This window comes from Brachionichthys hirsutus, chromosome 11 (genome assembly GCF_040956055.1).
Source record: "Brachionichthys hirsutus isolate HB-005 chromosome 11, CSIRO-AGI_Bhir_v1, whole genome shotgun sequence".
Lineage (NCBI taxonomy): Eukaryota > Metazoa > Chordata > Actinopteri > Lophiiformes > Brachionichthyidae > Brachionichthys > Brachionichthys hirsutus.
This window is the reverse complement of record NC_090907.1, coordinates 11,683,437-11,805,332: the sequence shown is the minus strand read 5'-3', so window position 1 is coordinate 11,805,332 and position 121,896 is coordinate 11,683,437. Positions and strand designations below refer to the sequence as shown.

Genomic DNA, 121,896 nt, shown 5'->3' with positions numbered 1-121,896 from the left:
ACATCCTCTTCACTTTAACTTTATGATGTCATCAGATGACGGATTGTAAAAACTTGTTCATGTACAATAGGGACGCATCAATACCGCTTTTTTTTTTTTTTTTTTTACATTTGAGTGTTTGCCAACACCGTGCTGCCAGTTCACAACATGCTACTGCATCACATTAGAATTTAACTCTCCTTGTCTGGACTATTAGCCACCGCTTGCATTTACGAGCCCCCTTGAACTCAACACTGTGCTGACTTTTCAGGTGTTTAATCAAATTGATTTCATTGAAGGCGCTCACTCCTCCACATACCAGGTGAGGTGGTATTGGAGTAATTTATCATTATCACTCATCCCCAGTACATCCCCAGTTTAAAAAATAAAATGCAATTAGTCGTTCATCAATGCTAATGGAAAATAAATGCCACATAATACATAAAAACTTAAAATGAATCCTTAGAGGACGGGCAGCTTTCTGTTAAAAAATGTTGAGCCTCCCAAAACAAATACAATCGATTGTCAGAAAAGATGGGAGCAAGGATGGAATTTTCCAGTGCATAAGGCGTTACCAGTGGATTTTCTTACTTCATTTGTTTCAGATTTCAGCGCGCGTGCGCACACACACACACACACACACACACACACACACACACAGTGCACCTGCGAGTCCTGCTCTCCAGTGAAATGCTACACAGATGATCAGCGTTGTCAGAAAAAAGTTCTCGCTCCCAGTTTAGCAGCTTGTCTGTCGTGAACGATGGTGACAGCTATTCCCACACCAGCGGAGACGGAGGCATTTCGGAAGGCTGGGCCACTGTGGAACTGTTCAGGAGGAGGTTCGAGTTAACGTCAGAAAACACAAGAGCATGTCAGCTACAGATAACGTCACTGGGTTCACACTACAAATGCATGGAAAATGGCTTCATATATTTAATCCAAGGTGATATATATATATATGTATTCAGAATGTAAGTGAAAAGATGTTAAAAAGTAAATAAAGTTTAAAGTTGTAACTTGTCAATTTCGCTGAATTCTGAAGACATGCTTATTCTGAATTTTAACAGCAACACAACAGATCAGGACAGGAACGCTCAAAAATATCTGCAGCCTCTCTGGTAAAGACGTTTATTTGGTTTAAAAAAAAAAACCGTGTTTGTGACCAACGGTCAGTTCAACAGCCTCGGTATCTATGACGGAATGGAATGCGTTAGTGTCCATGACAGGGTTAATAACTGTACACCTGTGAACGCACCATTACAGCTGAAAGGTATATAAAGGCTTTATGCCGTCGTCAAGTCGGGGTCTTTTGGAGTGATATTTTATGGCACACATAAAATTCAGAATGAGTGTAACATTTATAAAGACACAAGCACTTTACGAATTGAATTGAGGTTAGTAGCAACCCACTATGTAATAACGCCACATTATGTAAGAATGTAATACATTTTCACGTCATTATGTAATGACACCGCATTTTGCAATATGTTGTTACATACAGCACTGGTTATTACAAAATGCAGATGTTGAACTTTTTTTTATGAAGAAAATGTAATAATTGGTGCATTGTCTTAATTTGATGTCTTAATTTGAGAAAAGCATAATAATGTTAGAACAACATTGATTTTAAGTATTATATCATGACTCATAACAGAATTCATTTTAATAACTAGTAAGATGTTTCATTAGTCAAAATGTAACTGTTTATTATAATAATACAGAGCGTGTTTGAAAGTTCAGAGACAAAAAGTGCACTAAACCCTCTGAGCCATGACACACACACATCTGGAATATGTGAAACAAATATTATGTGATTAGAAAGCAGAAAAAAAGACAAAAATAAATCTAGATTAGAAAAAACTTTATTCCACTTCCATTTGTGTTAATGCAGCATATGTCATTTTGCTGGTTTATTACATAATGCACCAAATTATAACATTTCCTTTAACATCTGCATTTTGTAATAACCGGTGCAAAATGTAACAATTACAAAATGTGGCAAACTTTATTACATATTGGGTTCAAGAATGTTGTTAAAAAATGCGGCAAGTTATTACAAAATGCGGTGCTACAAAGTTATAAAGCGATTTGCTCTGCTAAAATAGACATTTCATATACCGTCCTAATTTCACTAGCAAGTAAGTACTTCACTTACTCATACCTGATAAAGCTTTTAAAAGCAGCTGACTGAGGATTAATACAGAGCGGTACTCGACTCCCCTTTTGTTGTTCCAAGATGAACTGATGGATGATTTCTGTGAAGGACAAAACAGAGCAACACAGAATCTGAGTCAACAAACAGCTCCTCTAAATTCAAATGAATAATGCACAATGTAAAGCGTCTTTGGGTGCACAGAAAAGCGCTTTATAAAACAAACGCATTATTATTATTACTTTATCAGATGAGAAGCTTACCCTTCACCTGTCTCACAGAGCTCAGGTTCTTCTCGAACCCATCGTCAAACTTGAGATTGGTGACAGGCTCAAAGTCACTGGTGTAAACACGGCCAGAGGAGATGGTGCAGCAGCATTTGCACATGCAGGTATGGTAACGGAGTCGCCCCTCGTCCAGGTAAGGATGAGTCAGGGCATCCTTGGCTGAAATCCTCTTTGACTAGAGACCAAACACACAAGCTATGTGACGCTAAGAAGATTGAAGTGCTTTTCATCTTGGCCTTAGAACATACGTAAAAAGAAAAAAGGAAACCGATATGAAGCAGGTTTTGGAGTAACTTTAGCCCTTCCAGGCAGTAAGTTAGGGTTGGGTGTCACGCTAAAGAGAATACACCGGCATATAGACGGGGTATCGGGGCTCAAAACGCAGATATGTGGACGACGCTCTGACCCTCTGAGCCAGACATCACCAATGTGAAAGTGAAAGTGAGCTTGTTGCATTTTTCAAAGCTAAATATGTGTTGAAGTTGCTTTGCAGAGCTGATCTCAATTTCTGCCTCATAGCAGATCTGTGAAGAGAGCGAAATCAAAAAGGTCCTTGATTATTTCCCCTTGTACTGTTCATTTGTGTTTGACTAAATGTGTAAATAGTCTTCACTGTCAGAAACAGACCATTGTTGAGCAGGGACACGGTCCACGTGCTACGTAGCACCTATCGGCTATTGCACTCAGTGAATGGGTGCATTTCTATTCGGAAACGCGACGCAGATCTATGCATAGCAGAATGACTCACCGGATCAAACACCAGCATCCTGCAGAGGAGGTGGACAGCTTCATGGGTTGCTTGGCTAGACAGCGTGTAGAGAACAGGAAGGGAAGGCTGCAGACGAAGCAAACATCTCACCAGCTATCCTCCACTATCGCTTTAAAGGTCCCATATTAAACCCTTTTTCCACAAGTTAACGCAGTTCCCAAACACTTGGATGAAATATCTGTGCCAGTCTTTGGTCTAAATAGTAACCAAATGCTGCAGGACAGCGTCCGTCATTTCTGTCTCAAACAGATGCTGCCAGAAACGCTCTAAACCCGGAAGCAAAAGTACGGTCATAGTGAGCACGCTACCATGGTAACCGTGATGGGCGTTTTTAGCACACAAAACAATTTTGCCATTTTTCACCGGAACATTACCACAAAAAATAAACTTCATCCACTCTGCTCTTCTTCTTCGACTCATGCAGGAGACAGAGGGAGCGCTGGACGTGCGAAGCGCGATCAAGTCTCTCCCCACACCCACACCCACACACACACACACACACACACACACACACACACACACACACACACACACACACACACACACACACACACACACACACACACACACACACACACACACACACACACACACACACACACACACACACACACACACACACACACACACACACAGGACGTAATCAAAATATTTTGAATCATGAAGGCTTTATTTTACACTACTCCCTCATGTTCTTGTCACACCAAGCCAAACATCTTACAGATCCGAACTAATAAGAGAGTGTGGTTTCAGCCCGATCTGCCGAGCTGGCAATGAACCCACACACACAGTAACTTCACAGATTTGCGTCTGACAGCAGAAGTTCAGATAATTTAATGACACTGATAAACTGGGTCAGATTTATTATCTTCTTCCATCGTCTTCATCCCTCCCACCCCTTGAGATCTGGTGAAATCATCGGCAACACTGCTCACAAATTTTAAGTCGCCTTGCTTGCTACCATTATAATATGAAGTAGAGTCAACAACAATAATTCTGCCATTAATACATTGATTTCATTGTGACATTATTTGTGTATTTTGGCCTCTTTCCCTGAGTAAATCTAATGCCCTGGCACTGAGGTCATTTCGGCTACGAGAAAATGGATGGATTATTTAATGTTTGAGGGAAGATGACAGATGGAATCATAGTTTCAATGCCCTGACCCATTACGGTGGTACAGTATTGCTCTATTTGAGCAAAGCCCTAAGCTGCACCCATGCTGCCGCAGAGCTCTGTTCACCTGTTTATTCTAACAGAATTAATATTGCTTGTCGCATAAAGTTGAGAAATTTCCATAATAATCAATATTGTGTCTATTATTATAGACAGAGAGCGATGATATGGATCATAGTGTAACAAGTTCCTGTATGACATTAACATTATCAAACTCCAAAATACTCCCACATATGGACAAGCAGGTCCGTCCTGCTGCTGTTTAGATCGTTGTTCTCCTGTTGCTTTGCCTTGCGTCAATGACGAGAAGGGTGGAAATTTTTTATGGCAAAACATTTTGCTTACCTGTTTGTGAGGTCCTCTGAGAATGTGCGCACGAGCGCCTTCACATGCTGTCCTCATGGCATCCATAGAAGGAGTCCCCAACAGGTCAGTGATTAAATCCAGCTGCAGCCAATCAGATGACAGGTGTGAGGTTGCTTTTTGCACTTTAGACTAAGAGCAGTTCGAAAGCCTCTATGAAAGAATTTCCTCTTGGTAGACATCGTGGTTGACGCCGCGGAAACTGTCAGACACTCGACTCGCTCACTCGATTTCCGGTATGTTGTAATCACACAGACAGGCCAATGCGGTGATAAAGTTGAACTGTCGTAAGTCACATAGGTCATAGGTCGACGACTACCTGTATCATCTGACAAAGTGTGCAAAGTGTCCTTTTAATTAGTCAGAGTAATGTTTTTATGTCATTGACTGGTAAACGGGGATCTTATGCACATCCTCCTTCATTTGCTCATACATGCAGGAAATTAATAGAAGGTTGACACAGAGGGTCCACCAGCCAAAGAGCTCAGTCCCACCACAGCAATATAAGTGCTGATGAAAAAATAGCAATGCACCAGTCGCAGGCACAACTGGCTTTTAAACAGAATATGAGATGATGCTATGACTGGCTTAACTAGGAAAAATGTGAGCAATGATATTCTGAGCCACTGAAAGCCCTTTCAATGCCACGCCTCTCCACAGGCAGTCTAACATTTCACTGACGATGGAAAAAACTTGTGGAAATGTTCATTATAAAAACAAAAGGTGCAAAAATACAGGAAGAAGCAGGCGCAGACTCAAAAATAAGTTTCTCACAAAAACATTAGAAATGAAACATAAAACATAAAAAAAAAAGATTCTAATACGACTGCAAATCCCTTATATTGTAACCGATATCTCAAGAGATCGGGGATTACCTGCTGAATGGGATTTTGAGCTTGGAAGAGGATACGTCGCCCCAGAAGTTCAGCAAAGATGCACCCTACAGACCAGATATCAATGGAGTTGCAGTAGTGGCGGCTCCCCATGAGGATCTCAGGAGCTCTGTAGTACTGAGTCACAACTTCCTGAGTCATGTGCCGGGCCTCATCTGACTCCTCCACTCGGGCCAAGCCAAAATCACAGATCTGGAAGGCAGTTATTCATGTGGTAAAACAAGACTCCCTTTTTTTTTTATAATTCACTGTTCATTCATGTTTCTTATTCTAATGTCGCCGATGAGGATGAGAACTTAAAAACAATTAGCTGTATCAAATCTAAACATTAAAATGACAGCACTTGATGCACCAGTGAAATGTCTCGTTTTAGTAATCAAACCATAAAACTAAGCCAGCGAGCTTGCTGCGCATCACTGTGCAAACAGAAGCCAAAAACACCGCATCATGTCGATAGTTGTTCAACCAAACTGTGGCAACGTTCCTGACTGCCATTTTTAAACCCCAATCAAACTGTGAATTTGCCATGTCTGTTGCATTCTTTGCTTTCTGTCTTTTTTCATGTATGGATTTTCATTGTTCTTTATGTAGATGCACAATGTCTGAAGGAGGAGAAGATATCGACTTAAAACTTAAATGAAACGACAGCCGTGTTGGAGGGAAGTCTGGCTGATGATAATCCCGCTGTTGTCTTCAGCACAGATGATGTCACAGGATGGGTAATCTAGATTTATGTGGACCCGTAAACTGCAGGTAACCACCACTACCATCTTTAACCTGTCTATCATCCCCACCATCTACATTGGCACATGCCATAAGGGATCGGTTATGATTTCATTCTTCTGTCCCCCGTGTGATGTTAGAAAGCTCCTCCTTATGAATAAATCCCCTGATTTAGGGAGTAATCAGTTGACCTAAATTACATGTTTTTGGAGGTGGGAGGAATCCGGAGAAATCCCACGCAGACACGGGGAGAATGCCGCTCAAGTAGGATTCAAAACTGGTACGTTCTTGCTGTAAGGCGACAGCACTAACCACTCTGCCACCGTGGTCAAAAAGTCGTGGGTGGACCCACACCTGCTTACAGATGCCCATTTCAATTTGAAATATATAACTTCCTCCTCTCAAACCATGTGTCCTCTCAGTCCAGAATGTGTATGCTGCTGTCTTCAAATGAGTGTTCTTTCGATGTAATGCTGTATCACACATGCGGGAGTCCAGATGATTCAGATTCACCCTTCAAGGAAATACTCTCATGCTTTACTCTAGATCTGATCCCTTATTAACCCTTATTAAAGTAAAGGAGCAGGGGGGGGGGGGGGGGTCGCGCTGAGATGGGTCAGTTCACTTTTCTGCAGAACTGAATCTTTGGCCTGAACCGGATTCAACACGAGCCTGAAGTTTAATCAAACAGTCTGAACAAGAATTCAAAGATCAAACCTTCAAGACTACATACAAGCAGAATTTAAAGACGTCTGTCACTCTGACGTTGTCCTCAGTTTACCATTTAAACCATTTAAGGCATGCAGCATTTTCCACACACCTTGAGCACACAGTTGCTGTTGACCAGGAGGTTGCCAGGTTTGATGTCTCTGTGCAGAATGCTAGCAGAGTGAAGGTACTTCAGTCCTGGAGGTGTTGGCGGTTGAGACAAAAGAATAGAATATCAACGTGGATAATATCACCCTTTTTTACGTGTCACATTTGAAACATACATAATACAGGGCTGACACGCACTCGTGAAACAAAGAGGCTGACATTGTGGGCTGACAATTGCAGGCTGTTGTACGGAGTCAACTCATCGACTGTGTACTTTCATGTTCTATGTACCCGCTGTACGCAAAAATATTTCAAGACAAATTGTGGAGCATTTACAACTATACATTATTTTATATTCTGAAGCTGCTTCGACATCTTATCATGCCCGACTGTGTGTTTGACACAAAAAGAAAAATCAGTTGGCAGCAACATGATGTCTCAAATGAAAGACAATATTCAGTTCACGCCAAAATTAAATCCCAAAATTAAATCCCAAAAACCTTTATGAAGTATTACAACCCAAACCCCCACTTTGGAAGACCAGCAACAACCTCTGAAGTCACATGTCCTATCAGAGGAACAAAACCAAACACTGATGGCTGTGATAACTGAGACGGGTTAGAACAGCGCCACCTCCAGGCTCGAAACGAATAGGTCACCCGAACCAGATCGCTCTGTGTCCAAATGGTCCAAGGCGTTCCCACTTGAGACAAGCTTTCTCCAACCGTGTCATTTATCCTTACTGAGCCGTATATTGCCCCATCATTGTGATCTAAATGGTCCCAGAGGAGGGGAAAGAAAAACTAAAATGTGGCTCTCATCGACCAATTTCAGTGGTGAATGTTAAACGCAGCCATTTTTGTAAAAAGGCTTCTATTACAGGCAAAACCCGAGACGGCATTAGATGTTCACTGCGCAAATTCTCTCCAGCAAAACAAACCTCAAGCTGTGCCTGTCAGCTTGGATGCTGAGAAATCACTGGAATCCGCACCCTTGAGAGACTCAGCTTTGAGATGGCGATCAGAGCATTTTATAATAGTGGCTCGAGACAAAGATGGACGGAAATAAAAGATTACAAAAAACTGTGAAACATAAAAACAAATGGTTTTAATTTGCACTGAAACTCATTCAAATGTCACCATTCTCAGCCCTCTTTACAATTCTGTAAAGACAAGCATCCTCCATCAATTTATTTCAAGCACTTCTGATCGAAATCCCCTCAAAACAATGATCTTAAGTACCCAAGATTATCTCTGGTTTATTTGGCAAGGGAAGAAGCCAAGGGTTAAATTCAAAACTATTTTTATGCAGCCCATATTAGACCCTTAATTAGCATATCAAACCCTCTATAATGTATCATCCCCCAATTCATGCAGCATTGGCTCACAAAAGCCTTTGATGTTATATCAATGCGCTGCAAAATGAATGGACTACAGCCCAATTAGAATCTGGAGTATCTTGAAAGAAGGGTATGTGAGATTAATTGCTACATTAAAAAAATACTTAAATTGTGTTTTTATGACTAGATTCAATCCCAATCAAATGGATCATAGATTTACATCCTGGATTTCCAAAAACATAAAATTGTATTTCCTTAGTGAAATTCATCACATTCATTGTAACGCAACATTAATAAAAGAGACACTATTGGATGACACCCACCAAAAAGCTTCACTTAAGGGGGGTTTGTCTAAAATACCCAAATGCTTCATGGCAAGTGAAAACTCTAAATCTACAGAATACATTAAGGAAAATGGGGGGGGAAAAGAAATTGTAATGTCAAATTGAGATTGTCTTGAGATGTGTAAACTTAAATCAAAGCGCTCATGTCTCTCATTCACGTCTCATTTGACCAACACAAAACATCAACATTCAAATTGACTTGCTCTTGTAATTAATCTGGAAAGTGTTGATTTCCAGGTAAGCCTGCAAATTATCTTGTTCTGTGTTACATAAAAGAATCAACAGCAGGGAAAAAAATGGAAACTGAGATTATTTAATTTTTTAATTTAAATTGCTGCGCAAAATGAAAATAATTCAAAGAAAACTAATTTCCTTTAATTTCATTTTTTTTGTTTCCATTCACGAATTGTGAAGTTTTGGATTTAGTTTGTTTCCAGTATTTATTTATAGGCACATTTTTCGGAATATTTATTCCATTCCTTGATTTTTGTTGTTGTTCGGATTAATAAATTATTACCTGCCTCCTATATGCGATTGTGTGCTTTGAATGTCTCCTGTGTGTATTTAGTCCAGCTGTGTGTATTCTCCTTTTTCAGTATGCCCGTTTCACCTTGTGTTCTTGCGAGATTGTGTTCTGTGTACATATCATGCTCCTTGGACTTTCTGTTTTTTACATATTTTTTTTTACCAGAATATTTTTTGCCTTTTGTTTGTACTTCTAAATGATCTTAGATTAATTAAATTTCCTGCTTTTTTTAAATCACCAAATGTGCATTTTTTGCTTTGTTAAAACCAATAATTCATTACAATTTTCCAACAAATGATAAATACATGTGATTTGATTTTTAATGCAGCAACTGGTCATTTGATATTGTCATTTTAAAAATGTGCTTCTTTGGCTCTGATGCAGCATCTTTTCTGTGGACGCCACCTGCAACACCATCTGACTGGTTACATATCACAAGTAATACCAGATTAACTGCAAAGTAACACATAACTAAGAAACTAATCCATTCCATAGGTTATCAAATAAATATAGAGATCTCAAAAAGGCATAAGTAAAAAAAGTAAGGAATCTCTTAAGTAAGAAGACACAAAATTCTACAATTGCTTTCGTTTTAATTTACCTTTTACTTTTCAGCCGAGAACATATTGACGGAAAACGACAAAGAGAAAACCTACCGCGTAAAATCTGATACAGAAAGACTTTGGCGTGGTCTGTGCTCAGCGGCTGCGGTGACACGATGATCTTATGGAGGTCACTTTGCATCAGTTCGGTCACCACGTAGCTGATCAATGGGAAATAAAGGAAAAACAGATTGCCAAATAGGAATAAAAGAAAGAAATAGGTAGGCAGATTCTTGATCCATGACTAAATAGTAGTGTCATCCACACGCCATAAGTTCATCTCTTCCACACATTTGTTTTATTGTGTCTTTTCTTTTTTCTCTGTATATCACTCGTCTGAGCCGACGCTCCGTCCCTGCATTTATTCCTTATATAACTTGTTTAGACCAACGTCTCCAGCCACACTCGGATTGAATACCTATTTGAATGAGTTTCATTATAACCCTTTCCTCAACGCCGAATTATTCCATTTGATTTTTTTCCTCTGGGTGATCTGGAAAAAATAGGGCATGAATTCAAATAATTAGACTGTATGGTGTTTGGCAGTATTCACATACTTCAGGATTTCTTCCCTCCCCCCTCCCCCCTGCCAGGTATGGTAAGCCCCGCCCAGTAATTTGCCTCTGTCTTTTACCAATGTGTTTTTCTTTTAGTTGCTTTATGCCTGCTCTCATGGTAGTTTGAATACGTTGCATCATTTTGTGTCACGTAGTCGGAGCGAGTGTGACAGAATGAATTCCGTACCCTGTCCCAGAATGCGTCCCAGGATGGCACACCAACGAGAACCTCGCTCATATCGCTCAAATTTCTCTTTGTTTTGTCCTCTGCAATTTCATATCAGTCCATGGAAAATATTAGGGATGCACCGATCGATCGGCGCCGATTTTCTTAAATTTCACAGAGATTTTATCCTGATAAAAGCTGCCACTAATAAATGTAATAATTAAGAATGATCCCAGAACACAGTGAAGGCACGATAGACTCATTCCATCTCTTTTTGGACACCGGTTTATTATGCATGTACAGTAATACCTCGACATACGAGACACGAGCAAACCTGCGAGCAATATTTTGCTTTGAGACACGAGCATAAATTTGAGATACGAGGAAGTTCTAGATCAGTTCAGGTGTTCTCCACCTTCCGTCTCCCGTGTTTCCATTACTGACCTCATTCTGGCTGTATCTGTGAGTTTTCCTTATGAGTGATGGGTCCAAAGAAAGTGTGCGGTGAGGATGGCAGTGAGAAGAAAAGACGATGATGACGATGGAGATGAAGCATGCAGTTATCTATCAGCGTGGCGTCCGTAAGTGATGGGACACGCCAGCATGAGCGGAGTATATCGATGCTATGCACAATCCTCAAACAGAAGGATGCTCTCAAGAACACAAAGCCTTCCAGAGGCAGAACTACCATGTCTAAGTTTATGTAAGAGTACATGTAAAGTACAAGTACTGTATAAAGTGTTACGTACCGTCCAATTCCATCCTCCAGCGCTCTGCTCACCGCTGTTAGTGCAATCGTCTGTCTCAAAGTTAATCTCATAGTAAAACCACATTTTATCTTACAGTAATACTGTATATCATTAGTTACATCGTGTGTGTGTGTGTGTAGCAGTTAAAACGGTTTTTTCCATTGTTATCAGTGTTGATTTGAGTGTTTTTAGACGCCGGAAAGGATTAAATTGTTATTTCATATGGAAAACATTTATTTGAATTACGAGCTCGATCCAGGAACTAATTATACTCGCATGTCCGGGTATTACTGTATATAAATATATATAAAAAAGGATACATTTCTTCAAAGTAGTCAATGTGTGGAGGCTGAAGTATGTCCAGAGCAGAAAGTACCTGGGGAGAGAAGGTGTTTTAATAGACATCAAACATTCATCATTTTACTTCTATTGAAAGCTTAATTTAAGGCCCTGAAGTCCCCAAAATACAACTTTGAGGTTTCTTTCATTCAATGACATTGTGGCTTAAGATGCGAATAAGTTTAGACAAGCCACACCTCTTTCTGGGAGTGGGTGTGGCTTGCAAATGCCATTGCTTTGCCCCACTGTGTGTGTTGGCAGTGCAAACCAGAGAGGAGCTGCAAATATAAAACCATTTTCTGATAGGTGGAACAAGCAAAAGAGAGGATGTGCATTTTCTTTCCTCGTTTATGCTGGTGAAAAAGCATATTTTACATCAAATGTGACCTTTGAAGAGGGACTGTGATGGCTGTTATCTGCGGAAACGAGAACGAGCTGCGTCTTTTACCGAGCATGCACCAGAAAAAACAAAGACACGGCCAAGCTACACATTGCCCGGTCATGCTGTTAACTCACGTGGATTCAAATGTTTTGCTTGCTGCGATTGTTCTACAAGTCTCTCCTGAAGTTATACCATGTTATGCATCCATTCATCTCTCACTCTGGGAATATATTCTTCTTGTGTCAGTGAAAGGGTTCATTTCTTCTTTATTGATGGACTCTTCTCACTTGCACCCGGCTCAGGATCCAGACCCCTTAATAATTGGCATGCAAAGGGATCTGCAGATCTGCCTCCGCAGATGGCTGTGGATTTGACTTTGGCATTGTTACGTATACTTACATTTTCGTGTTTGAAGAAACAGAGCATCTTCAGCTCTCGAAACACCCTCTTACAAGAAACAAGGTTTTGGAAGACATTCGGCATCTTTTTGAGGGCAACTCTCTTTCCATCTCGGGGGTCTGTCACTGACCTGGGTGGGAAAGAGGGACGACATCACACGTTACAGTAGCTCGTCTGAGGAGTTCGTACTTTGGAATTGTTATTTAGGTTGCTACAATAATTTAAATCATTCATTATATATACACCGGTATATAAAGTCCATGATATAATTCAGATAGTCAAACCAGAAGAGAATTTCTGATGATCTTTTTTTAGACCTAAAAATGGTAGTCTTCCAAATTAATGATGAGCAAGCTCATGTGCAAAAGCTTGATAGTTTACAGTTAGTTGGCACTCGATCAGCCAGGATTCACAGAATTGCTGGAGCCTATCCCAGCCTGCTGTGGGCGAGAGGCAGGGTACATCTCGGAAGCATTGCGAGACCATCGCGGGGCCACACACTCAAACACTACAGACAATTTGGAGTAACCAATTAGTTTCTGGAGGTGGGAAACCGGAGAACCCGGAGAAAACCCACGCGGACACGGGGAGAACATACAAACGCCACACAGATAGGATTTAAACCCGGTACCTTCTTGCTGTGAGGCGACAGTCCCTTCAAAATCTTGTGAATCTTCAATCTCAATCTACAGAAGACTCTAGGGCTCATTTAATTATAAACCACCAGCCCACATTCGCCCACAATCTACCTAAGACTCATAGTGGACGGCCATCTGTCTGGACCGGTTGTGTTGAGAAAGGAAAAGCCAGCGTTATAAAGACAGAGAGACATTGACAGAGCGGGGCAAGGACAGGTAGGTGGAGAGTCAAAAACAAAGAGAGCAGAGAGCAGCAGCAGACAAGATAATTCGACATTAAAGGGGGCATATTATGAAAAAAGATCACTTTCCCCATGTTTGTACAGTCATTTGGTGGTTTCGGGTCATTCCCAACCCAAAAACTTCAAATTTAAATCATCCAGTCAATCCTCCGTAGTTTGCATAGATCTGTAATCAAATATTGAATCGTGTCTGGCAGCATTCTTCCCCGTTGTGATGTCACATCAGGGGCGCGTTCACAAGACGTGCATGCACTCTCCCCGTGTCTGCGCTCTACCTGTGGCTCGTGCATGACTCGCCCCATCATTTGCACGGCACTAGAGAGGAGAGCTACCAGCTACCAGTTCCGGAGGACAGAAGAACAGAGTGGAAAAAGTTTATTTCGGTGGTAATATACTGGCGAAAATTTGCCAAAATGTTTTCATGTGTGCTAAATACTTTGAGCCTGACTGCTTTGAGCCTGACTGCTTTGAGCTCTGGGTAACTACCGGTACGTGTTGTAACTTAGTTGCTAGCTGTGCAGGACGAGCAGAAACCACAGAGAGTCTCTTAGTTCAGGAAAGTGAGATATTTGTCTCTGTGTGACGAGAATGTAGATGAGGGAGAACTGTAAAATACCCCCCCCCCCCCCTGCCCCCCCTTCATTGTCTTCCAGTATATGCTGTCGTTCAGTGATAAAGCTGTGGAGCTGTCAGCCTACAGACTTTAGAGAGATTCCAAAAGTCAGTCCAGAAAGACTAATTTGCAATGAGATCTAATAAAATAAGCCCGGGTATAATCAGATAATCAATTATCAGATGCTATTAAAAGGTCATTGGTGACTTTAACTAATGATGAGCTCTGAAACCTGACTGAAAAACCTCAAATAACTTATTACCTTGTAAGAATTCACACAGCTGACTGAGATAAAATAAAATAAAATATAATAAATAAGATGGTGAACACAGATTATCCATGGGCTCAAATTCCTTGGACGTAATGGCAGGCAAAAGTAAAATTATGTCGGTTAGATTAATTATTTAAGCTCTTATGGTTGTGTGCCTATGACCCAGATTTTGTCCCAAATATCAAGATGTGATGATAGATTTTAAAAATGGATCATTAAAGGCCTTATAAATTATTCTACATTCATCCATCAGGAGACATTCCATAATTTGAAATCCTTGCAAGACTGCAAAAAAATGATTTTCACAGATATTTTACTCATTATTTCAATTATAACAAGGCTGCAGAAAAAGAAGAGATAAGAATTGAGAAATAGTCCATGTCCTCAAAATGTTTCAAGATTTAAGAAGACAATCTCTAAAAATGTATAATTGCATCCTTTAGTCATCTCTGAGAGGAAAAAAGAGCAATTTAAGTATTTCAGATGAGCGTTGAGATCAAACACCATGGAACACCTCTGATTCTAAAATACAGCAAACATTTAAATGGTAGAATATCTTCCTTTTTTAAAGTATGTTTCAGCAAAAATATGTAGGAAGTGGCAGTGGATGTTGAGTTTATTGATGCTGATCATTTCCTAAAACACTGTCTTGTTGGCAGGACATTCAATAAAATTTTTACATCATGCCACATCCCACTCAGATGTGATACAGCACACATCAACTTTAAAGGCTGGAATCTCATTGATAAGAGACTGCCACAAGGTCAATTATGTGGCTTTTGTCTTTGTTGTTTTATTAAAATAGCTTATTTTAGGACATTAATTCAGGCATTAGAGCTCATCGCAGTGCAGAGACAGCCCTGGTCAAAGTTTCAAATGGCCTTCTAACTGCACCAGACAACGGACTTGTGTTTGTGCTCCATTTCACACTTCTGACCACCAGATATTATGACAAACACACAAATATTTAATTGGCTTTAAGGGAACGTCATTATGCTGGTTTACATCATATCAATCAGATCAATATCTGTACACGTTTGTACAATGACTTTCTGTGTACAGCAAAGTTAATCACAGTGTTCCTCAAGGTTCAGTGCTCGGACCTCCATTGTTCTCCCTATACAATAATACCTCGAGATACGAGTATAATTCGTTCCTGGACCAAGCTCAATTCAATTCAATTAAACATTTATTCCATTCCAGCCCTAAAAAAAACACCCAAATCAATGCAAATAACAATGGAAAAAACATGTTTTTAAATTGATATATAGACACACACACACACACACACACACAAAATAATGTAATAAATGAAAGATTACTGTAATATAAAATAAAATGTGCTTTTAGTATGAGTTCTTACCTTTGAATTAAACATTTACAACTTGATATTTCTTTAAAATATGAAGTTGGTGGAGGTACCCAACCTCTGGTGTGAATATTAGCAGCAAAAAGCGATGGAATTTAAGCAAATCTTTTTACTTTCTTATGGAGAGCCGTGGAAAATTATCACAGGATTACTGTCAAGACAGAAACCAGAAGAAGAAAAATGTACGAGAAGGTGCTTCCCAGAAGGGCAAGAAGTGAGAGAACACAATTATGCATTTACCATGCATATGGGTTGAACATAATTCTTTACTATTAATCAAGAAACGTTTCGGTCGAGGAACGCAGAGCTCAAAGCCTTTTGTGAAGAGCAACAGAACGTGTACAAACTACAGCCGACCTCATCGTAACCTTCACTGAGCCTTTTCAAATCGGATCTGCTCAGGAAAACAGATGGCAAGGACTAAGATCCTGGGCATCAAGACAAACCCGCCGAGGAAGGCATCTCCTCAAACCAGAAACACATTCTATGAGTGCATTAAACACACACACACACACACACACACACACAGTATACGGTGGAACTCCTTCAAAAAAAGTAAAGGCAATTTATTTTTCTGCCTAATTCTTCCAAAACTCAACATCTAGCAGCTCTTTGATTCAGGCACCACCGTGCGTCTCACACTCGACAAATGCAGAAAATGGCTTTCCAACGTTGGGAATGGATCCATGGGAAGAGCCCAAAGGCACTAATCTCTACAGAAGTTGTTTCATTGCTGAAGGTATTGCTTTTCATGAACTTAAACACATGTAAGCAAAAAGCAGCACTTTCATTTTTACTTATACGAATTAAATTCCATCGGTTTAAAAATCAATCAACTAATTTTGCAGACAATTGGGAAAAAAAGGAGAGAAATAAGTTTCGATAAGTTTCAAAACTACGATTTTTAAATTCCACACTTTGCTTTCGTCAGCCGAGTTTCTGCGTCTGTGGAAAAGTTTTACAAAGTGTGACTTACTGTTGAGGCGCATCCGAGCGACCCCCGCTATAGGACACTTAATCCTTCCCTTAAGCGTACACCTGGCTTAAGGTCACCAAAGCTTGTTCAGGTTAAGAACAACATCCTGCAGTGATCTTACCAGACGACCCCAAACGCTCCGTAGCCGATGGGCCTGTCAGGCTCTATGTCCAGGGGCTGCTGATGGTGCTGCTGATGCTGACCTTTGACCGAAGCGGCAGCTTGGACCTGGGCCGGAGCTGCGGCGGCCGCCGGCCCGGGAGCCTGACCCGGGGCGGGAGATGGGAAGTACGGCTGCTGCTGCTGGCCGGGGTTGAGCATCACCGCAGCAGCAGCGGAGCCCGGGTGCTGCAGGTGATGCTGACCCGCGTGGTGGGGGTGGTGCACGTGGGGCGGCGGAAGGTGCTGCAGGTGGTGATGACCCGTGTGGTGAGCGGCCACTGCTGAGGAGCCCCCGTTATAGGCAGCCATCATGTTGGGAACATCTGTTCAATGACTCTGACAGCAAACAGAGAGATTTGGAGCTTGAACGATGCAGCAGCAGCTACTTTGAATGTGGAGAGTCAACCATGGCGCCGGCGGGACTCGAACCCGCGTCCTCCGAACGAGCCTCGGGCTGGTAACGGGGAACGTCCTGAGCAGCACAGCCTTCTCCAGATCTCTGGTGAGAGGGCGCGTTGAAATGGACCGAACGGAAAATAGCCCTAAATAAATACAAAACAAGCGTCAGTCATGATGGAGGTGCCCCCCCGCCTGCCCCCCGGATCAAATCAAGCTTCCCCGTCTCCACAGAACCGGATCCAGAGTTTGTCGCGCTGGAAGCGGCGCGTTCCTCTTTTAAAAGTGTCCAAGTTTGCCATCCGCGCCGTCCCAGCGACGGTCCCGTTACAACCGCGCGGCGCGGAAAACGCATCTGTTATTTACCGGCAGATGTGCGCGCGAGGCCGACCAGCCAAGTCCGTCCGTGCGCGTAATCCTCTGGCCGTGATTATGGCTGCTGATCCGGTGTAGAGGAGGAGTATCCGGGCGCAGAGCGCAGAGCGCGGGCGGGCGGGCGGCCAGGCCTCGGCCGTCCGCTCCTCTCACGTGTTATTATTCCACCGATCCAAGCAGCGACGCGCACGCCGCTCACAAACGCGCATTATTTAACGACGTTAAAGCTTCGGGACCCTCGGAGGCGGCTGTCGGGCAACTTATTCCCCCCCATCGGCAGCGGGATCACGTGGAAACATCCGCTCGGAGACGATCCAACAACAACAACAACAACAACAAAAGTTCAACCCTTTAAATGCGGAATAAACCAACCAGCGGGGTTCAACCGGACAGATCGGATCTGTAGCTAATCGATCATGTCCGGGTCGGCGTCGGTGAGCCAGCTGGCCGCGCCGGCGGAGAACGAGCCGCGTCGGGCCCGCGGATCCACGCAGGCAGCGAGTGTTGGTCACAAAGTAACTAAAAAGGAATAATTGATCTATTGGGGAACAAAACCTCCGGTCGCTCGGCGGATTGAGATTGAGATTGAGATTATACAGGACGGAGCAGCCAATCGCCAGCCACGCTTGGGATGACGTGGAGACGCTCGCCGTGATCGTCAGTGCGCGCAGCCAGTGGGGCAGGTGGCCGCGATGACAGCGGGACCCCCCACGGCCCCCCCGCGGGACCCCCCATGATAGCACACACGTGCGCGCGCATGGTGAAAACACAGCTGATCGAATGAATTCAGACTAACGTTGCAGGAAGAGTGAACAAGAAGAACATTGGAAAATGATAAGGGGAGACCATGGCCATGACGAGCTACAGGTGTCCCTGAAGTGGTCCTCGTTTAGCCTGTCTAAAGGTCAAGGGTTGCGGCCACTCGGGTGATCTCCCAGAATGTTGCATAGAAATAATCCCATGCATAATTCCATTTTTGTTTTTTTTACTTTCTGGCCGCTTTAATAATGAAACTAAAAATTTGGCTTGGTTTTTGTTTTATAGTGTCTCCGTTATAACCAGGCCGAGGTGGAAGCCCCACATTCTGTCATTTATTGTGGGCTCCGGGTCCTCTATCGTAAAATCTAGAAAAAATAAAGTACATATTGAACTGCAATGCCTATAGTCCTGTACATTCTGAGATAGGTTGAATCTAATCTGCATTATTTCTCGACATGTCTATTTTTTTAATGTTTCGATTGTTAAAAACATTCTAGAATATTGCTTTGGTTTCAGTCAATTATTTAACTGCATTGGCTTCGATGGAGGAATTTCCTCTGTACTCATCCATGTACTGCACATGTATATCAGTATTTGGGTTGTACCCGTCTGTTGGAGAGATGCTTTCACAATTACTGAACCACAAAAAAAAAACGTTCCTTTGTTACAGGCAGCGTAACGTTCACCGTGGCGTCTCCGGACTCTTTGACTCTGCAGGAGTTTACTACAGTTCAAGGACAGACGTCAAACATTCTGGTTACTGTCCAATTCAGGAAGATGTTTACCACAACTCAAGGACAGCCTCCAGACCTAACGATAAATGTCTACCCTGAGATGAAACAGAGTTTTATTTCTGTATAAGGAGATAATTGGCTGAATTAGTTCAGGTACCCTGATGAGAAGACCATTGCCTTTCGATCGGACCGTCACCTCATGCAGTATTTGCAGCATGATAATGAACCTTGGCCACATGTTGAAGGATCTGTGCACAATTCCTGCCTGCTGAAAACGTCCCAGTTCTCGATGGCTTACATTCTCACAAGGGATGTCGCCTATTGAGCGTCTTTGGGATGCTCTCCATCGGCGTGCATAACTCTGTATGCCAGCTCCTTCCAATATCGGGAAACGCCACACAGGCCACAATGAACAGCAGGAGAAGATTTGTTCCATCGCAAGCTGTGATTGTCAGAGTGACCTTTTAATGCGAACAGCTGGATCATTTTGCTGTTGTCGTCACAGCATCTGTCAGTGTAGTGCAGAATTGTACTATTTAAGAGAGAGTTCTATCACTATTTATTCATTATTTTATTCTCACTTTTTTTATTGAATACATTTAATAGTGCATTTCTAATGGAGACTTGGCTCAAACCTGCAGATCACTCCTCCAGCGGTTCTTTTGTATTCCAAGCAACAGCTCTGAGGTCTAAAGGCCATCGTGGGGACAATATAGTTAACTCCGTTGAAGCAAGGCGGATGCGATGTAATCGTCTGTCTGTTAGCAAGATAACTCAAAAAGTTCTGGACAGATCTGGATGAAATTTTCAGGAAATTGGGAATGTTACCAGGAACAGGTGATTCCATTTTGGTGATGATCCAGAAGAGATCCTGGATTCTGTATCACTTTGACATTTATGTTAACATTGCAGTCAATTCTATTCAGTTTTATTTCTACAGCGCCAGATCACAACAGAAAATCATCTCAAGGCACTTTCAGGATTATCAGGGAAAAACAGAACCCAACTTTAGCAGAAAAAAAATCCACTTTGGATCCGACCAGAGACAGCTGGGTACGACTCGGACCAGAAACTTTGGGCAAAAACATTGTATCTTGTTTGTACATTTTTCATTTTGAAAATCAATGTTGAATCAAATCGTAGCACTCTACATTAAACGAAAGCTTTTATAGTTCTTACCTGCAAGAGTACATAGAAATGATTGTCATAATCTTGATGATTTATATCATAACTCCTGTTTAGTGTTGGTGTCTGTGCACACTCCGGCCAGGAGGGGGCGATGTGTTACCAACCAGTAAACAGCAACGAGAGGAAGCGCAGCGCTATTGACATATATATAGACGCCCGAACTTTCTTTTAGTTGCGTAGAGCTGATTGAATGGGATCAAACCTTTTCGTTTGTTTCGTTTGTTACTTTATTGGCGATGGATCGAAGCGCTGGGACAGTTTCCGCTATTAAAGCTTTGGGGTGAGTAACGTAGAACTTGACGTAACGTGCGCCAAACAGACACCAACTTCACCAGATGTGTGTGTGTGTATATATATATTTATATAGATATAGATATATAGATATAGATATATATACCGTATATGTTGTCGAGCTAAGCATGCATATCACTAAATAAATCAGTGTAATAATGTGGCATTTCCAGTACGTCACGAGTCACGACCTCGCTTCGGGTATTTCCGGCGGCATCCCGCACCAAACCATATTTGATAAGATGGATGTTCTGAAATGTGAATTTAAACGTGAATATGGTGGCAGCTAATTGCATTTAGAATCGCTAACTATCACCGTCAGGCTTCGCTGTTTTGCAGTCACAGCTTCACGCCACATAAAGACACCTTGAACAGATTTGTGCCTCCGGAAGGAAGGAAACTTGTTCTGCAGAAGGTGGATAGATCGATATTTGGTGTGTAATGGATCTATTGGATGGAGTCACACTGCCTGAACATCTGACAGATCCCATCTCGAAATGATATTGAATTGAAAAGTTGTTTGACCAACAAATATTAATATAAATAGAAGAAGTCCACTGCGAAGAAATGAATACTATGTGATTTCACGAGACTTAGGCTTTGTTTGAATTAACTGCATTTTGAAACTGTTTCATGTCCCGATACACAAATGTTCTGGAAAGACTTCATAGATTGACTGAACAAATCAACGCAAATTATTCCCGATAAAGATCACCGAACCGGTATTTCTTGTCTTCTGTTATTCCATTTTAGGGTTGACATTATGCTCTTACTAGCCACATTTTGTCATTTATAAACCCACATTTCTAAAGAGCCCCCCCCCCCATCTTTAGATGCCTTTTCAACGCATCTCTTCTGGAGTAGATGCAATCCGGAAATGCAAGGGAGCGTTACACAACATAACAGGATGATGTGTCTGATAATATAAGATGATTCGGTTTGTTCTGTGTTTATTTTAGATAAGTGATTTATGCCTGTATTTGGTATGGGCATGTTTTTTGTCTTTATACCTTCCTGGGGTCGCACCGCTGTTTGGGCCCAGGCTTCAGAGGGCATACCAGATGACACCAAGGAGCGGGGCAGTTTGTGAATTAGAGGAGCTTGCTGAGGAACTGAAGAATCCCTGAGGGAATATCGCAGTTTGAATAGTTGTAGAAACAGGAAACACTTTGTCTCAAACATTCTGTGCTCCCTGAAATTCGTTCTCTCTCCAGCATCCGGGGGGGGGGGGGGGCGTCCTCGGAAATGCAGCGCCGAGCCCTGATGTTGAGGTTCACACAAGCCCGTCCTGTCAATCCACCTGCCTTTATCTCCTCCTCAGATACCCGGATGGTTCCTGTCTTACTCGGTGTAAATGTGATGAACTCCCGTGTCCGCTGCTCACCTGGTTGACCGCGGAGCTGGGGGCTGTCTGTCCGGCGCTTCAAGGTTATGATCCACCTCTGTCTGTGGCGTTTTAAGACACAGCCTTGTGACTGTGCTCGCTTCCACAGTCAGCGCTCAAGCCGAGAAAAGCCTTTCTGTTTTTAAATCTGGGTCGGACAGGTTTGTGTTCATTCTCAACACGCGGGTTATAGTCGAGAAATCCGACTCCTGATCATTCAAATGTTCTATCCTGTAGTTGTATCGGCAGGTAAAAGCTGCATGGAGGATGAGCTGGCGGGGGGGGGGATTGGTTTTTTTTTTGTCCTGGGCCAAGTAAGGCACCTTAAAAAGAAAAGATGCAACAATTTAATCCTTTTATTTATCAATGGTATCTATTTTTCATTTTAAATGCTAATCATAGAAGCCCAGTTTTGCCTTTCATTTTTCTAGGCTCAACAAGGACAGGTGGCGTCCTGCTGGTGGGAGAGCTGAGAGGTCTTCTCTCCAACATGGTGTCGCCCCTCACTGAACTGACGTCGGAGGTGCTGGTACCGTCGGCCCTCGACAAGGTCGCGGGTGAGAACCCATACGAATCTGCAGGATTCTGGTGTTTGAAGCGTTAATGTGATGATCCTTGGATTTGTACTTTTACTTCCCATTTAATTTTTTTTAAAGAAAGAGAATAGTTTTATCATCTTGAAATCCTTTTCCCCCTGTCCTTTTAAGAGTTCCTTGTGTCGGAATTGCAAGCAGCTCGCATAATAAAGCGCAAAGAATCCCATTCTGAGGCGGCGACAATGGGAGAAGGGCCTGAAAAGGAGCAGCGAGCTGAAGATCACAGCCTTGAACTCCCCGAGGCCAACGAAGAGGAACAAGAGCGACGGAAGGCAGAGATGCAAGCGGAATGGATATTACTGCTGCGTTCGCTCGGCATGGACGCCTCCTCTCCGTTAGCCGATGTGCTGAACGAGGCAAGTCCGACATCCCAGAGCAAATGAGCCGCAGAATGAGAGGATTTTAATGTTCTTTCACTGCAGGTCGAGAGGAGGCTTGCTCTTCTGCCTTCTGGAGACATGACGAACCCGCTTCTCAACACCGGCCTGAGCTCAGAGCAGTGGGTATGTTGAGAGGCCTGCTCCCCGCTCCGTGGTGTGTCGTATTTAGCGCTAACACCAGCTCGATGTCTGTCTCGTCTCAGAGGCAGCTGACTGAAATCAACCGGATTCTTTCGGAGGACTATTGGCGTCGGCAGCAGATGATGATTAAACGCTTTCAGGTTACGCTGCAGTCCTTTTCATGGGGGGAGAAGCAAAAGGTAGGCGTGCTAAACGACTGCATCTTCACTCTTGGAGCAAGCCATACCTTCATTTATGTGCTGTGATGAAAGGAATGGTTTGAATCTGTTATTTACAGCAGCGCAGTGACGCCCTGGTATCGGTGCCTCTTCTCTCGTCCCTCGTTTGCTCTTCCCGAGTCTCCCTATCCCTTCTGATCGCTGCCAGAGAGGATCAGTCCTTCATTGAGCCAATCAAGGCAGGCACCACCACCGCCATCTACAAGGTGCAGTTCGACAAATCTTGACTGTAATTCTGAATGAAGGCATCCCAGACGGATGGCTTCTAATGTTTGCTTTCTTTGTCTCACTAGACGCTGATGGGCTCTGTACCAGACAGAGGGGGGCGACCAGGGGAAATTGAGCCACCTATGCCGGCATGGGGAGATCGAAGAGTGAAAGGAAACCAATCAGAGCGAGGAGGGGGCCGGCACCAGCGAAGTAAATTTTCTGGAAAAAAGAAAAGAGGGAAAAATGATTAAAATATCATTCTTTGGCTTTACGGCATAACTAATTTCAGAGTGTTTTCCTTATTTAAAACCTAAATTCAATTCTACACATGATATTATTGTATACGTATAGTTGTATAGGTCTGAATGTGTGCGTAATTCTGAGTTGTGTTATGGAGACATTCCGGATTTTGTTAAAAAAGCTTCCTGCTGCTATATGGATACTTGATATTTTTGTTTATGAAAAAAAGAGAAATTCTGTTTATGTTTAAATATAGGTTTGTGTAGTGAAGAATAAACACTGAAATTTGTATTTTTTGTCATTTACAATATTGGTAAGATTAATTACAGTATGTTTAAATGGCTGAGCAATTACTGCTTGTTAATTATTCTCATTCATCCATTATTTTTTCAATAAAAGTTTGCTTGAAATTGCTTCCCCTAATTTTGATATCGCAGCAGGTGCATCGGCATGTAATACATGATTACCGGTATGTAAAAAGATAGCGATGTTGCTTCATGACGTTTGATGACATCAGAGCATGATATGCTGCGACATTACGTTTTGATGATGACAACCTAATTTATTTACATGCGATTTAAATAAAACTCACGAAACAACTGTAGGGGCTAATTGTACATTGTTTCGAAGCGTAAATTAATTTTTACAAACTTTGTTCAATCTAAGGCTTGACAAATTTTGCTATACATTTTTTAATTAAACATTAAATGTAAATGTTTTTCAAGATTATACCTGACTGGATAGTGTAAGGGAAGATAATCCAATGTTTATTCATTTATTTTATCAAGTTATAATGATTAATATACCGGTAACTTAAGTCACAGGACGGTGTTGCACCGGAAGTTGCCCGGGACATAAAGGATGTAACACACAGAACGTTCCGGATTAGACGAAGGTCGACACATTTAGTATCTGCGGACAAGAACGTTTTAATCAGTTAGCAAACTCCCTGATATAAAAAACATAAAGGAAAATGCCGAGAGGAAGCAGGAGCCGGACGTCGAGGATGGCCCCCCCGGCCAGGTAATACGACGTCTGCCAAAATGTCTTATTTATTCTGCTGTCTAGGCGGCTAGCTGGCCACAGTTCTAGGTAGCTAGCGATACAGCTAAATGACGTAGCATAAATATATACACACACACACGCTTTTATAAGGCATACTGTGAATTAATTACTACAGCAACCAATATGTAACGATATTAGCTGCAAAATCGATGATTGAAGGAAGTGAAGGTCACAACTTTGATCTCCGGATGTTCTTGGTGCTGTTTTATGACGCAACAAATTGTAAATTACTGCAAGGACAAACGCCAATGTCGCTTAAACTCTAGCAATCGAGAAAGTTTCCAGATTATTTTAAAATAAATTTATGTCAGAGTTGGATTACTTACGATAATAAAAGGGCATATTCTTAAAGATTCATATTGATGATGGTTAAAAAAAAAAAAAAAAAAACCCGTTAAGTGAAAGTGATTCTGAATCCTCATCAGCTATTCCTTGATGATTGTACTTTCCCCTCTCCAGCCGACCAGCACCACCGCCGAGGGCCCGTGCTGCACCGCCACCGTCTTATGCCCCCGCTCCATCGCACGCGCCTCCGTCTGCCGTGGGCGCTCCGGCCGCCGCACCCCGACAGCCGGGTATGTTTGCCCAGATGGCGTCGACGGCGGCTGGAGTGGCGGTGGGCTCCGCGGTAGGACACACTATTGGCCACGCGATGACTGGAGGTTTTGGCGGCGGGAACTCGGCGGCTGCCAGCCCTGATGTCACATACCAGGTAAGTAGTTTGTGTACTCGTAGCGTACAGCCTGGACGGTAGATGCGTGAAGCATTCTCTCATTTGTCTTTTAGGAACCATACCAGGCGCAGCCTGCGTACCAGCAGCAAGCCCCCCATCAGCAGCAGGCCTGTTCGTACGAGCTTAGAGAGTTCATGGAATGTGCACAGAACCAGAGCGACTTGAAGCTCTGCGAGGGCTTCAGCGAGGTGCTCAAGCAGTGCAAGTTCGCTAATGGTAGGTGAAAAGAGCAACGCTGAAATCATGTCTCGCTGGTCTTTGTTTTTGAGCGATGCGAGCCAAACTTTTCTAACTCCATTTCTCCACAGGTCTGTAATGAGATGGACAGAAACCTGGAGGACGGGAGCCCGCACAGGCTGACGTGAGCAAGGACGAGGGTGTCATTCTAATCAATTCTCAGGACGGGGATGTAGCGCTTGTAATAGTCTTGTAAATAATGCCAGTTCTTGCATTGGATGCTTCTTTAATTTACATATAAGAATAATAACTGCGTGTTAGTAACAATAAAGCAATTGGATCATAAAGGCAGTTTGTTGTGTCACATTATTACAATCCTGTCTTTTCATAATAGCATAGCAAGGGAGAAGGACAGGGAAGGATGAAGGGAAAGGTCTACAAGACAGTGGTGAGGACAGCAATGATGGACGGCTTAGAGACTGGTGAGGACAGCCATGATGGACGGCTTAGAGACAGTGGTGAGAACAGCCATGGTGGACGGCTTAGAGACAGTGGCTGTGGAAAAGACAGGAGGCGGAGCTAGAAGTGGAGGAGATGAAGATGCTGAGGTTCTCCTTGGGAGTGACCAGGTTGGGTAGGATTAGAAATGAGACAAGAGGGACAGTGAAGGTTAGATGTTTTGGAGACGAGGTCAGAGAGGACAGACTTTGATGGTTTGGACATGTCCAGAGGAGAGACAGGGACTATATCGGTAGAAGGGTGATGAGGATGGAGCTGGCAGGGAACAGGACTAGAGGACGACCCAGGAGAAGATACATGGACGTAGTGAGGGAGGACATGAGAGTGGCTGGTGTTGGGGAGGACGATGCAAAGGACAGGGTGAAGTGGAGAATGTTGATTTACTGTGGCGACCCCTCATGGGACAAGCCGAAAGTACAGCAGCACTCTTCTTTATATAATAACTAGAGCAGCTCAGTTCCCCTCACACACAAATAATGGACTTATATTTATTTTATCTACAGTATTAGATTCCTTAACCATGAAAAGAAACCGTTAGCAAAGATATTCATGTTAACATTCTTACTTTAGTCACGGAAATGACTGGTCTTTAATATCTTTTATTCTGAGCTTTCATATTAACCGTGTACAGTGCTACCGTCACAGTACGTACCGGCTGGTTCTGCGCATGCTCCACCCCTGTGGCATGCTGGGTAATGGAGTTATTTTTATACCTAAACTACTAACAACACAGGTAATGACTTTTTTTCATCTAGCTCCATAGCTTTTGAATCCATTGGTATACTAGTGATTTCATGGTGTCTTGTATTTTGGTGTTTGTTGCGTATTTATACCTTCATTTGTTTCCTTGCAGTAATGAAACTGCATTTTTTTCTTGATCTGGATCACAGTATCCAGAATTGAGCCAGGATCTGGATCAAAGTTCGATATCTAGTTGATTATCTCGGAAACCTGAATCCTGTACCCCCCTTCATTTTTTTTCTGACTTCATTCTGGATCCGATCCAGAAGACATTTTTCATGACTGTGATTTTTGGTGAGTGAATTAAATCCAGATTCTACACAATATGATTTTTTTTAAAGCCTCAATTCTAAAGTAAATGGGAAAATCCAGCTTTGTTTTTGTTTTTCTATCCACAGCGGTATCTGGATCACACTCAAAGTGTAATGTAGTCTGAATTAAACCAAAACCCATTTTCAGATTTGTATTCATCAAGATCCATCCAGCAGTTGTTCCATAATCCTGCTCACAAGCAAACAAACGAGCAGGTAATTAGGAACCGGTTCTCCGTGGGTCTGCGATCGGAGCGCACACGCGTGGCCACTGCACTGGAAGTCACGATGTATTTTTGGCGTGTGACATTAACGCTCACCCCATCGAGATGTCAGCCCCCCCCCCCCCCCCCCCGCAGCGCCACGCAGGGTCTGCTCAGACCGCCTGATGTGTTGACTTCTTAGAACAGCATCACGAGACACGGTGAGTGACCGCACGCGCATTTATTCAGTCGATTCACGCACACGGACGGTAAAAGTGAGAGGACGAGACACACACACACACACACACACACATGCGGGTCATGTCAGTCGAGTCTGGTGTTTAAACAGGTGAAAGGATTAGAAGTAATTCAAGCCCAGTCACGCAAACAGTTTGTTCCTTCTACTCATCTGTAAGTTTAGTATCACCCTAAGTAGAAAACTCTGCATTTTACGACAGATTTATCTACCGTAACCAAAAAAGATGTTTTTTTGAAACCAAAACATTCACTGCCGCCCTTGACTTTGAAATCTGCATCTCCTCAATGGCCAATAACTGGAACGGAAAATGGCAGGAACACACTTCTCCTTTTCTCATGAAAGAAGAGACTTTAATGTTTCATTTGGTAGTTTGCGTAGTCGTAGTAAAGAATATTCTGTGGGGTTTGGGAAATCGCGAACACTTGGGTGCTTGAACATCAGATAGTCTGGTTTAAATGAACTAAATACGATTATTAAAAATAATGACATTAGAATTAGAATAATTAAACACCTCTAACATAAAATCTTGATTTTTTGTTTTATACAAACGTAGTTTAAAGATATTTGACCCCCCCCCCCCCCCTGAATCACACCACATTATGACATAAAGCTGACCCTGTTGTGTTTAGAGCAGAGACTGCCTTGGAAGTGAACCGGCATCCCATCCACCATGACCAAAGAGGAGGAGATCCCTGACTGGGTGGGGGCCCAGGAGTTCTATGACAAATACGAGACCAAGGAGATTCTAGGAAGGTACTTATTCAAATTAAACTCAGTTTTATTTGTGTCGCGCCAGATAGAACAAAAAGCTACCTCAGGAGGAGGGCGATGGATAGAAAGAGAGACGGAGAGAACAGGAGCAGACAGAACACAATGCAGTTATTAATCTATGCAGGGGTTTGTAAGATCTGGAGTCCTGAAGCGAAAACTAAAACGACAGATGCTAATGCTAGCAGTGGCACGGCAATCCGGTCCAGATTCTGCAGCGCCATGGACAGAAGGACCTGCAGACAAAGAGGGATGGAGGGAGAACAGGAGGAGGCGACGACGTGCATTTACAGAATAGGAACAAACAGGCGGAGGGGGAGGAGCTCAGTGAGCCATCGGAGGTTATGAGCAATTCCTAGCAGCATATTTCATGGATTAACTATAAACTTTGTTAAAAAGGAAAGTCTTTGGAGCATGGAGATGGTGTCTGCCTCACGAACCGAATCGGGGGGCCGTCTAGAACTGCTGCCGTTACACAAGCACGCTCTCATTCATCCAAACATGATGCAGACAAAGGTTTAGGGCTGAGGCGGGGCTGGGATTGGATGCCACACTGTTGGCTCAGTCGGCTTCGCAGAGTCGGTTCAGTCTTCTTCTAGCTCGTATTATAAAACGCAAAATTACAGAAGCTTATTGCATTCACTGAATAGTTTTTTTTTCCGGTTTTCCGGAATTTCTGAATTAATGAGATAAATAATTTCTTTCCTGTTTTTAGAGGTATTTTTTCAGTTTTTCTGAAATAATGAGATAAATGTATGAGAAATATATATTTGTTAATGTTTTTACAGGTAATTTTTTCAGTCTTTCTGAAATGTTGAAATTATTCTGTAGTTCTATTGATTTTAAGTCCAGTAATGGCTGATCTTGCTCGTTGTATTCACTTTTATTTTCATTTTGGTTTAAGACATTGGGAAATACTCTGCTGTATTGATCTCAGTTTATCGACAGTTTATCGAAATGCAGCATGCAGCATTCACCTGCTTCGTCGGAAAATAGGGCTGCTCTGGAAAGTACAAATTTGAAACTTTATTTTCCTCTGAAGTTCTCATTAATTCAGAAATTCAGGAGAACCAAAACCTTTTTCTTCTTCAGTGAATGCAATAAGCTTCCGTACAAAATAGTACAAAGACTTGGGGGTGTGTGTGTGTGTGTGTGTGTGGGGGGGGGCTGAAATCACTGTAGCACCCTCAGGATCAGGGTATGAGACTCTAGACTAGAGACATCTTGGGTCTGGACAGGCCAGCGATGATATTCAATCTGAACCCCTGCGTGGTTGGTTGGATGAAGGAGTGCGACGGCGTGAACATCCTGCACAGATCCGAGCAACAGGCCCCCATCCTACAGGAGGAGCTCCAGAGGTGGCGCCTGCTGCGGGGAGTGTGCTTACATTTCTGCTGTCGTCTACTTTTGTTTGTAATCGTTGATTAATTTAAGACAAATCTTTCAGAGGGGTGAGCAGCGTGGTGCGCCGCTGCGTCGACAAGCAGACGTTGCAGGAGTACGCGGTGAAGATCATCGACATCACTCCGTCTGACAAGATGATGCCACGGGAGATCGAGGAGCTCAGAGAGGCGACGGTGAAGGAGATCGACATCCTGCAGAAAGTCTGTGGACAGGACAACATCAGTAAGCCCCCCCCCTCCCGCTTTCTGCTGATGAGTCAACATGTTCAACATTACATTAATATAATTGCAAAAAACAACTAAAAACAATTGCCATTGATAAATATAGTTTATATAGCAGAAACACGACTTCGATCATCTGTGGTTTTTACTAGTGATGTCCCGATCAGGTCCTTTTAACCCCGAGTCCGAGTTTCAACCGATACCGAGTCCCGATCCGATACTTCTTTAATACATTAAAAGAAGGATAGTGAAAAACTGATCCAGGATGTCCCTTATTTTTTATTCTATTCATCTTATTTCAACATTTAACTCTTAAACAGAGCACTTCTGTGGCGTAGCTTGATAAATAAAATATTTTTTTCATGTTGGACTTGGACTAGACTAGAGCAACAGGAAATATTAAATACGAATATTTAGAATAAAATGAACAGAACCTCATTTGCCAGGTTTTTGTCATCCACTTCAGAATACTTCCTCACCGCAGACAAACTCGCTTCAAGCTGCTTCCGTGTTTAGCCAGCATTCAATCAATAGCATCACAGGAAGTGACGTCATGCTGCACGTGTTACCATCTCTGTCTAGTAGAGAGGTCTCACTCTGCCACAGCGCAACTCCATATCTGAGAGAAAATAACGATCCATAGATCGGAATCGGGACATCCCCAGTTTTTTACACAAAGATTTTCATGATCAGGTCATCAAATGTCGACACTTTGGGTTTAGCGTCCAAAGACCTAAATGCAACTCAATCTTTCTCTAGAATCAAACACGGCACCTTTAGATTTGAATTATGGGTCAGGATTATGCATCATGGGCCCATAAAGCTCTTCCACTTTGACCCAGTGACCTGCTCAAGAGGTCGTGTGTGTGGAACGATGGCCTTTTGCTCTCAGATGATACTGAATGAACCTGAAACGTGTCTCTGCTCTGCAGTACAGCTCAAGGCCTGCTACGAGTCCAACGCGTTCTTCTTCCTGGTGTTTGACCTGTGAGTCTCGTTCTATCTCGGACATGTCTGGGAAGCAGAAATGTCCACCTGATTGACGGAGGTGCGTCGCAAAAAAACCCTCTTTTCTTCCCCTCAGGATGGAGAGGGGAGAACTTTTTGATTACCTCACAGAGAAGGTAACCCTGAGTGAGAAGGAAACCAGGTCAGTACGCGTTTATGTCCCGACCACAGAGAAGCACTGACTAACCCGACGTTTATCATATTTGTATCTCAGTTCTGCATTTCTGTGGCGGCTTTAGGAAGATCATGCGTGCTCTGCTAGAAGTGGTCCAGTTTCTTCACAGCCACAGCATTGTCCACCGCGACCTGAAACCGGAGAACATCCTTTTAGACGACAAGACCAACGTCAAACTCACAGACTTCGGCTTCGCAGCCCAGATCAAGCCGGAAGAGAGACTCAAGGGTCAGTGCACACATCTGACACAACCGGCTCTTCGCTGCTCTCTCAAAGGTTCCGACCCGGCGGGGGGGACCCAGATCTACTTGCTGTGTTCTAAGGCACTGACCTTTCAAATAGACTCATCCGGAACCAGCAGCGTGTCAATGAATATCGAAATATATTTACCGTATTTGGTAAATACGTGATGCACATGGTAGATCTATTGCAGGTTGTTGGGAGTGCAAATCTCCAGTTATTACGCAACACGTAACGAATTTGATGACAGCGAGTTGTGCTTTAACCAATGACGCTTCTGCAATCGGCTGGGTCACAGATGTGATTCGTAAGATGTGCGTTTTAGTAAGAAGTTATGCTCAGCAGAGCAGTCCTTTGTTTTCATTTGTCAAAGCTCATTTCACAGTACTTTGACTCGAGTAATGAACGGCCCTGCTGCAAATACTCCACCTGGATTAGATTCAATTCTCAGAACGCCAACGCGTTGCGGTTAACAAAGCGTAACTCGTCTGCTCCCCAGAGGTGTGCGGGACTCCTGGTTACCTCGCTCCGGAAATCATAGAGTGCTCCATGGACGCGGAGCATCCGGGATACGGCACCGCGGTGGACATGTGAGCGCGCCGAGAGCAACTTCACGGGACGCGACAGGAAGTAATCTGAATACCAGGTTCACGATCCTGAGATCTTCTTTGTCCTGCAGATGGAGTTCCGGGGTGATCATGTACACGCTGCTGGCGGGCTCGCCACCCTTCTGGCACAGGAAGCAGGTGCTGATGCTGCGTATGATTTTGGCCGGGAACTACGACTTCTCATCTCCAGAATGGGACGACCGCTCAGACACCGTGAAAGACTTGGTAGGCTGTTCTCCCCTCCTCCCTCCGGTCTCTTTAGACCCGGACTGTCCGGGTAGCGAAAGCTCACGGTAATGACACAGAAACTCTCCACACGGCTTCTTCAGATCTCTCGGATGCTGGTTGTGGATCCGAAGCAGAGGCTCGGCGCTTCCGACGCTCTCAGCCACTCGTTCTTTTCACAGTACGTGGTGGATGAGGTGCGGCAGTTCAGTCCATACCGGCGCTTCAAGGTGAGTTAGTTTTAAATCGTTCATTCATTTCCCAACCGCTTCGTCCGTTACCGGGTCGCTAGAGCCAATCTCAGCAGGCAATGGGCGAGAGGCGGGGTACACCCTGGACAAGCCGCCAGGACAACACCGAGACAGACAATCAGCCACACACACTCACACGGGCAATTTAGTGTCACCAATCTGCCTAAGCTGCATGTTTCTGGTGGTGGGAGGAAGCCGGAGAACCCGGAGAGAACCCGGAGAGAACCCATGCACACACGGGGAGAACCTGGAGAGAACCCACGCAGACATGGGGAGAACCCGGCGAGAACCCACGCAAACACGGGGAGAACATGCAAACTCCTCACAGAAAGGGCCGCGACCTTTGCGCAACAGCGCAAAGTTTTAATTCAACTTAATTTAATTACGTTTCAAACATGAAGGAGTTAATTTCTATACAGTAGCGCCCTAATAATGTCTTGTGAGCTTTGCCAGGGAAGTTATATTTCTGGAAATGTCCGCTAGCAGAATATCTCAAAACCTTATGAACAGATTTTGCTACTTTTTTTGAGGAAAGCTAGGGAATATCCAAATGAAAACTCCGTCAAGACTTTAGTGGGATCATTACAGGCCGTCAATGCAGTCATGATTTACCGCCTGCTGAAGATGTCCATTAGCTGCACCTGCAGAGCTCCATTAGAGTTCTTTTAGAAAGGAAGGTGTGCCACAGGGAGATTGAGGCTCAAACTGAGCTGCCTTATTACAGGTCTTAATATCGGTTGCTTCCGTTTAAGATAGAGTTTTCTCAGGTAGATTTCATGTACTGTGCCAATTTATTTTTTTGAAGGCACCTGTAAATTGGTCTGAAACTCTTTTTCCAGGTGATTTGCATGACTGTTCTCGCTACAATGCGAATCTACTGCACCTACCGCCGGGCCAAGCCCGTCACCAAGGAGGTGATCCAAAGTGACCCGTATGCCGTCAAGCCCATCCGCAAGCTCATTGACGCGTGTGCCTTCAAGATCTACGGCCACTGGGTGAAGAAGGGCCCGACGCAGAACAGAGCGGCCCTTTTCGAGAACACTCCCAAAGCCATCCTGCTGTCGATAGCCGCCGAGGCCGAGAACCCGGCCCAACACATCTGGTGACGGGCACTTCAGGGCAGGAGCGCCGCTACCGTCAGGATTTCTCTGCCACTGTATAAAATCAGCAGAATAATACAAACCTGCTCCCAACAGGCTCATCTCATGTTGTGTAATCGATCTCGGTTGTCCGCTTCATCTTTTATGAGCTAGAACAGCGTCCCCAACCGTTTTCCTGCCACGGACCGGTTTCATGGCGGGCAATGTTTTTGTGGACCGGGGGGGGGGGGGGGGGGATTCAATTTAAAAAAGAGGAATATGATCTTACCAATAAACTTTATATAATGTACTCGCAATAACTATTAAACAAGTATTACACCAATATCTACTCATTAGTCGCGGTCTCAATAATCGCTTCTGTCCTTCATGTTCCCGTTTTTTTGTTTCATAAATATTCCACATTCTTGTTTTTAATTCAGGGTTCTTGGTCTCTATGTGCCGAAGCAGTTTTGAACCCTTCATTGCCTCGTTAACGAAGCAAGGCAGCTGTAGATAAACCGTGTTTTAAGTCTTAGTCCTGGTTTGACTGTTCAAATAAGTTTTATTTTCTCGGAGGTAGTCAGCGCTCCAAAGACGTTTGTTTTTTTATTAATTTTCACGAGTTCAAGTCTGTTTTTAGTAACGCATCACGTGACCAAGAAAATTCACAGGCAATTGTTACGTTGGAGAAAATCCGGTCGTTTTTCGAAATGAAACACCTTTTAGATGCTAATACAACGGAAACTGTATAAATTAGTTATTCATTCTGTGCGGCCCGATAAATGCCTCATGGACCGGTGGTTGGGTACTACTGAGCTAGAAGTTTAAGGATCAGTTTGTATATCAGATCATTGAAATGTGCCTGGCAACCCAAGGTTTGGTTATCCTTGAATGTTTTTGTTAATACTCTTGTAGGGGAAAACCCAATTTTTACCGACTTTCAACTAAGAAGGAATATTCAGAAAATGCAGGAATACCACGGAACCAAAGTCTGGAGGAAGGCCCTTCCCGGCACTCAAAAATGTCAAATAAACACACCTGTATATTTAAATTATATATTTATTCAGGGGCATTGCCAGCCATTTCAGCACAAGGACATACAGTCGACATTTCAGAACTTGTTTGACAGATCAGAAAGTTTTTATTTTTTATTGTAATTTCATATAACCTTGAGTAATCTGACTATTTACCTCGTGGTCCTGCTTCAGGAAAGTACGAGTTCTGTGGAATTTAAAGAAATTAGAGGAAAATCAATCATAAAATCGTAGAACAAATCACAGAGCAGGACGTTACTTTTAAAATGTCCTCATTCCTGTACAGTTGCATGAGGATGAGGAGGGAGGGCCACTCATGCCTTCGATGACAGGACATGAGAAGAGGCTCTCGCAGGGTGTCTGACTGCATCCAGCACCCATCAGCTGGAACAGAATTCAGCCATGCTTCACTAGGAACTTTATAGCGTGTAACTGCGTGTACAAATACACATACTGGAGGTCAGACACGGCAAGGCTGCTTCACCGGGCCGGAGCGACGACCGGCAGAATCACTTAATCTGCATCCCTGCGCTTCTCAGTGACATCATCAAACGCTGCGGCAAAAAGAAAGAAGAAAATACACAAATGAGGCGATGAGATCATAAATTTCCATTAGTCAATGATATGGATCAGAGTCAGTTTCCAAAGGACGTACAATGGCGGAGAGGGACAACGGGAAAGTCAAGATTATTTCACAAACAGCTGATAAATACAGATAATTGTGTTTTTTAAGTTTGTATGCAATCGAATTCATTGAGAATTCTCGCTGCAGATTTCAGATCACGTGTTTCTGTGTTCACTCTGACGTCAGAACGAGGAGCTGAAGTCTCTCTCGTCCTGTTGTCCAGTCAGTGTGTGAAAATAATCTAGCATGGTGTCTGACTGCATTCACTACTGTGGGAGTAATACAGAATTCAGCCATGCATTCAACAAGAGGGTATATTAGTATCAATATTATTATTATTATAACTTCATAATAATAAAATGGTCACTAAGGATTCGGGGTTACAATTTAGAGGGCAGGAGTTATTTGAGATGTGATATTTTAGAAGTCTTGCCAAATCCAAAACTTAAAACGTTTAACACCCGCGTTTAAATGCTTCTGGGAACAATTCGCGACGTAGAACCACGTGCGCCATATTCTTTTCTACCACGTCGCTGCAAACCTGCTACAAAAAACAGCCGGAAACCAGCCTGTAAATATTACCTGCATTGAGCTGAAGTTACGATTCATTGTCTTCACACAGCGAACCAGGACGAACGAAGGCGACGTTTTATTCTGCCTAGCAACACTGCGCGGCAAGCTAACACTGCGTCCGGCGTGGATTATTAGCTTAGCTGATCCAGCGCAGGCGCAACCGTTCTTCCTTCCGGGTTTCTTCTTCTGCCACCTCAGAAACTTTACGTGCGCGACTGCCACCCACTGGACTGGAGCGGAGAAAACATAAACCAGGAGTAAACAGGGACTTTATTCAGGATGAGTCGGGACAGAATTGAACGTAGCGACACACAAAGTGAACAATCAGAGCACAACGAGCCTTTAATAACTGATTCACATCCAATTAGGCAAAAACAAAGAGTTCCTGCGGCAGTGCTAAAACCGTATTACTGTTTACTATTCCATTACTAGTTTAGCATCTTTATCAACAACATTTAATTTAATGAACATTACAGTGCACAAACTATTTTATTAGTGAGTGAGTCATAAAAAAAAAAAGTCCAACCACATGGACTATCCCACCATGCTCTAACTGACCGCTTATATTTCTTCTTGGTAATTATGGACCATTCTTATATGAGTTTGAATATAAACTTGATTATTTGATGAATTCTCATTATTCCTTCTGTTCATTTTCTTAATATTTCCTGTCTGAGTTGGGTTCTCTCTGGGTTCCCTGGCAAACACATGCAGTTTAGGTGAACCGGTTACACTAAATAGCCCATAGGTGTGAGCAATGTTCCCTCTCCCATGTGTTTGAGCAAACACACGCACTCCCTGAGCAGACCCTCGGACAAATGTCAGCAACATCATAATAATACATTTTATGTTGAAGGCACTTTATATTTGAAAGCAAACCTCAAAGTGCACAAAAGCATGAAAAAACCCATAAAAACAAGAGATAAAATCAACAAATAAAACATAAAATTAACAAGCAAAGGAGGTACAATGTTTTTTTTTGTATAGGGAGGAGGAAGGGTGTTAACTGTGGACGATGAGGAGTACTGTATATATATTTTTCTTTATATATGATAGTATTTTATAGTTTATTAATACGAGTATTTATGTTGGCTATTTTGCGATAAACTGAATAATAGTTACAAAGGCGTAGGAATTATTTTTAAGTATTCCACTTCTTCCAACTCCTTTTTCAAACTACGTGCTGTGTTTTGTTATGTCTTTTGTTTATTTTGTTATTTTATCAGTATTTATTTCTTTTGCATGTACAAATACTTACATATTTCCCAAAAGAAACTCATTTGGCTACTTCTTAATCTGGGGCCCATGACCCACCTTCTTCCTAGCCATTTTGCTATTCTAAAATGGCTCAGGGTAGAAGACAGGGTTAAACAACTCAAAATGGGATTGGCATTTAAAATAGTCACTGCAGCTCTGCACTCAGTCCCCTCAATCCCTGCATACCTGAATAAACATATCCAAAGATTTAGTGGCACCCACAGCCACAACACTAGAGGGAGCTCAAACAACAACCTGGTTACCCCCTCCTATAAGACAAACATGGGTAAATCATCTTTTTATAATACAGCCACCCAAGGGTGAAACTGTTTGACTCAAAACATGCACCTCTTTGGCCTCATTCAAAACGGCCCAAAAGATTCACCTTTCAGGGGGTCAGAAATGAATAAGTTAGGATCAGTTAATGTTCCATGGACTTTTTTTCTGTGAAGAAATATTTGGCTATTTATTTCATTAATAGTGTTATTATTTATTTCCTGACTTTTTTTTTTCTTTGAACCCCGGACAGGGATATTTGGTTATGTGTGGCTTTCTGGAAAACAACGGTTATTTTTATCGGCGATGTCGTTGTCCTCTGTAATCTATGCAGGGTCTCAGTGATTTGTCATTTTTCTCCACTGGCAGGGGAGGATGACGGCCTTAAAATTCCCGCAGCCAACGAATCATGTATATGGATCAGCCTCAGCTCCCGCCCTAAGCTGATCCCAGCGGTGCCTCCTGTTACAGGCCTCAGGAATGAGTGGCCGGTGGCAGCTTTAATGTGTCTGTGAAACATCAGAGGTGCATCAAATGAACATAAATAAAACCAACAACACTTTGGTTTCTGTGACTGAAAATGTGTCAGATACACATTATTATTATTATTATATTATTATTATTATTTACAGGTTTTTATTTTGTGCTAAGGGTATTTATATTGTATTCAAGATTTTTTTAGTATTCATTTGTGATTTTTTTAAGTCTGTAAATTTGGTGACATGATACCTTACAAATTAAAGGCAACAATAAAAGCAATGCTTCGATTTATTTTGTAAGTGCACGTAAATCGCCGATGGAGGGGGGGGGGGGGGCATGTTGGGTCGAGCCGGTTCTTGGCACTGTGGTCCGGAAGACTTCCTCACTGAGCCTCTGCCTCTACCATCTTCAACGCCGACTACAACTTCCAAGATGGCGGACGTATTTGTCACGTATGCCTTGCGTTGAAATCTCGCGACAGGCAGTCTGTGTGAGGAAGAGGAAGCAGGAAGTATGCACACAAGCTTATTTTCTTGCTCAGTATTTTGGCGATTTTAAATGAATGATTGTTCTCGTACATGTACTTTATTTTATATTTTATACTTCGCAAATGTTACGTTTTTGCTCTTTAGAGAGGTTTCCCACAGAACAATATCTTCGGCTCATGTCAACAAGTCCATTGATCGGTAATTTTGAGGTCTTAGTAAACTAACAGAAGTGTGTTTTTCTTACTTGTGATGTATTTTACTGGCTTGACTACAGAATTCCCGTGTTTAGGTTCACATTTGTGAACTGTGGTCTCAGTCGATAATGAGTTTGGGCTGTTTTCTTTATCAACCTGAACTCAGGGTGTGTTGTTGACCACATGCTATCTAAAAGCTGAAAGTTAGACGTACGGATCCTTGCACATGTATTTTTTGTGGGTTTTCTGCATTGAGCACTTTTTAAATCAAGAAATGTCTGTCTTTGTTTAGTTTAAGAGAATTTCAACGAAGATGAGTCTGCAGTGGGTTGCTGTCGCCACCTTCCTCTACGTGGAGATGGGTATTCTTTTAATCCTCTGTTTACCCCTCATCTCAGCCAAGAGGTAACTTGTGTATTTGTATTTGTGTGTCTGTTTGGAAATAACACAATACAATCATGTAATCAACCAAACAAAGTGTAGGTGCACTTTGTTTTGCATTTTGAAAGCACTGTATATACTGTTAGTCTCTAAATTTATTGTTTGTATGTGACTACAGATGGCAAAGTTTTTTCCACCTCAGAATCTGGATCAGTGTGACACGGTTCTGGAACAAAGTGTTTCTCACAATGATCATTATACTTATTGTGCTCTTCCTGGGTAAGTAGAACGTCACATTTCTTTAGTTCATAACTCAAGTTGTCATTGTAACGTTCTCACTGACCAGTAGGAACCAGCAACGTTTGCTCTGCAATGGAAACTGACTGAATAAGCAGTGTTTTTGTTTTTGTTGTTTCCCCTGCAGATGCGGTGCGTGAGGTGAGGAAATATTCTACTAAAGAAGTTGGCACGGATGCTAAGCTGCAGCCAAACATGGTTGATCATCTACACATGAAGCTTTTCAGAGCCCAGAGGAATCTATACATCTCTGGCTTTGCTGTCTTCCTCTGGCTGTGAGTCTTTGCATCTTTTGTGCTGATGACAGCAAAAATTCATGAAATATATCACTCGTCCCAATGCCTTGATTTAGGCATTTCTCCAGCCCATTGTTAACTGTGTTTTTGCAGGGTTATTAAGCGTGTGGTCACCTTGATTAACCAACTGGCATCAGTGTCTGCCACTACAGCCGATCTTCAGGTACAGGCTGACAGAGCCAATCAGGACGCCAAGATATATTTAGAGGACAATGAATTGCTGAAACAGGTATGGCTCCAGTGTTGGGCTGAGTCAAAATCCTTTGAAGCACACATCAAAACAGGCTTCTCACATCAGTAGGGTAAAACTAACTGGTCTCATGACAGTCTAACCGCCAGCTCGCGTTCCCTATTAGTGGGCGAACAATCCAAGTCTTGTTAATTCTGCTTCACAATGATAGTAAGGATCAAAAAGCAACATTGCTATGAATGCTTGGCTGCCACAGGTCAGTCAAAAGACGGTCCAGTTGAGAAGCCTGTGAGTGATCAGACATGAGCTTCTGTCCTGGTACCTCCTGCTGTCTGCTACAGCTTTATTGTTGATACCTGGTCTGGCCACTGAGCCGTTTCACCTATATAAACAGATGCCAGGTTTCAAACACATGTCTTCCGTTCTCCACTTGTTTTCCTGATCCTTGTATTTCATTCCGTTCTCTTCATCAATAATTTCTAGTTGTGAACTCACACTTTTTTTTTTACGTGCAGTTTTTCCACACAGCTGGTGGCTAGGTGTATTTAATTCACGTTGGACTTGCGTCATTTGATGTATTTCAGACTCTGAAGGAAGGAAAAGGCGACAAGGCTACAGCCGAGGTCATGGAGCTGCTTAGAAAAGACGTGGAGAAATGGAAATATGAACTGAAGGCTTCTGACAATGGTTTATATCCATGCGCTTGAGCTCATTCCCACTAAAACAAGAGTGCGTCTTGTGCTGATTTGTGCTTGTTGCATTTCCAGCACTGAAGAACTCGCAGTTGGAAGCAGATGCATTGAAGAAGCAGACGGAAGGCCTTGCCAGAGAGTACGATAGGCTGTTAAAAGAACATCAAGCCCTCCAGGTGAAGCTAAGTCTAAGTGCAGATGACTGTAGTGCTGGTAAACGCGATTCTTTTCACTGAGCCGAGTTTAAATGAGTCAATCACTAAAGTGAATCGAGTTTTTGAGTCATTTGAGTTACCCAGAAGGTGCATAGAAATCTACTTGTGAAAACAAGTTTCACCTGCTACATATTGATGCTGCTGAAACGGCTGATTGAAATGGAAATATTCAATTTCGTTGAGGGGGAAAAAAGGGAAAGATCAGGAGTTCTCAAAGGGAAATCGTGTATTTTGTTTGTTCTCTAACTGCATAGATTTAATGTAAATAATGTTAAGAGAGTATAATATGGGACCTTTGAATGGTCATTTTATATTCATGGCTTGATTTGTAGTTTCAACTCTATTTTGTTCCCGAGACACTGAAAGTAAAGTTTGTTACTTCTGTTAATGTGTGGGAAATTAATAATTGTATAGATTTTATTAATGATTTCAGATGAAATTGCTTTTCCTTTGTCTATTGAAACACTAATGTATTCAGATGTTCTTGTATATTAACTGGTGCTTTTCATTCTCTCTTGCTTTAGAATCAAGAAAATGGAAACAAGAAGGATGACTAGTGATCATGAAGTTTGAAGTCTTTACGACTTGGCTCAAACATGAGAGGAGCCGCTCCAATGCATGCTTTAACATCATTTAACACTTTGCATCGCAGTGCATACCACATCAGGATTGGTTGTTTAGACGCATCAGTAACGAATCGGGAAAGATTTCAACGCATGGAGACGTTTTTGTAGAGCACACCAGGCCTGATGTTAATGAAATGAGTAATATCTGGGGGACAATTAATAATTCAGTCAGTAATCAAACTCTGATCTGATCACAGCGCACTTAATATGTTAAAAAAATATGCAACAAGGATGGGTGATTTTTATTTGATTTTTGCCAATTGCAGAGTAAAGCTATAATTGTTTCGATAATTTATATACAGCTATGAATGTATTTTAACGCAAATACTTGCTTCCTTCTTGGTGAATGCCATGGGTATAAAAAGCACACCCACCCTGAAGTCACAATGGCATGTAAAGTCACTCTTTACATTTAAAGTTTGCTGCTATATCAGAAGCTTCTCTTATGTTGGTTGGCTGTTTTTGCATTAGAGTTGATTTACTACTTTTGTTGTTGTAGTGAATTGAGTTGTTGGATTTTTCCATCAGTCATTGTTTCTTTTTAAAACCCAATTTCATGTATCATTGGATATAAATAAAACTGAATATAGTGTGCTGGATTTTACTTCGAATTTTACATGGGGTTTACATTTTTGTGGCCGAGATTCAATCATGGCCGCAGGTAGTGGCTAAATGGGTCTTTGTAGAATGTTCAGAAGGTGTTTGTTTGCATCTCATTTCATTTAAAATGTTAATTTGGAGGTTATTGAAAGGTGTCCCCATCATGAAAAATTATGGATTATGTTTCATTATCCAAACAGGGTTTGACAATAGGAGAGGTGACACTATAGTCATCAAATGAGGACATCAGATAAGTGCCTTTTGTATTTAGACAAAGTGTTTTGTTTAATAAAAGTATTTATTAACTATGTGGATCATTTTGAATAGACACTGAACAAATACACATGTAAAACAACATATGTTTTGTTTTGTTTTTTTGTTTTTTTTTAGAACACAAAAGGCTCAGGAACGGTGTCCCACAGGGCTCTGTGCTGGCACCGATGTTATTTAACATCTACATCCACGACCTACCCCTAACAACATCAAGAAAGTACGGCTATGCAGACGACCTGGAAATCCTGCTCAGCAAACCCTCGTGGGAAGCAGGAGAGGAAGGCCTTTCAGAGGATATGAGCATCCTATACTCTTTATAGGTTTTTTGCGTGCTTTCCCACGTATTATTATTGATTCCTACTCAGGAAACACAGTTGCTCTAAATCTCCGTCCTCCGGAACAGTACCGCAAGGTAACCACAAGAGGGCGCTCTAAGCCAGGGCAAAGGCAGAACAGCTATTTTTAAACTTGAAACTACAGAACAGCTGCATTGATGCAGGACGTGGAATCAAAGGAAATGTAGAGTTTGATTTTGAGTTGTTCTGCTTCTGCCAGCTTGTTGTTGCAGATGGCTGATTCTATTGCTGTGATGAGGTCGACCGATATTTGTTTAGGTGTAACTGCAAAATGCTATCTGTAGAAGTTTGTTTGATCTCCCTGTGTTCGCCTGGGTTTTTTTCAGGTTCTCTGGTTTTCTCCCAAAAAACATGCAGTTTAGGTCAATTCATTACTCCAAATTGTCCATAGCGTCTGCGTGTGTGTTTTTCTCTGTGTGACCCCCGTGATGAGCTGGCGACACATTGCAAGCTAGATTCGGTTCCAGCAGCTCCCATTACCCGCAGAGCGGAAGAAAAGGGATCACTGGATGAAATAATGATAATAAGACAAGTGCAACAATTAAAAACGATTTATTATTTTTCAAAGTAGTCACTTTTGTTGTATACAGTAATGTGTGTATATATATACAAAAGAACTATTGGGATAGCTGCGTGGTAACGCTTCTGGCTTTGGTACGGAAAATCGGGGATTCGAATCCTGGTCAGGCCAACAGCATCCAGGCGGGCCCTTAGGGGAGACCCTTCACGCCGGTACATATACTGTATATATATACCAATATATACATATATATATATACCTATACATACATATATATGTATACCTATACATCGGAATAAGCAAAACAAGGATAAATAGGTGTTGGTGACAAGTTGGCTGCTGGAACAAAACAAAGCTAAATATCCCTACTGAGATCAATCGTCTACACATTCTACAGTTATCTAAAACTTAAATGTTATATTTGGCTTTTGTTCCAAATTTAATTTTTTTTTGAGACCAGACACAATAATAATAATAATAATAATTTGTATTTGCACACATCCTTGCAAGTATTTATTTTAAACCGAATTGGTCACCGTAGTACTGCATCTGATTTAATAAGCTTTTTTTTTTTTTTTATTCATCTATTTTACTCACCCCTTTCTAATTATCTCAATAGGAAAAGCTCGTTTTTGCGCGTGAATTCAGATATAACTTTGACGAAAATTGTGTCTCTAGAAATAGTTTATCGTGTAATTAGAAATAAGCTAGCTGGACTTGTAGTAAAGTCCAGCCGTCCTACAGCTCGCCCTGGGGGGTGACAGGAAGTTGTGGCTGCCATGTTTAGCTGCTTTGTTGTAGATTCCTTTTTAGGTTCAAGCAGATTTGAGCTTGTGTTGCAATGGAACCGAGTTGGAGTACGTTTTTATTCCAGGTAAATCGCACTATACTACAGCGGTTTGAGAAGGTACTCGGACGGGTTTCGAAATTGCTGCTCGCTAACTCGTCTTCCATCACTTTCTGAAATTAATCGGAGTTTGCTAAGCAATACGAAGGTGTTAGCGTTAGCTTGCTTGCTAGCTAGCGCGACTGTGTGTTTTGCTGTAGCAAAGTGCTAACCAGCTTTATCGAGGCTGAGACCTTCTGTGAGGACTCAGGCGCTCTGTAGCGCCACCGTCGTAATTTTGGTTGAAGTATCTATTTTTATTTATTTATTTTTACATCGTGCCACTACGGATTTAGTCAAATGTGCATTAAATTCATGTTAAACTCGTCTGTGTTCGCACTGCTAAAGATGCGCGCGCGTTAGCAACTTAGCTAGTAGATTCGAGCTATTCCTGCTATTGGATGTCGGCGAGCTCAGCTAACTGGCTAACGGGTACCTTTCTTGTCGGCACCATGGCAGCCGCTGCTAAAGTAATGTCGGGGATAACGCGAACCGGGAGCTGCTCTGAAAAGAAACGTTAAACTCGAAACTCTTGATGTAAACTTGTACTCCAGAAGTCCGTGCGTTACCGAGAGGTTAGCTAACGCGTACGAACTGATGGCTGCGCTGCACGCGGAGTGCGGCGATTCAGCCACACGTAAAACTCGAACCCTCTTAAGCACAAATCTGAAAGCACGGATCGCAAACAGGAGCCTTTATTACGCGACGGCGGACATTAATTCACCACATTTAAACCGCGATTCGTCATCCAGTGCGTGGAAACTTGTGCGTGCAATGCCGCCTTTTGTCTTGTAAACCACAACAGAGTTTATATTTAAAAAAAAAAAAAGATATATCTTTCTACATCTTAGGAGGTCGCCAGTAGTCGCTGAGTATTTATACAAAGTAATTAAATGAGATTTAGGAGAACATATTTGAATTTCTGTCAAGTATTTGCTTCGGCAAGCCCTAGGATGGGGCCTCCAGATAATCTGAATGTAAAATTGCTAGTACTTTTATCCTTTCATTGACCTTCGTGTGAATTGAGTTTGTGCCTAAAAGCAGTTTCTGGCGTGGCTGCAGCGAGTTCTCGGGCTACGACATCATTTATTGTTTGACTAATCAATAAAGTATGTAACGTGAACAAATCAAGAGTATAATAATTGGAAGTCCCTGATGCTTCTCTGTTGTCCGGGTCATGAACGTAGGGGAAAAAAACGTGAAGATGTTTAGCGTCTCGTGTGATTTCCTTTCCCCTGCAGGGACTTTTCCTTTGACCTAAATCCTTATTATATTTTGAATGTGTGGACAGATCCAAGCCAAGTAAATTCCTTTTTTAGGAACGGATGAATTCCTCTCTATATCCGCTTGGTTGATGTCACGTCGGGATGTTTGTACATTTTTCAGATTTGTTGCTGATAAGATGTGTGTGGAAGTGAATACCGTAATTCCCGGTGTACAAGCCGCTACTTTTTTCCAATATTTTGAACCTTGCGGTTTATGCAACGACGCAGCAAATTTACGTATATTTTCCCACTTTCTTTACGAGCCGTGTTTCGTTAGAGCCTATTTATTTTCGTTACAAAATGAACGCCCGCCCGCCCGGAGGGAAAGCCCCGCTTGCGCGGAGCTGGGGAGATCCGCGAGAAGGGCCCGGCGCTCGTCCAGAGTCGCCGCCGCCGGACCGCCGTACCCGGTCCCCGCCGCCTGTCCGCCATCCGCTACGCGGCGTCGGACGCGCCGCGTAGCGGGGAAGGAACCCACCCCCTCAACCTCCCGGGCGTCCCCACCCCTGCCGCACCACGCTCCCGCGGACGGAGGATGAGGGGCACGGGGGCAAGGGGGACGGGGACACCCCGCCAGGCGCGCGCGCGCGCCGCGCAGCCTCCGACGGGCGGAGAGGGGAGGGCGACGGGGCGACTGCTCCCCCAGCCGCGGCTCGAGCCCGGCCCCGCTTCGCACCCCAGCCCGACCGACCCAGCCCTTAGAGCCAATCCTTATCCCGAAGTTACGGATCTGATTTGCCGACTTCCCTTATTCTAACATGCCAGACGCTGTTCACCTTGGAGACCTGCTGCGGATATCGTTACAAGCCGTGTTCCGTTAAATATCATTTGTCTCAATGCACTTGCGGCTTACGAATATGTGCGGCTTATTTTAGTACAAAATATATATTTTTTTTAATTCAGTGGGTGCGGCTTTTTCACAGGTGCGCATAATAGTTCAGCAATTACGGTACTGATGTCCTCCTGAGCTTCCGATGTGGACCGGTCAGGACTGTACTGTAATATGTTTAACTATCCAGGTACCAGTCCGATATGCGGCAGACTGTAAACCTCTGTGATTGCATTTTACATATTGCAGTACTCTCTGGAATTTTTACTTTACCTCTTGTCCTGAAGTGCTTTGAAGCGTGGCCTTGTAGCTTTGAAAGGACAATAGTTTGAATGTATTTTAGCAGGTTGATGTTTACCGAATGCTTCTGCTTTTACTGACAACTGGTCGACTACTTGGTCTTTGTAAGCCCGATGACATTTGCAGTTTTGCTAGTTGTACATGAATATTGAATTTTTGGATATTAGGAAATGGTGAATAATTTCCACAAGCTTTAGATGTGTTTAATACTGAGATAACTTTGAGTTGTATGCTAGCTCTACGTTCAGAGTTGAATGCAAGGCGCAAAGAAACGGATCGGAGCCTCGTGCTCTAATCAGCGCCACTTATTGTTCTGCAGTCATTGTATTGATGACACTGACGTTCTAGGCAGAATATAGTGCCTTGTCCCTTTTGATTTATCAGCTGTCCTTCCTTGAGCTCCTTCACATACCGCCCCATGTTAAATTACCTTAAGTATATTATGCTGAGTAGAAAGAGATCTGGGAATCCATCCTGCTAAGATACAAACAACAACAACTCATCACTGTGTCCTCACAGCAGTACATGAAACGACTGCTCTGCAAAAAAAAGAAAAGAAAAAAAGGCCTTTGGCTCCATCTAGTGTTCCGAACGCTATTTTCAAGAATCCACAGGGCCTCCATCTGAACCACCAATCGGAGCCAGGAGGTGCATCTGATCTCGTGCTGCAGGAAGCCCGCTCTTCCCGATCACATGCTTTCACTGGTCAAGCACAGCAGCCTCATCTGGGGGGGGGTTTGCTCACAGCCCTTCTACAGGCAGTCTGGTCACTTGCTATTAATTCCATTATGTTGCAGCGCAGTGGTAGCGCTGATGCCTCACTGCAAGAAGGTCACAGGTTCGAATCCTACTTGCTGCCTTTCTGTGTGGTTTACAGCCCCCCCCTGCCCATACACGCACACCACAAACATGCAAATTAGCTGAATTCAGTGTTTTGTGTATCCGGAGAAAGGCGTGTCTGGAAACAAAAACCTCTTATAATAATATTCCTCAATTTTTGAGAGCATTGTGGACCAGAGATGCTTTTATTCTTTTTTTATTCTTTTATTCTTTTATATATATATGGTGAGAATGTGTTCTAATTGTGTTTTTATGTCCTCTGATTTTCTTGCAGCAGGCCAATGAGGCTTTGCACCACCAGCACCAAGTCGCTGGGAATAGCCTCTTGCCCTTGCTGAGTTCTGCAGCCGAACCACCTGACCAGAAACCAGTGTTGCCCATTCTCCTAGACCAGAAGCCGCCAGTCAGTGCTGCAGAACTTCTTAAAGATAATGTGGCTAGTGGGACTGGGGGTGGCGGCGGAGGCGCTCCAGTTACCGTCAAAAAGGAACCTAAATCAAAGACGCCGTTCATCTGTGGCTACTGCAACAAAGCTTTCCGGGACAGTTACCATCTGCGGCGGCACGAGTCCTGCCACACTGGCATTAAGATGGTTGCGCGGCCGAAGAAGACGCAACCAGCCCCCACCATGGTGCCGCTCATTTCCACTGTACCACGGGAGAATAGTGGAAACGCTTCATACATCACTACGGTAGCGGGTATTCTGACTACAGCCACCACGTCAACGTCTACCAGCACTAGTGTCATGACCTCGATGCAGCACCAGCACCAGCACCAGCACCAACAGCAACAGCAACACCAACACCAACACCAACACCAACAGCAACACCAACAGCAACAGCAACACCAACAGCAACACCAACAGCAACACCAACAGCAACACCAACAGCAGCAGCAGCAGAGCGTCCCGAAGAAACCCCCCAAGCCGGTGAAAAAGAATCATGGCTGCGACATGTGTGGTAAAGCCTTCAGAGATGTGTACCACCTTAACCGCCACAAGCTGTCGCACTCTGACGAGAAGCCGTTCCAGTGCCCCATCTGCCAGCAGAGGTTCAAGAGGAAGGACCGCATGACGTACCATGCCCGCTCCCACGATGGCGGCGTTCACAAGCCTTACATCTGCTCCGTCTGCGGGAAGGGCTTTTCTAGGTATGTGGACATCAGTTTGGTTTAAGACGAGTGGAGCGACGGTTTGCAGCAGGACAGACCTGGTTCACGGCTGATTCTTCATCATACACGATGGGTTTGCTGACTTTGTGTGCTATTTATATGTATATATATTAGTTTTTTAAAGGATGACACAGGTTTTTATATAATCTTAAAAGATGTTGGCTGAAGCCAAACAACATCTTGGAGAACAAAATAACTATTAGGGCTGATTATATTCCTCTCACAGGTTAGTAAACACAATGTCACTGTACTCAAAGTTTAGATGCTTGTTTGTAAAAATTTCATCCAAAATATGTTTTTTGTGTACTCTCCATTTTAACTCTTTCAGTGCCAGCCATTTTCAGCTCTGCTATATGCTAAGTGCCCCAGTTTCTGCTCATTTTGCCCTATTTGTCAAGCCCCATAGAATATTTTGAACTATGGCTATGCACACACCGAACCTACCAAATGAAAGAAGTCTCTTCATTAATCTTTCATCAGGAAAAGTGTTCCTACCATTTTCCGTTCCGGAGTTATTGTCCATTGAAGAGAGGCAGCGAATGTTTGGGTTTAGATGGACAATGGCATTGAAAGAGTTAAGATGTGCCAAGAGCTACAACACTCAACCAAATGCGATGTGCTATACATCACATTGAAATGTGTATCCTAATGCCGGTATACAGTTTCTGCAATACTTTCAGCACTGACTCTGAACAAAATGCTACCGTCAAAGCTGAAGCGTATCCATTTCCTGTTTTCATCTCGTCCTGCAGACCTGATCACCTAAGCTGCCATGTCAAGCATGTCCATTCCTCAGAGAGGCCGTTTAAGTGCCAAGTAACGGTAAGAGAAAGACACAAGCAGTATGAGAAGAGTGTAGCCTTAGTATCTGTGTAGGCTCTCGGTATTCCAGGTTGAGGTGAAAAAGAAAAAAGACAAAGAATCAGCTGGACTTGTTGAAGTTGGTTGAAGGACTGAAGAAGCCTGTTGGACGAGCGGTGAAACGTCTTCAACCAACGTAAACAAGTCCAGCTGATTCGGCTTGTCTTTGCCTTTCTTTTAGCCTTACTGCCATTGCTGCTTTTTGCTTAAAGCCCATTAGTGGCCTCTTTGAAGCGACTACTTCAGTGACTACAAGATAGGCATATGTGATGAAATTATTACCTATACTTGAAGTAGGATAAAAAAAAAATAGAAATGGAACGAGAGATGGAAATTCACTTTCAAACGTCCAATTGTCCTTAATTGAAAAATTGGAATACGTGATTATAGTTTCATCAAAGTGTTTTCTCCTACATCTAGAAATGGATTGCATTGTTTGAGGTGCAGGATCAGCTCTGCAAGATAAAACTATCTGATCCCAAGTGACAGTTTAAAAACCGTCATTTTGGCCGGCAGAGGCTTCAGGATTTGGAATTTTATCACCATTTGAGCAATTCTAAAAAGTCATTTTGATTTAAATCAGCATCCCTATTTGGATGTTGTGCACTACCCCCCCCAGTGGTTGTGTAAAATGTAAGTAAAATTGCTCTGCTGATCATTAGAACTTATTGAACACGCACAAAGACAACATTGCAGTTTTATTAATGATTATTTCTTCATTTAAAATTTGATGCAAGTTGTTAAAAAACAACCTCTTCTTTTAACAGTCACTGTGACAGTGGAATATTTCCCCCTTCTTTCCTAATGCAGAATGCCAATTGCTCAATAGTACAGTTTGTCCTTTGTGATATTGTATGTTTTATAATCCACCAAATACCTTAAATGGGGGGGGTTCAGGAAGGCCACTTCAGTGGCTGGACTCTTTTACTGCTGTTGTAACGCATGCAGAATGTGGTTTGTCTTGTTTTCAAAAAAAAAACAAGCAAGGCTTTCCCTGAAAAATACATTGTCGACTTGACACCACAAGTTGCTGTAAAACCTGTACATGCAGTATTTCATTCAGATTGATGGTACCTTCACAAATATATGGTGTACTCAATCCATGTACACTAATTACAAGCCAGATGTCCCGCCCCTTTTTAGTCCAGAGGATGTGACGACAGGACAGAATTGAATTGGGATTTTTCATCTTAGTTGAGGAGCAAATTCTTCTTCCTGTCACTGACTTGAATGATTTTAACCTTAATTGCTCGTGAGCATTGATTTTATGTTTCTATGACGGTAGCTACATTGATTAACAGTACAGCTGCAAATTAGTGATCCTGCCAGAAATGGAAGACACAGGAACAAAAGGAGGAAAATATTTTAAGATGCAGATTCTGTTTTTGATGTCAAATGTAATTTGAGAATTTAACGACTGAAATTGGAATAATTAGATCGTACCAGAATATTTAATGTTTAGGTGATTATCCTTTTATTTTTGACAGAGTAAATAAACCCTGAAACGGGTGATGAAGGGAAGAGATGGTAATGAAAAGTGTGACTCACTTTCAGTACATGGGATTAAGATGTAACGTTTGAGTTATCATAAAGGCATTCAATGTTTGAACATCAATACGTTCTCTTTCTAGTTGCATTTTTATTCAGCCCCAACACATATTTTGTCTTTTCTAATATTTGCAAACAAAGAAGAGTTTCTATAAAAAAATAAAATAAATCATTTTCATGGTCAGGTTCTTCAGGTGTTCAAATTAAAACATACATAAGGATCACAGAAGAAGAAAACAAAAACTCTTGCTGGTTTACTCTCCTAGGCCTGCACCTCCGCCTTTGCTACCAAAGACCGTCTGCGCTCCCACATGATCAGGCATGAAGGCAAAGTGACCTGCAACATATGTGGCAAAATGCTCAGTGCTGCCTACATTACAAGTCACCTCAAGACCCACGGCCAGGCCAGCTTCACCAACCCCTGTAACAATAAAGGTAGGTCTGACCGCTCTTTCCCTTTACTTTCATTTTACCTCTCAAACTTTCTCACTTTGTCATCCAACACTTAGAACAGGGGTCGGTAACCTCAGACACGCGTGTCATGGGTGGCACGCGAGGGCATTTATGTCGGCACGCAGAGAAAATTTAGAGGCAATGAATATATTGTATTATTATATTTAACACCTGGCAAGAAATAGAGCGCACTAAATGTTCTTAAATACTAATGGAACAAAACTGTTTAATATGTTGATATGTTCGTGGAAGGCGTCCTTGATTCTGTGCGTCACAGCGAGGCTCTTGGGAGTTCATTCAGCGAGCTTAACAGCGGTGTTTGTTTGAGTTGAGTTTGAGTTATTTCCAATATAGTTGGAGCATGGATTTATTTAAAGAGGAGATCGGGCGATATGCGTCCTCTGCTGTGGAAAGTGTGGCGTGTAGGACATTGAATGTGCAGCGGCATTTTGAGACTAAACGCGAAAAGAAACTTCAGCGACGAGGCGGCTAAAACGGAACGCTAGCAAGGTATGCTAAACAGAGCAGCACCTTTTGTATTGTTAAAAACCAGGCAACGGAAGGGAGTTATAACGTTTCTCACTGCGCAGCGAAACATGGAAAACCATTCGCTGACGGAGAATACATGAAGGAGGCTTTCCTATTAACTGCGGATGTTTTATTTGAGGAACTGCTAAATGAGGACACAATTATGTCAAGAATCACAGACGAGTAACTTTCAGCGCAGACTGGAAAGTGAAGTGAAATGTCAGAACACGTATCTGTTCTTGTGCTGCTCTTGTGCGCCGTGTTTCTCTCCGTGACGTCAGCCTGTCCTCCGGCCAGTTTCAGGTGATCTTTGTGTTCTCTCGTTTTGATTTTCTGTCTTTGTAACTCCATCCTTCCCACCTTGGTTTCGTTTTTGTGGCTGTGGATTTTTCTTTTATTACTGACAACCAGCCTGTCCCTCCTTAGTGTTTTTTGTTATTTCCTTATAAAATGAACTGCAGACCGATTCTCTCGCCTCTGTCTCTGCATTTTGGGGTTCACACCTTTTCAGTTCCAGAGTGGAACATCACGGAGTATATTGTAAAGTGCGTGTCATGAAAAAGGTTGCCGGCCCCTGACTTAGAAGATACCCGACCAAGATCTCCAGTCGCTCTTTCATCTACTTCCAAATTGCATTAACATTGGACGTATCATTTGTGTTGAGTCTCGTGCGTTTTCCCATCTAAAGCGCTTTCATCCTGCACTGATTAAAGTACGTTGGCGCTGAAATAATGCCGACACTGCCTCAGTGGCCTCTGGAGAATGAGCCGATCCTCCAGGAAGTGTCCATAAGTGCGTTGCTAGGTTGATTGTTTAATCCTAATTTTTATGTTGGCTCTTTGCAGGGTGAAACTGCACTCATCATGTTTAGCGTATTAATATCTGTTTAATCCGGGCTGCATGGAGGATGGGCACTGTTGCCTCAAAGCAAGAAGGGGCCTTTCTGTGTAGAGTTTGTAGGTTCTTCCCGTGCCTACTTGGATTCTCTCCGGGTTCTCTGGCTTCCTCCCACCTCCAAAAACATGCACCTTAGGCGGAATGGATGTGCTAAATTGTCCGTAGGTGTGAGTGTGAATAATTGTTTATTTCACAATTTCACACGCAAGAAAGTTTGACTATTTGTGAGATCAATGTCTTATCTGTCTTGCAGTAAGTACTTAAATACATCATGTACTGTAAATGTTCCATTGTGAAAACGGACACCCTAAGAATGCCGAAAGCTTATTAAGCAGCCACGTCTACGTGTAGCCCGGCGATGAGCTGGCGACTTGTCCCCGGTGTGCTCCACCTCTCGCCTATAGCCAGCTAGGATAGGCTCCAGCAACACCCATGAGCCGCATTCTGGCTGAAGATGAATGGAATGTCTGAATATTTGCCTAAGCAGGTTGCTCAAAATCCATTTAAGATATCATGTCTATTTCCAATCTAATGTTATTTCAGACATGATTCGTCTTGTCCAAAGATTGTTAAATCTGCTTTTGTAAACTAGCCAATGCCTTGATTCCCTTTGAACTGTAACGTGAGTGTTCTGTCAGCCATAAGTTTACCTCTGGAGAATCGGGATTAAATAGAATTTATAGGCCAAGTGACGCCTGTAGCAACGCGATACAGGGCGTCGTCGACTTACGGCCTATGCGACTTGCTAAAGCTCGACTTTACAACTGCACTGGTCTTTTTTGTTTTCGTTGTCTAAGACGTGTTTTTACGACATACCGGAAAGTGAGCGAGCAAATTAAGTGTTTCTGCTGTCTCACCCACAATGTCTACTAGGAAGGTGTCTCTTTCTACTCCTCATTTACAGTATCATGATGTAGCATAAAATGCATCGGGTAATTGCCTCCGCCGATGCGGAGGTTATGTAATCGACAGTGTTTAACCCAGTCATGTAGGGTCGGGGTCTCTATCTCACCGCTGAATTTCAACCGGATCAGATGGATTGGTGGCTAACCAGTGGGGCTAATCAGATGGCTGAGTGAACGTGTCTACATGCAGTGCTAAATGATAGCTTATGGCTCAAAAGACATGCAGAATACCAAAGAAAAAAGAATTGTAGACAGACAACTTCTCAGCTGAACCAAGAGTTGACTTGTCTTCTCATGCTGTTACTATCATTGGCTGGCTTCTCGGCTCCTTCAGAAACACGAGGGTTCCTGCAGTACTGTCTGTTTCAGCTCCTCAGTCAACAGCAGTTCAGTGGCGGGTTTAACCAAGAGGCCAGGCAGGATTGGGAGGTTATTTTAAGAGAAAGGGGGAAACTTTTTGTAAAAACACAATAAGTCCATACTTACTGAAGTCCTTACGGCGAGCAGCTCAAAGGTAAAAGTACTTTAGTTTGCAGTTTCACTTCAGCGGACCTTTGACCAAACACCTGAAGGTGGAGAGTAATCAGATTCAAGCAGCGGCCACTGGAGCTGTGACTTCAGGGTGCAAAATACTAAGACCGGGGACCGGCTCGGGGAAGCCACAGAGGCCCGACTAGCTACAGCAGCAAAGGGTTCTCCTGCTGTGGCGGAGAGCAGCAGCTCCGGTTCCCTGTTGTGATTACGCTTTGTTGTTGTTGGTTTTGATTTGGTTCAGTGACGGCTAGCAAACAAAAGTGTTTGTCTTCCCGACTTGGGAGGCCCGACATAAAAGGTTAAATCTTTCACACCGCAAAGCAAATACGCACGTCTTGCCCATGTCAGCTGCTGGAGCTTCCTCCCAGAGTGTAGCACTGCTACCCTTTGTAACCCAATATGTGTCTGTATTTCTGAATAGGCATAGGTGACTGGCAGTGGAACCACTCAGGGCCACGAAAAGGTAATCCCGTAGTTAGTAGCAGACCCCCGCCCCCCCTGCCCAAACACATGTTAACCTCCAAATCATTCAACGATGTGGCCAGTTTTTCTTCTTGTACCAAGTCACTCAAGTATGCAAGCATTCCTTGTCTCTGAGGATTGGTGTGATTAAGAGTTGTGCTAATTTAAGGTTAAAGTTCATCAAGCAGGATCAGTAGATAATATAACTGGACCATAGCTAAAGTTAATGCATCCATACCTGGCCTTTCGTCAGGTCAACTTGTAACGGGTGTAATTTTCTGTCTTAAAACGACGCCCACCTACATGTAGTGCTACCAATTATAGCAGAAAACCTGTTGGCTATAAATTGGGACGTCCCAGATGAGATCGGATCAGAATTGACCCGGCACCTATCGCCAACTGTCTCCCTGCATGAGAGAGACAAGTCGATGGCCCTTATGTTCCATGCTGGTCCTGAACTCATCTGTGATGGTCAATTGGCAGACCTGTGGTGTGCCCCGCCCCGCCCCGCCCCGTCTTGGGCAGGCCCAGGCCTTAAGATGTCCTACTTGATGTGCAACTGTTTAAACTGAAAGTTTTGAATTAAGACAAATAGACAGTTAGCTTGTTAGTCTATTGATCCTGCTTTTTGAATTTACCCCTCAGGTGAGTTGACGGTAGGAGAGATTTTAAATAACTCCTTCCAAGTCCTAATTGACAACTGTCACAAAGGTAGGTTCCTTCAACAATATTACTACAGTTGACATAATGGATTAATGCTGTGTTGACGTTTTCAGTGACCCAGCTAAACAGCCGAGGATCATAGTGGCTGTTGCCTTTCCCTGTTTTGCAGGGCTAGGGTATTTTTTCGCAAGGTTGGCCCAGCCGCACATTTACGCTTGTACGTCTTGTTTTTAACGCAGATGCCAACAACGTGCACGCCAACTCGTCCGCCTCGACCCCAGTCACCAACTCGGCGGCCATTACCTCGGCTGTGAACCGCGGCGGCAACCCGGTCACCATCGCTGCTCAAATGAACATCGCCACCAACGCGGTCAACATCACGTCGCCCATCAACCTGCAGCATCCTGTCACCATCACCGGCCCGGTGAACCTGGCCTCGGTCAACATCCCTACGACGGCACACATGAATATTGCCCACCCGGTGGCCATCACCACTCCTATGCCAATGAATATCAACATTGCCATGAGGCCCATGGAGAGCATGCCTTTTCTATCCCAAGTCCTGCCTTCCTCACCCCCTTGGTAGAGCAAGTTTAGCCCTTACTAGAGCAGATAATGTTTTAACTGCCCAATAATTGTTGAGCCTGTCGAGTCTTCATGAAGTAGCTCTCCGGATGGGTTGGTGGCAGGAGTCATTGGTGCGTATATTTGTATCAAAAGATATTCTGTTCTTATCCTTATCTGGGGTGCTGTTTTGTTCTGATGTTTAGCCTAGATTAACTGGTAATGATCAGTTTACGGATTAATAGCAAACATTTCCTAGATGACAGATAAAATAAGACCCAATAGTAACCATTAGGGGTAACGTAGCATAGCACGTAGCATAACACGCTACTGTGGACAGGAAATAATTCTCACCTCCTACTCTCTTTTAACAATCAGCCAGCGTTAACCTGATCATCAGTTTTCTAATTTATATTTGTTCGGCCACATAGACTCTCTTTATTGTCCATTTACCGGTAATTTACATTTGCTTCACACGAGGTACCCGGATCTGACGAACAGAGTGTAAAAGTCGGTTAGGACTGACCCACTCAACGTCAGATTCGTAGGAGGATCAAGAAGAAATCACGGAGAAACTCGTGTCTGTGGTTTTTTTTTTTAATAGATATATTTTCGGATTTTGTAATGTATGAATTTTATTAGACTTTTGACAAACATTTTATTGATACCAGATCGTTTGCAATAAGGGGCTTCTTCATCACATTGATGCAAAAACTCTGTAGCAACACAAAGCAGTCATCATCATGGATTCATGGGGGGGGGGTCTAATACCCCCCCGAAGTAAGAGGGAGCTCAAAGTAATGGTCGCAAATGTAGGAAGGGGTCCAGCGTGCCTGTTCAGTGATCGTCTTTACTGCCAGGTGCTGCCTTGGATCTCCGTCTGCCCATCAAGACCACAATATACAGATGAAATAGGTCCAAAAGGATTTTTGATCATTCTGGTACCGATAGCGCCGCGCTCAATAATGAACATTGCACTCAGAAAACGCCTGTTACCTCTTCACTGCTTAAATTTCCTCCTTGATGCCCCAGGTCACAAACGCGTCGTGCAAATATGAAGTGACCCCGCACAGCGTAGGCCTGCAGATACTATGTAAATACCATTTGATGCCAAAGATTCTCCAGGTGGTGCGTTTCCCCCTGTTCAGTCGGGACGACCTTTTAAACGGCATCTTGAGTCAACAACCTTTAGTTTTGTACTTTAATCAGCAGCTCCAGCATCACTCCTGTGTGCTCCCTACGGTGGGGGGGTCTTGTCAGTCTCTTCGACCGGAGCACCGGCGCCGGCTCCTGGTAACGGTGGTGCTTTTTGACCGTAACGGCGCCGGCGCTACGGCCGTGGATAGAGGGTTAACCCACGCATTTAAATTGCACTGGTGTTTACACAATTTGAAATGTTGTTGTAGTAAATCGTTCTTCTTTTCGTGGTTGTACATTATTGGGCAGTTACTACAGTATCCGCTGCTACGTGCTCACATGTACTGTGCTTGTATTCATCCCTGTATTCCACAGAGTAGTTTTTAGATCAGGTAGGTGAGGGTGAGCCGGCTCCCTGCATCGGTGTGGGCAGTGAACCCATGCTGCGGAGCGGCACACCCTTTTAGAGCCCCTTTTAGCAGTTCCTTTTTATTTAGCCACTACAGGACAGCGTGGGTCATAAAGGTGACCGGTTGAAAATGTGTTTGTCAGCCGTGCGTTTGACTCCAAACACGGTTGGTGCGTGATCGATTGGTAATTCCTTCAATGGAATTGTATTGTTGCTTCTTTTTAAGATGACTTGTTTAAATTTATTTTTTTTAATACTATTGTTATTTCAGTGGACTTGTCAGTATTTGGAAGTATATGTGTTTTGAAGTTTAATTACAAAGCTTCCAGCCTGGGGGTGGGGGGGCGGGGGGGTCACTGATAGAGGCAGGAAAGATCAATAGTCAGCCCCCCCACTCCTCCTCCCAAAGGCCCGTCAGTCAGGTGGAGACCAGTCAGTTGTTACAGCAGGACACTTCACACTATTTCATCTGTGATATTTCTTTTGGACTTGTTCCACTGCTATCAGTACACGGCGTCGGAGGTACAACAACACGAAACGAAGCCTCCTGGAGGAATGTAGCGTAGGCTGTGCCCTTGAATGGCAGTGTTAAAGGTCAAATTAATTAAACCTTTGATTACTGTAGAGCGCCAGAGTCACCGATTGGCTCTCGCTAGTTGCTCCTAAAGCTGTTCAGTTGTACAGAACTGTGACGAGTGCAGCACAGGATCCAGACGGGCAGTCCAACAGATTTAGCAACGCATTGAACACTCAACATCTCTGTACAGATCAACACTAGCATCTTTGTCCAGTTAGCACGGGACATTCAAGCAGCGGGGCTGTCCAGTAGAGGACAAAGCGCTAAAGCTACAGGACAAGGGTGAAGCACTTCCTTTTATTCTGATCAAAGACTGGATCTTTAGAGCATCAAGCAGGTCGCCTGGTTTGTTGCCGTTACCGCACCGATGGCTAGAGATAAGCGGAAACACGACGTGTATTGAATTAGTGTGAAATAGAAGAACTTCAAAGACGATGCCCGTCGAACGCTCGGTGGACTAAAGCGCAAAACGTGGGAAAGCATTTCAGGCGCCGGTGCTGAGAGCAGACCAAGATCTGTGCTAATGGGACGTGTATTGCTAACCATTTCGCTACGTGGAAATCAAGGATTAGAAATACTAAAACAGAATCTTAAGTGTGTAATGGCCGATTTCACAATGTTCAAGAAAATGAGCAAAGCCAATCCCACAGCTGCAGGTGGAAGGAAGATTGAGCCCCCCTTTCTACAGCAAACCTGGAACTGTCCAGTTTCTAAGTCAGCAGATCAGAACTGTTGGAAGGAAAAACTCAGACTTGTTTTTTTTATCGATTCCTTTTTCCTGGCAGCTTTTGGACAATTCAGACCGTGATCAAAAAAGGAGATTTATTTTCCCAGGAATAGCTAAAATAATCGGATCAAGCAAGATGTCAGGATATTTTGAGTATTGTTCATGTTTCTTAGCAACGACAAACTGCCACACATATACGTGCATCCATTTTTGTATAAATAAATGCCTTGCTGATAATTTGTTATGTTATGTAAAGACTGGAACAACTGGAGGTTTAGAAGTGACAACCACAGAAGAAGAAAGTGGTCCTGAATGGTTGCTGCTTCTCTCTGAAACACTACGTGCATGTTCGCGCACGCTGCAGCTCTCTGCTGACTGGAATGAACACGGCGGGTTCAGTTGAATCCTGGTTCTCCATCCGGATGCGTTTGTTTTTTTGGCGAACACTAAGGAAATCGTTTGTCGTTCAGGGCAGGAACTCTAAAGCGCTTGCAGCCAGCTGTCGGTGTTTTTCACTTCAGAGCAGTGGTACGAAAAGGGCATTAACGATTGGACGGTCGGTCTTGATGTTTGGCACGATAGTTTCACGTTTGCCTGCCGACCCCGTCCATCAAAAGAAATGCTCTTACATATATACACCCCCCGCCCATCTTTGATTTTCTCAGTGTTGCATGTGGATGATTGAGCATATTCCAGCGTAGGTTTAACGACAGTTCGTAGAGGGCTAGCGATTTTTGTTTGTTAGTGAAAACACTAGAAAGATTAGGGTGAAAGGAATGTCATTTGTCCTTCAGTGGCTGTAACGAAGTGTGCCTGATCTTTACGTGCGCCGGTGCCTCATCCTGTAGAAGTGCTGTGTGGAGGAAGCCTTGTTGAGTTCAGATTGCCACGGGCAGCCAAGCCGCGTGATTTCAGTTTCTGTCCTACACCTTCGATTCAGGAACAAGCTGGAAAAACGTGGATCTTTGAGTTAAGAACAATTGCATCAGTGAATTTTCTGTTATTGTTACTCGCATGGTTCAGCTCCTTTTTACTATTTGACTCCAATTTAATGTGAAAAGTAAAGTAATTATTTGGCAAAACTGATTTAGAAAATAATTTATGTTTTTGTTTGTGTGATGAATTTGGCAGATGTGAAGGCAAATGAATGTATATCTTTGTACAAAGCATTTAGTTCAGAGGACGTTTTAGTTGAGACAGACACATGCAAGGAAAAGCAACTTTTATAAATCTTTTTGTATTAGAACATTAACAATGGTCATTTTTGTACATACGAAGCCTCGGCTTTCTGGTTAGCAGAAAGGTAAAACATTCCTACATTTTTTTAAATGTATGTCCATCGAGAATTATTATAGAAACATATGAGCAATGTTTTATGTGCCTTTTATTTGGGTTTATCTAAATAAAAGAAAACATGAAAACTTGATTGTGGACTGTCAATGCTCAACAGAGGAGGCTTAAAGCTGACCGCTCCTCTCGATCAGGAGAGGCGTTTCTTGGCGGTGGGGGGGAAGTCGGTGACCTCTGGTCGTCCTGCTCTGATCAAAGTGCCTCTGTGACTTCGCTTACTCGAGTGGATTGTGGAGCATTTGTGCCAAATCATGGTCTGTATGTGACGACAAAAACATTGGTGTTTTTCTTTTTGTTTCTCATTCTTTATTAAAGTTGGAAAATGTAATGGATTGTGTCAAGTTTCTTTTAGTTTGACATCTAAAGGATCTACTCTGGAACAGAATGAATGACATTCTTTATGTGCTTATGCGCATTGCCAAACATATTTGGGTCTCGCTGGACACATGCGTGACTCCTCCCCTCCCTCAGTTCTCGGTCCTGTGATGCACTTTTGGCAGCGTCGTTTTCCACGGATGCCTCTTCTCCACGTTCCCTGTCGGTCGCTTGTTCTTCCTCCTCCGGTTCCGATCCACCTGTTCCTGTGGGATCCTCTCCTTCAGCTGCTTCTCCCGCTTTTCCCTGCCTGTTTCTTCCTCTTCCTCATCACCGACACTGATTTATTCTGCTCCTACCTTACCCGCATCGTCCTCTGGAATGGTCTCCCCTGAAACATGACCTTTGACATCCTCTTTAGTTTTTTCCTCTTCTAAGGCCATTTTATCCCGCTCTTCCTCCACAGGCGGTGTCGCGGCTGAAGGCGATTTACTTTTCTTCAGCTGCAGTATCTTGAGGTCAAACTCTATCAAGGGGTTGGGCGGCCCTTTCTTTGTGGAGGCAAGCGTCGCGCGGCAGTTCTCGTCCTCGCTAAAGTCACCTGCCCTCTTGACGTCAACGACTGATTCTTCATGACCTGGAGAACAAACGAGACGTCATCTATCTTTCGGGCAGCGATATGTTGCTACATGGGGTGAAAGTCTCATTGTGGAATTACCCGCAGCATCCGGCGCCTCTTCTCTGTCACGGTGGAGCCCCTGGAGGGGCTCGCTCTTTTCCGCAGCTGGACCTCCCGATACGACTGTGAATCCTCTTCATCTCTTGATCGATGCTGCTCTGAATGCATCGTCCCACCTCGTCCCTCAGCTCGGAGATCATGGTGTCCAGGACAAGGTTTGAGCTGAATGATCGTCTCGTTTTAAGTGTTATCTCAACGGAAAACAAATTCATACAACTAAAGCAAGTCGAGATGAACCCAGAAGCTCTCGTTTACACACCGTCTGTCAGCTAAAAGCATTACCATACAGCCCAGAGAGAGAAAGGTGACGATCGACCCCCCCGGAAGAGCTAGAAGAAGTAGAAGAAGTGACTAGGGACAGGGAAGTCTGGGCTTCCCTGCTTAGGCTGCGGCCCCCGTGACCGGCCCCGGATAAGCGATTGAAGATGGATGGATGGACAGAGACAGACTATATAAAACAAAATGGCAAATGGCAAGTTGAAAAATGTTGAATGGGAATAAGACAAAGAGGAAACTGCAAGACAGACAAGAAGTAAACATGTAGAAAAGGAAACAAAGCAGAAAAATAAATAAATCGGAGACCGTAGCTGTTTTCTTTTCTTTTTTTTAACAGTGGCGAGGTGTACAAAGACTTTCGGGCCTCATTCTCGCTTCTCTTGTCTGAGAGGAGGGATTTGACCTAATTGGAGTTTGGTAATTTCATTATTTCATGCATCTGCAAAATCTCGTAATCAAAAATCTAAATCACTTCCATCAAGGCCCTCAACGACAGAACATGATACAGGGATCGCTGCCAGGACGCATTAGCCGAAATAAAATATGCTCATACCTTACTAAAACTAAACTCTCAAACAAAAGGAAAAAGAACTGCCATGAATCCAAACAGAAATAAAGCAAATTGAATCAGATCAGACACATTTTTGATTCATGTTTTTTTTATGAACAACAATTTACATTTGATGAAGTGCAATAACAATTGTTTAGTTTAGTTCAAACACTGAATGTTCACATGGTTGATGTCCAATTTTAAAGACACGCATGCTTTACAATCATGCTAGTTAATTTATGCATTACAACCTGCTGCAGTTTATTTATTATGATTATTTTGGTTTTAAATTGCTGTTCCGTGATTTATCCCTGCAGAAGGGATGAGGGAGTGTGAGCACAATAGCTGATGGATCATTGGGCACCGACTCAAACACGACACGCTTCATAGATATCGGCTGGAGTGCGGCTTGTTGTGTTGCAGGACAGACTCTGCAGGTAGCTTGGGTTCGACGCAGGTGAGAACAGAAGAATGCTGCTCAATGCTGTAAAAGCTTCACGCTCGAGTGCAAACGTCTTTATGTTTGCACGGCTCTTTGACTGCAACTCATTGAGATAGTGGCTTCTCACTTTTCCTCAGTGAACGGTAAGCAGAGTGAAAGAGCAAGGGCAGCTTATTAATAGGCAACGTTACTGTACATAGCTTTGATGAACGCAACCCCGGCTTTTAGCACACGAGGGACAGAATCTGAGAAAAGAATCCGACTCCTGCGGATCCTTTTCTGTCTGACCGAGAGTCAATGAAGCACTGCGTTTGTAACGCTATCTACCTCTGTCCAGTCTGTCTGTCTGTCTCGTCAGTAGTCTTTCTGTGGCTAGGAGCCCGACAAAGCTGACAAAAATGATGTATGTTTACGCCAATGTTTGCGTGTAAAAGGTAGGAGTGTTGCAAACAAACATGCATTCAACTTTTACTCAGCCAAGCAGCAACCTGTGGACAGTCCCGACGACACAGACACACACACACACACACATACATACACACACACACACACACACACACACACACACATTTCACGGGCACACAGTTTTTGCACACTTGACTGTGTTTGGGTTGTGGGATATAATGGCAGTAAGTTTACAATGAAAACACTTCATTTACCGGTAGTCAGAGGAAGGCGTGCCGTCCACTTGCAAAGAGCAGCTAACAAAAAGGATGTGCACGGATGGGAACCTGCTTTCATCATTTTGAATGATCACCGAATGATCACCAAAACGGGGGAACTAAAACGCAGCACATTCACTGTCAAGTGAAAATTAAAGTGACAAGATGCCATAGAATTAGAACCAAGATAAGCACTGAAGCTCTGAATGGTTGCATTCATCATCGTTAGTGGTTTCCTGCTTTACTTCATTGCTCCCCCAATCCGCCAATCCAAGACCTTTGGGGTGCGCTTCCCCAACCTCAATCCAACTCTGGCTCCAGTCTGAAGGCTTCCTCCACCTTCCTGGGCCTGCTGAACCCTAAAGGCCTCTCTCAGGTTCTGGGCTCGGACGTCCTTGCTTTGGATCTCCTCTACTACTCGACTGGGGAACCAGCCCCTTTCGCCATCATGGAGTCTGTCACCCATCATCCAGCCTACAATACAGAGGAAGGAAAGAAGAAAATGCACAAATATTTCAACAAGATAATGCCAATTATTTGTTCAGGAATTGCGAAGGATGCGTGATGGCGCTACACACCATCGTCTGTTCTCTCCAGTAGGTTCAGAACATCAGCCATCTCAATGGAGAGCTCGTCGGACTCTTGAGACGAGTACGACTGGATACACTGCACCTGCGGAGAGTCTGGCACGCACGGATGGTGTTGAGCTCACGCCACCACATGTGCATATTAAGGCCTGTGTATTGCACGTGCACGACGCTCTCTCCAACCTGCTTGGTGGGCACTAGTGGACATGAAGCGCATGCGGCGGTTGGGAGTGAGGGCACACATCCATCGAAGCTTGTCGCTCCTGTTGACAGGATTAGCAGCAGTTATTGATGAAGTCGTTATAAAAGTCTTTCTCCGGGTTCCTACTGTGTTCCGTATGGATTTATTTTTTGCATTGAAGAGGAGGGTGCCGACAGGCCTGTTGTTTTTGATGCAATCATCATTACTCTTGGACAACAATAAACACACTTTTTGAAACTCAACAACCGGTGAAAATTAGCACATTTTTCCAGAAGTGGTGAACTATTTCGTATTCATTTCGCTGTGACAAATTCTACGACGTCCCAGCTCGGCGTCAGCCCCTGGATGACGTTTGATCTGGAGTTCTGAAATCTGATTGACATATTAAGCAAATTTACCAAAAAACATCTTGGTGCTATAAATGAAACAGGAAGTCCGTCATTTTGAACCGAGGATGTTTTCCCACTTCCAAGCATTAGAATGCAACTAACCCCTCCTAGACTCTAAACCTAACCAACATCAAACTGTTCAGAAATCAAAAGTAAAAGCCCTTTCTGCATAACGTCAGCGGTGCAGCCGTGGTGTGGTGAATTTAGATGTTCTTGCCTTGAAACAGGAAGCGAGTGAGACAATGTGTGGAAGTGGAGATCCCAAAGAAATACTACTAAAAAGGTATACTAGCTTTTTTTGCAAATATTAGGTTTCACCTATACTTTTTCACAACATGTGTACTTGTGTACACGCTAGTAATGCGTCCATCGGCCATCTAATAATGACTAGAGGCTGGAAACAGGACCGTCGTAGAGGATAACACGAGGCATGTTTCAGGGATCTGATTTAAAGGTCACCTCGGTAAAATATTTGTCACATTTACAAATAGCGTTTTTTTTTTTTAGTATATCGAATCCTTCAAAGCAAATGCAAAAGGATTAGCATTTAAAATAGTTTGACATCATGACAAACTGAGGTTAGTCAGTGTGACGTGACAAACTAACCCATGCAGAGATTACTTGGAAGTAAAAACAGTTGTCTCCCAATTTCCCCTCTTGACAGTGGGCAGTGGACTCTGCGCCAGATACTCACATGCTGGTGGTCTTGAGCATGTAGCTGACCGGACGGTCCTCCTGGTTCTCCAGCAGCTTGAGATTAAAGATGTTGGCAAACTGCTGGCCTTGGTCTTCAAGATCTTCAGTCCGCAACATCGACCGCGTGCACGAGTCAAGAACATGGAACTTGTCTCCGCTGAAATAAAAATCCAAGCAATTAATATCCCAAGCTTCAAGTGGAACAGCGAGCTCATTTATTTCTGATCGTAAAACACGCACTCGGCCATCACTTCGGGATACAAACACAAATGTGGAGCAACATCCCACAAACTCCATTTTCAAAAACCATTTGACTTTGTCTAAAAAAAAAGTTTGAATAAAAGCGTTAGGATATTAGACCTAATAGTGAGAGCTGAGCGTGAAGTCTGCACCAAAGGCTCACCTGGAGCTGCGCTTGGTGACCAGCAGCAGATTGTTAAACAGGAACAGGTAAACCGGTTGATGGAGTTTCCGACTCCGCATGGTCCTGTTGCTTTTTGGTCCGGCCATCAGCTGCACTTCGCCCTTCTTCAGCAGCCACCGCGAGTGGGAAATGATGGGAACAGACTGTCCAGGCAAAAGAAGGTATTTAATAAGGAAGGAAAACTTCACGGCTTCTGTTAAAACCATCGCTACAACCAGCAGACGGTGAAGGTGCCTGCGGCGGCGGCGGGCTGGAGCTCACCTTGGATTTAAAGTCCAGCGTTTTCTCAATGCTGATGAGTTCTTCAGTGCGACTCATTTTACGCACTCCCTCGTTGCATTCTTTCACAATCTGAGGATGACAAAATGATGCACCATCATCATTTATTCTGCTCCACCCCCCAAACAGCTACTTCCTTCGGAGAAACCGACATTTCCATAAATATGAATGAAGAATTATTTGCTTAATTTCCCTTGCAAATTGTCTCCATGATAATACAATAGAAAATACTGAAAGAAATAGTTTAATCCATGTGGGATTCATCCGTATGAGATTCATCCGTCAGGCATTCATCCGTATGAGAGTCATCCGTGTGGGATTGATCTGTGTGGGATCGATCCGTGTGGGATTGATCTGTGTGGGAATCATCCATGTGGGATTCATCTGTGTGGGATTCATCCGTGTGGGATTGATCCGTGTGGGATAAATTCAGTTTGCAATGACAGCTGGGTAATAGGCCATTTCTGTCAGACGCACTCACGCTTTACGTTCAAACATTTGCATGCGTGTTTCTGTGCGAGAGAGATTGCTGCATGATTGGACATCGCTCTGATCGGCACTAACAATACAACTTTTGTCTTTATCATTTTTACGTATAAAAAATAAACTATCATTAAGTTAGTAACTTGTGTATCCTGCTTGTGTGGGTGTAATATTCTCCAAATATCTTTAAGGCCAGTCTGTGATTAGACGCTGTTCTCTGCTCTGTGTCTTGGCGCTTGAGGAGTCAGCATCGGTCTTCCTCTTTATATCACCACCCCCTTACTTTAAGTCGCTATTTAATCCATCAACTCTAACAAACTCAAATCCTGCATTATATATATATATATATATGCCTATGGGATTATTAAAGTATTCTGATTCTGAGAATTAATCTCTGTATACTGCATGTTGTGAACTACTACATCTCTCAACGTTAACTATGCTACAAGCATTTATTTAAAGCTCACAGAGGTTTGAATTACAGCCATTGCAGAGCTCTTTGAGCTCTTTTACACTTGACACGATTGACTGAACACAATATTCAGAGACAGCGTGCTTAGCGAGTAAATGTACCTTAACATGCTTCCATAACAGTGCAGCTGACATTTTAACATGATCCGCCAGGAAGTCTCTTTTGTGCACGTCCTTGAAATCACAATCACCTTCCTGCTATTCTAGTCTTTCAAACTCCATTCTCCTCTCATCCAATCACAAGCTGCCACATTCTCTCGCCAGCAGTCATTTGCAAACTGTCAAGCCTGACTTCTACTCTCTTGTCCCGCTGCCATTCAGCCGTCCTTATTCACAGCTGAATGGCTGCACCGCATAAAGAGTTGATTTACGGCTGCTCGCACCTCATTGGCTGATGCACTGTGTACAAAAATACCATAAACGATGATCATATCTTTGTGCAGACACCATCTCTGAGATTCCCTACTGGGGTGAGCGTTACTATTAGATAAACGAGCCCAACCGTAGAAGCTGCTCATGTGCCATCAGCCGAGTCTCACCTGCTCCAACTTCTGGTGTGCTTTTATGGCGTTTGCCTCCCTCTCCGAGTTCTCCTCCGCTTTCTGCAGGATGCTCTGTGACAAAAACAGAGAAGCAAACTGAAAACGAGCACAAACATCAACAAAAACACATCTAAATCTTCAAGTTCGCATAAATGAGAGCAAATTCCCCGAGAACCAACTTCCCATTCTATTTGATTGGATGGGATTCCACCAATGGGTGGCGCCCTCACCTGCACCAGCAACTTGAGCCTTGTGATTCGCTGGAAAGGAAGGATCAGGAAGGAGGTGAAGGAAAGGCCCCTGACTCGGGGTTGATTCTCCAGTGCAGCCATGGCATCACGGAAAGCCTGGTTACCCTCTCTGCACAATCAGGTTAAGACAACACACACACACACGCACACACACACACACACACACACACACACACACACACACCCTTGAAGTCAGTGCCTGCTTAGCAAGAGATGCAGCGTAGGCTGAGCTCATCTGTCATCTTCAGATACATTGCAGCAGTTAATCGATCCATCCAGCCCACAATCAGCTGATCAGCTGACCTGGCAGCGACATTGGTCTGACGCATTGTCAGCAGTTAAAATAAAATCAAAAACCCTAAAGCGAACTTTTTAGGGTTCTACATCACACCGCATTTCGCATGTGCAACGCAATCACATCTTAAAAACTTCAGTTCCTCCCTTTAGGTTTTCCACTTAAATCAAATTGCATTAGTTTATTTGGAGTCTCATTTGGTATGATTGACAGATGAACCGCCAGGGAGTTTCAGTTAACCTACAAATCAAAGAGACTTCAAGAAACTACTCAGCAGAGGCTGCAATGACATCACGGCCGTCCATGCATAGACACGGAAAACTGGTCAAATGTACTCGTTAAACTACGTATGCATCTGAGCCAAGTTTCTAGACGGCCAACCTAAAGGCAGAACATGCACGGTGCGTGGCACGCCGCACACGCCCAACTCTGATTCAGCAGCCTCAATGACAAAGGCATTGAATTTCATTGGACAACCTGCAGTTTCATCAGATATAAAGAAGATAAACGAGTTATTTAAGGTTACACGCCCTGCGTGAAGCTACGACTGTGACACGAATGTTGGCGCTCACTAACCACCGGTAGACTGATGACGCTCAGTCACACTTCAAAGATAATAAATACCGAATGATACCTAAGAGGCTTCCGTATGTAGAAAATGTTCAACATGCAAAATCTACATCCTGATCCTCCTGCTGAACAGGTGTGAACCGGCATGTTAAAAGTAAAACCATCGTCTTGGATTCTGATTGGCTGCCTCTCTGCTCGGGCTTTGAGGTGACCGGCACACTGAGGCAGGACGACGACACAGCGGCGCTTCGTATCAGCAGCCCAGTGGGCTCGCCGGCGCGGCCTCGGTGGCGCTACAAGCTCCCTTTCCGTTTCGTCACTCCGGAGTTTCGCTGCTTTAATGAGCTTCCTGGAAGGAACTAACTTTTCTGCATTGCAGATGGAAAAAAAACTCTTTTGTGATTGTGTGCGAGAAGTAATTTGACTCATCAGCCGTCACACCCTTTTGTTTGTTTCAGCAAACCTGTTGGACAGAGTTCTACACACAATGTCGTGTACATCTACCTCGCAGATAAACAATAACGACAACAACAACAACATGTTTAACCCGTGAATGTCCTCAGCCTGCACGGTGGACCCAGGCGCCCTTGAACCTGAGGCGCCGGTTCTCCGCTCTGCCTTTAGGTCCTGCGACGCATGGGAACGAATGCGGCTGGTGACAACGTTGCATTCATCGTCAATCACGTCCTGCCAGTCGCGTTTTGTCATCATCAGGGACAAACCTGTTCCCTGGAGACGAGGCGGGAGGCGGTATTCACAGACATAAAAACACGCCTCTGTATGAGCGGCGGACGACACCATTCTGTTTGCAGCTGCTCTCTTTCATTGGAGCACAGGATTTTCAAAGATCCAATTTCAAAGCATCGCAATATAGAATGTTTAACTTCTAACAAAATGCTGGAACAGGAAATGCCTTCTTATTGATTTATGGACCACTTTACAAACACCTCCTAGTGAATGAGGGGCAGACAATATGACAGGTATTAAATACTCACAAGATGCGTCTGTAGTTCTTCTCCTGATACCCCTGGTTGATGACATATTTGACGAAGACACTGAAATGTTCCACGCTGTGGTAGTGAACAATGTCACACACATCAGAAATCAAAATGGACTCTTCAATACGGTGTTCCAGATCCATGAGGAACCTGAAAATAGAAAGAGCCCGTGAGCAGCGATCTGGAGTCAAGGCGTGTTTGAGAAGTGCCATCGGGCTTCCAATCCCAAACGGACTTGTGCGAATCTACCTTTCACTGGCTTTCATGACTTCCTCGATGTTGGAGAAAAGGAAGTGCATGTCCGACTGGCTGAGAGTGTTGACTAAAAAAGGATTACGGAGGAAGTGGGTCTCTAAAATCTCCAAACTCTTGTAGTAGGATGCTTCCGAGGTAACGAGCTCGAACATGGCCTAGGAAGAAAAACAAATGGAAATTCCACATTATTACTGAGATATACGAGCGAGAACCAGTTAACCAACCAACAACCAACCATATCTCATGGTCTTTAATGAAGCCTTATTCAAGTTTTCTAAAGTGCAGGGAAACATTTAGACGAGGTTATTGCTGCCAGGGGAGGCTCAACCAGTTATTAAGTCCAAGGGTTCCCGTATTTTCTGTTCGGTGTCTTGTCCATATTTTGCACGTCATACTCAATAAAATTGATGCTGACATCACTTGAGAGGGACTCCAATGTTAATGCTTTGCTTATGTTTATAACCTAAACTACACATCTGCATTGCCGGTACTGCTCTACTACAGATGGTTTCTTTTAAGACACACTTCACCACATACATCTTCTTATTTACCTCCTGGATTATGACTTCTTTCTGTGGCAACTGGTTAAGCAAGCCACTAGCCTCCACGGCTTCCAGATTCTGCCACAAGCTCAGGGCTTGAGCGCTGTTCCTCAGCTGCAGCTGCAATACTGGTGGGGATTGGAGTCCGGACCCCGCCACCACAGTTCCTGCTGTGCCCCAAGGAGTGAGGTTCTCACGTTGTCGCCTTTGCTCAATCTCCTGCTGCTTGGAGGTGTCCCGATACTCCTGGTACAAGAAGGCTGGAGGGTTAAAAAAAAAAAGTTAGTTACTAGTTGTTCCTAAAAGGCCTGGATTATCTGTCCCTTTGTCTCTGGAGACACATGCAGAGACGCTTTATCATGGCAGGTAAACAGCTGGTTTTACAACTTAACCCAGGAGGAATGCTAATTCCAGTCTGTCTGAATCAGCTGATTTGGATTTTGTAGAAGAAACAAAAACTTTCCTATATATATATATGTATATATCACTGTATCTATATTAGTAAATAAGGTAATGAGTCATGATGAAGTTATGGGAAAAGGTGGTTGAGGCTAGACTAAGGACAGAAGTAAGTATTTGTAAGCAGCAGTATGGCTTTATGCCGAGGAAGAGTACCACAAACACAATATTTGCATTGAGGCTAGCAATGGAGAAGTACAGGGAAGGTCAGAAGAAGCTGCATTGTGTCTTTGTAGATCTAGAGAAAGACTATGAGAGAGTGGCAGAGAAGTATGCCCGAGTAGTTCAGGACATGTACAACAGTTGTACGACAGCAGTGAAGTGTGCAGTAGGAGTAACAGAAGAGTTTAGTGTAGGCGTGGGATGCACCAGGGATCAGTTCTGAGCCCCTTTTTGTTTGCCATGGTGATGGATAGACTAACAGATGAGGTGAGACAGGAAGCTCCTTGGAATATGATGTTTGCAGATGATATTGTGATCTGCAAACATGGATGCTGCAAAGAAGGATGCTGAGGATGGAACAGGGAACAGGGCTAGAGGTCGACCCAGGAGAAGGTACATGGACGTAGTGAGGGAGGACATGAGAGTGGCTGGAGTTGGGGAGGACGATGCAAAGGACAGGGTGAAGTGGATAAGGTTGATTTGCTGTGGCGACCCCTCACGGGTCAAGCTGAAAGTGCAGTTGTCGTAATAACGGTGCCATTTCTGGTGAATGTTGTCTTTTGTATATGTTCCAGTGTAGGGAAGGTGACTTCATTTAACAGAGGCCTGTTGTATAATCTCCTTCATATGTTACTGATCGGTGGGTGTAGAAGTGGACCGAGAGTTACATAAGAGAGTGAGAAACCTGCACACGCCCACACTCACACAAAAACATGCACGAGCAAAGCCATGCATAAGAGAGACTAAGCATCTCTATACATGTAAGCTACAAACGGCACTGTTTAGTCTTATTGTTCATCTGTGGGAGTCTTTGATGCAGCTCTGCAGGTAAACTGCTGGAGACATGCATTAATCCATATGCAAATAACCACGAAGGGTATACACTATTTATTTTTTTATTCACTATTTAACAAGTTAATTGAGAACTAATTGTCATTTGCGATAATGTCCTGGACCTAATTTGCATTTTTTGGTGGTTGGAGGAAGCCAGAGAGAACATACAAACCGAAAGGTCACAAGTCGGATTTGAACCTGCAACCCACTTGCTGTGAGGCACCACTGCGCCAACAAACCCAGCTCCCTTTAACATGCCAGAGATAATGTAGTAACAATACATTTCGACAGAGAAGAAGTCTTACCAAGCGCATATATAGGCTATATATTTTCAATAGAAACCTGTATTTGAATTGCATCAGACAGAAGCAAGTGAATTCCTTTGCCGGCTCACTTCAGTTTACATGAATAGGAACAGCCTAGAAATAACCGTACCCATACCCAACCAATAAGGCGCAGGATAGTTGAACCGTTACCGAGCTAAAGATGTACAACCCCCGAGCCACAGGCCTTCCGCTGCAGTGTGTTAAAAAAAAGAAAGGCCTTGCAATACAGCAGGCAACCAGGATGACTGTGCTGCTGTGCTGCTGACCACAAGGTGACCTTGGGATATTTACAGGTGTTTATATAGAAAAAAAAGGTTGACCCTTTATGCTGCTCTAGTGGACCCAGGTCTCGGCCCTCACAAGGACGAGGAGCCACCTCCATTGGTGATGATGATGATAATGAATATATTTAATAGATAGAATGTTAGAGTACAAATACAGTCATACATCCTGTCTAAGAGGAGCATTTCAAAAAAGCCCTTGCGGTCATGTTTCCGTTGAAAGTCCTTCGTACATAAATCATCAACATTAAACAATACCAATAAAATAAGAATAAATTACTCCACAGATGCAAAATAACAGTAAATTAAAAAGACACATAATATGTATAACGTAGGTGGACAAAAAAGCGGGTGGGGGATTGATTCAGACCTATAAATGAGGGCCAATAGACTCTATTTAGAAAATTGCTGCCACAGTTTCCAAGAAAACTGCAAGGTGATTAGCCGAAGACTCCCACCCTCTTCGCCGACGGGGGGGGGGAACTCATTCTCTATTTTCGTTTAAGAGGATAACAGAAATCCTAACTCCAAATGATTTTGTGTGTCGAGCCACAATCAGGCAGCCACCTAAGTCCCCTAAAGGTGGTGTGTAAGATGACTGGAGACACTGCAGCGTAGGCCGCTGGGTTTCGTTACTTCTTCTTCTTCTTCGTTGTCTCTGCACGTAGCGATCATGCCTTGCTTGAATTGTGACTGTGCAGCTGCCAAACTGTTCTGTCATTAGTGTTCCTTCATGCACTTCTGCTCCTCAAACATATGCAGGATTTGTGGGACAGGGACGGGGCTGTCCATCTGTGTCGGTACACATCTGAATGTTGGAGCATAAACTGGCTTTAAGACTCAAAGCAGCAGCAACCCCAGAGGAGCAAGAGGCGCTCATTTATCAACCGGGCGGAGAAAAGGTTCTAAAGTCGTTCCTACGAATGAAATGCAGAATGTGTGTAAGTACGACACTGGACGCACGCACACCCGGAAGTAATCCGTGTTGATAAATCTCAACTGTTCTTAAAGATGCTGCTCGTGCACGTTGGGATCATTTGCATTCAGACACGCCTTCAATTGACCACACATGGTAGCAGCACTCCCCTTAAAACGTCATTTGAAAGGATTTATTTCTCGCCAGAATCATGGCAAGCAGAGCCAAGAGGAATCTCCCGCACACGGAAATCGGGGTACTTTAGGAGAAGTAGAGGTGACCCAAGAAATACTATTATACTTAATACTTAATAATACTTAATGCCGGCGTGGCCAACAAAAGAAACCACTCCGTGTGGCAGGAGATCACGGCGGCTGTAAATTCTGTTGGGTCTGAGGGAAGTTCTCTCGCAGAAATAAAACAGAGAATCTTTGATGTGAAACTCAGCGCTAATGAACGAGTCGCTGAAGCGGATTTCTGATCGTGCATCACAAATGTTAAAGGAATAAACTTTGAACTGGGGAATGACGCATGTCTCTGACCTCGCCCTGAAATGTCCCGGTGGTCATCCCAGGCTGGACAGTAGCTGGATGAGCACCATGGCTGATGAGCCATGGCTTGCCAACATTCCAAGTTTTCTTTTCAGTGTGTCCTGTCAGCTGTCTCACCCCAATTATTCAGAATGTCTGCTCAATTACTGATTGATTCTCTTCATGCATTCTATTTGTAGTTTCACTGTTCCACCGCTACATTCTGTGCGTAAGCATGGTCAGAGGTGTGCTTAGCACAAGTGCAAGTTGATAAGTGCCATACAATGCGTGCAAATGTTCGTACGCACTGCGGTTGATAAATGAGGCCCCTGTTCTCGTGCATGTGGCAACAACGGTCTATCTATTAAGGAGATAACTTTTCTCTGTTTGTATCTCTAGTGCTCTAGACTGGACAATCAGAGCGGCCCACAGTCATCCAGTCATCTAATGATGTGTATAAATGTGTTTAATCAGGAAAACAGCATTCTGGTCGAAGAAAAAGTAAACCTGATTAAGATAAATGCACTAAATAGTTCATAATTAAATAGTTCTCCTTCGAGAAATGAATTCATCCGATGTAAAAACCATTTTATTGTTGCATGTAAAACACATGCAACGGTAGCAAATACTATTAATGTGTTTAATGTCCTAAAGTGAACTGTGGACTGGCTGCCAACGCTGGCTTGCAGTACACGAAACAAGTAAAACACATCCGCTTAAAGATGACCCTACGAGAAATATGTTGAAAACAAAGAAGTATTTGTGATTTGTGATATTTCCTCAGTTTGCATTCGTACATGTTCACTCTTGGTCACATGATGTGCTGAACCCTAAGCGATGATGATGATGATGGAGGAAGTGGGTGGAATGTATGGATGAGAGACCCTCATGCTGTGCTTACCGGTGTTTTTGATGATGCTGATGCTGTGGCCCGTTGCCTGGCAACCTTCGCCATTGCTCATCGATCTATGAAGAAAGAAACATGAAAAAATATTGTTTCGACAGCAGGTTGGTGGCCAAGCCTCTTCCCTTCCCTGTCTAAGCACATAATACGTCCCTTGATCATCCAAGTCTTTGCATCACCTGTTTACAATGATTTACAGAATATTTGTTATTCTATTGCTCATAAACAAAAGTAGAAATGTCTATTTCTGTTTCCTGTAATTATACATCTTTAAAATGTAAACAGAAACCCACTAACAATAAGCGCAGTCTTTCTTACACTTTCTCCAATGCAGCTTGGTCTCACCTGAGGTTGTCCCGGTCTTCTCCACCAGAGCTGCCCCGCTGTGAGCTCATCTCATCCCCTCTGACCTCCCGTACGGTGCAAGCTGCCGCTGTTTGCTCAGATAGTACTTTTATATCCCGGGTGTGAATGTTGTGAGTCCGGTAAGTGGCCATGCCAGCTGTAAAGTCTGTGTGCTGACTGCTGGAGGCGGCAGCTATGTCCACACTCCTCCCTCCTCTGACTGCTCCTTCTGTCACCTCAACAGCATCCCTGCTGTACTGAGCATGTCTGTTCCTGGCCTCCCCGTTGCTTGGCAACGCCGTTCTGGAGAGATGCGACGAAAGCTGAGGGCTATAGTTTCTGAAGAAAGGAGGAACATATGATACAAATGATGGATAAAGAAATCAACAAGGTGGGGCTGGCAGGGCCTTGCATGGCAGCAGTCGCCCACCGGCGTGTGAATGAGTGTGTGAATGGGTGAATGTGAGGCTTAATTATAAAGTGCTTTGGTCAATCAGAGCGTGAATGTTTATGTTTTGGAACACTTTCATCAAAAGAAGGTAGAGTATTCTGCGTGACCAAATGTCACAACAGTGATTGTCAGGGGGCGGGGACGGACGGACGGACGGACGGGGGGGGGGGGGGGGGGGGATATGCACAGCGAAGCTACCATTTGTTTAGTCACTGCCGTACTAGAATAAAAGGTATAATTACACATCCTCTACAGTAGGTGGAATTAGCACGTTCACGTCTGCATGTAGCCTATAACTTTAATTATCTATTTAATTGTGGAAATTCTTTTCCACCATCAAATTAGCACTATCTGCTTTATTCATTTTTGCTTTGTAGATGGCGACGCACACATAGTCATATTTTTATGTGCTTTATGGCTGAAGTAATATTTAAACCGTTATATTTACTAGCAGCCGAGGACGAAAGCTCTCTCCGGCATCGGCTGAGGATGCAAAAAGCACTCTCAGCAATTCATCTGTCTCTGGAGAGGCAGGAGTTTCACACCATCGAGAAAAAATAAGACCGGGAGCTTCAGCTCTAGCATCAAGAGAAGGAACCTTCTGTCTCGTAAGGGTTTCCATTGTCAAGTTGGGATGGTGCTGAAGCCATGCCCTTCTGACACCTTTCTATCAGAACCAGCAGAACCTACTGCTGCATTCAACACCATGGATCAGCACATCCTACTGTAAAGATGGGAGCATTACATTGAACTGCATCAAGCTGTTTTAAGTACAATTTTTCTGATCAATCTGTGTGTACTAAATATGTCCATGTGGTTCATGTAGTTCAGCAAGGTTGTGTGTTCGGACCAATAAGACTCTCCAGACATACACTGTCCAGAAGCTCGGCCCGATTCCCTTTAAAATCTAGAATATAATTTGAGATTCTTGACTATACACAACATGTGCCTTCATATTTTAAGGAGTTAGTCGTGCCCATGGGCGGAGTGGAACCCGACACTGAATCCAGAAGTAGAACAGCAGATATTTCCAGCTGCTGTGGAACAAGGAGCTTTTGACTGAGCTTATTGCTGCCGTACCACTTATAGTTACCATAATGCACTTTCACTGAGCATCACACTCACTGAAAGAGGAGTTTGATGCCCATCAACATGTGACATAATGTATTATTGGCTAAGCTAATAGCATGAAATGGCACAACGCCGGCCTTGTGGTCAAAATGTGATCAAATGTCCTCTAAGGAAAGTTACCTTTCACTGGACATCTGGACATGCGACAGGGCTAGGAAATAAATGGGCTCTCATTGTCCCTTAAATCAGTGGTCCCCTAAAAACAGACGTGAACTAGTGAAAATTAATGAAAAGCAAACAAACATCGTTGGAGAGCTTCTTTGCCAACTGAGGAGGGTTTAACAGACCAGGAGTCAGACTTAAAACACTGGTTTATCTCCAACTGGCTGGCTTCGTTAATAAGGCAACGGAGGCATCAACCCCCCCCCCCCCCCCCGGTCTGCGAAAGAAATTCCCAGCGAGAAACTGCTCCGTGGCAGGAAAAAGTTTGGGGACCGTTACCTTAAATAACTAGCTGATAATTCCGGTATTTTTTTGTATTTGATTTTTAATTAAAGATGTCCACTATAGTTAGAAACCTGATTAATCACATTCAATCTTAACCAGATTGATGTTTTTATCTTTCAGTTTTCACCCCTGCCCCCTCAGACAGCTCCCCTCTGCCCCTTCATTTGTTCTATTCAAGAGTTACTTTAATCTCGGTGTGCTAATTATTAACCCCGCGGTCCAGCAAGAAGCTTTTCTGGTGCAGCCGGCTGATCTTTTGCATGCCTGTCAATGTGATCACAGGACTGAGGACACTGGGAGACAGTCGCTTCAATAACAATTAAAGTTCAGTCTGGATTTCCTTGTGTGCTTATCGCAGATTTCATCCGTCATTGGGAGCCTGAAGTCTGAAGTGCAAAACTGGAGTGTGGAGTGTTCAAACAAGCGCTGTGTGTGCTTGTTTGTTTTTGGGCGTGTTGCGTTCAGTGCTAAGGCGGGGCAATGAAGGCACGCAGACTCACCGTCTAGCCCCAGGTAACAAAGGTGATTTGTTGGGTAATGCAGCAGGAGAGGAAGAGACTCCCAATTTGTTGGACGGACTGTGGTCCCAAGCAGCTCTCGAAGAATCTGGAGAGTGAGAGCGAGAGAAAGAGAGAGAGAGTGGAGGGGTTATATAATTTAAATTGTAATCAATGAATGGTATATTACTTAAAATTTACAGAGATCTGAATTCTTTAAGTATTTCTATAAACTTCATGACCTAAAACTCGTTGTAATGACAGAATTGATCTCTGGAGTGTAATTCCGTCCATCCATCCATTTTCAGAACCCCTTATCCATAACTGGGTTGCGGGTGGTTCCGAGCCTATCCCAGCAGTCTACGGGTACACCCTGGACAAGCCGCCAGTTCATCACAGGGCTAGTGTAATTGCAGATAAGGAGGAATCTGATTCTAGATCTGAGCTTACGTCTGCGAGCGTTTGCCCTTGACGGATTCTGCCCCCCCCCCCTACCTGAAAGGTGAAGCATATCAAGATGTTCCTGTGGTGATGGTTATTTGATTTCAATTTAGTTGTGTGACAAAAAGAATGCACATTTGAGATAATCGACGGTTATCGTGACCATCAAGGCTAAAAGCTGACAGACGAGGGCAAGCACGTTGCGTTTATATTTTTAGGGAGTATACATTTTCATCCACCCAATGCCTACTTTATATTCATTTCTCACCTGCGTGTAAATGTCACTGCATCACCAGCAGTGCCTCAGGATTTACCACGAGGACTGATATTTTACCACATCAGTCCTCGCACGCCTCTAAATAATTCGGGACTAAATACACAACCCCTTTGCGCCTCACTCTTCATCCAGACTATGTTCTAAACCACAGACCATGAATTGACATAAAAATCCTTTCGTACACGGATATATTCACATCACTCACGCTGAAATAAAACTTGTCAGGACCACACATACGCTTTCTCCCTCTGCGTAATCTCTGCAGTTAATGTTATTGATATCATTTCGTCACCTCCTATATGCATAATTATAGCCATTAAACACAAGGATGTGCAGCGGCCCTCAAATATGAATGCATTTGCTCAGAGATTTTTAGATCCAAATTTAGTTAGATTCAGTTTAACTAAAGTGTCACATCGTAACAAACAAGGAAATACTTCTATTTCAAAGATTTAAAGGGCGAGATTGATGCCCAACTGTTTTCCTAATCAGGATGAAGAACAGGGCAAAAGGTGCAAAGCAGTTCTTTTTTAATCTCTTTGTCTTTGGTGCATGAATTAAATCAAAATGCAGGAAAGCTTTGTGTTGGACATGCAGTATATAAACCTGCTGTTGAGAACACAATGCCAATGTACATTCATAGGTTGTCACCCACCCACCCACACACACACACACACACACAAAATTCCATCAGCCACACTTTTTATTTAATAAATTACAGTTACAAGAAGTAGCTAACTTTTTATTTTTGGCTCTGAATGACAGAGGGCCAAGTCATAAAATCATATTTCTGTTTTATAGCCAATGAGAGCGGTGAATAATTCATAACCGATGAGGAAATACGACAATAATGATAGCACTTCCTGCAGGGATCCTCCTGCAGCTACGTTTCCTGATATCTAATCGAGCTAATGTTGATCCGTGTTCTGGTTCCTTCCATCGGTCTGAAATGTCTGATGCATGACCCAGATTCTGGGTTTGTACGGAGCCGGGAAACTAGAGGCTCACTTCACACAAGCAGCTCAACATTGTGCTTTTGTGGTCTCATTGAAGGGGTTCTGTCTACACTCGCAGACACACGTCTGGAACCACAATGACCATCTGAACGAGTGGAAACCAAGACAGGGTCCTGGCTCAGAGTCAGACACAGGCAACAGCGATTTGGGGTCTAAGAATCGATTCAAAAAGCCCGAGAATCAACATGCAAGGACGAGTGACTCCGTTTAGCTCGTGATATTTCAGGATGTTGTAATGAATCATTGGATAGCAGCTCTTTAGCCAGTGGTTTGCTCAGCAGCTTTATCTACATGTTGTGAGCCACTGGTTGTTTTGTAGATTCATTGTGTTTTTGCTCCTGTTCTCTCTATCATTCTCTCTCCCTCTCTCTGTTTTTGTCTCTCCCTCTCTGTCTTTCTACCTCTGTCTCTCTCTCTCAACCCAGCCAGTTCAGACAGATGGCCGCCCACTATGAGTCTTAGGTTCTATTCAAGGTTTCAGCCTGTTCAAGGGAGGTTTTTCCTTGTGTCCATCACCAAAGTGCATTGCTCTTGTAGGTCAAGTTGGGTTCTGTCTTTCCCTGCAGGACTTTCTCTGCTCTGTGAAGTGCCTTGAGATGACTTTCTGTTATGCTCTGGCGCTATAGAAATAACATTTAATTGAATTGAAAAAGGAAAAAGACTCTATACATGAGGTCTTGCACGACACAAAGATGTTTTCAACACTATTAGAAGTGAGTTTGTGGGCTTTAAAAAGCTATCAGTTGTTGTTACTGATGGTTCATCATCAATACAAGAAAGGTGGGTAATATTAGTATTAGCTTATTGTCAAATGATTAGGACTATGGGTGGACTTTTTATCAATCGGTTTATTTATAAGATAAACATCAGGTCTCGTGAGGAATGTTCATCTTGCGGGACGAGAACTTTATGGATGAGGTGAGTGGAGGCGCTGGTGGAATTACAGAAGCACACTTGGATCTGATCAATCAATTTGTAAATAAATGCTGTTCTCAGACAAAACCCTTTGACCCAGCGCACGGACTTCCTGTTGTCGTATCAGGCTTAAGAGTTTGTCTGCCTTCTTTGCAAATATCTCAGATATGATCATCTTTTTTGTAAATATCTTAGATATGATCATCGTCTTTGCAAATATCTCAGATATGATCATGTTTATATAGGGCGTTTCTTTTGACCACTGTACACAAATATGGGGCACGTGGATGGTCAGCGCAGAGCTCAAGCTCTCTGCACCATGCAGCCACCGATCAGCTGACCCTTTCTCTGCTGAAGTCAATGACAAACTCCAAAAGCTGCACCTTGAACCCGTTGAACAACAATCAGACCCCTTCCTCGAGGCAAAGCAAAGCGGGTAGCACTGGAGCCGATCCCAGCAGTCTACAGGCGAGAGGCCGGCTGCACCCTGGACAAGCCGCCAGTTCATCGCAGGGTCACACATTTTAAGGGTGGACCTAGAAGTCCTGGTATTCAATAGTAGAGAAATTAGCATTCTTAGTGGCTGGTACTTTTATATGTAAGAGCAGCTTCTCTGCGATGAATCACATCTAGTTAAAAAAGTGAAGTAGGTTTGTCAAATGACAAAATTAGATGGGTTAACAAAATGTCTCAGATGTAGGTCAAAAAGATGCGCTGCTTACCAGCCATGCTACTGGGAAAAGCTACTGGCTTTGAAATCTCAGCGCACATCAAGTGACAACATCAACAGCTGACAGTCGCTGGTGTTTACTTCTTTTTTTAACTGAATGGTGATTTTTGAGACCCACTGACACTGGAATGTGGACATTTGCTACTCTGTTGATCACATTAAATGATTCCAAGCATGATTAAATATGTTTTACTTTGAAAATAGGGATGTTGGCCGACAAGCCCTGTAGCTACAGATGAGCGGTGTAATTATGTGGCCACACTTTGACTCCTCGGTGGTGAAACTATGGCCCTCGCTAAGCGATATTTCTGACGTGCATCCCCTTTAGAAGCATTGTGATAGGTTCGATCTGCACTAAGTCTTGGTTGAAGTAAAAGCAGTTACATTTTCTGTCATTTTTCAAAGACTGGTTTGAACCGTGTAGTTCTGCGTCGCGATTTCACCTCGGCCCTCATTGAGGTAAATCTCAGACCTTGGATTTGGTGAGGCTTTAAATGTGGTGCATTTACGGAGAGTGATGTGCACTAACGTGCACGGTAAAAACAAAAATGCATTGAGTATACAGTTACCACTGTGATTCAACAACTGTGAAGCTGTAGTTCTACTTAACCTCCTAAAAATTATTGATAATTGACCTGTAGCCACAAATCCACACATCTGCAATATTAATTGATCAGAACATAAAAACTTCAAGCTGGTTTTAGCTTGAACTCGAGCAGTCAGACTTGACCTTCGGAAAGTAGAGCTAATTACTCACACTATTGTGCTGCGCCAAGAGAACTAGTTTCTCGAGTTCCATTGGCGTAGACTTCTTCTGGAGGGTATCACAACCAAGCCTTTGCTGCTTTAATGAGTTTCTATAGCCTTTCTTCCGCTTTCAATAACATCTTAATGATCTGGGCGGCAGCATAGCGCAGTGACAATTTAACAACAAGCTTTGCTGCTCTTCCTGTCGGACTACTTAATAATAGCTGAATGAATAATCAGAGCTCAGATATTCTAAAGATCTCGACTTGAAAGCTGCCTTGCCTTCAGACTGCTCAGATGTGGCCAGCCGCTTCTTCCTCGTTGACCTGTAAAAGCGGGAGTTCCTGCGGATGGGCTGCCTGATGGAGTCATCCTCATCATCGTCCTCCTCATGGCTGGGCCCAACGACAGGCGCTGGAGGCTTTGCTGGTTTTTCCTGTGACTTGTGCCCCCACTTGCCTCTGAACAGGGCAGCCACAGACATAGTAAATGATTCCTGTTCCTTTAAATAAATGTTTAAAAAAAAAATCAGAAAGAAAAATTTTCAGTTTGGCTTCAAAACTGGGAGAAGGATTGTCATTAGCCAGAATCCAGGAACAAATCCATGCTGACAAATCAATCCCAAGTCCAGTCCAAAGAGCCCGGCAGCTGGCTCCTCCGCCACCTTCCAGTCTAAACTCCAGTTATTACGTTTATGACTCTGTTGCTGCTCCTTGTCCCTCCTCGTTCTGGCTCCCTCCCCCTTTCGCTCTCTCTACAACAACCTGTTAGGCACTGACATTTCTTTCATTCCTGAAGTTAACCTGGCTTTCCAGGCCTCTTTGTCTCGCTGCTTTCACACTTTCTCTGTTGAGAAACCGGCACAGCCACCCGCTGGCGACTGTCCGTTCACTTCTCTCCAACAAATCTTTATTCACACTATTGACGCTTCTTTTCCCAGACAATTAAAAAAAACGATTTTTTTAGGTTAGACATAATTACAAATGACAGAATAAACATTGCAATTTCAAGATGTTGTGATTACATAACTTGTATAGAAGTGTATGAAAGTAATGGGTGTTGTGTTTTGAGTCAGGCGACCATAAAGCAGCTTTATCGCTGTCAGCTGACGGGTTTAAAGTTCACTGCCGCTTTTATCGGCACAGCAACTCACCTCCCTGCTCCGTCTTTAAACAAAGAGTTGGGAAATCAAAATGACAGAATCGATAATGTCCAGAGAAAGTGAGCATTCCTTTCAAATGTTGTCCGATTTAGCTTTTTATTGTCAGAGTGACAACAGTCAGTGGCAACAGTCATACCCACTGTGCCACCCTGCTGCCCAAATGTTATGGTTAAGACTATTTTCTTTTCTTTTTTTTTACAATATTCATCCATCCATCTTCTGCCTTTCCACAGGGGGTAGCATATAGGAGCTCATTATCTTCAGGCCTCAGGCATTGTGAATTATAATGAATGCAACACATATCGGGTTTGGGCACTAGAATCAATAAAGAAATGGAAATTTGGGATGAAATGTAAAGTGAGTCAGACAAAAATAGTATTACATCATTTTATTTAGGACAAAACATCCCAAAAATAAAGCTGCAACTGCAAGCAGTGTTGAACAGCCCTCTGGCCCTCATCAGGGCGTGCACACATTGGGGTATGTGCATGTCCGATGGCAGTGAGGACCCTGAATGCAGCAAAGGGTTGATTTAAATGATTGTATATACCGGTACTCTTGTCATTTTCCATTTTCTTTTTATTATCGTATTTTCTCTTATGTGGATTTATGAGTGAATTTTTGCTACCAGGGTTTGTATGCCATTTTAATCTCGTTGTACAACGTACAATGACAATAAAAGATTTCTATTTCTATTCTATTTCTATGTCTGGACTTGCATCGATCGGTCCGTGCACTCGCGTCAGCGTCACTGCTGTACTCCGTGACGTAAACGCGACCATTCTAGCTGCATGTATTACAAGCATTCAGGGGAAGATTGCTTTTCTGCATTGCAGAAAAACACTAAAGTCAGCAGCCTGTCAGCACCTGCCAATTCAGTGCTTGGGCCCTATTAATCCTAATTCCTTGCAGATCAATAGGCTCCTCACAGGCTCAGAGTTAACAAGGAGCTATTTTGGCTAAAAGAGAATGTGAGCATGCATTCATAACATTCCGAGGGGTATTTGTGCAGAATACGTAGAGAGTTTTTTTTTATCTGCATGCTGGTGACTTTTGTAAATTCAGTGGGTTTTGTTGCTGTTGTTTTTAAATAGAATGTAAGGGTCCTCATGTGTGTGTGTGTGTGTGTGTGTGTGTGTCATAAAAGAACAAAACAGGCAGAAGCAAAATATTCCTAAATATGTCAAATATTTAACTCAATCTAAGTTAGGGTCGAATCCGACTTGCAGCCTTTCTGCATGGTTTTTGCATGTTCTCCCTGTGTCTGTGTGGGTTCTCTCCGGGTTCCTCCCACCACCAAAAACGTGCTAAATTGTCCATAGTGAGTGTGAGTGTGTGTGTGTGTGTGTGTGTGTGAGAATGACAAATGATTATCAGTCCATGTGTGTCGCCCTGCTATGAACTGGCGGCTCGTCCAGGGTGTGCCCCCGCCTCTTGAGCCTGATATGCTCCAGCAACACCCGCGGCCTGGATTCCAGAGGAAGTGGACAAGAGAATTCAAGATTGGACGTCACTGGTGTGTCACTCGTCGCTCGTGGTACGTAAGCGACTGGCTTTCCCTGCGGCCTCGTCGTCCTCCGGTGAGTCAGTGGATATTTTGTTCTTTGTGGAGGATCAAAGAATGTCAATACAGGTTCTGTTTGTTGTCAGACCTGCACACTCCTCTTCATGAGCCGTAGTCAACTTAAACTCACGCAACAGCTCTCTGAGGTGTCACAATGAGACGCCCGAAGTGACGTATTTGATTCGCGTCTGTGGCGGTGCGATGTGAAATGTTCGGCGTCTCCCTCCTTCATGGCGTCACGATACAACCCTCACTTGAACTCGAAGAACTCTAATGACGGAGAATGCGAATGAAAGAAAAGGATTCCGTGTGTGGGAACGCTTTGACCTTGTTTCACCAACAAACATAAGCTCGCCGTTTTACAGCATGATATGGTAGCTAAATGTTTCCTTGGGAGGATTAAATGATTACAGGAAATGAATAAATGTTATGACTAACAGGTATTTTTATCAGCCCCGGATGGCTGTTTAGCCGGCTGCTCATTATAGTCTGTAATATCAGCTTAGTTACTTTGGCTGTTTCAATATATTTTGAATTGACAGTTGGCATTTTGGAAATAATACGTCTTCTATGTTGCAGAATCTTCGTGCTGAGCGTGAGGATGCAGCAACTTGAATAAAAAGTATTGCACAAGAACAGTCCCCTCATGCACGTTTTCACTTTGTCTTCACACTGTAAGTATTGAATTTGAATCTTTTCATCATATGTGTTACATTGCAATCATGTTCTCTTCATGAAAATCAGGAGGGTACGTGATCCAGATCCAGGGATGTCCTTGTGATCATTATCACCATAAAGTGGTTTCCACTGAACTGTACAAGAACTTCTCACAAACCTCCAAAACTCTGACGTTGAAATACCTGTCGTATCAAAAATGATCCTCCAAGTAACTAACAGTTCATTAGTAAATTTATATTTCAAAGTGCGACACTTTCATGTGTCGACAATGATTCTCAGGATGAAGACGCAGCTGTGACGCCACTGCTTTGGTGTTGGAACTTCTCAGTTTATTGCTGCTATAACAGCACCTGACCACTAGATGTCACCGGTAGGGTTTTTATTCGAGGCTTTGAATCTTTGTATACAGTGGTACCTCAGCTTACGAATTTAATCCGTTCCGGGACTAACCTCGTAACGTGAAAACTTCGTAAGTAGAGACGCATTTTGAATGTAAATGCACTAATCCGTTCCAAGCCCCGCAAAAGTATTGTAACGGTTCATGTTTTAGGAGTGTTCATTATTCCTACGCTGCAGAGAGTCCGCAAAGGCATCCAGGGAGGAGGGGCGGTGTGTGTGTGTGGGTGCCGCGGGGAGGAGGAGGAGAACGGGAGAGCTGCGGGAGCTACGCAGCTCTCCCGTTCTCCTCCTCCCCGCGGCACCCACACACACAGAGTTACCCGTCGTGTGCTTATTCCAGCGTCCGACGGACGCTACATTATGATATTTTTTTAAAATATTAATCTACCTGTTAGCTGTTACTTTTTGTCCTCTTTGTTTACTGGTCCTTTGCGGTGTTTTCTGCCTCGCGTTTCTTGAAAAACTGATCCGATGACGTCTGCTTTTGCCGGCTTTTGACAATCCGTCGGAAATGTGCGAGGCAGACGTCATCATAATGAGCAATAGCCCGACTTGTCAACACTTTTTCCGGGGGACACGAGGGGGACACGAATAGCATGCTGATATACACGCATACGCAACGGGTTGCCAGGCAGATGGCAGAGCAGCTACAAGTTTGTTTACGTTCGGTGAACTCTGGGAGCGGCGAATAGCGCTATTCGCCGCTCGTATCCTGAAATGCTTCCGTAACAAGAGGCAATATTTTCCCATTCAGAAACTTCGTAACCTGAAAATTTCGGATGTAGGGACATTCGTAAGTCGAGGTACCACTGTATTTATTTTATATTTATAATTCATATCTGATCGATGCAGACATTCCTTCTGCTACGGATGATCCCATTGATGCAGAACGTTCTGATCATTCTGAGGATGCTGTTGATGAACTTGCAGCCTTCTCGGTCTTTCCATTCTTCATCTCTAATTCATTCATGATGTTAATCTGCTTCTCAAGCATCTCAATCTCTTTCTTTGCTTCCCAGGTCATCACTTTCAGCTCGGAGCTGTCTTAGTTCTTGTTTGTGATCCGGTTGACTGCATCGGTTCGTAGCCGCGTGTGACGCGGCCGGGATGAGAATCAGCACCTCTAAATCCGAGGCCATGGTTCTCAGCCGGAAAAGGGTGGAGTGCACCCTCCAGGTCGGGGAGGAGATATGCCGCCCCGAGTGGAGGAGTTCAAGTACCTCGGGGTGTTGTTCACGAGTGAGGGAAGGATGGAGCGGACAGACGGGTTGGTGCAGCGTCTGAGCCGAAAGGCGAAGCTCTCCATTTACCGGTCGATCTCCGTTCCTACCCTCACCTGTGGTCACGAGCTTTGGGGAGTGACCGAAAGAACAAGATCGCAGGTACAAGCGGCTGAAATGAGCTTCCTCCGTAGGGTGGGTGGGCTCTCCCTTAGAGATCTAGCAATCGCCTTTTTGCCGTGTCGCTGCGACATGCTAATCAAATTTAGAAGTCTTCTGATATTGTTGTTTAATTGTGGTTGTTTTCACACACTCAATAAAACCGGGGCAGTTAAGTTACACAAAGAAGATTAGCATCACGTTTGGCCTACTTTAAATGCTAAAGATGCAGGGGGTCATGGCCATACCCAAGATAGAGGTCACCATTGTCTGATGAATATATTTATTAGATAGAATGTTAGAGCACAAGTACAGTCACACAGTAGCATGTATTACGGTACAAGTACAGTCAAACATCCTGTCTAAGAGGAGCATTTCAAAAAAGCCCTTGCGGTCTTGTTCCGTTTGGTCTAGATCAGGGATCGCCGACCTTTTTCATGACACTTGCCACTTTACAATATACTATTACGACCTGGCCTAGGGGAACCGAGGTGTACATAAAGGAGAGTAGGTTGGTTGGCATACAAGCGGTTTTATTTCGGAAATTGTGAAAGAGGTTTGAACTGAAACACAAGACAATTTTAGGTAGGACACTATAGATCACTTTATTTCATATTTGGAACATACAACATTTTGTATGTTTACGCTAATAGTCATGATGAGAAAGTACATGAAGGTTAGCTTTCATACAATCCAAGGCTTTTTAATTCTTACGTGAAACAGTGACCATCAGAACAGCGACCCACACATTCAATCTGAAAAAGAGAAAAAAGAACATTTAGTCAGCACTTCATGTGCAAACTAGTTGTAACTTTGATTTAGGTCGATAACATGGCAATAACAACAATAGCAAGAAAAATATATTTATATAGTGACCTTCACATATATATACAGTATATATAAATCAGAATACTTTATTGATATCAGATCTTATATCTTATACTGTCTTGGTTTTGGGTAGGAAAGACTTAAACCCCTCCTTGACAGCAGTAATAAGTCTGACAGTGCTAGAATATTTAAATCTAGTAGTGCGTCTGAAATATGTAATAGAAGACTGTTACCTGTACTACAGCAGTTGTATTCTGTTTCAGCCTTGTCACCTGAGAGGGAATAGAAGAAGAGCGATGAATGGGATGAAACAAAAAAAGAGCTACATCCTTTGCATGTTCAGTGGTTTCACACGCTATCAGACATTTGAATACGAATCCATCGTCTCCATGCTTGAGCAGGCTCAGGTTGCATGCGGCTGTTGTGAACAGCAAAAGGGGCGGTACAACCTGCAATCGCAGGAGCTAATTGGCTGTCATTTGACCATGTTTAGCGTGCATTCTCAACACACCATCGTTACTCTGTTGTAAACAATGACTGGTAGCCAGAAGACAATATTTTATTGTCTTTAGTCTTTATCCAAGACAAAATTTAAAGAGAACTGTGGTACTGTATTATTTACTTGGCTGGTAGTAGTCATATATCTCAACCACGGCTGGCTTCAGTTTCTCCACAAGGAACTCCTGCCTGAGCTCTAAGGTGTGGTAAATAGGGATATCCTTGGGCAACTGTCGAAAAGCAAATACATGATCGTTAACAAAAATCCAGAAAACAGCAAATTTTCTACACAATTTCCCTCTCACCTCCTGTATGTACACAAGTACATGGTCCTCCTTTGAGTCAACCCGATCCACCAGCAGGGCATGTTTGAGCTGCGAGATTTGATTCAGAGTCATCCATGAGGAGCAACAGATGAAAACTATCCTCGTTGTCTTTAGCTGAAAGGTGATAACTCACGTTCTGCAAAGACTGAGAGTCCGGTACAAACCCGGAGAGCATTTTGATATCCAAGATCACCATATTAGTACTGCTCTCCTTTCCGCTATATCTGAAATGCAAACATATACAGTATGAGAGAGAGGGAGAGGGAGAGTAGCTGCCAGTTCACTTCCTCATATCTGTCTTTGGAGATATTTAAATTTGGTTTTGTGGTGACCATAAACCACTGAACACTTCCCTCTAATAGAATGAGTTTAGGTTTAGGAACGTTTCAGGTTGTGAACGGCGTCGAAGGACGGATTCAATTCGAAAACTGAGGTTCCACTGTGTTCGTCTTGGCATGTCGTTCTGCACAGCTGTCACAAACAAAAGGGGCTTCTCTGGCATCAAAAGGCAACATTTCCAAGTCTCGGCTCCTCCGTTTTGATTCAAGCTGCTGATCGTCATGCTAAGCCAGCAGTATTGGCGAGTATCTCCAGGAAGGAAGTGTTAAATGGGAAAAGTTTGTTGAAGCTACTCACCAAAGAAATTCTGCCATGTCGAAATAAATGTCTTCCACTAAGTTTTTCCAGGTTTTTTTGTTGTTGTTGTTGTATTTGAGCAGATTGCCTAAAAACTTACATTATCACGAATATAGTTGATTACTTACAGGGACTTTAGCTTCAGAGTGAGTTTGGCTCTGTGAGATGTGGTGGCAAGAGTGGGCGTGGTTTTGACCGCCACACTGAGACTGGAAGCTGCAATGGGAGTTGGAATGTTGTACTGAAGAGAAATCTGGGAAATTTGGACACAAGAAGAATACGATTGAGATGTGTGTGTGTGTGTGTGTGTGTGCACACACCCAAAACACAGTAGATATAGATGTATAGATAGCAGGGTTAGAAGGAGCTCGTGTAACACAACTAGCGTCTCCCGGCATCCGGCTTAAAACGTTTCCAGAACTAAACATGCGACCAACCTTAAATGTGAAAGCCATACAAGGCAGCGGCGAGAGAAGAGGGAATGGAAGGGTTTAGGACTGAGAGTAGGGACTTTGAATGTTGGGATGATGACGGGGAAAGCTAGAGAGCTGGTGGACATGATGAGGAGAAAGGTTGTGTCCAGGAGACCAGGTGGAAAGGAAGCAAGGCTAGAAGCTGAGAAGCAGGATTCAAGTTGTTTTATAATGAAGGAGAGGAAGGAGGGATGGAGGAGGAGTTATCTTGAAGGAGGAGTTGGTGCAGAGTGTTCTAGAGGTGAATCGAGTGTCGGATAGACTGATGAGTTTGAAGCTGGAGATTGAGGGTGTCATGTTGAATATTGTTAGTGGGTTAGAGGAGGAGGAGAAGTTCTTACGTTCCACAGGTAGGAGGTGAGTTAGAGGAGAAGGAGAAGTTCTGGAGTGACTTAGAGAGTCGTGATTGGAGCAGACCTCAATGGGCATGTTGGTGAAGGAAATAGAGGAGATGACGAAGTGATGGACAAGTTTGGTATTCAGGAACATAGAAGGACAGATGGTGGTGGACTTTGTCAAAAGGATGGAAATGGCAGGAGTTAATACTTATTTTCAGAAGAGACTAGAACATAGGGTGACCTACAAGAGTGGAGGGAGGAGCACACAGGTGGATGTTCGGAAGACCCCAAACACCCTTTGATCTCAGAATACTTTGCATCGGCGGAGGCTCCACGACAACAGTTGTTGTTTTGTTTTTGTTTGTACTTTACTACTGAAAGGTTCATGGTGTATGTAGGACTGCAGGAACTACTGACCTGCACTGACGCGCATGAAGAACCCTTCGCCTCCAGGTTGTACTTTCCTGTCACATTGCTCAGCACCTCCTCTTGATACAGCAGTTTGTTGTCTTGGTTCACATCGAATTCCAGCTGGCCACTGGGAGACTGGACCGTCACCTTGCTGGAACCGTCTAGACTGAACGCCAAGGTCGAGTAGAGAGCCAGAGCCTGAAGAGCCGCCACTGTGTCCTAAATACACAAGCAAAAACGTGCTTACATTTTTCATCGTTTATGGTTCCAGGTTCAATATTTTTTTCCCAAATATTTTTTGTGATTTTTTTTGATAAGCTAGACAACATTGTTGTACCTGTATATGTTTAACTCATTCAATGCTATTGACGACTAAATACGTTTTCAATTAGCCAGCCATTCGGTGCATTCGGTGCTTGCATAGTCAAAGTAAAAGAATATTCTGTGGGGCAAAATGAATGAAAAATGGGGGACTCAGCATATAGCTGAGCTGAAAATGGCTGGCACTGAAAGAGTTAATGTACAAGTAATGCGTCATTAAAATTAATTAACAGATTCCTAAGACAAAAAAACCCCCAACAAGACAGGCTACATTAAACAAAATGTTTGATAGAACAGTTTTAATAGTACAGTCCACCTTTACAAAGTCTGGGCTGTACCTGTGTGGAGGAGAAGCCTCCATAATAGTTCTGCTTCCCTGCAAGCCACCTGACAATGCGGGTGGCATAGCCCAGGTCTTCAGTCGAAGGAGAGGCGCTAAGTCTGGCCAGCAGCACATAGGAGCTGATCTCCACAGACAGAGAAGAGGAGGTTTCTGTCGCCGTCTGATCCCAGTGGAGGAAACCTCCTGCAAACAGCCGTCCGCCAACAGACAGAGAGACAATTAAGTCACGTTCCAAACAATGACATTAAAAGGATTCCCAGGAGTGGGATGCACACCTTTCTTTAATGCAATCATGTCCAGATGAGTCAGAAGGTTAGCGCGGGTCTCCATGTCTCCTGCCAGGGTAAACACGTAGGCCAGAAGGGCGGTGGTGTAGGTGTTGCTGAGGTTACTGGTGGACTCTCTGAGGCAATGCAAGCTCTTGTTCACTACCGGATTCTACATCGGATGAAAAAATCACGTCATCTCAGGAGTTTACCGGCTCAGTGAAATAAATAATTCTGTAAATACAGGAAGTTTTGGTGTTTTCTGTGATAACGTTGTAGTTTTTTTGACTGCTGTGAAAACTAAAGTTGATATTTAGGAACTCTCGACAGAGAACTATGAATGTAGGTAATAATCCTAAACAAGTGACACAGCAGAAACATCAATTCAATGTTACAAGTAGCACAAAAGGCCGCCGTTGGTTTGTCTGTCTGTCTGTCTGTTAGCAAAATAATGCAAAAAGTTACAGATGGATCTCGATGAAATGTTCAGGAAATGTTAGGAATGTTACCAGGAACAGATTACCACATTTTGGTAATCATCCAGAAGAGATCCTGGATTCTGGATCAGTTTGAAATCTTCCTTAACGTTGCAGTCAATGGAGCTTCAAAATGTGTTCCTAAATATCTCGGTTGATTATTAACCGATGTTTGCGGAATTTGACACAGTCGTGTAGGGTGGGGGCCTCTATCTCACCACCGAATTTAATCCGGATCGGATCCGGATTGCAGATACTGTCTCAATATATTTTTTTATGGGGGTATACATTGCGTTTAACAGGATTATGGGAAAAAGGCTATAGACTGTAAATTATTTCTCTGTACATTTCTGAAATACTCACATTGACAGACTCATTCATCTCCAGGAATGCCGCTGTGATATAAGCAGTGAGAGTCACTTCGTCGGACACACCACCCTGTCGAGAGGACACACACACACACACACACACACCAATAACTTCGCTGCTCATCCAACACACAGGAGCGCCCGTCCCAAAAACATTTTCAAGCACTGCTTACATACAGAGTGCAAGTTTCCAGATACGCACAGAATTTGCAAATACAGTTCTTGCATACTCGTGTATTAGCTGACGATGAAAAAGGGTCACTTCTAGGATCTTTGAACTAACCTTCATTCTGTTGTTGAAGAGTTTCCCGGACTTCTGAAAGCAGCCATTGTCTTTTTGTTTTCTATCCAACCAAGACTTGGACTCTTTAATCTTGGACGGGTCAATGTAGATGAAGGACTGGGCTTTGGCAAAAGATCTCACCACAAAAGCAGTCAGCCTGTGGATGTTAATCGGAGTTATGAAATGAGCATATCAAAGCATTTCAGGGTAGCCTCCACCATACACCAGTCTGATGGTGTATGGTGGAGGAATGTGCTGCTGGCCAGACTCAGTGCCTCTCCTTCGACTGAAGACCTGGGCTATGTATATATATACATACAGTATATACAGTATATACAATATATACAGTATACAGTATATATATATATGTTGATGCATGCTGAGGAGATGAGATAATGTATTTGGCATACCATGTTTCACCTTTTTTTGGAGCTGTGTTCTGCTTTAAGCATTTATTTTTTTAGATGAAATGTGAGGAGATGAAAATAAAGTATATTCATGTTGTATGATCGATCAGTAATGTTCTCACCAAGTGTTCCCTGGTCCCGATCCAAAGGTGCTGTAAGCGCCGTCAGCATGCTTGTAGTTCAGCTGTCTCTGATAGCCTGTGTGATAACAGAGACGTGGTTTTCAGACAATTGTGGATCTAATAGAGTCAGATTTGATAGGATTTTAATAATCAATGTTAAATCTGTTTATACAGAGAGAGAGAGAGAGAGAGAGAATTAAAGAAAACAATGTGGAGAAAGAAAGGACATCAAACCTAGAAGCTTCTTGAGATGAAGCAACAGTGCTACTCACTGCACCACCTTGCTGAGACTCACCGCCGGTCAGGAAGTTGGTGGACTTTTTCATGATTGCTGGGGTCATCTGGTTTGTGTCTTTCAGGTACTGGAGGATATAAATGTTGGGGGCCAGAAGGGCCATGTTCTGCTCACCACATCCATATGGCATCCTCAGCAACCCATCCAGGTTCCTCAGGGCTCGACCGAGAATGTCACCTGCACAAAGTCATTGAACTAATCGAATCACACAAAAACTTCTAAGAATCAAAGTGTAGTGAGTAAAGTATGACGTTAGCCACTCAAAATATTCTTATCTTGCCAGAATCAAATGTAAAGTTCAATGATTTATATTTTACCTTTATTTTATTTGGTTAGTCTACTTATTTCTTAAGTAGTTATATTTTAATAACATAATTATTAATTCATTTTCTTGACCACTTATTATTATTATTATTATTTCTGGATCTTAAATTTTGTGTATGGTTGCATAAAATGCAAAACACGACAACTCCAAAAACAACCTATCATTGAAAGTAAATAATAATAATAATAATAATAATAATAAGGCAACAAAAGAGATAATCCATCTAATCTTCTAAATTTGTTTGGTTAAAGCAGCACTTGCTGGAAATGAAATAACTACATTACCCAGAACCGATAGAGTAGCAAGGGCAGATCCAGGAATCACGTTCTCAGGGAGATGAACGTCGACTTCCTCTGTCAAGGATTCACCTGTTTGCAGAGATGGAGAACACTTCACAGACGAGTAGCCTCAGACAGTTCTCTTTACTGGAACAAGGCATCACTTTGCTAAATAGAGCAGCGCTGCCTCACAAATCCAACCATGTTCAGACAGGAATGAACCAATGTGTTGATGGGATATGTTAATATATTCTGCTTAATAATACTGTATGTAAAAATGTAAGATAGGCATACCAGAACTAAACTTGTAATACATTTCATCATCACTCTCTACTAGGCTTCTAACTCCTAGTATTTGGCTCTGCCGCCGCAACCTTCCCTGCTGAGGACCATACTGACCTTTGGGGCAGAACAGCCAGTTGTAGGTCCTTGTCACTTCAGTTCCCTCAGCCTGAGTGGGAGGCAAATACTATGAGTTCCTGTGTCCATTTAGCATTTAGTAATTAACTCAGGTTTTATATATGTGATCACAATCAGATTTACAAACATAAGAACCAAACAGAGTAGCTTAGTCATCATTTGATCGGCAGCAGTTCAGAGGTTATGTTTAAAATCAGCATTCATTAAACATACAAATTGTAGTACACAAAGTCCATGCGCCGCTCTTTATGAACAAAACATCAATAACTTGTTTATAGAAGCTTTCATTAACATTAAGTTAAATGGAAAGTAACTATTTGATAGAATTCATTTTACTTTTTTGCATGAAAGCAGGTCAGGCACGGGCTCACCTGCCTTCCCTGACTGATATACAATATATATATACAATAGTAAAGCCTGTAACCCAATACTACACACATGGATACCGGCATGCCTGAAACTTTATGACATAAAATAGGAACACGAAAAGCTGGAGAAATACCAAGGCCTGAAAGAAGAGCTGCAGAAAATGTGTGGAGCGAAGCCAACGGTAGGGCCACTAGTGATCGGGGCATTAGGGGAAGTAACTCCCAAGATGGGAAAATGCCTCCAGCAGACACTAGGAACAACATCCGACACTTCCGTCGAGAAGAGCGCAGTCCGAGAGACAGCTACGGACCCAGGCCTCTGGTAGAGGACCCGAGCTTGAAGGAGACACCGTCCCGTTCCGGGTGGGCGAGAAGACGGTTTCTCTTGTACATATAACAGCTAACTGCTTAAGTTGTCCTTTGTCATCTTGTTTGCACATTACTGACCTTTACAATGAGAGAACGTGTGACCACATCAATACGGCCTCTCTCTGGCACAATCACAATCTCATTGCCACACGATAAATGGGATGCCACAGCCTCAGCGGTCACTGACACGTTCACAACTCCTAAAAACCACAAGAGGAGCCTGTAAATTCCAAGTGTCTTCACATTTGGGAGATGAAAGCCAGGATGGTAAAAGCTTCACCTAAGCTTGACGGGATCATGGTCCAGCGTAGGGTCTTGCGCTCATTGTCACACAGACAGGATGTGTATTGATCACCAGAGAGGGGGGTGAGTGAATAATCTAAGGAAAGGGCTGGACTCACAGTGACCTGTTCAATGCAAACAGAAATATATAATGCATTACTTTAAACTGCTGAAGATCCTGCAAACATCCTGGTCTTGACATTTTCAGGTGTATATTCCCAGCATTTTTGTTCATAAAAAAGACACCAAATCATCAAGTGGTCTCTAGACTGTATGATAATCTGAATGGGAAGATTGGGATTATTCCAAATAGTCACAATATTTTAGGAAACTCTGTCATCAATACTGGTAACAGTACTTTGGTCCAAAAGTAATTGATGGTGAATATGATAACAATTATACCTGCTAAACATTAGCATAGCATCAGCGTTTTCATTATAAACATGTTGGCACACCGACACTAGTCAAAACATGCATTACCATGATGCACTTGGACAGGTAGTTGAAAATGGTTGCCTTCAGTTCAAAAAGCTCCCCCCGAATGACGGAGTAAGGCAGACTGAGCTCGAGGAAGAAGGGTTGGAAAACATTCATCTCCTTACGAGGAGCCAAACCAAAGCCCTGAGAGGACAAACAGAAGGTCTCCGTCTCCCAGGTGGTGATGGTGTCTGGGACGGTAAGCTTCACGTCCTTCGTTCCAGACTTTCTGCATCAACAAATATACACATTCAGTTGGCCAGAAACAACAGACTTGCAAAACTCAGAGTCCATGTGGGATTAATTGTACCATTAAAAGTACGCAGTCAATGTGATTGTAAATCTCCTGTGTAAAATCGCAGTTTCGTTACACTTGTTGTCATGACAATAAAATACTTACTCTATTCTATTCTAAATGGGAAGTTTGTGCTGCGTCAAATAAAAAGTGTAATCAAAATAATAATTTAACAACACTTCATGCATTAAAGAGGACATCTAGCAAAACATGATGCGCAATAGCCCAAAATAATTTCCCCACTTCAACTTAAAAATTACACCCTTTTTGCACATTATTTGGCATGACGTTTTCTTGCCTCATAATGGGGGGTAGTCAGTGTCCCTGGGATTCTATTTGCATTATTTATATGTGATTATTTCCAAGCCATCTATATGTGCAGGGAAACAGCAAGAAATCAAAGGTCTTTTAATATAATATATATCCATCTTCAAACTCTTACCCAACTTCCACCAGGTCCCAAATCCAGGTTTCAGGGAAGAAGGTGCGGACTGTCTCTATCGGTGCGTCATTGGCAGAAGCGCGTCCGGCATTGCCGGGTGACGCTGCTAATCGGACACTCGTTCTTTCCATTACAGGACTGTCGTATGCCATAGCAATAGGGACACCTGAAACGAAAACGATACATATCCCACCAGAGATAAAGGGCAGCAGTTAAAGACTGGTCACTATTCAGCAGACATCAGTTGTAAGAGCAAAATAAATGTCAAATCACCATATCCATGATGCCCTTGGTGGTATTCTCTTCCTCTGTACCTGAGACATGAAGGCACTCGGATAAACAAGTTTGTGGCCATCTTCAGACCTACATTCTAGATAATAGAAATGTAAAAAAAAAAAGCGTCACTGAAGGATCAAAGAAAAATATTGAAATATTCTTTATAATGTATTTTGAGTTCAATTTGTTTGCACCTGGAAAACTACATGAGCGTTGTCCTTCTCCTCGTAATCTGGCATGATGTATCTTTTAGCTCTCACGTGCAAACATTCGACAGCGTCGTGAACGTCATAAGGAATATAGGATATTTTCCTGACAGGCAGCAAATCATATATCTGGAAGGAGATTTATGGGTCAGCGAGGCAAACCAACGGAATTAAAAACGCTTTTTGTGTAGATACACGTAGCTGACAAAAGTGTTTCAGGTGTCTGCTGTGATGAGAGGCCAAAACACCAGAATGACTGGAATACATGTGTGTATTGTATTGTCACGACAACCGCTGAAGTTCACTTTTCCCCTTCTTGAATCCAACATCAGAATGATTCGTGTAGTGCAGAGCTTGAGAAAACAACCTCGATTTCCCAAACACGAGGCCTTCCTTCAGTGACTTCTTCTTCTCTTAGCTGAGGGGTCGGCCCGCTCATTGACCTCAGTCACAACTAAAACTGGACATTCAGTGGGAATACGACCGACAACATTCTCAACTATGTTGAATCAGAATAGGGAAGTGGCAGCCTGTGCCAGAGAGCTGAGCTGCTATCCAAATTCAGCTGGCTTGCATGAAGTAAAAATGTTTAAGGCTACAGTATCCTGTATACTGGGGATAAACTGCAACCTATCGAACCCTAACTGTCCTTTTATATTCTTCTAAAAGGCCAACTCTTATTGAGGGGTACAGCTCACAGATATGACATCAGTTGTGCTTGGGATCCTGTAAAATAATAACAGCATAATTACTGAAAATGTCCAGCTGACAAAGAAGAAATGGAATTAACCGGATTAAGCATGATCCACAGATAATAGCAGACGACAACTGCACCTTGACTGACAATGTTGCGCCTTCCACTTATCTGCGCTCATCCTAGCAGTTACCGTTTCTGCGTTCAGGGTCTTTCCCGGTTCCTTGATGAGGACACTCTGATCGACAGCGCTCACGCCGCACAGGGATTCTGGCTGAGCCGTGATATGCATGGTCGTCTCTTCTCCTGGGACTGTAGAGGATTCAGAAAAGTCCAAGGATACCTGAAGCACACATCACCCCTTTAGTGCTATGATGGGTTTGACAGTCAAATCAATCAATCAATCAACAGTGATGTAAAGAGGTGAAGCCTCATTGCATCAGAAGAGATCAGTCAGTAGAAAGTGGATTCCTCTAATCATTTCGCGAGCGTGGTAGTTTTGTTTGCGCAGTGGTTAGCGCCGTTGCCTCACAGCAAGAAGGTCGCAGGTTCAAATCCGACTTGCGGCCTTTCTGTGAGGAGTTTGCATGTTCTCCCCGTGTCTGCGTGGGTTCTCTCCAGGTTCTCCGGCTTCCACCCGCCACCAAATAATAATAATTTGATGTGGCCGCCAAAACCAGAGAGAACCCAGACAGACACGGGGAGAATGCACAAACGCCACACAGGAAGGAATCGAACCCGGAACCTTCTTGCTGCGAGACAACGGCTCTCCCTGCTGCTCCGGCGTGCCACCCCATCTACAACCAATATGCACGAATGGAATCTCGCGCTGACCTTGTGACTGAAGCATTTCTCAGTGGGGAAATCAGCACTTTTGGCGATCACAGTCTCACTGGGGAGGACAGCATAAGCTACCACTTGGACTTCTGGTGCCATCTCTGCAGACACTTTCAGCTTGAAGGACACCGCGCCCTCAGTCACTGAAACAAACCGACTATTCTCGGCATCAAGCATTCACGGTCCTCTGTAGATGAAAAGGTACTGTCATGCTGAATTTCTTTGAAAGTGTTTTTTTCCCCTACCTGATTTGTTTTGTATGTCAATCCTCTGAAGTCCTTGCATGACAAGAGCACCCCTCGACAAGATCTGTGAGAATGTGAGAAAAGACACAATGAATGGGTCCTCCTTTCAAGATTAATTCCTTTTACAGCTGCATGACATGACTCTGGGGGAGTTGTCATGTAAGTGACCCGCTGTTCAGAAGGGCTGCGGTTCGGTCCCCGGTCTCTGCAGGCTGCATTTGAACTGGAAATGGATTTGGCTGTTTCTTTGGTTTGTGAATGGTTCCCGTCCCTCTGTCACCATTGTATGAATGTTTGGGTGAACGCTTGCCTGTGTTGTAACGTACCTTGAATGGTTTAGTCTGGCTCTATATGAGTATTGTCCATTTATTCCAAGTGGATTAAGGTTTTCTGGTTTCTAAATTCAATAAATCCAGGGCTTTATTCCCGAAGTGACTTTAACTCTGGTTGTCTTTGCGTATGTGTAAACAAAACGTTGAGTAATCCTGATTTAAGGTCTCATAAAACTCGTGTTCAGAATGTGCCTGAGGAGAAATAAAATTGGTTTAACAATAACTAATAAAAGTATCTATTCCAAGGGGACTTTCTACACAATATGTTCCTAACTTGTTTGCTAATCGCTTCATATCAAATATGAAGACCATTTTAACATCGCCGTAGCAATGGGAAAGAAGACTGATGCTAAGAATGAGTTTGCCTCCCACTCACCAGATACATCACATCCACAGAGGCCTGGGCCTCGCCGACAACGCTATATTTGATGGAGATGTCCTCTTCTCTGTCACAGCGGAGTGGGCCGTCCTTCTTGGTCACCTCTAGTGAGCTGACAGTTATGATGTCTTGTGAGAACTCTTGGGCCAAAGACAAAGTGTGATCTGCATTCTCATAGTGTGGGAATCTATAACCCGAGTACCCCAGGGTAGGCGAAGTGCTAATCTGGATTACAGAAAAGAAACGCAGAGAGAAATGAGTGAGATTCTTGAGGAAGGACAATCCTGCCTGCGGTCTTCATTGCCAAAAAAAAAAAAGAAAGGAAATGAGGTTGTAATATCAATCAGTTTGGCCACTGGTGACATCAGAGCGACATTGGACAGACTTTGGACTGTATTTTCATCTCGTCGGAGTCTTACAATGGTAAATATTGTCTTACATATTGCAGCTTTACTACACTTCTTACTTACATGGATGTGGATGTTCCCCGTATGATTAACTGTGCTGAAGGAGAAAGCAGCCATGCCATCGCTGTCCGTCGTTAGATTCTGTAGCCTTCGTGGTGACCATGTTTCACCCATAAATAGGTACACTGGCATGTCAGGAATGGCTGTATTATTGTGATAAACTGCTTTAACCTGTCAGAAGCACACATTTGTATTGCTGAGAATGAGCATTGCTCATTTTGTGGATAATTGCACTGAATTAAGGCCCACGTGTCCGTTCACCTTTCCCTCCACAGTGGAGTCGTGCTCATAAATCTTGGGTGTGTCAGTGAAGGACAACGTTCCAATAATGTAAGAAAGGGATATTCTTTTTCCTCTTGAAAATAAAATACCTGGAAAAGAAGTAGAGTAAATTCAAGTGTAATGTGTACCGGTATATTATTTTTCTTTTTAATTAATATTATTATTGTTATTTTTTATTTTATTTTATTTAAATTTATACTTTCTTATTATTTATAACTTCTATGTTCAAATTTGGTTTGTTGATTTCTTCTTTTATTTTTATCATTGTATCATTGTGAATGGTACAGACCCTGTATGTGTGTGTATTATTTGTTGTTCATTGTTATAAAGTGTGAACTTTTAATAATAAAAAAATATATTTACCGGAATTAAAAAAAAAAAAACCTGGACAAAAAATATGACTTTTTTACAAATATATCACTCTGTTTAAATTTGCATTCTGGTTTTCTTGTATTTGCTGACTCTCGATAAAATTTACAAGCCTTGCCTGTGCCTTCCTCTTCCATGTCGGCCTTGAGGTTCAGCCAATCTTGCAACACTTTATTGTCAAGTTTGGTAAAGGTGGACATTGTGACGGTGAAAGTGGCGCAGCCTCTGTTGTCTGTCTGTAAAGTGAAAAAATAGAACAAGAAAAATTCAAATGGAAACAAAGGTAATTCCAAAATTCCATCAGTATATACTTTACTTGTATTACTCCGCAGATAAAATGACATCCTATATGTAAATTTGTCACAGCGCGTCATATTTCTTGGAGCTGTTCAGTTATTTCACCCCCAATAACATAATTAAACAAGCGAAATGCAACAATTTAGTTGTTTCTGTGTTCATTTTTGCTATATATTGTACTGTATAAGCACACCTGAGTCTAATTTCTATTACTGATGAATATGCTGCAATAAATGTACCTGCTTTGTCTCCTTGTAGCAGGGGGCCGTTATTTCTGGGGCGCCCTCTGCATCACGGGTTAGTATAGGCACGTTATAATGTTGAAGAGGTCGGCAAAACTCAATTGTGACAGATCCTGGTACAGGCTGTCCATACGTGTACCTTATTAGATGGGCGCACAAAGTTGTTTAACGGAACGTGAACAATCATTCATCCTTTAATAGTATAATATATAATTTTACTTACTTTGAACATACTTCAGCTTTGACTTCCTTCTGCACAACACTCGCGACACTGGACGACGTTATTGTCACATCAAATTTAGGCAAAACTGGGGGGGGGGGGGGGATATATATAATTGTTACATTTCTGCATCATCAGGATCAAAATAATGAAAGTAATGCAGAAGTTTAAAATAGAGTTTGTATTACCATATTTCTCCACTTTGAAGTTTTTCGATTTTTTCCTTCCATCAATCTCCACAACAATGTTGTATGTTCCTTCGCGAGCCTCCGAGTTCAAGGAGTAAGACAGCTGCAGTATTTTACCATTGGATGTTTCATTCAACCATTGTCCAATCCTGTTGCGATTACCGTCCTTTTATAAAAAGGAAGAGCGGGTTCTCATTACACATTGAAATGTGAATCTAAAAATGCCACACAGAAAAAATTATAATAATTTTGACAGGAAATCCTCTGGTCTTTCGCAGACATTGTCAAGGATTTTGGTAAAAAAAAAATTTTTTTTCTGTCATCTTACCTCAAGTTCAATGATGTTGTACTGCAAACAAACAAAAAAACACACAGACTTGTTAAAGAACAAGTTGGTTTGTTTGATACATATTTATTTATTTTTTGGGACATATCAGTAACCATGCATTCTGTGTACAAAGAGTACACGTCAATCGCTCATGTAAATCAGTTCAATACGCAACTCACTACACAACTACTAGTGTAGTCAGTAGTCAGCTACTGGCATGCAAGCATGTTCTGGCTCACTAAACCGAAACCTGAATCATTATTCAACTTAAACTGTTTTACAAATGAATTGTTATTTGGTCCCAATACTTTTACACTGGCTATCTGTTGATACAAAAGCTGACGCATCACTTCAACTAATTGTTGTTTAAATACATATCTGATGCATCAAAATGAAAAAAATAACCGACATAATTATTTTCAGGAGTATAATGTGAAATATCTGTGACAGTCTTTGGTCAAAGTGGCAAAGTGGCAAAGTCCCCACCTTTTAGGGGGACAGAAACGGAGATAGTCATCACGACTCTCTCCGGATCAAACCCCCCCTCCTTTTTTTGTCCACCTACGTTGCACATATTAATTGCCTTCGTAATTTATTGTAATTTATGTAAGTTATTTATTGTCATTCATTGTCATTTTGCATCAGTGGTGTAATTTATTTTAGATTAATTGTTAGTTTGCATTGGCGGTGTAAAATCATTTTATTTTTGTTTTTCTAATGTCATGTTGCATCAATTGAGTTATTGAATATTGGTTTTATTTCTATTTGTATTGTTAAATTTGTATTGTTAATTGTGGATGATTTATGTACGAAGGAATTTCAACGGAAGGATGTTTGACTTTATTTGTACTGTAATACATGCTACTGTGTGACTGTACTTGTACTCTAACATTCTATCTAATAAATATATTCATCATCATCATCAAACAGATATTGCAGGACAGCGTCCGTCTTTTCTGTCTCTCTGAAAATGAAAACAAACTTCTTCCTTTTTTTGCATGCATGCATCTTGTGTAAGTTCCCCCTCTGTGACATCACAGGGGGAGAGATTTCTGCCACACGCTTTTCAGGAGGTGATTACAGAACTACGCAAACTATGCAGGATTCACTGGATGGTTTATTTTGCTCTTTGGATTGATAAGGACCCAATACCACCATAATGGTGTAGAAATATGGGAAAAGTGAGTTTTTCTATATGTCTCCTTTAATGTTGTTCTTTTGCTTACCAAGCGTACAAACAATAGTAAGTATTTTAAAATAGCCCTGATACCACTTATGCCCCAAAATATATTTTAAAGGAGATCAAAAATATAAAACTGAGCCCCAAAAACTTACCAGCTGATTGGCAGGTCTCAATTTGGTGTCTAGTGTGACGACTCTGAAATGTACTGGGAGAAATGCAAAGAGGCCACATGAAGCGCTAACATTTCACATACAGCATTGTTATACTACATTATTATACTGCCGCTTTACCATCAAACATGCGCTGGATAATCAAATAATTAATTGTACCTCTGTAATCCATTGATGAGCTTTTCATTTAAAAAGTTTCATACATATGAAGGTGAGTGCCGCATTTCTATTTATAAATTCTGAACACATCCATACTGTCATTATTTTATATTTTAAATAAGCTTTCTATCCAAAGTCTGTTTTTCTTTTTTTTGATTGTAAACCTGTTAATAATTGTGTACAAGGTCAACGACTGCTTGCGGTTACCTTTTTGTCCAGGGAGGTAGACGGGTTTGTCTGTCTGGATGAACGTCATTGGATGATAACCTTTGATCATGACTTTCCTCACTTCTCTTGAATGAAATGTGTCGCCCCGCACCTGCACCTCAAAATCATACACCACTTTCCTCTGCACTGAAGGAGTCTGAGACACAAAGATTCCAAACTTACATTTGCAAGACTCTTAAGTTACATGTTCATGGATCTACAAAAGCATTTGTAGATCTATACCATTTTATTTTGTGCAACAAATCTCTGCATGTGAACACATTACATGTCATGAAATCCAATTTAGCTTCAACTGATGTTTGATCCTGAAAGTTGTGAAAATGAGCAAACAAGATCCGACCTGAAATGAAACACAGACGTGGAACTCTTCGTTGGATATCTGTTGTAAGAGGGTTGTATCCTTCAAAGTGACGGTCATGACCACGGTCTCATTTGGCTGCAGGAGACTCGCACAAAATTTTGCCTCAACACCAGCTTCCAGAACTGCGGGAATGGCAACCATGTATTGTCTATACACACACACACACGCGCACACACACGCACACACACAAAAAGATCTCTCATTTTTGGGAAAAAAATAATCACATCCAGAAAATCATGCAGCACAAACTTTACGTACAATCATGCCAAATCCTATGCGAAAGGTAAACTTACGGTTTTCCTGCAGCTTGAGCGGCAAACACGCAACTCAGGAAGACACACAATGACCATGTCCATCTTTGACTCCCTGGACGAGCCATGATTGATTGAGAAGAGCCTCACAGTCAGCATCTCTTAAATAGCGTCCGATGCACAAATCCACCCCCTCCTCACGCAGATATGATGCAACTCGTCATGCAATCACTCTGTTTGATTTACAAATAGTGGATAGTCAATCATTTGCAGATTTCAAATTGTTTAATGTACTATATGCAGTTCCAACTTCAAAAAAAGAACAATGTTTAAATGGTACAATCAGATTTGGAAAGACTAGATTGCAAAGTGACCATTTCTACAAAATCAAAGAAAAATAAATACATTAACAAATTGAATAATAATGGCGAGTGTTCACAATTTGTTTTCCACAGTGGTACTTTTCAATATATTCGCTACTTTTGGAGGCTATCTTCATAGCCCTAGTTTGAATGTTACGGAAGTAGAAACACGGATTTCCACTGTTGACTTGTGGCAATAAGATAATGTCTCTATGATGTTTTACGGAGAAGATGCCTCCCCTCCCGTCTCCTCAGACTGACTTTCATTCTGACAACATTGCTGGCTGGTTCTGCTACCCAAGCCATGGACTATGCAGAAACTATCCATTGGTTCAGTCCAGATTTGCACGAGACAGATGCTGCAGGAGATCTTCTGATGTACAACTGACAAAGCCAGGAACAATATCAAACATGACTTCTCAGTATTAACACCTTTGATTTCCCCCAAACATAGCAAGAAAGAGCTATACTTCCCTTTCCAACCAGCATCAGCATTTTTCTACTGCTATTTGTATTTTATATTGTACCTAAGCACTAATGCCTCCCTGGGAATGACACAACTCTAGATTCCAGTCAGGCAACTGTGACGGCCTCTCGATGTGACATGCAAGCTTCATCTTCCTCACAGATGGAGAAGTTTTCTTATTAAGATATTAAGGTTGTAATAAACTATTTTCCGAAATAATTATTTTCCAGAGAGTTCCAGTAAGTTGGCTTCTGTGACATTGGCCTTTACCCAGCGTGGGATGTTTGATTTTGACCTGCAAACATCACTGATTACTAAGCCCAAAGCAGACTTTTGAACTGAGTACACAAATATTTTTCATGGGTTACAACACAGTAAAATATGTACTTATCATCATGTAAAAGGTTGAATGACTAAAACTCTGTAAAACTCTATAAATGTGTAGAAAGAAAGGCACTGTTTACAGTTACAACCAGAATCACAATGGTTTGTTGTCGTTTTTCTGTCGTTACTGGTGAAGTCCATTGATGGTCATTATCTCAAACAGTGCACAGTTTGAAAGACACGGGGAGTCATCTTTTTTGCGTTTTGTTTTCTGAGTCGTATGCAGGGACAAAGGACACCATTCATGTCAATAGGTCATGTTGACTTTTTGGCCTTTTAACTGAAAGATCTGCGTTGGACCAGAGGCAGAGTCTGTACTAGTGTTGTAGCTCTCGAGATTGTTCCTGGTCTCGAGTCAACTTTTTAACGGTCTCGGTCTCGTCTAGGACTTGGAAAAAGGGTGGAATCTGGATTTTTGTTCAAAAAGGGCCGAGACCAGACCAGCACCGCTGTGATAAGTGAGAAACGCAGAATGCAGCAGCTGCGCTGCCTTCCCGGTGACACCTGGAGGGACACGCCCCCTGCACGCAGAGAGTGGATGAAGGCGACTGGAGACACGGCGGTAAGCAAACCAACCTTCTCCACTTCACTCAATCTTCTCCAAGATCGACCTCTCACCCTGTTCCCTGGCAACTCCATCCTCAACAGCCTTAATAATGCATTGGACTTATATATGATAAACTCAAATAAACTCAGATAAGTGCAGAAGTGTATACAGGAAATGAGGTTAGCTATGAAGAAGTGGGACATTGAGAAGACAGAAGAGAGTAAACAGGAATACAAGTGTCTTTTTAAATTGTTGTACGATGACCTTGAGTGCTTATTATTATAATTATCGAGGAATTAATGAATGAGGAAAATGAGAGAGAACAAAGGGTAGTAGAGGCACCTGTTGTGGACCAGAAAATGACAAAGATTAGCACGAGTGAAGTTAGAAAGGCGATGAAGAGGATGAAGAATGGGAAGACAGTTGGCCTGGATGACATACCTGTGGAGGTATGGAAGTGTCTAGGAGAGGAAGCTGTAGAGTTTTTAACGGGGTTGTTTATTACAATCCTAGAGGGGAAGAAGATGCTAGAGGAATACGCGGCAGCACTGGCTGCACTTAACTTATATTTTGTGCCCCAAGTAAATGCAGCATATGCACACCAAACCTTTCACAAGTTGTCCCAAAAACAAGGCAAGACTGTGCAACAATTCTGTCCACGTTTAAGACAAGCTGCTAAAAAGGAGCTTTCAAGGAGATAAAGACAACCAAACAAGAGACACTATCCTGGGTAAAATGCGCTTCTGAATATGTACGGAGAAAGCTACTCGAGGAAGGTCCTGGTTTAACATTGGCTCGCACATTGGAGGTGGCTTTGCAAGGCGAACGCGTGGAGGAACAGCTGACAGCCATGAACGTTACCGAGGAGAAGAGAGAAGAGGACACAGTCAACTGGAACACAGCAACAAAGAAAGTAATGTTCATGAAACAAAAGGAAAAATAAAAGGGGAGAATAAAACGGACAGACAGCGTTACAGATGTGGCTATACTGACCACATGGGCAAGGATCCCAAGTGTCCAGAACGAGGACAAACATTTCATAAATGCGATGGTAAGGACAATTTTTCAAAAGTGTGTCATACAAAAGGATATAAGAATGCAAAATATGAATGTAGTAGAAGAAGATGATCATGCATTCATTGTAAAGGATGATGGTGTACCTGAGAAGCTAACATTTTCTGTGGGTGGAGTTAAGTTGAAAATGCTAATAGATTCTGGTGTCAGTGTCATTCATAAGTACCCACAGAGCAGAGGAGTTTGTATGCATAAACTGGGGGGAAACTAAACACTAAACAGATAAGCCTGTACATTGATCCAAAGGTGAATCCAGTAGCACAGCCACTGGGGCGCAAACAAAGCAAGAGTCAGGGAAAGCTACCCCATTCCCACAGTGGATGAAATACTGCAGGGATTGAATGGCTCTCCAGTAAACTAGATCTCAAGTGGGGATACCATCAGAGCTAACTCCAGAGTCCAGAGAGATCGCAACATTTGCAGTGCATAACGGAGCATACAGATTCAAATGACGTAATCATACACGCACCGGACCAGGAAACACATGATATGCGCCTGCATGCTGTCATGAAGATTTAAAAAAGGCCTTTGATACGGTGAACCACAACCTGCTCATATCGAGACTCACACCTTTTCACTTCTCAGAACGTGCAGTCTCCTGTTTTCACTCATATTTGCAAAACCGTGAACAGTGTGCCGTCATAAATAATTGTAAATCCTCATTTCATAAAATCAGAACTGGAATTCCCCAAGGTACAATTCTCGGTCCCATTCTCTTTAGTCTTTATATAAATAATCTCCCAGAGGTCTGTCCAGTATGGCATGCCGTTCAGGAACTTATTATATATATATATCAAAAGTGAGGTCTGAGAATATGGACCGAACTCTGGAATATATATATGAAAAGTATGAGAATATGGACCGAACTCTGGAATATATATATGAAAAGTCTGAGAATATGGACCAAACTCTGGAATATATATCTGAAAACTTTGAGAATATGGACCGAACTCCGGAATATCCTGGTAGTGTTTTGTTATTTTTAACATCAGCATTTTTAACCCCCAGGACGCTGCTGGAAATTGGACTCTCATGGGTCAAAGACAGAGAGCAAAGAGGGAGGACGATGCAAAGGACAGGGTGAAGTGGAGAAGGTTGATTTGCTGTAGCGACCCCTCATGGGACAAACCGAAAGTAGTTGTTTGAAGTATTACATCATCTTCCTATTTGACTTCCGGGTCTATAAATCTATAAAGTGCTTTATTGGCTGCCAGAGTCGCACTGGTTTAGCTCAGTGGTTACTTCGACTGGAGATGGAGTGGAAGGCGTTGTGGCTGTTCGGAGTGACTGGGAAGAAAAAGGGGGAGAACATCAATTTGCTAAACCTAGTCTTGAGCCATGCAAGGTATGCTGTGAAATTCAGGAGGAATCTGGCCCACTATGAAAATAATGTAACGGACGTCTGGAAGTTATTCAGGAACATGGTGAGGAGGACAGTAACGACACTACACAAGAACATTGATCACAAAGACTTTCTGCAGGGGTTTATTGAGGGGAGCACTTTGGTTCCAATGCACGGTGATGCACTGAAATTTAATTTTGACTGGATTACTGATGTTTGGTTTTATTGATTTGTTTTGATTTGGTGGGAGGCCAAGTGTCTGTCCGCCATTATGTTTCCTGAGTTTATGTGTTTATGATTTGGTGAGAGGCCTCGTGCCTACTCACCCTTATGTTTTGCTATGTTTATGGTTTTATGATTTCGGTGCCGGTTTGGAGTACGCATGAGTATGCATGTATGGACTGCTGCCACCCGTTTTTATCTCTATATATTGTAAAATTGTAAATAATATGACATTTTTGATAATAAAAGATAAAAAAAAAACTTCAACTCTCAAATCTTTCAGATTACGATGTGTTCTTCCCTTCGTGGGATCGAACCATGGCTGCTGTCAAGTGTTTTGTTAATTTTAACATCAGGATTTTTATCGCCCAGGACGCTGCTGGAAATTGGACTCCTTTGGGTCAAAGACAGAGAGGAAAAAGGCAGGATGATACAAAGGACAGGGTGAAGTGGAGAAGGCTGATTTGCTGTGGCGACCCCGAACCGGACAAGCCGAAAGTACTCGTTTGGAGTATTACATCATCTTCCTCTTTGACTTCCGGGTCTATAAATCTATAAAGTGCTTTATTGGCTGCCAGAGTCGCACTGGTTTAGCTCAGTGGTTACTTCGACTGGAGATGGAGTGGAAGGCGTTGTGGCTGTTCGGAGTGACTGGGAAGAAAAAGGGGGAGAACATCAATTTGCTAAACCTAGTCTTGAGCCATGCAAGGTATGCTGTGAAATTCAGGAGGAATCTGGCCCACTATGAAAATAATGTAACGGACGTCTGGAAGTTATTCAGGAACATGGTGAGGAGGACAGTAACGACACTACACAAGAACATTGATCACAAAGACTTTCTGCAGGGGTTTATTGAGGGGAGCACTTTGGTTCCAATGCACGGTGATGCACTGAAATTTAATTTTGACTGGATTACTGATGTTTGGTTTTATTGATTTGTTTTGATTTGGTGGGAGGCCAAGTGTCTGTCCGCCATTATGTTTCCTGAGTTTATGTGTTTATGATTTGGTGAGAGGCCTCGTGCCTACTCACCCTTATGTTTTGCTATGTTTATGGTTTTATGATTTCGGTGCCGGTTTGGAGTACGCATGAGTATGCATGTATGGACTGCTGCCACCCGTTTTTATCTCTATATATTGTAAAATTGTAAATAATATGACATTTTTGATAATAAAAGATAAAAAAAAAACTTCAACTCTCAAATCTTTCAGATTACGATGTGTTCTTCCCTTCGTGGGATCGAACCATGGCTGCTGTCAAGTGTTTTGTTAATTTTAACATCAGGATTTTTATCGCCCAGGACGCTGCTGGAAATTGGACTCCTTTGGGTCAAAGACAGAGAGGAAAAAGGCAGGATGATACAAAGGACAGGGTGAAGTGGAGAAGGCTGATTTGCTGTGGCGACCCCGAACCGGACAAGCCGAAAGTACTCGTTTGGAGTATTACATCATCTTCCTCTTTGACTTCCGGGTCTATAAATCTATAAAGTGCTTTATTGGCTGCTGGAGTCGCACTGGTTTAGCTCGGTGGTTACTTCGACTCTCAAATCTTTCAGATTACGATGTGCTCTTCCCTTCGTGGGATCGAACCACGGGTGCTGTCCAGTGTTTTGTTATTTTTAACATCAGCATTTTTAACCCCCAGGACGCTGCTGGAAATTGGACTCCTTTGGGTCAAAGACAGAGAGGAAAAAGGGAGGATGATACAAAGGACAGGGTGAAGTGGAGAAGGCTGATTTGCTGTGGCGACCCCGAACCGGACAAGCCGAAAGTACTCGTTTGGAGTATTACATCATCTTCCTCTTTGACTTCCGGGTCTATAAATCTATAAAGTGCTTTATTGGCTGCTGGAGTCGCACTGGTTTAGCTCAGTGGTTACTTCGACTCTCAAATCTTTCAGATTACGATGTGCTCTTCCCTTCGTGGGATCGAACCACGGGTGCTGTCCAGTGTTTTGTTATTTTTAACATCAGCATTTTTAACCCCCAGGACGCTGCTGGAAATTGGACTCCTTTGGGTCAAAGACAGAGAGGAAAAAGGGAGGATGATACAAAGGACAGGGTGAAGCGGAGAAGGCTGATTTGCTGTGGCGACCCCGAACCGGACAAGCCGAAAGTACTCGTTTGGAGTATTACATCATCTTCCTCTTTGACTTCCGGGTCTATAAATCTATAAAGTGCTTTATTGGCTGCTGGAGTCGCACTGGTTTAGCTCAGTGGTTACTTCGACTGGAGATGGAGTGGAAGGCGTGGCTGTTTGGAGTGACTGGGAAGAAAAAGGGGGAGAACATCAATTTGCTAAACCTAGTCTTGAGCCATGCAAGGTATGCTGTGAAATTCAGGAGGAATCTGGCCCACTATGAAAATAATGTAACGGACGTCTGGAAGTTATTCAGGAACATGGTGAGGAGGACAGTAACGACACTACACAAGAACATTGATCACGAAGACTTTCTGCAGGGGTTTATTGAGGGGAGCACTTTGGTTCAAATGCACGGTGATGCACTGAAATTTAATTTTGACTGGATTACTGATGTTTGGTTTTATTGATTTGTTTTGATTTGGTGGGAGGCCAAGTGTCTGTCCACCATTATGTTTCCTGAGTTTATGTGTTTATGATTTGGTGAGAGGCCTCGTGCCTACTCACCCTTATGTTTTGCTATGTTTATGGTTTTATGATTTCGGTGCCGGTTTGGAGTACGCATGAGTATGCATCAGCATTTATAAACCCCAGGACGCTGCTGGAAATTGGACTCCTTTGGGTCAAAGACAGAGAGGAAAAAGGGAGGATGATACAAAGGACAGGGTGAAGTGGAGAAGGCTGATTTGCTGTGGCGACCCCGAACCGGACAAGCCGAAAGTACTCGTTTGGAGTATTACATCATCTTCCTCTTTGACTTCCGGGTCTATAAATCTATAAAGTGCTTTATTGGCTGCTGGAGTCGCACTGGTTTAGCTCAGTGGCTACTTCGACTGGAGATGGAGTGGAAGGCGTTGTGGCTGTTCGGAGTGACTGGGAAGAAAAAGGGGGAGAACATCAATTTGCTAAACCTAGTCTTGAGCCATGCAAGGTATGCTGTGAAATTCAGGAGGAATCTGGCCCACTATGAAAATAATGTAACGGACGTCTGGAAGTTATTCAGGAACATGGTGAGGAGGACAGTAACGACACTACACAAGAACATTGATCACGAAGACTTTCTGCAGGGGTTTATTGAGGGGAGCACTTTGGTTCAAATGCACGGTGATGCACTGAAATTTAATTTTGACTGGATTACTGATGTTTGGTTTTATTGATTTGTTTTGATTTGGTGGGAGGCCAAGTGTCTGTCCACCATTATGTTTCCTGAGTTTATGTGTTTATGATTTGGTGAGAGGCCTCGTGCCTACTCACCCTTATGTTTTGCTATGTTTATGGTTTTATGATTTCGGTGCCGGTTTGGAGTACGCATGAGTATGCATCAGCATTTTTAACCCCAGGACGCTGCTGGAAATTGGACTCCTTTGGGTCAAAGACAGAGAGGAAAAAGGGAGGATGATACAAAGGACAGGGTGAAGCGGAGAAGGCTGATTTGCTGTGGCGACCCCGAACCGGACAAGCCGAAAGTACTCGTTTGGAGTATTACATCATCTTCCTCTTTGACTTCCGGGTCTATAAATCTATAAAGTGCTTTATTGGCTGCTGGAGTCGCACTGGGTTAGCTCAGTGGTTACTTCAACTCTCAAATCTTTCAGTTTACGATGTGCTCTTCCCTTCGTGGGATCGGACCACGGGTGCTGTCCAGTGTTTTGTTATTTTTAACATCAGCATTTATAAACCCCAGGACGCTGCTGGAAATTGGACTCCTTTGGGTCAAAGACAGAGAGGAAAAAGGGAGGATGATACAAAGGACAGGGTGAAGCGGAGAAGGCTGATTTGCTCTGGCAACCCTGAACCGGACAAGCCGAAAGTACTCGTTAGAAGTATTACATCATCTTCCACTTTGACTTCCGGGTCTATAAATCTATAAAGTGCTTTATTGGCTGCTGGAGTCGCACTGGTTTAGCTCAGTGGTTACTTCGACTGGAGATGGAGTGGAAGGCGTTGTGGCTGTTCGGAGTGACTGGGAAGAAAAAGGGGGAGAACATCAATTTGCTAAACCTAGTCTTGAGCCATGCAAGGTATGCTGTGAAATTCAGGAGGAATCTGGCCCACTATGAAAATAATGTAACGGACGTCTGGAAGTTATTCAGGAACATGGTGAGGAGGACAGTAACGACACTACACAAGAACATTGATCACGAAGACTTTCTGCAGGGGTTTATTGAGGGGAGCACTTTGGTTCAAATGCACGGTGATGCACTGAAATTTAATTTTGACTGGATTACTGATGTTTGGTTTTATTGATTTGTTTTGATTTGGTGGGAGGCCAAGTGTCTGTCCACCATTATGTTTCCTGAGTTTATGTGTTTATGATTTGGTGAGAGGCCTCGTGCCTACTCACCCTTATGTTTTGCTATGTTTATGGTTTTATGATTTCGGTGCCGGTTTGGAGTACGCATGAGTATGCATCAGCATTTATAAACCCCAGGACGCTGCTGGAAATTGGACTCCTTTGGGTCAAAGACAGAGAGGAAAAAGGGAGGATGATACAAAGGACAGGGTGAAGTGGAGAAGGCTGATTTGCTGTGGCGACCCCGAACCGGACAAGCCGAAAGTACTCGTTTGGAGTATTACATCATCTTCCTCTTTGACTTCCGGGTCTATAAATCTATAAAGTGCTTTATTGGCTGCTGAGGTCGCGCTGGTTTAGCTCAGTGGTTACTTTGACTCTCAAATCTTTCAGATTACGATGTGTTCTTCCCTTCGTGGGATCGAACCGTGGGTGCTGTCCAGTGTTTCGTTATTTTTAACATCAGCATTTTTAACCCCCAGGACGCTGCTGGAAATTGGACTCTCATGGGTCAAAGACAGAGGGCAAAGAGGGAGGACGATGCAAAGGACAGGGTGAAGTGGAGAAGGCTGGTTTGCTGTAGCGACCCCTCATGGGACAAGCCGAAAGTACTCGTTTGGAGTATTCCATCATCTTCCTCTTTGACTTCCGGGTCTATAAATCTATAAAGTGCTTTATTGGCTGCTGGAGTCGCACTGGTTTAGCTCAGTGGTTACTTCGACTCTCAAATCTTTCGGATTACGATGTGCTTTTCCCTTCGTGGGATCGAACCACGGGTGCTGTCCAGTGTTTTGTTATTTTTAACATCAGCATTTATAAACCCCAGGACGCTGCTGGAAATTGGACTCCTTTGGGTCAAAGACAGAGAGGAAAAAGGGAGGATGATACAAAGGACAGGGTGAAGCGGAGAAGGCTGATTTGCTGTGGCGACCCCGAACCGGACAAGCCGAAAGTACTCGTTTGGAGTATTACATCATCTTCCTCTTTGACTTCCGGGTCTATAAATCTATAAAGTGCTTTATTGGCCGCTGGAGTCGCACTGGTTTAGCTCAGTGGTTACTTCGACTCTCAAATCTTTCAGATTACGATGTGCTCTTCCCTTCGTGGGATTGAACCACGGGTGCTGTCCAGTGTTTTGTTATTTTTAACATCAGCATTTATAAACCCCAGGACGCTGCTGGAAATTGGACTCCTTTGGGTCAAAGACAGAGAGGAAAAAGGGAGGATGATACAAAGGACAGGGTGAAGTGGAGAAGGCTGATTTGCTCTGGCGACCCCGAACCGGACAAGCCGAAAGTACTCGTTAGAAGTATTACATCATCTTCCACTTTGACTTCCGGGTCTATAAATCTATAAAGTGCTTTATTGGCTGCTGAGGTCGCGCTGGTTTAGCTCAGTGGTTACTTCGACTCTCAAATCTTTCAGATTACGATGTGTTCTTCCCTTCATGGGATCGAACCGTGGGTGCTGTCCAGTGTTTTGTTATTTTTAACATCAGCATTTTTAACCCCCAGGACGCTGCTGGAAATTGGACTCTCATGGGTCAAAGACAGAGGGCAAAGAGGGAGGACGATGCAAAGGACAGGGTGAAGTGGAGAAGGCTGGTTTGCTGTAGCGACCCCTCATGGGACAAGCCGAAAGTACTCGTTTGGAGTATTACATCATCTTCCTCTTTGACTTCCGGGTCTATAAATCTACAAAGTGCTTTATTGGCTGCTGGAGTCGCACTGGTTTAGCTCAGTGGTTACTTTGACTCTCAAATCTTTCAGATTACGATGTGCTCTTCCCTTTGTGGGATCGAACCACGGGTGCTGTCCAGCGTTCTGTTATTTTTTATATCAGCATTTTTAAACCCCAGGACGCTGCTGGAAATTGGACTCCTTTGGGTCAAAGACAGAGAGGAAAAAGGGAGGATGATACAAAGGACAGGGTGAAGTGGAGAAGGCTGATTTGCTGTGGCGACCCCGAACCGGACAAGCCGAAAGTACTCGTTTGGAGTATTACATCATCTTCCTCTTTGACTTCCGGGTCTATAAAATCTATAAAGTGCTTTATTGGCTGCTGGAGTCGCACTGGTTTAGCTCAGTGGTTACTTCGACTCTCAAATCTTTCAGATTACGATGTGCTCTTCCCTTCGTGGGATCGGACCACGGGTGCTGTCCAGTGTTTTGTTATTTTTAACATCAGCATTTATAAACCCCAGGACGCTGCTGGAAATTGGACTCCTTTGGGTCAAAGACAGAGAGGAAAAAGGGAGGATGATACAAAGGACAGGGTGAAGTGGAGAAGGCTGATTTGCTGTGGCGACCCCGAACCGGACAAGCCGAAAGTACTCGTTTGGAGTATTACATCATCTTCCTCTTTGACTTCCGGGTCTATAAATCTATAAAGTGCTTTATTGGCTGCTGGAGTCGCACTGGTTTAGCTCAGTGGTTACTTCGACTCTCAAATCTTTCAGATTACGATGTGCTCTTCCCTTCGTGGGATCGAACCACGGGTGCTGTCCAGTGTTTTGTTATTTTTAACATCAGCATTTATAAACCCCAGGACGCTGCTGGAAATTGGACTCCTTTGGGTCAAAGACAGAGAGGAAAAAGGGAGGATGATACAAAGGACAGGGTGAAGTGGAGAAGGCTGATTTGCTCTGGCAACCCCGAACCGGACAAGCCGAAAGTAGTCGTTTGAAGTATTCCATCATCTTCCTCTTTGACTTCCGGGTCTATAAATCTATAAAGTGCTTTATTGGCTGCTAGAGTCGCACTGGTTTAGCTCAGTGGTTACTTCGACTGGAGATGGAGTGGAAGGCGTTGTGGTTGTTCGGAGTGACTGGGAAGAAAAAGGAGGAGAACATCAATTTGCTAAACCTAGTCTTGAGCCATGCAAGGTATGCTGTGAAATTCAGGAGGAATCTGGCCCACTATGAAAATAATGTAACGGACGTCTGGAAGTTATTCAGGAACATGGTGAGGGGGACAGTAACGACACTACACAAGAACATTGATCACGAAGACTTTCTGCAGGGGTTTATTGAGGGGAGCACTTTGGTTCAAATGCACGGTGACGCACTGAAATTTAATTTTGACTGGATTACTGATGTTTGGTTTTATTGATTTGTTTTGATTTGGTGGGAGGCCAAGTGTCTGTCCACCATTATGTTTCCTGAGTTTATGTGTTTATGATTTGGTGAGAGGCCTCGTGCCTACTCACCCTTATGTTTTGCTATGTTTATGGTTTTATGATTTCGGTGCCGGTTTGGAGTACGCATGAGTATGCATCAGCATTTATAAACCCCAGGACGCTGCTGGAAATTGGACTCCTTTGGGTCAAAGACAGAGAGGAAAAAGGGAGGATGATACAAAGGACAGGGTGAAGTGGAGAAGGCTGATTTGATGTGGCGACCCCGAACCGGACAAGCTGAAAGTCCTCGTTTGGAGTATTACATCATCTTCCACTTTGACTTCCGGGTCTATAAATCTATAAAGTGCTTTATTGGCTGCTGGAGTCGCACTGGTTTAGCTCAGTGGTTACTTCGGCTCTCAAATCTTTCAGATTACGATGTGCTCTTCCCTTCGTGGGATCAAACCACGGGTGCTGTCCGGTGTTTTGTTATTTTTAACATCAGCATTTATAAACCCCAGGATGCTGCTGGAAATTGGACTCCTTTGGGTCAAAGACAGAGAGGAAAAAGGGAGGATGATACAAAGGACAGGGTGAAGTGGAGAAGGCTGATTTGCTGTGGCGACCCCGAACCGGACAAGCCGAAAGTACTCGTTAGAAATATTACATCATCTTCCACTTTGACTTCCGGGTCTATAAATCTATAAAGTGCTTTATTGGCTGCTGGGGTCGCGCTGGTTTAGCTCAGTGGTTACTTTGACTCTAAAATCTTTCAGATTACGATGTGCTCTTCCCTTCGTGGGATCGAACCGCGGGTGCTGTCCGGTGTTTTGTTATTTTTAACATCAGCATTTTTAACCCCCAGGACGCTGCTGGAAATTGGACTCCTTTGGGTCAAAGACAGAGAGGAAAAAGGGAGGATGATACAAAGGACAGGGTGAAGTGGAGAAGGCTGATTTGCTCTGGCGACCCCGAACCGGACAAGCCGAAAGTACTCGTTAGAAGTATTACATCATCTTCCACTTTGACTTCCGGGTCTATAAATCTATAAAGTGCTTTATTGGCTGCTGGAGTCGCGCTGGTTTAGCTCAGTGGTTACTTCGACTCTCAAATCTTTCAGATTACGATGTGTTCTTCCCTTCACGGGATCGAACCGCGGGTGCTGTCCAGTGTTTTGTTATTTTTAACATCAGCATTTTTAACCCCCAGGACGCTGCTGGAAATTGGACTCTCATGGGTCAAAGACAGAGGGCAAAGAGGGAGGACGATGCAAAGGACAGGGTGAAGTGGAGAAGGCTGGTTTGCTGTAGCGACCCCTCATGGGACAAGCCAAAAGTACTCGTTTGGAGTATTACATCATCTTCCTCTTTGACTTCCGGGTCTATAAATCTATAAAGTGCTTTATTGGCCGCCGGAGTCGCACTGGTTTAGCCCGGTGGTTACTTCGACTCTCAAATCTTTCAGATTACGATGTGCTCTTCCCTTCGTGGGATCGAACCACGGGTGCTGTCCAGTGTTTTGTTATTTTTAACATCAGCATTTTTAACCCCCAGGACGCTGCTGGAAATTGGACTCCTTTGGGTCAAAGACAGAGAGGAAAAAGGGAGGATGATACAAAGGACAGGGTGAAGTGGAGAAGGCTGATTTGCTGTGGCGACCCCGAACCGGACAAGCCGAAAGTATTCGTTTGGAGTATTACATCATCTTCCTCTTTGACTTCCGGGTCTATAAATCTATAAAGTGCTTTATTGGCTGCTGGAGTCGCACTGGTTTAGCTCAGTGGTTACTTCGACTCTCAAATCTTCCAGATTACGATGTGATCTTCCCTTCGTGGGATCGAACCACGGGTGCTGTCCAGTGTTTTGTTATTTTTAACATCAGCATTTATAAACCCCAGGATGCTGCTGGAAATTGGACTCCTTTGGGTCAAAGACAGAGAGGAAAAAGGGAGGATGATACAAAGGACAGGGTGAAGTGGAGAAGGCTGATTTGCTGTGGCGACCCCGAACCGGACAAGCCGAAAGTACTCGTTAGAAGTATTACATTATCTTCCACTTTGACTTCCGGGTCTATAAATCTATAAAGTGCTTTATTGGCTACTGGGGTCGCGCTGGTTTAGCTCAGCGGTTACTTCGACTCTCAAATCTTTCAGATTACGATGTGTTCTTCCCTTCGTGGGATCGAACCGCGGGTGCTGTCCGGTGTTTTGTTATTTTTAACATCAGCATTTTTAACCCCCAGGACGCTGCTGGAAATTGGACTCTCATGGGTCAAAGACAGAGGGCAAAGAGGGAGGACGATGCAAAGGACAGGGTGAAGTGGAGAAGGCTGGTTTGCTGTAGCGACCCCTCATGGGACAAGCCGAAAGTACTCGTTTGGAGTATTACATCATCTTCCTCTTTGACTTCCGGGTCTATAAATCTATAAAGTGCTTTATTGGCTGCTGGAGTCGCACTGGTTTAGCTCAGTGGTTGCTTCGACTCTCAAATCTTTCAGATTACGATGTGCTCTTCCCTTCGTGGGATCGAACCACGGGTGCTGTCCAATGTTTTGTTATTTTTAACATCAGCATTTATAAACCCCAGGATGCTGCTGGAAATTGGACTCCTTTGGGTCAAAGACAGAGAGGAAAAAGGGAGGATGATACAAAGGACAGGGTGAAGTGGAGAAGGCTGATTTGCTGTGGCGACCCCGAACCGGACAAGCCGAAAGTACTCGTTAGAAGTATTACATCATCTTCCACTTTGACTTCCGGGTCTATAAATCTATAAAGTGCTTTATTGGCTACTGGGGTCGCGCTGGTTTAGCTCAGTGGTTACTTCGACTCTCAAATCTTTCGGATTACAATGTGTTCTCCCCTTTGTGGGATCGAACCACGGGTGCTGTCCAGCGTTTTGTTATTTTTTACATCAGCATTTTTAAACCCCAGGACGCTGCTGGAAATTGGACTCCTTTGGGTCAAAGACAGAGAGGAAAAAGGGAGGATGATACAAAGGACAGGGTGAAGTGGAGAAGGCTGATTTGCTGTGGCGACCCCGAACCGGACAAGCCGAAAGTACTCGTTTGGAGTATTACATCATCTTCCTCTTTGACTTCCGGGTCTATAAATCTATAAAGTGCTTTATTGGCTGCTGGAGTCGCACTGGTTTAGCTCAGTGGTTACTTCGACTGGAGATGGAGTGGAAGGCGTTGTGGTTGTTCGGAGTGACTGGGAAGAAAAAGGGGGAGAACATCAATTTGCTAAACCTAGTCTTGAGCCATGCAAGGTATGCTGTGAAATTCAGGAGGAATCTGGCCCACTATGAAAATAATGTAACGGACGTCTGGAAGTCATTCAGGAACATGGTGAGGAGGACAGTAACGACACTACACAAGAACATTGATCACGAAGACTTTCTGCAGGGGTTTATTGAGGGGAGCACTTTGGTTCAAATGCACGGTGATGCACTGAAATTTAATTTTGACTGGATTACTGGTGTTTGGTTTTAAAGATTTGTTTTGATTTGGTGGGAGGCCAAGTGTCTGTCCACCATTATGTTTCCTGAGTTTATGTGTTTATGATTTGGTGAGAGGCCTCGTGCCTACTCACCCTTATGTTTTGCTATGTTTATGGTTTTATGATTTCGGTGCCGGTTTGGAGTACGCATGAGTATGTATCAGCATTTATAAACCCCAGGACGCTGCTGGAAATTGGACTCCTTTGGGTCAAAGACAGAGAGGAAAAAGGGAGGATGATACAAAGGACAGGGTGAAGTGGAGAAGGCTGATTTGCTCTGGCGACCCCGAACCGGACAAGCCGAAAGTACTCGTTAGAAGTATTACATCATCTTCCACTTTGACTTCCGGGTCTATAAATCTATAAAGTGCTTTATTGGCTGCCGGGGTCGCGCTGGTTTAGCTCAGTGGTTACTTCGACTCTCAAATCTTTCAGATTACGATGTGTTCTTCCCTTCGAGGGATCGAACCGCGGGTGCTGTCCGGTGTTTTGTTATTTTTAACATCAGCATTTTTAACCCCCAGGACGCTGCTGGAAATTGGACTCTCATGGGTCAAAGACAGAGGGCAAAGAGGGAGGACGATGCAAAGGACAGGGTGAAGTGGAGAAGGCTGGTTTGCTGTAGCGACCCCTTATGGGACAAGCCAAAAGTACTCGTTTGGAGTATTACATCATCTTCCTCTTTGACTTCCGGGTCTATAAATCTATAAAGTGCTTTATTGGCTGCTGGAGTCACGCTGGTTTAGCTCGGTGGTTACTTTGACTCTCAAATCTTTCAGATTACGATGTGTCCTCCCCTTTGTGGGATCGAACCACGGGTGCTGTCCAGCGTTTTGTTATTTTTTACATCAGCATTTTTAAACCCCAGGACGCTGCTGGAAATTGGACTCCTTTGGGTCAAAGACAGAGAGGAAAAAGGGAGGATGATACAAAGGACAGGGTGAAGTGGAGAAGGCTGATTTGCTGTGGCGACCCCGAACCGGACAAGCCGAAAGTACTCGTTTGGAGTATTACATCATCTTCCTCTTTGACTTCCGGGTCTATAAATCTATAAAGTGCTTTATTGGCTGCTGGAGTCGCACAGGTTTAGCTCAGTGGTTACTTCGACTGGAGATGGAGTGGAAGGCGTTGTGGCTGTTCGGAGTGACTGGGAAGAAAAAGGGGGAGAACATCAATTTGCTAAACCTAGTCTGGAGCCATGCAAGGTATGCTGTGAAATTCAGGAGGAATCTGGCCCACTATGAAAATAATGTAACGGACGTCTGGAAGTTATTCAGGAACATGGTGAGGAGGACAGTAACGACACTACACAAGAACATTGATCACAAAGACTTTCTGCAGGGGTTTATTGAGGGGAGCACTTTGGTTCAAATGCACGGTGATGCACTGAAATTTAATTTTGACTGGATTACTGATGTTTGGTTTAATTGATTTGTTTTGATTTGGTGGGAGGCCAAATGTCTGTCCACCATTATGTTTCCTGAGTTTATGTGTTTATGATTTGGTGAGAGGCCTCGTGCCTACTCACCCTTATGTTTTGCTATGTTTATGGTTTTATGATTTTGGTGCCGGTTTGGAGTACGCATGAGTATGCATCAGCATTTATAAACCCCAGGACGCTGCTGGAAATTGGACTCCTTTGGGTCAAAGACAGAGAGGAAAAAGGGAGGATGATACAAAGGACAGGGTGAAGTGGAGAAGGCTGATTTGCTCTGGCGACCCCGAACCGGACAAGCCGAAAGTACTCGTTAGAAGTATTACATCATCTTCCTCTTTGACTTCCGGGTCTATAAATCTATAAAGTGCTTTATTGGCCGCCGGAGTCGCGCTGGTTTAGCTCAGTGGTTACTTCGACTCTCAAATCTTTCAGATTACGATGTGCTCTTCCCTTCGTGGGATCGGACCACGGGTGCTGTCCAGTGTTTTGTTATTTTTAACATCAGCATTTTTAACCCCCAGGACGCTGCTGGAAATTGGACTCCTTTGGGTCAAAGACAGAGAGGAAAAAGGGAGGATGATACAAAGGACAGGGTGAAGTGGAGAAGGCTGATTTGCTCTGGCGACCCCGAACCGGACAAGCCGAAAGTACTCGTTAGAAGTATTAATTCAATTCAATTCAGTTTTATTTATATAGCGCCAGATCACAACATAAAGTCATCTCAAGGCACTTTACAGGATTAGCAGGGAAAGACCTGCAGGGAAACACAGAACCCAACTTGACCCACGAGAGCAACGGAGGCAAGGAAAAACTTCCCTTTAACGGGCAGAAACCTTGGACAGAACCTAGGCTCATGGTGGACGGCCATCTGTCTGGCCGGCTGGGTTGAGAGAGAGAGAAAGAGAGAGAGAGAGAGAATGGCAGGTCGGAGACGAGTCAAGGAGATGGATAGGGAAGTGATAGTGAGACAGAGCAGGAGCAGACAAAAACAAAATGCTAATGCTAGCAATATAAAGCTATAAATGCTAATGCTAGCGACGTGGACTTCAGTGTTGAGGGACACAGGTCCAGGTTCTGCAGCACCA

General features: G+C 43.3%; 8 protein-coding genes, 1 long non-coding RNA gene and 1 other non-coding gene across 10 annotated transcripts; 5 read left to right on the top strand and 5 right to left on the bottom strand.

Moving 5' to 3' along the window:
• Positions 1–607: 607 nt before the first annotated feature.
• Positions 608–17,144, bottom strand: nlk2 (nemo-like kinase, type 2). Its single transcript, XM_068745377.1, has 12 exons — positions 17,015–17,144; positions 16,795–16,876; positions 12,565–12,694; positions 11,765–11,820; positions 10,027–10,133; positions 7,166–7,251; positions 5,605–5,814; positions 4,712–4,813; positions 3,170–3,256; positions 2,398–2,596; positions 2,144–2,237; positions 608–807 (listed from the first exon to the last, which is right to left on the bottom strand). Exons 1-12 carry the CDS (start codon positions 17,142–17,144, stop codon positions 753–755), a joined length of 1,338 nt encoding a protein of 445 aa, XP_068601478.1. The 3' UTR covers positions 608–752.
• A 3,267-nt stretch (positions 17,145–20,411) lies between these two features.
• im:7138535 (uncharacterized protein LOC797998 homolog) lies at positions 20,412–24,341 on the top strand. Its single transcript, XM_068745579.1, has 8 exons — positions 20,412–20,567; positions 21,900–22,006; positions 22,394–22,519; positions 22,670–22,914; positions 22,981–23,061; positions 23,142–23,258; positions 23,357–23,503; positions 23,591–24,341. Exons 1-8 carry the CDS (start codon positions 20,524–20,526, stop codon positions 23,756–23,758), a joined length of 1,035 nt encoding a protein of 344 aa, XP_068601680.1. The 5' UTR covers positions 20,412–20,523; the 3' UTR covers positions 23,759–24,341.
• A 274-nt stretch (positions 24,342–24,615) lies between these two features.
• On the top strand, positions 24,616–26,069 carry chchd2 (coiled-coil-helix-coiled-coil-helix domain containing 2). The gene is made up of 4 exons (XM_068745172.1): positions 24,616–24,770; positions 25,272–25,524; positions 25,599–25,761; positions 25,854–26,069. The coding sequence occupies exons 1-4, from the start codon at positions 24,721–24,723 to the stop codon at positions 25,859–25,861; spliced, it is 474 nt and encodes a 157-aa protein (XP_068601273.1). The 5' UTR covers positions 24,616–24,720; the 3' UTR covers positions 25,862–26,069.
• A 1,579-nt stretch (positions 26,070–27,648) lies between these two features.
• LOC137901167 (phosphorylase b kinase gamma catalytic chain, skeletal muscle/heart isoform-like) lies at positions 27,649–34,146 on the top strand. The gene is made up of 10 exons (XM_068745171.1): positions 27,649–27,717; positions 28,385–28,508; positions 29,971–30,149; positions 31,081–31,135; positions 31,233–31,298; positions 31,396–31,559; positions 32,071–32,161; positions 32,251–32,404; positions 32,509–32,634; positions 33,495–34,146. Exons 2-10 carry the CDS (start codon positions 28,426–28,428, stop codon positions 33,759–33,761), a joined length of 1,185 nt encoding a protein of 394 aa, XP_068601272.1. The 5' UTR covers positions 27,649–27,717; positions 28,385–28,425; the 3' UTR covers positions 33,762–34,146.
• A 660-nt stretch (positions 34,147–34,806) lies between these two features.
• Positions 34,807–36,110, bottom strand: LOC137901680 (uncharacterized). The gene is made up of 3 exons (XR_011105708.1): positions 35,976–36,110; positions 35,223–35,322; positions 34,807–35,152 (listed from the first exon to the last, which is right to left on the bottom strand). It is a non-coding gene; the product is annotated as an uncharacterized lncRNA (long non-coding RNA).
• On the bottom strand, positions 35,557–35,692 carry LOC137901874 (small nucleolar RNA SNORA15). The gene has a single exon (XR_011105722.1). It is a non-coding gene; the product is annotated as a small nucleolar RNA SNORA15 (small nucleolar RNA).
• A 2,369-nt stretch (positions 36,111–38,479) lies between the features above and the next one.
• On the top strand, positions 38,480–42,229 carry LOC137901433 (B-cell receptor-associated protein 29-like). Its single transcript, XM_068745464.1, has 8 exons — positions 38,480–38,490; positions 38,954–39,066; positions 39,221–39,321; positions 39,467–39,614; positions 39,729–39,864; positions 40,410–40,512; positions 40,593–40,693; positions 41,257–42,229. Exons 2-8 carry the CDS (start codon positions 38,975–38,977, stop codon positions 41,287–41,289), a joined length of 714 nt encoding a protein of 237 aa, XP_068601565.1. The 5' UTR covers positions 38,480–38,490; positions 38,954–38,974; the 3' UTR covers positions 41,290–42,229.
• A 1,719-nt stretch (positions 42,230–43,948) lies between these two features.
• Positions 43,949–55,834, top strand: LOC137901547 (vascular endothelial zinc finger 1-like). Its single transcript, XM_068745587.1, has 8 exons — positions 43,949–43,981; positions 47,502–47,990; positions 48,117–48,376; positions 49,150–49,219; positions 51,073–51,241; positions 54,545–54,586; positions 55,231–55,296; positions 55,488–55,834. Exons 1-8 carry the CDS (start codon positions 43,949–43,951, stop codon positions 55,832–55,834), a joined length of 1,476 nt encoding a protein of 491 aa, XP_068601688.1.
• A 7,403-nt stretch (positions 55,835–63,237) lies between these two features.
• On the bottom strand, positions 63,238–81,873 carry ngef (neuronal guanine nucleotide exchange factor). Its single transcript, XM_068745805.1, has 15 exons — positions 81,672–81,873; positions 77,267–77,372; positions 74,738–75,067; positions 74,390–74,454; positions 69,990–70,240; positions 69,433–69,593; positions 69,181–69,333; positions 67,300–67,429; positions 67,067–67,141; positions 65,556–65,645; positions 65,274–65,437; positions 64,869–65,027; positions 63,767–63,846; positions 63,575–63,679; positions 63,238–63,470 (listed from the first exon to the last, which is right to left on the bottom strand). The coding sequence occupies exons 1-15, from the start codon at positions 81,871–81,873 to the stop codon at positions 63,238–63,240; spliced, it is 2,304 nt and encodes a 767-aa protein (XP_068601906.1).
• A 5,391-nt stretch (positions 81,874–87,264) lies between these two features.
• LOC137901395 (alpha-2-macroglobulin-like) lies at positions 87,265–104,060 on the bottom strand. The gene is made up of 36 exons (XM_068745420.1): positions 103,975–104,060; positions 103,661–103,829; positions 103,300–103,456; positions 102,916–102,968; positions 101,581–101,601; positions 101,253–101,418; positions 101,068–101,152; positions 100,842–100,983; positions 100,424–100,541; positions 99,916–100,025; positions 99,658–99,825; positions 99,185–99,412; positions 98,477–98,540; positions 98,229–98,374; positions 97,588–97,737; positions 96,689–96,829; positions 96,492–96,588; positions 96,219–96,384; positions 95,485–95,710; positions 95,003–95,129; positions 94,801–94,922; positions 93,965–94,016; positions 93,572–93,655; positions 92,963–93,139; positions 92,668–92,743; positions 92,139–92,295; positions 91,851–91,925; positions 91,021–91,183; positions 90,741–90,928; positions 90,088–90,300; positions 88,988–89,112; positions 88,357–88,447; positions 88,203–88,271; positions 88,022–88,127; positions 87,633–87,671; positions 87,265–87,326 (listed from the first exon to the last, which is right to left on the bottom strand). The coding sequence occupies exons 1-36, from the start codon at positions 104,058–104,060 to the stop codon at positions 87,322–87,324; spliced, it is 4,362 nt and encodes a 1,453-aa protein (XP_068601521.1). The 3' UTR covers positions 87,265–87,321.
• Between the last annotated feature and the right edge of the window lie 17,836 nt (positions 104,061–121,896).

Excerpts from the sequence above, each read along its gene's own strand:
- LOC137901433 (XM_068745464.1), top strand. The coding sequence starts at position 38,975 with ATGAGTCTGCAGTGGGTTGCTGTCGCCACCTTCCTCTACGTGGAGATG. Across the intron at positions 39,067-39,220 it reads CCCCTCATCTCAGCCAAGAG|ATGGCAAAGTTTTTTCCACC; the intron begins GTAACTTGTGTA and ends ATGTGACTACAG. Across the intron at positions 39,615-39,728 it reads TTTGCTGTCTTCCTCTGGCT|GGTTATTAAGCGTGTGGTCA; the intron begins GTGAGTCTTTGC and ends GTGTTTTTGCAG.
- ngef (XM_068745805.1), bottom strand. The coding sequence starts at position 81,873 with ATGTCTGTGGCTGCCCTGTTCAGAGGCAAGTGGGGGCACAAGTCACAG. Across the intron at positions 69,594-69,989 it reads AAGAAGTCATAATCCAGGAG|GCCATGTTCGAGCTCGTTAC; the intron begins GTAAATAAGAAG and ends TTTTCTTCCTAG. Across the intron at positions 65,646-67,066 it reads CACACCAGAAGTTGGAGCAG|ATTGTGAAAGAATGCAACGA; the intron begins GTGAGACTCGGC and ends TGTCATCCTCAG.
- LOC137901395 (XM_068745420.1), bottom strand. The coding sequence starts at position 104,060 with ATGGCTCGTCCAGGGAGTCAAAGATGGACATGGTCATTGTGTGTCTTC. Across the intron at positions 93,656-93,964 it reads CTGGCTGTTCTGCCCCAAAG|GTGAATCCTTGACAGAGGAA; the intron begins GTCAGTATGGTC and ends CTCTGCAAACAG. Across the intron at positions 90,301-90,740 it reads GAGGCTTCTCCTCCACACAG|GACACAGTGGCGGCTCTTCA; the intron begins GTACAGCCCAGA and ends TTGTGTATTTAG.
- chchd2 (XM_068745172.1), top strand. The coding sequence starts at position 24,721 with ATGCCGAGAGGAAGCAGGAGCCGGACGTCGAGGATGGCCCCCCCGGCC. Across the intron at positions 24,771-25,271 it reads AGGATGGCCCCCCCGGCCAG|CCGACCAGCACCACCGCCGA; the intron begins GTAATACGACGT and ends TCCCCTCTCCAG. Across the intron at positions 25,525-25,598 it reads GCCCTGATGTCACATACCAG|GAACCATACCAGGCGCAGCC; the intron begins GTAAGTAGTTTG and ends TTTGTCTTTTAG.
- nlk2 (XM_068745377.1), bottom strand. The coding sequence starts at position 17,144 with ATGGCTGCCTATAACGGGGGCTCCTCAGCAGTGGCCGCTCACCACACG. Across the intron at positions 3,257-4,711 it reads TCAGAGGACCTCACAAACAG|CCTTCCCTTCCTGTTCTCTA; the intron begins GTAAGCAAAATG and ends CTTCGTCTGCAG. Across the intron at positions 2,238-2,397 it reads CTCTGTGAGACAGGTGAAGG|AAATCATCCATCAGTTCATC; the intron begins GTAAGCTTCTCA and ends TGTCCTTCACAG.
- LOC137901547 (XM_068745587.1), top strand. The coding sequence starts at position 43,949 with ATGGAACCGAGTTGGAGTACGTTTTTATTCCAG. Across the intron at positions 47,991-48,116 it reads TCATGACCTCGATGCAGCAC|CAGCAGCAGCAGAGCGTCCC; the intron begins CAGCACCAGCAC and ends CAACACCAACAG. Across the intron at positions 49,220-51,072 it reads CGTTTAAGTGCCAAGTAACG|GCCTGCACCTCCGCCTTTGC; the intron begins GTAAGAGAAAGA and ends TTACTCTCCTAG.
- LOC137901167 (XM_068745171.1), top strand. The coding sequence starts at position 28,426 with ATGACCAAAGAGGAGGAGATCCCTGACTGGGTGGGGGCCCAGGAGTTC. Across the intron at positions 28,509-29,970 it reads ACCAAGGAGATTCTAGGAAG|AGGGGTGAGCAGCGTGGTGC; the intron begins GTACTTATTCAA and ends CAAATCTTTCAG. Across the intron at positions 32,162-32,250 it reads TACGGCACCGCGGTGGACAT|ATGGAGTTCCGGGGTGATCA; the intron begins GTGAGCGCGCCG and ends TTTGTCCTGCAG.
- im:7138535 (XM_068745579.1), top strand. The coding sequence starts at position 20,524 with ATGGATCGAAGCGCTGGGACAGTTTCCGCTATTAAAGCTTTGGG. Across the intron at positions 22,915-22,980 it reads TAGCCGATGTGCTGAACGAG|GTCGAGAGGAGGCTTGCTCT; the intron begins GCAAGTCCGACA and ends CTTTCACTGCAG. Across the intron at positions 23,259-23,356 it reads CATGGGGGGAGAAGCAAAAG|CAGCGCAGTGACGCCCTGGT; the intron begins GTAGGCGTGCTA and ends TGTTATTTACAG.